General features: G+C 42.2%; 2 long non-coding RNA genes across 2 annotated transcripts; both read right to left on the bottom strand.

The window, feature by feature from the left end:
* Positions 1 to 1808: 1808 nt before the first annotated feature.
* LOC140599753 (uncharacterized) lies at positions 1809 to 8082 on the bottom strand. Its single transcript, XR_012002768.1, has 2 exons — positions 7661 to 8082; positions 1809 to 3815 (listed from the first exon to the last, which is right to left on the bottom strand). It is a non-coding gene; the product is annotated as an uncharacterized lncRNA (long non-coding RNA).
* Positions 8083 to 18835: 10753 nt separating this feature from the next.
* On the bottom strand, positions 18836 to 63151 carry LOC140599754 (uncharacterized). Its single transcript, XR_012002769.1, has 3 exons — positions 62952 to 63151; positions 32497 to 32575; positions 18836 to 21669 (listed from the first exon to the last, which is right to left on the bottom strand). It is a non-coding gene; the product is annotated as an uncharacterized lncRNA (long non-coding RNA).
* Between the last annotated feature and the right edge of the window lie 58997 nt (positions 63152 to 122148).

Consider the following 122148-nt stretch of genomic DNA (forward strand, 5'->3'; position numbering starts at 1 on the left):
GACATTACTCACCAGTGTGTGGATGCTTAACCCACTGACTCAGACCTCCTTGATCTGATTTTAATTGACGAAACTGTTATAAAAAGTTTCGAACAGACTCTCTTAGAACTAGGAACACAGCTAAAGCATTTCTGCTCACAAAAAGCCACTGTTAAAGGAAAATAAAGTGATTCTCCTAGGTTAACTTTATTTTTTTCAACTATTTTATTATTTTTTTAAAGATTTATTTATTTACCCGAGAGAAAAAGAAAGAGCATGAGTGGGAGGGGCAGAGGGAGAGGAAGAGAGAATATCAAGCAGGCTCCCTGGTGAGTGTGGAGCCCTATGTTGGGCTCGATCTCAAGACCCTGAGATCATGACCTGAGCAGAAACCAAGAGTCGGACACTTGACTGACTGCGCCACTCAGGGGCCCCTCACAGATCAAAGTTAAAAAACAATGCAAAGTCTTGATTTTCCTTTAAGTTCCCCATCTGGAGGTTGGGGAGTTAAGTTAACAAAAATCTAGTTATTATTTGGCACCTCTTCCTCCCTCCCTCTGCACGTTCTGATGGTAGCTCTAGCAAGCTGCTGCTTCTCCCCCTTCCCTCCCCAACCTGTTAACGCATCAACACTCACGGGTTACCCAAACTAAAGTCTTTTTTTTATGTCTCCCCCTTCTCTCTACCCACCAATCTTTCATCACCCTCCGCAGCAAGCTGCATCCAATAAATATTCATGGCAGCTGCAGGCTCCTCAGCACTGGGCATTCTTTCAGGTCCTCATTTCCTGATCTTCTATTCTTGGCCTTCTGAGGCCTCCACTGCATGTTCTAGATCCCAGTAAATGAGATTCAGATTCCCCCCTTGGTGATGAACTTAGAAATCCCCTAGGATGTTACCATCCAGAATTAGTCTCCCCACCTCCCAGCCCGCAAGTCCATAAGCAGGTGCACGCGGTGCATCCAATCTCTGTCCGATGTACCTCTTCCATCCAAGGAGGGAGATCAGGGACACGTCCCAGCCAGTCACTCCCCATTCCAATCCACACCCCACCTAGCACCAGAGGTGCCACGTCATTCTCCACTCAAAGCAGTCACTGAATCTCTGCTGCCTGGCACACGGCATCTGAAACCTCATTTAGAGACACATTTAAGGCCCACTGCAACCCGGCTCAGACTACCATGTGCCCTACATTCATGTCACATTAGATTACTCGAAGCACTCATGATTTTATTTAATATTCTATGAATAACTGCTATGTGCCAGGCATTGGGCTAGAGATTCCACGACGAGTAATTGTGACGCTCTTAGGGCAGTAATATCTAGAGAGGGTATGGAAAAGCAAATAATTAAAACAGCGATGAGAGCTGAGTGATGGTTAAGAGATAACCTAGGAGTATACCAAACCCAGCTTGGAAGCCTCTGGTAGCAATGGATTTCCAGAAGACAACAGGGAAAAGCAAGATCTGAAGGATGAACATATACTATGCCAAGGGTTTACCAACTAGCCTCCTTTGAAACAGCTTTTCTCTTTCCCAAGAGAATTCGTACGTGGCCTTCAAGGTCACATCCTGAGGCTTTCCCTGACCTTCCCAGTCTGTTCTCCCATCTATGGCCCCATAACACATCTCCCACATCCGTATTATTGCTCTTACCCTACTGCCTCACAGCGACTGATGAAGCTGATTGGCCTCACTCTCACCCAGGAGCTCCTGCAAGGCAGAGAAGATGTCTATGTACACCTTTGTGCCCAGTGACGTCTGACACATAGTGTGTGTTCAAGACAGTTTGATGAATAATAGAAATCAACAAAAGATGGACGAGTCAACTTTGACATTTTAAAGATTTATTTCTTTACTCAAGAGAGAGGAGAGAGTGCACGTGGGGGTGCAGGGAGAGATGGAGGGAGAGGGAGAGAATGCTAAAGCAGACTCCCTGATGATTGCCGGGCCTGCTGTGGGGCTCAGATGTCACAACCCTGAGATCATGACCTGAGCCAAAATCAAGAATGTGACGCTTAACCAACTGAGCCACCCAGGTGCCCCGACTTTAACATCTTAAAGTCCACTTTAAAGCAGCTCAGCCATCTATAGGGACATACACTCAGGAGTGTCCTTTACTATACATAAATATTTTTATATTTTAGAATACAATACATGAGGAACTCAGGAAAAAAATCATTTCCTATGGAAATGAACGAAGGAACAAATACTTCCATATATTTGGACACCTTTTCTAGAACAGGGCTAATTCAAGCAACGTTTATAACAGCTCCAATTGTGGGTTGTTGGACACCGCCTTTCACAGGCTTTAACTGTGAGTGGAGTGAGCATGGACAGCTCAAGGCAGGACCCTGAAGTCACTCTCCATGCCAGCCCACAGGCTTCTGGACCACTGCAATGGCACTGATCTTCGCCCAGGCCACCGGGGCCACTGTGTGTGGCCTTTGCACATGGCAAGAAAGACAACAGGATTTGATAAGCATGTGCATACACACACGCGCGCACACACACAACACGCTTTCTGGATAATTAAACTAACAACAATTATACCAAAAGCTGAGTATCTATTTTGCTATCTGTAAAGGTCACTCCCAATTACGTTGCTGGTGGACTTTACAATTTCTGGCTTCACACCCTCTAGTGGCAAAATACATGGGCTATTTTGGTCACTAGCAAGCTCGGGGTAGCAGGAGCTATATCACCCATAGCCCTCACCACCACATGTTGCTTTAAAATTCCTTCTGAAATATTTAGAAGATATTTCTCATGGAGACTGGCAGGCTATTGTTTGTTTTCCTCTTCCATCTGGTGTTCAATTAATATCCTAATAAACACTCTAATGTCTCTTGCTATCGTATCGATCTTATTTTTCTCGTGGCGTGTTTATTTTTACTTAGGGATTGAGGAGTATTGCAGATTGAAGACAACATTTCATTTACAGCCTCTGCTTGTAACAACCCAAGTGTTGTTAATGCTGTGTCACGGGGGCATGGCCAACTCTACCCCCAATCTCCCCACGTGCTTAGCATTCTCTTGGGTGTTAGTGCCCATTAACATTATAGTATAATTCTATTTGTAAATATTATGTTAGTAAATACCACCAATATTGTAAAGCACAGATGGAATATTAAAAGTCTGAGAGGGATGGCTTATAAAACTTTGGCCCATAAATGCACGTCTTGTGCAGTCTCTTTTCTCCCATTTGCGCTTTTCATGTTTCCTGGTAGTTCTGTCATCGTTATGGAAGTCAAAGAATTTTGCTCTGAGGTCTCAGGGGGGTTTTACAGGTGTGGTGCTAGGAATTTAAAGACAACTGAGTGACAGGATAGAAACGTTCAAAGAAAAGGTATTGCAACATGGGGGAGTTGGTACACAGGCTAGGGATACACTTGACAAAAAACCTAGTCATGGGGACAAAGTGTAACTTCCTGATAGAGGGGATAATACAGGCAAAACACTTATTTTGCCAAAGACAATGGCCATGAGTTGTACTTCTTTTCTGTTTCTCTTAGGGTCTTGTACGGTGCTGGGCAATCAGGAGGTGCTCAGTCAGTCTCTGCAGATTGAAAGACAGTAGCTTGATGCATGGTTCAGGTGAGGCCGATTCAGTGAGTTCACTCACGTTTTAAGCCAGTATCACAAACTTCTTGCATTGCCAGCCCACCCCAGATCTGACCCACTGTCACAGAAAACTCTGGGGTCCATCGCCACTCCTGGATGCATCCCTAGAAAGTAGGCTCTGCAGATGGTAGGTCAGCAATGGCTCCTTTGGTCCCGTTTCCTTTGCCACCCCATCAACATCTCCAAGTAACTGCTAGGGCTTTCTCATTCTGTCTGAATAGAGAAATACCTTTAAGTCAAGGTCTTAAGTTTTCTCTTCATTATCCCTAAATGCTGGGGATGAAATGCTGAAAAAGACCCAGACCCCCCCTTCCAGGATTTTTACACACTGCTGTAGGAGGTTGGGGCCCTGACCAAAGCACAGATGCTCAGTGAATGTCTGCAGGATTGAAGGAGCTAATGGAGGCATCTACTTCCTGCCTCCTGAATATCACAGTTATTTCTGCCTTAAAAATACTTAGACTAGAAGAGTGAACTTGAGTCATTCCTCAGAACACCTCAGCTGAGTTTTCCAGTTGGCTTCATGTTTTGTTTTGTTTCTTTACATTTTGTTTAACGTAAGAAAATAGTTGCCACGCAGAGTAATTTTGTTTTTCATAGTCAAAAGTCATTGAGGTGCAAGTTTCACAAATAAAGTGGTTGATAGGCTTGGGGAATAGTATTGTAAGATCAAAATGAAATATAACTATGATATAATGAGGTCACAGATAAGCTGATCTGGAATGATGTAATAGTAATTGAAGCTAGCATTTTGAATACTTACTTAGCATCCAGCACTCTGCATGCATTATTTCCCTTAGTCCTCATTACCACCAAATAATGTGCATACTATTTTTATTTCCATCTATTTATTTCTATTGGCTTCCATTTAAAAATGAATAGAGAAACTAAGAAATTTAGGAATGACTATCAAATCCAGATACACTGGCTGTGGTGTGTTGGCTAAAAATTAGTCCAAAACATATAGTGAAGAATTAGTATGTACATGGCTGCATGAGGTCACGGTGAATATCTGTGACTATAAATTTCAAGTATGCACTTAGTAAATTAGCATGGAAGTTTTAATGCTAATCTCAAAGACAGTGAGGAGGGCAGCTTAATGTTATTTCTCACTTTATCAAAGAAATCTATATTAATGCAAGAAAAGAAAGGAAAAAGGAGCACAACAGAGAATATATTCAGTATGAAGATTAGAGAATTAAGTAATCATCATATCTTTCAGGTTTCTCTTATTTTTCAAAAAACTTGATAAGGTCAAGCGTGAATACAAAAGTCAACATTCAGAAGTTTTGACTTTTAACTTCTGTTTTCGTTTGCTTTATGATTACCCAGACGATCGCCAGAGTTCACAAGTCCCTGTACTGTCAATGGTCTGTTGTAGACCACGTGTATCACGCCCATCTTTAAAAGAATCAGATTTGAGGACCAATGTAAGGCTAGTAAGAAAAACAAACAAATGGTAACAAACAAATAAACAAGCTCAATAAATTCTGGGATATATATGGGATCTATGGGATCGGGGACATAGTAAGTTGCTTTTCGCTTTCACTAAATGAAGGAAACTTGTGAATGTAAGCTTGGAAAATATTCCAGGGATGACTTTGAAATGCAGTATGTGTGTGTGTGTGTGTGTGTGTGTGTGTGAGAGAGAGAGAGAGAGAGAGAGAGAGAGAGAGAGAATCAGTATTCACGGGACCTGTATTACACATGCTACTGTCCTGTCAGTTACAGAAATGCCTCCTTGAGTATAGACCTATCATCTGCAATTATATAATTAAAGTGTGGTCACCAAATTCATAATGCATTCAGGTACTTTTAAGACATGTTTTTAAATGAACAGATTTTTGGCAGACAGAAAAATTAGCGCTGGGATAATCATATATTGTTGAAATCTTTGAAGATGAAATGCTAAAAAGGGAAGAAAGGGCATTTTGTTATTAAATGTGTAACTCCAGGCACATCAAACAAAAAATCTGGGGGAATCAAAATACTCCTGGGTTTTTCTGACCCTGTCAGGCTCGGAAACTTGAATTTCAACAGCCTCAGGATGTTATCTTGCATGTTTTAGCAACTTGTTAAAGAAGATAAAAATCTTTTCTTCTGAACTGAACCCTTTATTTTAAAATCAAAACCTTTGGACTTTATTGAAAGATGGAAAAAAAAAAAGAAAGGACCCAAAATAGCCTCATATTTATTGAAACAGTACAGAACTTTATATTCTAAGCCCTGGCTCAGATCACACATCACTAGCATGTCAATAGATTGTTGGATTTAATGTAGTATTAGTAGATAGTGAACAAATCCGCCTGTTCTTTGGCCCACATTACTCCAAGTAGACCGGCCACTCCCACTTCTTTCCTCCCAAATCGACCACTTTTGATAGAAGTGTACAATTGTGTCACTGTATAGCTTTAGGCTTCATTGTTTGCTTCCAGATTAACCTGTCACTAGGAGTTGCTTTTGATGAAAATTTAAAAGAAAAACTGTAAGTTATACAACCTACTTATGAAATTTTAAGTATCTCCGATATGCTCACAAGATTGTTTTAAAAGTGATATGTATATGCTCGCAGAGAAAACACAGAAATATTAAACTGTATGTTAGGTTGTAGTTATCTTTAGTAGGTGGGATGGTAGGAAGTGTTTATTTTTTTCTTTGTGGTTTTAAAATCATTTCCTAAGTTTCCTACAAGTGCTACTTTTGCAAACGAGAAAAAAAAAAAAAAAGCCAAGCACTAAATACTATTTCAAAAACTTGGCATCAAATATAAAAGCTCAAATTAAATATGTTCAAATGACTATTGAAGTCTCTTGTATGGACTCTTCCTTCTATCATAGACCTAAAAGATCTGCTTAAATAATTTACACACTTATGAGGAAGATATGGTCTTCAAAATAAGGTATGTGGTTTTGTGTTTCTGAACGTAGGCCGTTAATAGTAGGAGGACAAGGCTTTTCGAAGATGGCATTTGCCCATCAAAGTTTAAACACGAGGGTACCAAATCAGTGCAGTTGAGGTAATAGGATACGACTTGAAAGACAAGGGTAATGACAGCCTAGGCTGAGCACATTCTATTTACCCCCCACCAAGGGCCAAGTGCCCTTCCCTGAAGCTGAACTGTGTCTCTTGACCAAGTGACTTCTCAATTCTTCTTTGAGGGGTCTGGCTTCAAAAAGGCGAAAAATTAAAAAATATATATTTTGCGAAGTTCAAGGGGGGATTGGGACCTATGAAGCCAAATCTAAGTTTAGCTTAGGGAAGAATGCTATGAGAGGTATGGTCAAAATCTCTCTCCGCTGGGGGGTAGGGAGTAAGGTACTGGTGAGGATCTGGTTCAGCCTGGGGCAGCCTGAAATCAAGACCATGAAGAGCAGAAAGTCAAGCAGGAACCAAGTCTGGTAAGAAAGAGAGTGGAGTTGCCCCAGTGGAACGGTGAGAAGCAGGAATCAAGGTGGAGAATTAAGTCAGGGATAGACAACGATGGTGATGACTTAGGATCAAGATCAGCTACATAATGTGTGAAGCCTGGCACAAAATGAAAAGTGCAAAATGAAAATGCGGAGTCACTTGTTAAAATTTTTTAAGAATTTCAAGATGGCACCAAGAGAGTATTAAGTCAAGTTGGGGGCTCTTCAAGCACAAGGCCCCATGAAGCTGGCCCTGCACAAGAGGAATGTTTCATCACCAGAAAAGGGGGGGGTGTTCCTGGGCTTATCCTATTTGGATGGTTTTTCCTTGCTACCTCACCGAGAAATAGTATGGAGACATGGGATGCATTAAAATGACAAGGACAAGGAAGAGATGGCTATTCACAGTGGATTTGGAAAGTATGGTAACAGGAAATATTCAAATAGAGGCTGCAGATTACAGAGAAAATTCAAGCATCGAGTGGGTACTCAGACTTGAACTTCAAGATCCCTTTCAACTCAGCATCAAGAGTTCTATGCTGGGTCTGAGGGGCTTAAACTCATTTTAAAGTATCCTTCCAACTATGGGTTCTATAAATCCTGAGTTTTCAATGAATTCATTGTTTCCATTCTCATAAGTTTTAGACTCACCTGTCAGCCAGTTCTATCTCAGAAGCACAGATGCTCTAGCTCAGTACACCTTGCTGCCCCGCGTAGCCCAGCCGATAGATTTGTGATGGTCCTGGAGACCTTTCGCACCCGTTCCTCATCTCTCTGTATAGGGAGTAGGAACAGCACACGAGAGTCTGTTTCTCTGCTCAACCGAGGTCAAGTCTTCTTCCTGTTTCTTCTTCCATTTGAACACTTGACAAAATTTGGGGAACTCAATCCTTAACTGCTTATGTCCTCGTGGTAGAGTGTATACATCCTTCATTCCCCCTTCCTCCCTTCTTCTCTGTGTTCATGCTCTTTGCCATGTGAGGTTGCATTCCTTACCACTAAAAGTGGAGTCTATTTCTCCCGTCTCACCGATGGTGAGCTGTTCTCTGTGGCTTAGTTTGCCCACGGAACATGAGTGGGAATTGTGTGCCCGACCCAAGGCGGAACCGGAACTGTGTGTTTCCATTTGCCTCTTTTTCACTTCTGCTAATACCATGAGAACAAGCTCCAGGTCACCCAATGGTCACGGGGGATTGGGTGAAAGACTCCTGGGGCAGATCTAGGCCCGTGCTGCAGCTTGGGACTAAGCCCACGAAGCCAAGCTCCAATCGGTTAAGTTTATTTTATTTTTATTTATTTTTCTTTTTTTTAATAAATTTACTTTTTATTGGTGTTCAATTTGCCAACGTACAGAATAGCACCCAGTGCTCATCCCGTCAAGTGCCCCCCTCAGTGCCCGCCACCCAGTCACCCCCACCCCCCGCCCTTCTACCCTTCCACCACCCCTAGTTCATTTCCCAGGGTTCAGAGTCTTCCATGTTCTGTCTCCCTTTTTGATATTTCCCACTTATATTTTCTCCTTTCCCCTTTATTCCCTTTCACTATTATTTATATTCCCCAAATGAATGAGACCATATAATGTTTGTCCTTCTCCGATTGACTCATTTCACTCAGCATAATACCCTCCAGTTCCATCCACGTAGAAGCAAATGGTGGGTATTTGTCGTTTCTAATTGCCGAGTAATATTCCATTGTATCCACAGACCACAGCTTCTTTATCCATCATCTTTCGATGGACACCGAGGCTCCTTCCACAGTTTGGCTATTGTGGCCATTGCTGATAGAAACATCGGGGTGCAGGTGTCCCGGCATTTCATTGCATCTGAATCTTTGGGGTAAATCCCCAACAGTGCAACTGCTGGGTCGTAGGGCAGGTCTATTTTTACCTCTTTGAGGAACCTCCACACAGTTTCCCAGAGTGGCTGCACCAGTTCACATTCCCACCAACAGTGCAGGAGGGTTCCCCTTTCTCCACATCCTCTCCAACATGTGTGGTTTCCTGCCTTGTTAATGTTCCCCATTCTCACTGGTGTGAGGTGGGATCTCATTGTGGTTTTGATTTGTATTTCCCTAACGGCAAGTGATGCAGAGCATTTTCTCATGTGCATGTTGGCCATGTCCATGTCTTCCTCTGTGAGATTTCTTTTTTTTTTAATAATAAATTTATTTTTTATTGGTGTTCAATTTACCAACATACAGAATAACACCCAGTGCTCGTCCCGTCAAGTGCCCCCCTCAGTGCCTGTCACCCAGTCACCCCCACCCCCGCCCTCCTCCCCTTCCACCACCCCTAGTTTGGTTAAGTTTAAAGCAACTCATAAGCGTATGAGCAAGAATAAATAAGTACTGCTGTTTTTTTAAGCCACGGGTTTGGTTTGTAGCATTATTGTAACAAAAACTGACTGGTAGACTCCTTAACTCCCTGACTTTTCCGTACATTTAATCAGTTAAGGGACGGTGAACCCTGAACTCTTTCATCACCTGTGAAGAGTTTCGGAGTAAGTTCTGGAGGAGGTGGGCCTGGATTGACCTAGCGGTCCACTTTCCCTCTTTAACTCAGAGCCCTCCTCTACCAGATGGGGATAATAAAACGCACGACTTCTCGTGGTTCTTGTGGACATTAAATGAGATAATACCCCTCAAGTTCTGAGCCCAGGTCTGATGTATAGTAAGAGCAGAGTAACTGTCAACTGTCACCAGGTTAGCCTTGAGTAAACACAGAATGGCCAAGCAAGTCTGGAGGAGTATGGGTCTCTGAAATAGGGAATCACTGCAAGAAGTTCAAACAATAATTGCTGTCCCATCAGCCCCGGTCGAAAGGAATCAACAACAGAGAAAAAAAAGTAGTTTCAGGTGAGAAGGATTAAGGGAGAATATACATCATATTTTCTGAGATTCGTACCGTGGTGTAGCTGCTACAGCAGCAGCGGGGTTCTATCAATCTACGGGATTCGCCAGAAGTGAGGGACGGAAGGCAAGCTTGTTCTAGGACCCGTTATTACTTATCATGGCACAGTGAGTAAAGTGAACCGAGGGCCAAGTATCTCTGCAACTGCAATAAATAAGGTGTTCTGCTTGGGGGAGGGGGAGCTGAGATCGGCCGTCCTACTTATAGGCCAATGAAAACCTTGTCATGGTAGAGGTTAGACACAACCAACATCCACAATCCGTTCCTGATTGGCATCAATATTGTAATTTTTCTCTTGCAGTAATTTCTGTTACTGATTCATCAAGGGCATCGGTGCCTTAAACAACGGTTGGACTCTTTCCTGTCAATCATTTTATCTTAATTGTTTTTTTTTTTTTTTTTTTTGGACAGTTCAATGAGATAACGCATGCAAAAAAGAGTTTTGCAAAGTGTAAAGGGATGTACTTACGGGCTGATTTTATTGGAGTTGAATCGTGGCGGGGAACTAAACATGCTTATCTGTTCCATTATGGCAAATTGTGAGCTGTCAAACCCGGACTTAGAACTTGGTGACAAAACCAGGGAAAATGAGCAGCTGGCCAGGGGGGATTGGAAGAAGGGGAAGAATAGCCTTTCCTTCCAGAACCTCTCCCTGAGGGGATAAAGACAGGAACAGGAGAACAGATAGAGGAAAGGGAAGCTTCAGAAGTGCTCTTGTTTTTCTCTCCCAAGCATGCTCCTGCCTGAAAGAGTGACCGATTGCCCCTTTATTTTAGGATGAAAACAAAATAGAACTTGCTCCTCCGACACCAAAGGGTTCCTACTGTGTTTTCTGTAGTTGTCATCCGTCGGGCAGGGCCCTCGGCCTTAACACTGCCTTAGAGATTCAGCCACCAGCAAACGACCTACGCTCAGGACACGTCCCTCCTCATCTTCCCTGGCCCCTCACAGATGGTTTGCAGTCCCCAGAGAAGGGGCCTGAGGAGGCACATCACCGTGGAAGATCTGTCCCCTCTCGTGGTGGCCCAAGGACATGAGGAAGCGTCCAAGGTGGGGCTACTGGGTCTACTTCATAGCAGCTGGTAATGATGGTAAACCATTCGGGTTCCTGACCTGCTGCAAATGAAGCAACAATAGTGCCCACGTTATGGGGGTGTTATGAGCGTGAGGTTCGTAAGACAGCTCCTAAGAAGCCTGCAGCCCGGTGCTCACTTAGCCTTGGCGTGTTAGTGGCTCTGTGGTGAGGAAGGGAGCTGGGCGTCTGGCGGGGGGGGGGGGGGGGGTGTTGGGGGAGGTGGGAAAGGTGGCCGAGATCACTGTGAGCCCATGCAAACGGGTGACCAAAAAACTCCTTAATTCAAACTCATTCGAATTTTGTGAAAACCAAACATCTGATAGGCCGAAGTTCTTTTGTATCATAAGGGAAGCAAATGCTGAATGAACTAGTAGTATGCCAGAGCTGCGGGGAGAGGGGCCCCGGGGGGCTCAGCCTCTGGCTCAGGTCATGCTGGGGTCCTGGGATGTAGCCCCAGGTGTCTGGGCTCCCTGCTCAGCGGGGAGTCTGCTTCTCCTTCCTCTGCCCCCCACAACCCCAGCCCCGCTCAAGCACGCTTTCTCTCTCTCTCTCAAATAAATAATTAAAATCTTAAAAAAGAAAAAAGGTCACAAGGAGAATGATTAAGAGGGGGAAGAGGGTGGGGAGGGGATACTATATTTAAGGACAGGAGAAGGATGGACTAGCCTAATCTATCTGATAATGCCTTATGCTATGCTTATCTCTTTAATAATGTAACCTAAACAGCCACGTTAACGTCCCTGCATAGATTTAAAACAGACAAAATGTGTGTTTAATTATTTTTAATATGTCAGCCCAGGGTACCTTTTCTATCAATTCACAGATTTTCCTGATGTCTTCCTGTTAATGTGCCATCTTGTCCAACTGAACTATGGAACAAAGGGCATTTCTAAGCCCTTTTCTAAATAAAAACTTGGCCCGGGCCCAGATAAATCATTCTCAGGTAATAGTGCCAGGGACTTCACCGCATGAACCTTTATGAGGTAATTTTGACAACTTATGTCCTAGCTTTTCAAATGTATTTAGACCTGCAGATATGAGCTGGGCCCACAAAGCAAATCAACTCCACGCCCCCTCTCCGCAAGAAAATGAGCCCCCCCCCCCTTTTTGGTGTCAGATTACTCATGTCGCAGGCCAGAAATCACACAGCCCCATCTGGCTTGGCCTCCCATTGTATCTTCTGCCCGTGTGGGCAAAGCCTTTAGGAATCATGGAGAGGTGCCATACTGAGATGTGGTCATTAGCTCGCCCGCCTGGCGTGAGTTCTCTGAAGTGGTTCCGCGTCTTGCTGCTGCATAGGTCTCTAAGACAATGGTGACACACAGTGAAATCAGCTCCAGGCCAACCGATTCCAGGTGCCCAAGAGGGGCATGAGGATTATTCGGGCTCTGGTCACAGCCCTGCTCACTCTCTGCTTCCTCGCTGAGCCAGAGACAACAGGCCTGCAATGTCATCATCTCTTAGCCATGGCTCCAGAGTCTTCGGGAAATAATTGTATATATATATAAATATAGTACTCTGGGAAATCTCTTCACTCCTGCTGTGAAAATATGCCTCTTCGTTTGTGCCAAAAATATGCGTTCAAGCCTTTCTAAAGTAGAGTTGAGGATTACAAAGTTTTCTCGTAAGCACCTTTTATCCTTTAGACCACTCTTTTGAACTAGAGGATAAATTTGAAACAGGATCAAGAAGGAGGCAGATAAAATAGAAACAGGAAAGATATCAGGAATTTGGCAGCCAAATAACCAGTGCTCAAATATAATCTTAAACATCTTGATCTTAGATGTTAGGTGCAAAATATATTATCTGGGTTTTTTTTTTTTCCTTCTCTTTAAAAATGTAGCTCTCCCTTCTAGGACATAATCTTTGCCTGGGTTATATCATGGGGGAAAAATAAGTCTCCATAGAGCCAGCTCAGAAATAGAATGTGCAGGCAAGAAGGGAGAAAACTAGAAATAAGGCCCTAAGGACGAATCTTTGGGTTTTCCGGCCTGCCTGGCTCATGGCTTATATATTGTGTTATAGGGAGTTACTGTGTCATTTATATTGGAAATGCACTTCCTTTAATGATTTTTATGCATTTACATGTGATAGAAGATACTTAGAATTAAACATAACAAGACAACTAGCTATGGCTCAATCATAGCAAAAGACTTAGGGAAACATTTCTAGAACGATCCTGGGCATTTCAGCAAGTTTGATCTGCATAACGCCTACTAAGTTGACCGTATACGTGATGACCAAAGCAGGGGTCACTCTTGTAGTCAGAGCCCTGCACATTTGATGAGATATATCAATTCACTTCTGAACCTGGAAATTACAACAAATACGCTTATACTTGAGTGAACAAGAAGCCTTGGTCACAGCCAGGAGGTTGAATTCAGCCTGCAAACGTATTTTGGTCAGCCTGTACGGTGTTAGACAATATTTTTTTAGAGAAGCATTTTAAAATTGGGAAAGTATATGCAAAAACCCGTATTATGGTTTCTCTTGAATGTTGGCCAACCTTGGGACTACTGTTCCATGTGGGGAAAAATCTGCATGAGTCCTTGGGAAGAATATATTCTTCTGGTACGTCACAGTGCTCACTGTTTTCCAGTCCATTACAGCTAGTCCAAAGCATTCGTCATTGTCCCCTATGAGGTCCCAGCAGCATGACTTCTAATACAAATGGTCCATAAATGGACTAAAAATTAACTTCTCAGCAAGCTATTGTACAGACAGTGTGAGTTATTTTCTGCATTTCTTAGTGGTCTCACAGCCACACGAGGTGTGAGTGCCCAGGTGTGTACACACACACACACACACACACACACACACACATAAAAAAGAGAACTAAAGGACGCGTTCTTCTTTCAGTCCTGGCTCTGTCAGTAAACCAGCTGCATGACATGGATAGTTTTCTATAGTATTTCTAGGCCTGAAAGGATCATTTGTAAAATGAACCAAAAGAGCATCCTAGTTCCCCTTGTCATCCAACATTCTCTGCCTTTTTTTTAAACCCTTTTTGCATTATTTAGGAAAATTTATTTTGGGATTTCAGTGATCCCATTTGATTTCCTTTATAATTAAAATTCATGAGATTAGAGAACTAAACCGAAAACAAAATTAGGGTCTGGCCCTTTTATTTTATTTATGTTTTTTTTTTAAAGATTTTATTTATTTACTCATGATAGACACACACACACACAGAGAGAGAGAGAAAGAGAGAGAGAGAGAGAGAGAGAGGGGCAGAGACACAGGCAGAGGGAGAAGCAAGCTCCATGCAGGGAGCCCCATGTGGGATTCAATCCCAGGACCCTGGGATCAGACCCTGGGCCAAAGGCAGGCGCTAAACTGCTGAACCACCCAGGGATCCCTGGACCTTTCATTTTAAAAATAGGAAAAATGGATGCTTGGAGAGATCGCTTAAATAAATACCAAAAAAAAAAAATTGGGGTAAATGCAAACAGAGATGTTGAAAATGCAGTGTCAATACAGACAAGCAGGCAGCCATTATCTATTTTGTTAAAGCATCTCCTTTCTTGGGCCTGCTGTTTTACCTCTAGGAGGACATTCTGTGAGCCACAGGGCTGGGAGAGATTTAAAAGTGACCCAATCCCGACCCATGACCCAGTAATCCAACCTGGAATCTAGAGTGACAGGTTTAAAATTACTATTTCCTCGACTCTTACTGTACTGAATTGTGTTATTTGGGTCTGTGTCTTTCTTCACTACTAGACAGTAGTAAGTCTTTAAGAGTAAAGCACCTCTCATCTTTATCTTTTTTCCATCCCCATTCCACATTCCTAGCACGGAGCATTGCACGAACTAAGTATTCAGTAAATGCTTGCTGAATCTAAAGAGAAACTTCCAGATCTATAAACCTTAGAGATATTTTTTGATTGGCGCAAGTAATGATACGATACCATAAATGGGCTTAACAACCAGCAGCCGTGGATGAGCTCTGCCCTGAGTGATACATCTTATTCCACTGCGTGGCAGCTCAGCTCAGCGAATCTGTACTGTGCATCTACTATATGCAAAATACGCCCTAAATGCTTTAGGGCAAAACTCCTAAACCTGGTGACCATCGGCATTACCTGAAGAGATTTTTAAAATACAGATTTGGAAACTGTGACCCCAGAGAATTTGATCTAGGGTGCCTAGGCTTGCAGTCCCTACCTATGTTTTAAGTTCTCTGATTCTAAACATCAGTCAGGTTTGGGAAATAGGTAAGCAAAACAAGCAAAGGACGTGACTGCGGATTATGTACTTCATTTGAAGTCTGTGATCTAAATTTCAGGACCTGAGTTACTTCCTAATCTCCTAAAACCAACCATAAACGTATTAGTGTCTATGAATTTAGAACAAATGAGTAAAAAACATAAGAAAATAAAATTACGTGAGATGTAAAATGTCATCTATCTCTGTAGCTAGCAATAAACTCCCATTTTGTTCCTTATCAAGATAATTCAGGAATATTAGTAGTAGCAATGGAAGAGGACTACTTCCTTATCTCTTGACAAAAAATACTCAGTCACCATGGTAACCACTGAGATGGGACAAGATTTCATTTTAGAGGCAGAGAATAGAACCAAAGCATCAGTTGGGGGAGAGGAGTCCTAACTACCCACAGTGATACTTTTAGCTATATTTGCATAAACTCAGGTCATTTTAGCCAAGACTTCTAAATTAAGTAATTTTGAAGACTTGTCATAGTAGCTTCCCACATTGACTACCCATATGTGGGTTTTGTGTATTCATATTAGCGGATTTGAATATTTCTATTAAATCACCTAGTCAAGAAAATCAAACCAATTTTAGCATGTAAAACAAAACAAAAAAGGGAATGAAAGCTGATGAAATACTCTTTCTTTACAGTAATGATGATCATAATGACAACTTCCATTTAATGAGGACTCACCATACCAAATACTCTTTATATATTACATCATTCTTTCCTTATTGCAGCATCACAAAGTAGGTATTATTTTCATATCTCATAGAAGAGGAAATTCATTTATTTTTTAAAATATTTTGTTTTTTTCAGAGGGAGAGAGGGTGTGTTCATAAGCGGAGAGAGGGATAGAGGGACAGGGAGAAGCAGACTTCTCACTGAGCAGGGAGCCCAATGCAGGGCTCCATCCCAGGACCTTGGGACCATGACCAGATCTTTAACTGACTGAGCCTCCTAGGAGAGGAAATTTAATTTTAGAAGTTTAAGTATATTTACCCACCATCATATAACTAGAAAATAGTAGAATTAAGAGGAAATCATTCTGACTCAAGAATCCTGTCCTCCAAAATAAAACCATAACTTATACTGCCTAGATAGGAACTGTGGCTATCCTAGCCCACTACGGTCTCTCAAAGGACACCAAAATCTCTCTGTGGGAAAGGATGTACAGTACTGCATTGCCCTCAAAGCTTAGCAATAAATAATCTGTCAGTCCTTGAACTTATTCTTGAGTTTCTTTAATTTATTGATATTTTTCATCTATGCAGTCAAGCAACACACATTATTATATACTTCCCAAGAGCCAGGCCTATATTTGTTACTGTAGATATAAAGGCATATGGCAGCCTCTGCACTAAAGAAGTTCATAATCTAGTAATAGAGAAGTATATAAATAATCCCATAAAAAAGTGTTTGCAAAGGCAGGGGTGGTCAGGGAAGCCATCATATCAATGTTTTGAACTTAATCTAGTAGCGAATAGGATGGGCAAGGAGATGGGAGAGGGACACCTTAAGCTGCAGGAACCACGCGTATGCAAAGATGCAGTCATGAAATGGCTTGATACTGAGAGTCTGTTGGGTAGGAGTTTAGTTGGCAACGGGACGAGAGGGAAGAATGAGATTGTAGAACTAGGTAGCAGCTAGGGGCTTATACGCTACTCTCGTTATGCTTACTTTTTACTTACTCAACACTACGTGCCCTGCACTGTCTCAAGTCCTTTACAGACGCTATTTCACGAGCAAGTTTGCAGTTAAAGAAATTACTACTCAGATAGGTGAATGATTTGCCTAGATCATGGAGCTTGGATAGGGGTAGAATTTGACCTCAGATTTGATTTATCTCCAAACATGCATTTCTCTTCCATCTACCACACATAGATTTTGGGAGTTATTTTCCCATAAGCAATGAGTTGCTGCTTGAGAATTTCTAGCTACCATGTGATATGCAATGCAATGAAAAAATTTGAATCTTGGAAGGATCTCCCTGGTAGCAATATAGAGAATGAACTGAGAGTGACATAGGACTAGAAGACCAATTAAGAAGTTATTACAAGGGTCCAAGCAAGAAAAAAAAATGAGATCCTAGGCCAATGGTTCTCATAATTGACCGTCTAATGGAAAGCTTTTAAAAATATGTAATGCCTGGGTCCCACAGTCAGAGATTCTATTTTAATTGGTCCCAGATGTGACCTGAGCAATGACATTTTTAAGACTCTCCAGATGATTCTATTATGCAGTCAGAGTTGAGAACCATAGGCTTTGGCCAAGTCAATGACACTGGGATTTTCTTAATGCTCTTGGGTTATGCTAATATGAAGTCTGGGTTAAGAATCATTGCTTTAGCACCTTTATGAACCTCTCAACAAATAGCCTGCATTCAAATTAGCAAGTAGATTTTTCTGGGTTATTTAGAATGGCCAGAAAATGCCTTCCTCTTATTAGAGGATGAGCAAAAACTATTGCACATGTTAACATTTTTGTGAGCAATGTGCTCTTGGGGGGGTGTGTGTGTGTCAAAATTTCATATATAAACTTCTAGATATAGTGCCAGGTGCTATATTTTTTGACTTTTCAGACAGAAGTGAACTCTCTGAATAGTATATTGTTCATGGTAACAGAGTATACTCAGAGAAACAGATCTACGCTTGGCAATATAGCAAAAGGAATTTAATGTGGACACTAGTTTAAAAGTGTTGGAGGACACTTGGGTAGGTCCTTTGGTTAAGCATCTGATTCATGATTTAGGCTCAAGTCATGGTCTCAGGGTCCAGATGGAACTGCGTGGGGCTCTGTGCTCAGCAGGGAGTCTGCTTCTCTCCTTCACCCTCTCCCTCTGCCTCTCCCCTGCTCACATGCTGTCTTTCTAAGAATAAACAAAATCTTTAAACGCAAACAAACAAACAAGTAAAAATATAAATGAATGTGTTGGAAGAGCTGAAAGGGAAACTGGGCTGGGCAGGCAACCCAGGGAGAGGACAAAAAGAAGCTATGCCACGTATGGAAATGGAGGGACAAAAGTAGGAAAGATTTTTACTACCTGGGTTTTGAGAGCTGGGGCCTTGAAGGAAGTAGCTGGAACCACAGAGATGTAGCCACTGTTGGAGATGCTTTTTAAAGCTGAGAGGAGGGGAAGAAACCCTGGCTCTTCCCTTCCACTTGCTCTCCAATCTCACACCTGTGCTTCCCATTGGCCGAAACTAGTAGGAAGCCGGTTGGAAAGGGATCTTGGGATGCATACTTTGGGGGGATGCATACTTTGGGGGGATGCTGAAGGTTGGGGATGGATCTGAAAGCAAACAGGCAAATGACCAAGGGCTAGGATGCTGAGCCAGATTTGTCCTAGATTCTGGCTGTAGATACATCCCATACCTGCTGTTAAGTATATGTGCTATACAACACAAAAGAACTGGGAAATGCTGAGAGTTTTCCTTTTATTCCAGTTACGCAGGAATGACTTTTCAAGAGTCATATGTTAGTAATTGTTCTGATATTATCAGCTTCTCAGCTAAGTTCACATTTAAGAATTTATTCCAATATAAACATGTGAAAAGTATATTTGACGTGAATAAATGAAAGATACAGGTTTCAAAAAAAAAAAAAAAGAGGCAACTTCGGATAGGTGTAGTCTCCATGTGCAGAATTTTACTGACACTGAATGGTTAGCAGTAGGGTAACAGCTGCATCGAGAGTGCTATTTTCAGATAAGTAGTAAGTCTCATTTCCACAAGCCAATTTGCAAGAGTAACATTTAGAAGAATATTCTTTCCCCCACTCAAAAACTACCTTGGCTACATGTACTGAAAAATAATTAAGAGTGGAATTGTTTTTATGCAAACCTGTCACTGATGGGGCCATATGGGCTTCAATTTCTACCTTTTGGTGGCCATCTATACCATTTAGAAGGGTCTTGCTTATTTCAAAACAGCATCTTGATTAAGACACAGGAGTCTGATCCCAGACAGGCCATCAGGCTGGGACACTGGTAAGAGGCACACCTTGATGAATGTGGACTAAACCATAGGTGCAGATCCAACAACTCAACTGCATCATTTTCCTAAGGAAGCATTAATCTGAGTCAGGTGGAAAAACAATATTTTCCTATGCCCCTTTGAACTTTAAGAAGATTAGAAAGAACAAGATAAATCTGGGCGGGGTGTAATTTAGTCTTAGTTGTCAATTCATGTGTCTATTTTGATGGAGATGACTGTTACAGTTGGTTGAACCCAGTGATCTTGCAATGGTTTCTTTTCTCCAAAATGGAATTTCTCCAGGACTTGGTAGTTTGCCTTCTTAAAGTACAAGTAAGTACAATCAAAGCATTAAAAATCCTCCCATCAAGATGAACATGGCCCACTCCCCGTCCATGACGCGTACGACATTTATCTGGCCTGTACCTCTGTGTAGTTCCTCAAGGATGGGTCTTATGATCAGTTTCCAACAAAACCAGAGCTTTAAATGAATCGGGTTAGTCTGAAGATATGTCAGGCCTTTACCAGCATCTTTTGGGGCATACAGTATCTCTTTCGGATCCTGGCTTCCAAAAAGAGAGAAGAGTGCTCGTCTTCACAAGTTGATTTTCTTTGCCTAGGCTCAACCAGTAGTGATAATAAGTAGAGGCACTAGGCCTACTGTGTTTCATTAGCACGATTATTATGTTCACTGAAGACTTGAAGGGTTGCGTGCTAGTGTAAGAACTTTCTTGCATGGACGTGCCGAGGTTTTGCATACCAGATGCTAATGGTGTGTGAATTGCCTGGACTACCTGATATGGCCCAATCAGACAAATATCAATGAGGGTTTTTTGTTCATTTTTCTGTTTGCTGTGACCCTCATTTTCATGAGGCAAAAGGCAAGGTTTTAAAAATACTTAAATTTTATGTTGTTAAAGATTTTAATCGATTGACTTGTGTAAACTCCCCTTCATCTTTCACCTGCTCCTGCACTTTGGGGAGTAACAAGGACAAGACCAGAGCTCCAAGAATTTACTGATTTATAGCGTGACCTATGGCATGGGTCCCTCTGTCACAGACAATGGAAACACTGAGGAATGAAATCATTCAGAAGTTCCTCTGTAATTAAATACAATCCGCTTTCCTGCAAGGATAGTCTTCTCTTCATCTAGAAATTTACATATTTGTAGAAAACCTGTAGCCATTTTTATCTTTGTTCTCCCTTTCAACTCCATCCAGGTTTCCAGTGAGATCGTCCCTAATTCACTGTGGAAATTAGGCTTTTTATATGCACTTCTTTCTATACATGTGACATTGTAATAAGGAAGTGGTTTGTTGTTCTCAATAATCTCATTTGTCTCCAGCATATTTTTTTGAGATAATTCCCTTGCTAGCTGACTGTATTTTAAATGTGTGCAAACCACGTTTTACTTCTCTGATCTAAACTATGCAAACAAGAAGACCCTTACTTTCCACTCTATTTTATCAACACTAATTTCTATTAAACTGACATAAATATATCATCCTTAAACTCTCAATTCTGTTTTCAGTTTAAATTTCTTTCTCCTCAGATTTTATAGTCTGCTTCTTTCCAAAACATGATTTGAAATTGAACTTATTGATGTACTGTATGGCAAATTTCCCCCCACATTATTTTATTCTTTACCCTCTAATATCCTCTCATTATTCCCTATACTTTTTTTTTTAACTTCATTTTAACATAATTCAGGGGATCCGGCCATAGAGTTACATCTTAAGGACTGGGAAGTTTCCAATCACTAAATCTTTTCTAACCAGCTTAATGACCAAGAAACTATTCAGACCAATCTATATTTCAGTCATTCACAGTAGAATGGCAAACCAAAGAGCTATGGGAAGTCACTGATATTAGTTACACAACAAAATACTGGGAATCCATTAGACATTAATAGACATGCTTAAATTAATTAGTTGGAAACGACCATCCTTTCAGAACCATGGACAGCTATATCAACCTCGTGACGATCTCAAAAATTGGAATTGTATAATGAGATATCTAAAGGCTCTTGATTACGTAGCCTTGCTTAATGCTTTAAACATCTTAGTTGTCCTTAGTTAGGAGGATTACACAGGGCATTGGGGTCTGAGCTAGTCCTTCAGAAAGCTTGCCTAGGAACACAAAGTAGGAGCCTCCTAACATGAGTAAAGGGGCCAAGGACACCACCATCCTAGAGCCTTCATGGCTGAGGAGACTCGCCTGAGGGACCTTTATACATTTGTGTCTGTCTCAAAGAGACTAGTGTCCTGGGAAAGTTCAGTGACCCTTGACTTAACCTAGTGATAGTAAATCTTGAGGCTCGGTAACTTAGCTTGATGGAATATTATAATTCTATGCAATTATGTGTGAGTACATTAGAAAAGCTAAAGAGAGGAGAAGACAGGTGTGGGAAAGGTGAAAAATGTGTGAGTAATCTCAAAGAGGTAGTTAGACATTTGTGGTCAAGTTGATCTAGAATATCCTTGGAGCCACTGAAAGCAAAAAAGAAAGAAGAAAAATTAGAGTCCTGGCATTATGCAAAGAAAGGTTATTTTACCTCTGTCACTAGACATACGAATACTTCATTGTTAGAGGGCAAATCATCCTATACAGTGTTTTTTAGGTTCTTCCATAGTTTTCTGATAAACTTTTACCATTCAAGAGAGAATGTGAGCACAAAGGACCTGGATTAGGTTCTTGGCGTATTTCACCCAACTTTTTATGCTGTATTTCTATTATCCATCCTGTCTCTCCTCTCTCTTCTGTCCAACCTTCTCACTGTCATTATTTCCTTGTGATTTTTTTTTTATTGAGAATGTTCCCTTTCATGTGAAAATGTAGCTGGTGTCTCTTTGGAAAGGAAATAAGACTAATTGGCTACTTTGGCAATCGCTTAGTCCTGAGTCTAGCAGGAAGGGCTGGGTTTTGGCAGGAAAGAGAATTAAATGTTCAAATTCCCAAGCTGTCAGCTAGCAGATGTACATTCAAATAGGAGAACAAAGAACCTTCTGGAATAAAGTTGAGAGCCCTGGGTGTGTTGTCAGTTGGAAGGGGAATCTGTTTCAGCTCAGAAACAAATGCTCCACTCCATGTGTTCTGACTTTCTGCACCAGTCCCCTCACCTCACCTCTGCAACCTTGTGTCTCCAACCTGCTGAGAAAATATCACTCTAAAGGGGACACATATGGCTACAAATTCAAATTTGCACCTTTGTCACATGTCTGTGCATCTTTATTATTGAGCTGATTACGTTAGACTGCATCAGGTCTTTCCACCTGTCCTTTCTTTGTGACTGTGTCACAGCCCTACCCCCCTTGCCTCCAGCAGGGCCAGGTTCAGGAAGGCCACTGTCTTCTGGCCCCAGTCAATGGCAGGAGGCCAGCATTCCCTACACAAAGGGCCAACAACCTGTTTCCTGGCATTTGGTTTCTGCTAGAAGAACCCCTCTTTCCATTCTCTTTGTCTTTATGGTATTGGGAAGGGGCATAAGAGACTAGTACATATTGAAATATCTTTAGATATTACTGATGCCATGCTATTTTTAGCAAGCCCGCACACGGTTCATAAACTTTTTCTATTTAGTAAAGCCTATTATAGCTTCAAACCTTATCTACACTCAGACTACTTCTTGCCCCTCCACTCATCCCTCCCCTAGTCTAAATCACCATCGGACCTCACCTGTAATATCTTGACCTCCCAAAGCATTGGAGTTTACCAGCCTTTGGGATTTCCCTTTCCTCCACTTCAGGCTCATCCCAAACCAGCAGCCAGGGATTTTGTAGTATCACATCATCTCCATTAGAGCCCAGCACTGGCTTCCCAGCATATTCAGATGAAAAGTGAAGGCCTTACAGTCATTCATAACACCCCTCAGAGCCTGGCCCACCAATTTCCTGGCCTCAACTCCTATATGTTTTTCCTTATGGCCGCTCAACTCCGGCCATGCTGCCCCCATTGATGTTTACTACACACGCTCCCTCTGCAGGGTCTTTGAATCGTTCTTCCCTAAGAGAGTCCCGAAGCTCGCTTCTTCCCTTTTTACCCTGCAAATTTTTTCTTCCCTGCTTTTTATTTTTTTCTCCTGAGCATTTACCACTAGACATTTTACTTATTTATGTGGTTTATCATCTTGCTTGTTATCGTGTAAGCTTCATTTCCCTCTAATTTCCCTTATGTTTGCCTTGTGAATCTTCCTCTTATTGGCATTTGGCATTCTTCGAGGTATTTAACTTGATATCTTTGCATCAAGTCTGCTTCTCTATTTTTGTCCTTCCCAGCTCTGTTGATATATAATTGACATATAACATGTATAAGCTCAAGGTTTAAAACAATGCGTTGATTTGATACACTCATATATTGCAAAATGATCACCACTACAGCGCCAGCTAACACATCCACGGTATCATGTAGTTACTCTTTCTGTTGTGGCCAGAACACTTAAGATCTACTGTCTTGGGAATTTTCAAGTATACAATACAGTGTTATTAACTACAGTCACCATGTGGTTATTAGATTCCAGAACTTACTCATCTTATAGCTGAACGCGTCTTTCTACCTTTTGACCAATACCTTCCCACTTAAGGCTACCACTTTGAATCTGCCCCCCACCCGCCCCCCACCAAACAGGTCCAACTTCAATCCATTTAATTTCAATCCATACCAAACAAATATCAAAATAACAAAAATTCTGTAGACAATGAGGGAAAGGGGAAATACTCTAAAGGGGAATGGGTTTTCACCAGGCAGGTCTGTGTAGTAGGTAAAAAAGTACAGGATAACGGACAGCCGAAATACGATTTAATGCAGGAGAAGGATGGGAAAGGCATCTACCCAGAACAGATTATCTCCAGACACCTACTGTGAAAGCCAGGAAAACAGACCAGCTTCTTTCGATCCTGATCAAGCTCTCAACAATGATAGAACTCTTGGGAAAATCTCAGGCTTTCTGGTCTTTGGATATTTCTTTTCCGATTGAGTCTATTTTTTTCTGCATATTTCTACACTCTTAATTATCTGAGTCATTTTAAATCAACATAGGAAGAAGTGTCTTTACTGATATCTCCACACCTTTAGAGAGTAAATGGACCCTTATGAGACTTGTTATATAATCAATTGTCCTTTTACCTGTGACTTTGGGGGCCACATGCTTTTTCTGACTTTTCTTTCAGGGAAGCAAATAAATGGGAATGGCTCTTGTTAGACTTTTTTCCAATCTGGGGAATAACTTCATGTCCAGTAATTCATAGGAGTATGCTGTCCCAACTCCTGCTCACAAATAAAATTAATCTGTCAAATTCTCTTGCGTTAGTCAAAAGCTCAAACTAGTTAAAATGGAGAGTTTGCCCCCAAACACCACAATCCTAGGTTATTTTTGTTCATGTACCCTTCTTAATAATTTTGAAAAAATCATTTATTGCCTCAAATATTTTTATTTTCAAGGGAAAAGATCATCATAATATTAAATAGTTACAAAGTCTTTAATTTCTGGCACATTGTAAGAACTGACATTTAAAAATGAAACTATTACAACATTCTTTCAAATGTTTCATGAGAAATCAATTGCTACAATTTGATAACTACCATAATCCATTTAAAATATATTAAACCGTTCCCTAACACCTAGAAATTTTCTATCTTTCCTTTTTCTTTGTTTAACTGATATTTCTATCTTACTACACCCCCTAGACATTTATCCTTATATATTTTGTGCTTGGAAAATATTTTGTTGATCATATCATGCTAATCTGTAACAAAATATGCATATAGGCTTAATTTTTCTCTCTAACCATGGGATTTTAAATGTTATGATTTTTTTCTAGATTGAGTTATAATTTTAGTAATATATTCTTGATCAAAACAACATAAGTATATTACAAATGTCAGTGAATTAAACATAAAAAGTAAACTTCTAACTGAAAAATCTTTAAATGAGATGAATATAAATGAATAATGATCAAACTTTTCTTAGGTTTTAAGTGAAAGAGAACTGTATTTTACTGCTAAAAACCAGTTACACATTTTAATCTGAAATATTTTATGATATGAAATTTTATGGGAATTGACTATATTTGGGATGCTTTGTATAATATCATAAATACAAATTTTCAAGCCCTACCCCCAAGAGATTCTACTGTAGTAGTTCGTTTCCCCCCTTAACACTTTGAGAAGAAGTAGCTTTGTAGAACCTACTAAAGATGTGGGTCCTAATTCTAAGTGCAAAGGATAGCCCCCTTGAAGGATCTAAGTTAAGGGCTGACATGATCAGGACTGTGGAAAGAGCAGGAAAGACTACATTGTTGGGGACCAGAAGAGGGTACAGAGATACCAGATGGAGATTATCTCAGTAGTCGGGTAGAAGATGATGGTGGCTTAGCACAAGGTCTTAGTACGCATGATGGAAATAAATAGACACGAAATAGGTTCTAAAGGTAGAGTTGAACACAGTAGGGTGTCTAACTGAACGTGGGAAGTGAGGTAGAAACAAGAGGCAAGGGTGACTCTCAGATTTCTGGCTTAAGAAACTGAAGATGTTGTTGCTGCTGACTCAGGGATCACACTTCCTGAACCACAGAGATTGAGCTTTATATTTGGGAGTCACCCAGTACAGCGATGCTGTCTGAAGCCAGAGGAATGGATGAGAATACGAAGAGGCCAGAAATGGAACCACAGAAATCTTCAAAATTTAAGATACCAGCGGAGGGGTTAGAGTACCCTAAAGACAGTGAGAAGATGAGACTGAGAGTATAAAGAAAGGAGGTGACCTTTCACGCATCTGACTTCTTGTAGGTCTTTGCAGCCCTGTAGAACTGGCCATATCTAGTACTAAGAAAATACAATAAGATAATGAGTAAGTGTATGATGAAGGCAGATATCACCATCTGAAACTGAAAAAAAAACCATCTGGGACTGAAAAAAAAACAACAACAACAAAAAAAACCACCAACATTTGCTTTCTGATTCCCTCAGCTGAAAATTATGCAGGCAATTTATGACATAAGAGCTGGGGAATTTAGGTTTGTTAGAAGAATGGATACATCTCTTAGAAGGAACACAACGTGCATCCAAATCACTAAGGATCATCAATACGCAGACTTCTATGTTTAGTAGAAGAATCCCTTGAAATCTCTTCTGGCCCCGTGGGCTCTATTTCTACTACGCGTGTGTCTGGTGACCACCGACCTCTGCATCTTCGGGCTGTCAAGGATGACGCTTAGTCCTAGAAGGGAAAGAAACCCCGCGTGCTTTCTCCCTGCCCCCTTTTTGAAGGGCCCAACACTCTCCCTGACTTCTGTTACTTTTTTCCACTGTTTCCAGGTCAACCAACCTTTTCTCATAAACTCGAAAACATGACCCACACGGCTTATTCGCTGTTTAACTGAAGGCTATCTATGCGTGAATCTTGACGGAAACGGACTTCCAACCCTATCAGTCTTTGGTGACATCAAGGAAGGCCACTTGGCCTCTGGGCCATGTACACAACTCAGCATCCAGCGACACCTGTTGTATGACCGAAGTCCCTGGTAGAGACCGCAGAGTTATTTCTGTTATCATCAACTCCCAGAGACAAAGGGGACATTCCATTAGGGATTCTCTTCTTCACATTCACAAGGCTAGTGTGGGGGTAATTTTAGCATCTCTGATCACGAGTAGAATCCACTTGAGCTCCTGACCTTTTCTGGCTCTTTGTAACCCTGAGGGCCAGGACTACCCACACATAACAGGTGATTCACCCACACGCAGAAAGCACAAAACAGTTTCTGCCCTAAATGAAGTCCTCCAGCCATATTTCCTGATGTTTCTCCGGTCGCCAATCTGCCTTGTCACTCTCTGGACCCTACTTACAAATTCTCCCCTAATCACGGGTGGAACAGTCGGCCAGCTTACCTACCCACCTCTCCACTCGAGTCCAACCACCTACCCACCTGCCTGCCCACCTGTTTTCCAAACTATGGATCTGGCTTGGTCTATTCCTCTGACACCTGATTTTTGTTGTTGTTCTGTGTTGTTTCTATTTTTGCAGAGGAAAAATAAAAAACTGCAGAGTTTGGTTTTGTTTTTGCAATTTGAGCATTGCGAATTTGACCCACAATATCTCCCCCACCTTTTGTTTTAATTTCAGTTATAAGTAGTAAGTGTGAAATCAATGTTCTCTGGCAACTCATGTTATACAATAAATATGAGACTATTTTTAGTAAATTGGACGTTTTTTTTAAAATTCAGCTGTAGTTGAATATTTAAGGGATTTCTGGAACAAATATTTATTTATTTGTTTATTTATTTATTTTTAAAAATTTTTTATTTATTTATGATAGTCACAGAGAGAGAGAGAGAGGCAGAGACACAGGCAGAGGGAGAAGCAGGCTCCATGCACCGGGAGCCCGATGTGGGATTCAATCCCGGGTCTCCAGGATTGCGCCCTGGGCCAAAGGCAGGCGCCAAACCGCTGCGTCCCCTGGAACAAATATTTAAATATCGAAAAGGATTCATTTATGCTATGAATCCTCTCCCCCTAAAGCACGCTTTTCATACCTTTAGACTGGATCTTCTTAACATGGAATACTGCAGCAACCGGAGCATAACTTTCATCATTCATAATCCTTCTTGTCTATGGAAGGAGGATAATTTCAATCTTACCGGGCATCACTGTAGCACTTGCCATGACACAACCTAATGTACTGGAGAGAGTCCTCTCCACAAGCCTCCCGGCTGTGCCAGCCTAGTGTCCAGTCCTGCACTGGTGTCTCCTCGATGACACAAATGTCAAGAGTAATAAACTTCTATGTGATGATGTTTTCTGCCTGAAGGCCCTGACTATCTAGAGTGATACCAGGACTCTATACATAAAACAACCAGAATGTGGCACAATGAAACCAATCATTTCTGTCAAGTTAATGAATATGCCAACTGATAAATGAAAAGTCCATCTGCAGCAATTGGTGCTGTCTGGAACGAGTGCATCAGCTGTGCCCCAGTTTAATGCAGAGGCTGAGTATAGGAATGGCCTATATACGGCGAACATTTTTTTTTTCGACACAAAGAAGACTATGATTATGTTTACGTGATAGCCAAAGGAGGACATTCTTTCCTTCTTGGAGTCATCAAAGTACTCCACATTTTCCTGCATTTGCCAATGACCCTACATGAACAAAGCCTTTGAACCCACCATTTTAAAGATATGTTACTAAAAATAAGACCGGCCAGTTATTTCTCTTTCCTATCTAAGTTTTGGGAGGCAAAATTGCTGGAACCTGGAGTTTACTAATGATGTAATCACATCAGAGCAAACGTGGGGTTAGCCCACCGTGGCTGTTTCAGATGAGAACTAATAGAGTAATACGTGTCAATTTTGATCATCTACTAAATACTTAAGTCTCAGTACGTATATATTCTAAATTTACTTTTAAAAGATACTGAATTATAAGCATCCTGAGGTCAGAGAATACACCAAATGTACCTTTGTAAGTCCCATAGTATGACCTACAGAGAACTGCATGTGACAGGTGCACCATTAATCCCTAAGATAATCAGAGGATACCAGAGTTAAAACCCAGGAAACCCATAAAAATGTTCCAGTCCAGCATTTTTCTGAAGTATGAATTCTTTTAAATATCTGACACAAAACATCTGCTCAGTTTTTGGATGAATACTTCTATTTTTTTTTAATTTTTAAAAATATTTTACTTACGTATTTGAGAGAGAAAGAAAGCATGAGCAGGGGGGAGGGGCAGAGGGAGAAAAGACTCCCCGCTGAGCAGAGAGCCTGATGCTGGGCTCGATCCCAGGAACTTGGGATCATGACCTGAGCCAAAGGCAGACACTTAACTGACTGAGCCACCGAGGTGCCCCTGCAGGGACACCCCTAAAATTAGAGAAGTCACTGCCTTCTGGGCAAGTCCATTCAAAGTTGGGGAGTTTTAACTTCCTGAATGAAAAAAGGAATAAAACAAACTCTGGAACAATATGCACAAATATAGCATTGTGCGATGGACATCAGCCTAGTGATCCAAATCAACATCTTAAACTCCGCAGTCAATGATTATGATCAGCCCCTCGCATGTACCTACGCACCTGCTCCTCTTTAGCTTGATCCCATCCCTTGGCTAAACCGTAGCCCCGCTTACGTCCATCCCTCCTCCTGGCCCGTGCCTGCACGCTGGGCTGCCCGTGCGTGGGTCAAATACAGATCTGTGCTGACTGGTCACCCGTTCATTTCACCTCAGAGGGCCCCTAAGGATGCACGACCTTCTATCCCCTGACCAGTTCCTTCTCCTGCTCTTCTGGGCGGCTTTCAGGCCTCTCCTCTTTCCTCAAAACTTCAAGTATTGCCCCCGTCACTATCTACAGTGGATCACCTTGCTTCCTATTTGACAGAAAGAAAAAAAAAGATATAATCAAAAAAGAAATTCCCCATTTCCCCACATCTGTGCTCGTAAGCTGTCTTTGCACCACAGCCAGCCCCTCCAGGTGTCCATTATTTCCACCGGCTTTTGCCGACTTAAGGTTTTATCATCAGTTTTCCCCTCCCTGCTGGATCATTACCAGGAGCTTACACATGGCAATATTTCTGGCAGTTCAAAAATAACCCTTTCTTTATCCTCTGCCTGCCTCTGCTATCTCATTTCCCTCATTCCTTTTACAACAAAACTCCTTGAAAAAAAACTTGTCCTGACCGTCGAGCTCCCATCTTCCTCCTTCCGTACCTCTGCGAAGCCCTTCGGTCACCCTTCTACCTAGACCACGGCAGGGAATTTTTTCTTAACCAAGTTACATTGCTAAGTACATCTCATCCTCGTTTTTAACGACCTCTTAAGGGCCTTTGGCATAGTTGATTACTCTCTCTTTTCTCCAGTATTTTCTTCACGTGGCGAGGTGGCCAACGTTCAAAGATGGCTGTGATTAATTCTCCACCTTCCGGTAAGTGTGTGCCACTCCTCCACTGAGAAGTGGCATCGACTTCTCCACCTCCTTGAATCTAGGCTGGCCTCTCCTTGCTTTGGTTGATGGAAATAACACCGTAAATTCCAGACCTGGCCTTCAAGAGGTCTGGTAGATCCTGCTTCTTGCCCCCCTGAGCCCTGACGTCCATGTGAGAAGCCCAGGAGTCCACGTGGAAGACTACTGAGGGGCCAGATGCATGGCTGACAAAGCAACCTTGGCCTTTCAGCGCAGTCAAGCCTCCAGCAACCACCCATCCAACCAAGGTCCGCCTGCCGCCGGAGGAGAGACGTCAAGCAAGAACCACCTAGCTGAGCCCACTCAATTCATACAGCCTTGACCCAGAAGAATATGCTGTTTGGTTGAGGCACAGATCGCAGGCCGGTTTCTTACACAGCAATAAAAAACTGCATCACCACCTTAGGAAACATGGCCTCAGACTACAGGGCCCCCAACAGCCGCCTCTAGAACCCACTGTCATATGTGAATAGCATACAAATGGCTGCATGTGGCACGAGTACCAAGGCAGGCCCATTCCTGGGAAAGCAGCACTCTGCAGAGGGTTGACTTTGGCTTGAGGACTTCCCAATGGACTCCTCGAAGGCCTCACTGACCTCCTCTCACCCCCTCCCACCCAAAGCTTATTCACTCGTGATCAGACTCTCACTGCAGTCTGTCAGCTGTTCCAGGCTTGTGTGGCTCCTTCGCTTTCCCTCACAGGCATAAAATACCTGCATGTTTAGTTCCATCCTGGCTTTTGCACAGAGGATCTGGGGGTAAGCTACCACATTGCCTGGCTCCTCCCTTACCTCTTTAGTCACTGCTTTCCCGTCTCTTTCACTGGTGTCTCTTCATCTCCCTGCAGATGGTTGATGTGCCCCTTGGACTTCTCTTTCTCACCCACACTTTTCCCCTTGGAGATCTTGTCCAATCTTGGGGCTTTATATACCATCCATATGTTAAAGGCTCCCAGATATCTCTCTCTCTCTCCAACCTGGACCCCTCCTCTGAACTCCAGGTATCATGATATCCCGACATCTCACTCAAGTGTCTTACGGGAACTTCTCAAATTTAATGTATCCAAAATTGCACTACTAACATTCTGCCCCCCCGCTGTCCCCCCAGGTGTCTCTTTTGCATTCCCCACCATCTCAGTAATTGGCAATCCTATCCTTCTAGTTGCTGTGGCCATCCTTGGCTCCCTCCTACCTCACTTCTGGTCACTAATAGGTACTGTCATCTTTAACTCCAAAATCTGACCACATCTCATCACCTCCCCTGATGCTATCTCGGTCCAACACATCCTAGTTCTCACTTGGGTTGTTGCAACAATCTGTAATCCAGTTCTCTGCTTGTCTTCTTATCCTACCTTCACCTTCTTCTCAGAGAAGGTGCCAGAGCAATCTTGTTAAGACTTGTCAGATCATGACAAACCTTCCATTACTCAAAAATCTTACTCCGAGCAAAATTCAAAGTCCTCATGATGATGTGTAGAACTATCCATGATTGGGCCCCCATGCCTCTCTGACTCATCCTCTCACCTCTCCGCTCACTCTGCTCTAGTCATGTTGGTTTCCTTGATGTGCCTCAAATCTGCCCGGCTTGCCCCACCTTCAGAGGGCCTTTGCATTGGCTTTCTGCCTGGAACATTCTTCCCTTTAATATCACCTCCTCCCAGTCTTTATGCAAATTCAACTCCTCTGCTAGACCTTTTCTTACCACCCTCTCTAAAATTAAAATTCCCAGGGCATTTCATATTCCCCTTACCTATTTTATTTTATTTTATTTTTCTCCCTAGCATCTGTCACTATCTAAAATACTGTGTATTTGCTTACTTTTGTTGTTGTTTGTCTACACCATTCTAATGCACACTCTATGAAGGAACAGATTTTTGTCTGTTTTATTCTCTGTTGTTTCTCAGCACCTAGAACATTGTCTGTTATGTAGAAGATGCTCAGTAAATATTCACTGAATGAAGAAATAACATTATTTTTTTTCTGAAATAAAATAACACACGAGCCAAATTTCAAGGTCTGGCACATATAAGATGCTCAATAAATATTCATTGAACAATGAATTCTTTTTCTAAGATTTAAAACACAAAATACACGAGCAAAAATCACACTGGGGTGAGTTAGAGATACAAATTGTTTCACTGAAACTGTACAGAATGTATCGTTTTGTAAGTAGAGCAAAACTGGGGCTTGTGAATCTGCTCCTCATGTAGATATTTTCAAAATATCTTGATCTTCCTTGCAATTTCTTACAGGGAAAATATTCACATGGAATTTCTGTTTCTTGTCACTTATCTCTTGGATATCCCATCTTTGACTACGAATCATGGTAGAATTTAATTAAAGCACATCAGAGGGAAAATCCCCTACCTTATTTCTTGGAAGAAGAATGCAATCCAAACTGAATTCATCTTGTGATGAAATTCATTTTTTCGGGAAGAACTGCAGACTTAAATGAGAGAAAGAAAAAGAGAAAAAAAATGGATAAGCTTAAACATTTAAACCCCTTATTGTCTCAATCCCTATAGAGGGAGGAGGCACGTCTTTAGTCCCTTGAGCCCCGTAGTTTTTTGTGCCAAAAATTCCACTCCTCCTTCCTCCTACTCTTCTTGACATATATTTAAAACAGCCAAATGCAAAAGGAACTCACCAGATCTTCACGAGGGGAGGAAGCTGTGCATTCCCTTTACTGTATCCTGAGATATTTTTAGCACATTTAAAGAGCAGTTTTTGACAATAGCAAAATAGGGCTCTTTGAGAACTAGTTATTTAAACCCCTGCTGAATGTATCCTGACAAAAATTAGAGAGTTTTATTAATTAGATAGCCTGAGGAGAGAATTAAATCTTGAATCACCACCCTGTGTGCCAAAATAAGTTGAAATCTTCCAACTTAGCCTTGTAATTAGAAGGTCCCAGGGAGAGGGCCCGAGTGTTCACTCTTCGTATTGGAGAAGCCGGCTGGCAGCGGGCGTGAGTGAGAGGAGATGCAGCGGCCAGTTCAGGAGGACAAAGGAAACACGGGTGTCATGGCAAATATGTGGTTCTGACTTGCAGCTCCAAGAAACCGGGACAGGGAGCTGGAATTCACTGCCTTGAAGCACAGGAGCCTGTGGCACCGTCTCCCCGGCTCACACGGGAGCCTTCGTGCCATTGCACAAAGGGCACGAGAGGCAGAGTTCAACTGCCCCACTGCTTTCTTAAGGATAAAAAGGTAAGGATGGAAGCCACTGGAATTCCTTCCCAAGCCCCAACAGGCAACGTTTTGATCTAATAACTTGTACAGGAGCTCTAGCGATTTTCATGCAACTTCAAACTATTCTCCGGAACAAAGTACCGTGTCGTCGCAGCTCCCCGAAATGAGAATGCTTACTTTTCAAAAGCATGACATTTTTCAAACCATTTGCATTTTAAAGGTCTAAGGAATTTTAATCACCGATCGGTTTTAACCCACGTTTCCTGCCTGCGAACATGAGCACACACCCTCGACTTTGCCTTCCTCATGAAAATTCTCTCTTAAGCTCTTGCTCTCATGTGTTTCTAGAATGGCTCAACTCCCCTGCAGCTCTCATGGGCCTGCTTTCCCAAGGGGTCTCCCCGCTTGGAGGATGAGAGGCCCTCTTCTCCCCAGCCGGGGCCCCACTTCCCTTACACACCAGCGGAAAAGAACCCAAAGGGGGAAGAGGAAGTGAGTAGACAGGCTGGTCTGGAGCGGACCTGCTGCATTTCCTCACAGGGGCTCTTCATCTCCCCTGGGAAAAGCCACGTGACCCTCAAATTTCTTTCAGTAAAATAAATTCTACGGCTCTGTGTCTACGCAGGCATTAGAGGATATAAGAAACCTCCATATTTCCTTGCATAATAGTTTTAGATTCTGGAGCCGGGCTGCCTAGGTTCAAATCCCAGCTCTTTCCTTCAAAGGCTGTGCAGTCTTGAGTGAGTTGCTTAACCTTTCTGTGTCCTGCTTCCTCATCTATAAAATGAGAAACATTGCTTCTATAAAATGGGAAGTAATATGACCTATGTCAAAGGGTTGCTGTAAATATTAAGTAAGCAAATATGTGTACGGTATTCTATAAGCACGAGCTGTGATTATTTTATGCATCCCTCTTACTAACATAGCAAAGACACTCGGTTGGGGCTGTTAATGATATTTAATGCCTCCAGGATGAAAATCACATAAGAGTTCCCCAATATCTACTAGCTCGTTAGCATTGACCCTTGCAATGGTCTGAATATTTTTTTTTTGTCCCTTCACTCCAACTCACATGTTGAAATCCTAACCCCTAAAGTTGATGGTATGAGGATGGTGGGCGTCTTTGGGAGGTGATTAGGTTAAAGGGATTAGAGCCCTTATAAGTGCAATTCATGTGTTATAAAAGTGACCCCAGAGAGATCCCTAGCCCCTTCTGCCATGTGCAGACACAGCAAAAGGTCAGCAGTCTGCAACCCAACAGGGCTTTCATCTGACCATACTGGCATTCTGGTCTTGGCCTTCCAGCCTCCAGAAGTATGAGAAGTAAATTTCTGTTGTTTACAAGCCATCCAGTCTGTGGTATCCTGTAATAGAGGCCTGAAAGGATTAAAGCAACCATTTTGACAGTTACTAAACACTCGTCATGTTCACAGCAAATGTTCAATCAACTCCATTTCTGGACACCCATTAGCTGGTGTTCAAGGCCACGAGGCCAGTTTCCTCATGAATGAAAATACGACATTCTTGCCAAATACAAGTCAGATAATACATCTCTCAAGTAATATGCAGTCAATAATATTTAAGTGATTCTCATGGAATTATGTGCCATTACCACTAATAAGCTTTTATTGGGTGATGACTGTGTGCTGGGCATCGAGCCAGATGCTGCCGACACGGAGAGCCACGACATAGTCCTTTACAATATAGGCTTACGATCTAGTTTGAAAAGACAGGATGTATTCATCAAGAGATAAATAAAAACAAATGGCAGCATAAAAGTACAAAAATAAGTGGAGCAAATAGTCATGCTCCAGCAATTCTAAAGGCGTAAGAGGTTATTCTGGGTGTGAGCAATTAAAAAATATCTTCCTACATAAAAAACTGGAATTCAAACAAAGTCTTGAAGATGAAGCAGAACTTTAAACACGTACAAAAAAAGAGGGGAGAAGGCATTTCAGGGATCCAACAGTGAGAAATGTTTATGGCGCAACTGGGGAATGAGCTGGCTAGGTCAACTGGATCAGGTGTCATAACCCTTCACCAACGGTGATCCCTCAATTTCATGGACTATGTATTTTTAAATTTGATTTGAGTTTAGAGCCACTGAAAACTTCCGTATTTCCTCGGGTAGGGTGCTATCTCTCACGTCTACGGAGTTAGCCGAGGTAACAACAATTCCCCTGCGTGCTGTATTTAGCCTCCTTTGCAACTCTTTTTTCATCTGTCAGTACATTCAATCAGACGAATGTTGGGGCAAGTTGGGAGACTTATTCAGCCACAGGACTACAGTAAAACTTCCCTTGAAAGGGGCCAAGAATGTAAAAAAGGTGAGAGGAAAATTGACAGAATGCACTTCTCTTTTGCCAAAGCTACTCTCCAGGTATCGACCCGCTACCTCATCAGAAAAGCAGAACATTCAGAGCTAAGAGGAGGTCAGCAGCTACTCGTGTATTCTTCACAATGAAGAGGTGGTGATATATTCATGAGAGAGCAAGAGCTCAGAGTTGGCATCGGCAGAATCAGGACTAGAACTCCAGACTGGAAGTCAGTACCCGGTCTCCCGACTCTCTCTATACCAGGTTGGTGGGGAGAACCTGGAGGGTGAAGATTGGTCAAAGAAACTAGGAGGAAGTCAATGGGCAGGTCACTGTTGGATAACAGGGTATGGGAGCCTGGAAGAGTGAACAAGCTCTGATGTTGGGGCCAGAAACAAAGAGCACCAAGATCCCAAATGTAGAGTCTGAGGTCCCTTGATGTGACTCAAGGATTTGTGACTAGCGTGGGAGGTTCAGCGGTACCTCCTATGAATTCCGACTCAACCTGTGAAATTAATTATATTTTTGGTTTTCAGGAATGGCCCTCAAAGAGTATTCCCTTGAAAACCAAAGACTCTAATATATTTTTTGATACTTCATTTAAGGTTCTTGTTTGTCTTGTCAACCGATTCTATCATTATTGCTATTAGGAGCTCTGACCAATAGACTATAGGAAGATTCCAGCGTGCGAAAGGCAACGGCAGAGTATATAAAGATGTGATAGATAGGACGCTCGTCTATATTCACCTTAACAATCAGTAAAGCAATGCTTGTTGTAAACCGTTACAATTTTTAATCGGTAGGTGACTTCTGTAAACTTGATTCTACTTTCTGGTTTAACTGTAACATTTAAATTTTTTTTTTCCTTAATGTCTATTACTCCAAGGAATATTTTGTCCCTGCACAGAAAATCTCAATGCCCACTCAGCATAACTGACACACGAATAATATTGGTGTCGAGATCTGTCTTACTGAATATTTTATAAATGGTAATGATGAGGAAGTGGGAGCACAGTGCCATTTGTAAGCCCGAAGATAAAAGTCATGTTGTAGATAATTGAATTCTGCGCAGATGGAGCTAAATTCCAATGAGATATATAAGCCTACGTCAGTGGGTAAAGTAACCAGACAGTTTTAATATGGGCAGATGAAAGAATATTCATTAAGGAACACATAAACATTACAGCTCTAAGATTTAGAAATTATGATTTATAAGAGGGTCAGTCTGACCTATACATGTCTTATCAGAAAAATATTTACAATGAATTGAAGGCTACTATTCATTGTAACTGTACAACTTGACAACCAAGAAGGGCCGAGAAGTGGGTAAAATAAGGATAAACATGGGACATAAAATGTGATCAATCCCTTGCCCACAAAATCCTGTAGCCTCACCTGAACTGCTTCACCGTCTTCTTGTTATTGTACCTCCAGAAAAACAGTCAATTTGGAAAAGCCTTGCAATCTTACTAATCATCATTTCCCCAAAGTTCTTAGCATGTAACAGGTTTTCAAAAAAGTGCTTTGTAAAACGAACCATCAGGAGACCCGATATGAAAAAAAAAAAAAAAAAAAGGAGACCTGATATGATACATTAGAGCAAAGGGATGGTGATAAGCAAAGGTATGGGTGCAGACTTGAAAAGATCAGTCTGAAACCTAGAGGCTGAGATTAGCATCAAACCCACAAAATGAATGGACTGCCCTCACCCAACAAAGAATTCAGGATCTAATAAATACGAGGCATCCTTTGGCATTTAAGAGATAAATATAAGTCAAATAAAAAGGCTTTGCAAAGCACACAGTAAATTTACATATCTCATTACTTCACAAGCTACGTATGTTGAAAATGCACACGAGCTTTTTGAAAAGGGCTTAATAGAACATAAAGACTATATTCAAGGAAGCAGGAATGTTTACATGTCCTAGATTTCTGAGATTGATATAGTGGAAAGGAATGATGCTCCAACGCTCTCAAAGCATAAATCGCGTACAGTGTGAAAAACACTAAGTTTGGCATCAGAATAGCTGTGCTCAATTTCATTCTGCTACCTACTGGCTCTATGACTTCGCACCAGTCACAATCCCTCCAACTCTTGTTTCCTCACCTGTGAGGTAGGAAGAGTAAGACCTCCCTGTGGAATTGTTGAGTAAGAAATACAATAACGTAGCTGAACGTGCATTCAACACGAATGGATCTATCACAGAAGGTATGAAATAATTCCTTTGAACCGCTAAGATACAGACTATTGGGATGACCCAAGGTGACAGGGATGGCTTGAGAATTCAGTATCCAAACTGTCCATGTATCAAGTTCCCAGCTGACGTTCTGTTGGGAATATACTCAACGTTATGGCCGCAGGTGTCTCTGCTGTGGGTACTTAGTACAAACCCCTTCCTTTCGTCGTTAGAGTACAGGGCTGGATGGGAAGGTGGGTGGGGAAAGGTGCGGATTCCAGTGGCCTTTTAAAAAATACCCGAAGAGATTATAAATTCGACCACGTGGCAGCCCTTGCCATTTCCCTGGCGTGAGCAGATAGCAGGGTTGGCATAAAGAGGACTGACTGCGTAAGACCCGTATTTTCAGAGCGAAGCCAGGTGCGCCCGGATCCCAGTGCCTGAGCGGCAGGGCCTCGGACAGAGCCGACACAGCAGGAGGCCTGTGGTGCTGGCCGTGGTTTTCTTCAAGATCACACTAAAACCATAATGCTAAATGGTTAAAAAAGGAGTCGCCCAGATTTAATGGAGTCAAGGTCACTGACCCCCGTTCAAACAGCCATAACAGTCTTCTGGAATCGCCTCTATAAAACACAAGCAAACAAACAGAAACAGCCCTGCCCTAGACTACTCCCTGGTTCCTGGAGCCAACAGGGCAGCTGATTTCTGGTAACAGCCCTCGTCTCCTCAAACTCCTTCAGGGCGCTGGTTCTCGGCCTTGGCTGACAAAAGAATCACCTGGGAAGCCTTCACACTCCTGAAGCTTTGGTTATATCCCAAAACAACTAAATTAGATTTTTTTGGGGAGGGGGGAGGGACTACAAGGATTGGTATTTTTAAGGCTCCCCAGATGATTCCAATGGGGGCCAAGGTTGCAAACCCCAACCATAGTAGCTTTCCGTTCCCAGCTGAATCAGATCCATGCCCCTTAGCTTGGTGCTTCACTCCGGCCGCACCTGGAGCCCCATCCATGTCGTCAGGCTTATTTCCTGTACCCCAGTGCACTAGCCTTCGCCGTCTGCTACGTTCTCACCCGGTTTACCTGCGGATACAGATCCCTGTGTCTACTTCCACTTACCTTTGTTATTTCAAATTGCATTCATCTATCAATACCCGGCTCCAATGGCTGTACGTCCGTGAGGCATTCCCTGATCCTCCAGTGTGGTGTTTCTGGAACATGTCCACATATTCTTTGACTCTTCTCCCACAAAAGAGAGAGTCTAACTCCTTTCCCTTTATTTATTTATTTTTAGATTTTATTTATTTATTCATGAGAATACACAGAGAGGAGAGAGAGGGGGGCAGAGACATAGGCAGAGAGAGAAGCAGGCTCCATGCAGGGAGCCCGATGTGGGACTCAATCCCAGGACTCCAGGATCACGCCCTGAGCCAAAGGCAGGCACTTAACCGCTGAGCCACCCAGGGGTCCCAACTCCTTTCCCTTTATATATGGGCTAGCCCTGGTGACTTGATTCCAACACACAATGTGGTAGTAGTGACTCTTAAGTAAGGCTGGATCAGAAAAAAAAAAAAACATCTGGAGGCACCTGGGTGGCTCAGTGGTTGAGCATCTGCCTTTGGCTCAGGGAGTGATCCCAGGGTCCCAGGATCGAGTCCCACGTCGGGCTCCTTGCATGGAGCCTGCTTCTCCCTCTGTCTGTGTCTCTGCCTCTCTCTGTGTATCTCTCATGAATAAATAAATAAAATCTTAAAACAAAACAAAACAAAACAACATACAGCTTCCACCCACTGCTCTCTTTCAACACCCAGGTCAAGATGGACCAGGTGGAGGGACCAGAACAAGAGTGAGGAGCGTGAGAAGCCAGCTGTTCCAGCACACCAGCCTTCTGAGTCTAGGCAGCATCAACCGCCAGACACACAAACAAATGAATCTTGAGATGATTCATGCCAAGCTTCAGGCCATCCAACTGGAACCCCAGACATCATGAAGTAGAGACAAACTGTCCCTGCCATGCCCTGTCTTATGTCCTGAACAGAATAATAAATGGGTATTTAACAACGCTAAGCCTCAGGATAACTTGTTACGCAGCCATAGTAATGGAAATGCTCACTTTTCTAGCTCATTTTATCTCTGCTTCCCATATGGTACTTAGCATGTTCTCTTACTATTTTTATTACCAACCACGTTGGGTCTCCCATCCTAGATTGCTAGGAGCTTGATGTCAGAATTTATAGCTTATTGATTTTTGTATCTTCCACAATGCCTCGCTTTAAAATGTGTTCGCCATTTTGAGTGAATCTGTAACTTCCGGCACAGGCAAGCACTGGCCTTACTAAGGCATCCTTCTGTTTTCACTTGGTTTCGAACCCCTGGCTCTAATTGTCGGTTATGTTCACCTCATTTAACTAAATTAAGGGCCTTGTGTTACATCAACAATACAAGGACGATAAAAGGAAATGTTGAGAATGATGGAAGGTGCAGAATGGATGATGGCAACCTGTGGACGTGTAGCCAGGAACCTACAATAATATGTATGGATATAGATACAGACAGTGTGCATTATGGGTCTGCTGTGAACTTTTCTCACCTTCACTCTAGGGAACTGATGAATTCTTAGCTCGGTGGCCAAGGGGGAGGTTTCTGGCTTTGCCTGGTCTGTATCCCCTTCTTTTCCCGGGCTGGTTGCATATCCCTGTGCATGGTGTTTGTGTCCCACTTCATCTGTGCTGGAATGTTGGCTCCTTTTAAGGATTTGTGTCAAATGTAAAGGATTGTCTGTTTTAAAAGGCAGCGCAGCATAGTCGGAAAAGCCTGGGCAGACCGGGTTGAAATTCTGGGCTGCAGCTCCAGTCGGCTCATCTGCCTTCAGCAAACCCCTTGACGTTGATGGTACCCAATCTCCTTCACTGAAAGAGGAGGAGGGGAAATCCTTACCTTACAGAACTGTTAAAAACTAGTGAGATGAAACACTTCCAGTGACTGGGCAGTGATTGGCACATCGTTGGCATTTAAAATTGTTAGGTATCTTATCAATTCCCTTACATTTTCAAGGAAAAATTACTTAGGTTTAGAATATCTGTTGAGGGGCCTGGGAGACTCAGTTGGTTAAGTGTGTCTGCCTTCAGCCCAGGGCATGATCCTAGGGTCCTGGGATCGAGTCCCGGGTTGGGCTCCCTGCTCAGTAGGAGAGTCTGCTTCTCCCTCTCCCTCTGCCCCGACTCCTGCTTGTGTTCACTCATTCGCTCTCTCTCTCTCCTTTCTCTTTCTCTCTCTCAAATAAATACATAAAATCTTTTAAAAAAAAGAATTTCTGTGATCTTAATGTATAAGGAAGTTCACTTTTCTCCAACAGGCTCTAGCAAATGGTGGCTGGAGCTGTGACTTGAAAAAGTCTTTGGTTTCTCTTTCTGTTTCTCTGTTCCTCTCTCTTTTCGGGTAGCCTCCTTCCCTTTCCCCCTGTCTGGTCTGCTACACTCACGCTAACCTAAACGAAGACGGTGTTATTTCAGTCTCTGATATGTTGCATAAAGAGAGAAGATTTGAGGTAGGATATAATCTAAAAGTGCTACCCTACTGAGCAGATGTCTTTGATTCCATAATATTTCCTATGTTATAATTCTAAGCGTTCCCCTGGCTGTAGTTTTGAGAGCAGAGATTAGCTATAGAACAATTTTATTACTTCTATGAATAGATTTCAAATCAATTTTAAAGTACAGGCCCAAGAGATCAGTACCGGCTCTGTCTCCAACTCTTTCTATTTTCTTTTTTCACTTAAGAGATACCACATCGGCTCAGCTATCCTCCCCTCCCATCCATTAGCTCAGCAGGTCTGGTTGATTGTTCCAGTGAAATACCTCCCAAATCTTCCCGTGCTTCTTAGCCCCACTGCCACTAACGTAATTAAGTCTAGATCAGTGTACTTCAAACTTTAAGATGAATTGGAATCACTGAGTGAACTTATTAAGATGCAGAATCTGACTCAATCTTGGTGTGCCCGATTCTGCATTTGTATAGCGAGCTACTGGTGATGGAGATGATGCTGTTGGTCCAGGATCACATTTCAGATTATTGAGATCTAGACTACAGCAATAGCCTCATCCCTGGGCTCCCTGCCTTCACTCTTGCCTGTCTCAATCTTGATGATAAGAAATTTGAAATACAAGTCTGATCACATCTATTTCGTACCTCTATTCTCGGCCCTGGCCATCCTGACACTCTTACCGTCGGTCTCCCATAACTGTCAGGATGAAGTCCAAACTCCTTGGCATGACTTAAAAGTCTCCTTATGATTTCGCTCCTCCTTGCTTCTACAGCATTCTTTCTCTCTACTCCTTCGTTCAACACATGTTTGGTTAGTGCTACTATGACACTCAGTTCCCGGCCACAGCCAAGGGCCTGCAATGACCTTTGGCAGATCTATCTTGCTTCTGAAACTTTTCAGAGGTGCTGTTCTCTCTGCCTTGAACATAATAATCCCTCCTTGTTCCTCTGCTTCCAACTTCCCTGGTTAGAGCCTCTTCATCATTCCAAACAGGATCACCTCTTCTGGAAGACGTCCTTCCCCTTCCCCCGTTAGATGTTCCCTCTATATGGCAATTTATTTATACTATCTGCATTGCACGGTGCTGGGACAGGGTAGGAACCCAGAAACTAATTGAATGAATAGATAGCATTTAAGACACTGTAGTGTAATGGACTGTTTATGTAACTGTGTCCCCATGGTAAGTTTTTTTGAGGGCAGGAACCATTATTCGTCTTTTATCTCTAGTGGTTCCAAGGCAACTCACTAAATATTTGTTGAACACATGAATGAATGCATGCATAAAAGAGCAAAATAAAAGATGATCCCAAATCCCAAAATCACAGATATAAGCAAAAATATGAATGGATTAAAATGTTATAGCAGAAGAAAATAATAAATGCCAGGACTCAACTATGGGCTGGAGACAGGCAGGAATTCCAGAACAATGTTTAGGTTTCTAGGGTTCTGTGAGGAAAAAGTAAGAGTGCTATGGGTAAAAATTCCTTGATATTCACGTTTAGTAGAAGTTGGATGCAAGTGTAATTGTACAGACAAAAAACAAAACAAAACAAAACAAAACCCAAAAAAACCCTCCAGAACAAAACAAAGAGAAGTTCAGCCAACACCAGTTTTCACACTTCCAAGATGTTCTGCCAACTCTTAAAAATTCTCCAGTTTTTTATTAACTACCTAGTAGAGTGGCTAAGAAACATGCTACCAATTAGGGAGTATTTCAAAGGGAGGACCAAAGGGACCTCATTAGAGAACATCTTTTATTGGGACACAGTTTTACCCACATGTTCACAAGAAGAACTGTCATATACGACCGTGAACGTATTTCGTACTTTCCTCTCACTCTTGACATCTTGTGTCTTGAGAATTTCCACGTGCAGGATTCTACATGTAGAAAGGATTATTTTCTGGTGAATGCATGTCCTTAAAACAAAATAGACCTGTCCCTGCCCTCCCGGTGGCTTCAACTAACAATGGACAGATGCAGTGAAACACCGGAACACCTGCACCCCGATGTTTCTAGCAGCAATGTCCACAGTAGCCAAACTGTGGAAGGAGCCTCGGTGCCCATCAAAAGATGAATGGAGGGATCCCTGGGTGGCGCAGCGGTTTGGCGCCTGCCTTTGGCCCAGGGCGCGATCCTGGAGACCCGGGATCGAATCCCACGTCGGGCTCCCGGGTGCATGGAGCCTGCTTCTCCCTCTGCCTGTGTCTCTGCCTCTCTCTCTCTCTCTCTCTCTCTCTGTGACTATCATAAATAAATAAAAATTAAAAAGAAAACAAAAAACAAAAGATGATGGATAGAGAAGCTGTGGTCTGTGTATACAGTGGGATATTCCTCAGCCATTAGAAACGACAAATACCCACCATTTGCTTCGACGTGGATGGACCTGGAGGGTATTATGCTGAGTGTAGTAAGTCAATCGGAGAAGGACAAACATTATATGGTCTCATTCATTTGGGGAATATAAAAAATAGTGAAAGGGATTAAAGGGGAAAGGAGGGAAAATGAGTGGGAAATATCAGAAAGGGAGACAGAACATGAGAGACTCCTAACTCTGGGAAACGAACAAGGGGTAGCAGAAGGGGAGGCGGGCGGGGGGTGGGGGTGACTGGGTGATGGGCACTGAGGGGGGCACTTGACTGGATGAGCACTGGGTGTTATTCTGTATGTTGGCAAATCAAACTCCAAAAAAAAAAATACAAAAAAAAAAAAGAGAGAGAGAGAGACAGACCTACCTTCAAATTACATTACACAGAACGTTGTCATTATCTTGAAAAGTTAAGGTGAATCAAGTTGTGTCTAATTCGAAATAATAATAATAATAAACATATTTTAATGAGAAAAAACAAAACAACAATGGATAGGGCCAAACCAAACAAACAACAAACAAAGCCAGAGTGCTGGGATGAGGGGAGGTGCAAGCAAGCGGTGGTGGAGCAGAGGTGGGGACTCTTCATCACATGGGCCGCTGGGGCACACGCTTCCTGAAGTCCTGGCAACAACACCAAACAACTCTTAAAATTACTGATTAAATAAAACAAACCAACAAACACAAAAATTCAAACTAACCAATCAATCGGACAAAACACCCCAAAGGTTGTTTAAAAAAAATAAAAACCCTCAAAGTTCTCAAAGCAGAGGCAGGCTGATTTGAAGTCGGTAGAAGCAGCGTCTTTCCCCCTCGGCCCTTAGTCCTCTCCTCGCTCCCTCCGTAGCCTCTGCACGTGGCTCTCCTTCTGGTCCGCTGGCCTTCTGTCCTCCCTTTGCCTTCTTTGTCCCTCCAGTGCCCACACGTGGCAGCGGCCTGCAGCAGCTGGCACCCCACGGAGGCTGGGCTGGGCAGGAGGCAGCTCCAAGAGCAGCAGCTGAAGGCCCGGCCCCACATGTCTGGTCGCCCGGTGGGGACAGGAGCTCCAACCCGGGCTGGGCACCTGCCAGCTGCACCTTGCCCTTCTTGGTTGGGGTCCAGCACCCCGGGGGCTTGGCCGGTTTGGACAGAGATCGCAGGGGAGTGGAGGGGGGCAGATCTCAGAAGATGCCAGCCCATAAGTCACCCAGCCCCGGGCCCGAGCGCCCGGTGCCGCCTTCCGTCTAGGCCCTCCTGGGTTGCCCACGGAGCTTCTGCTTTTATACATTTATATTTTTACATATTTTATAAAAGTCATATAAATCCTGGCATGTGAAATGTGTTAAATCTTTACTCTCGGTGATGAAAAAAATTAGATGAACTTTAAAAATAACATTTTCACCTTAAATAAGGACCGAAATGGCAACGCCACGTCGTCGTGCTAGTCTGTCTGGGAGAGTGACTTTTGGTTCCCGGACGTTGGCAGCTCGTTCATCATGAGGGAGAGGCTCATGGGTCCTCGTTCTCTCTGAACTCAGTTCCCAGCGGAGCCAAGCAAAGGGTGAGTAAGACTAACTCTGGGAAAATACAAATATAAAGAAGAACCACTGCAGAATGTCCTTCTCAGAGATGGCCATAAAGAGGGCTGTTTCCGGTGTCTTTTATAACCAGGGATTGTTAGTGGAAGGACCACTCTTTGGAAAACATTTTTTTTCTCTTCATATAGATTATATAGATTTTTTTTTTTTTTTGGTCCCATATAGAATTCTCAGACTATGGCTAGTAGTTCAACCCACGAAACAAGGCCCACCGCCCGAGACAGAGGGCTTAGAGAGGAGCAAGAGTTGCCACGGCTGTCGCCCTGGGTTTGGACGAGGAAAAAGGAAGCACAGCGGGTAGGAGTCGTCAGGGAGATGGGAAAGGACCAGGAACTGATGGTGTAGATCACGGAGAAGAGCGGATTAGGAAAGGGGGCATCGCGGCCTCCCATTCCGCCTTCTCAGCCTATGAGTCCTTGAAACGACCTCTCAAAATTCACCTCTTGGAACTCGAGGCCTTGACCCGAGAGGGGCTCTCTGAACATGAGAACTTGAGCATGTGTCAAGTCCAGGCTTTGGTTGTGAAGGCGTCACAGCTGAACGGAGATGAAGGACAACAGGGCCAAGAGTCCTGTCGACGCAGGTCCCCCCTTGTTGCCACCGCTGGGCCGGGGCACCTCGCCTCCAGCTTCTCCTGAGCGCGCCCCAGGGACTGGGCCCAGGTCCCCCCCCCGCACACCACCCTCCCTGGGCCTCGCTGCTGGGGCCTGCACCACCTGACGTGAACGGGGGCGGCTCCTAAAGCGTGGCCTCCACTCAGTTTTTGTTTTCACGTGTGTCCATTCTCGGTGGGCCCCCGGTTCCATCACGGCCCTGCTCCCTGGCTCGGTGGGTCCCGAGCAAGGGCCGCGGGAGCCAGGGGGGCGACGGGCCAGACAGGGAAAGGAAGAGGAGAGAAGAGGCGCCCTGAGCCCAGGCTGCTCGGCGTCGTCCTGGTGGCCACGCGGAGAGCGGGCGAGCTGGCTCCGGGGACAACCGGGTCGCGGAAGGCCTCGCTGGGAATGGGGGGAATCCAGCAAGCCACAGGGACCTCCAGGAGCCACAGGGACCAGAAAGAGTCCCCGGGCCTCTAGGAACCTGTGGTGGGAGCGGGGCAAGCGCGGACGTGGGTAACCCAAGTCACCAGACAGCAGCCCCGGCGCTGTGCTGAGGGCCCTTGATGTCGGGCTGCAAAAGGGGTTTGAGACTGGGGAACACCTACGAGGAAATTCCTTCTGCAGAACTGAGCTCCAGCAGCTCCGAAAGTCATAGAATAAACTCTTAGTGAGCCCTGCTTACTTGGCAGGCGATGGCTCGTGTCCCCCGTCCCCGCCTGCCCCCATGGCCACTCCGTCCCAGTGGGGGAAGGTGTATAACGTCTATCTATGGTTTATACATTGTTGCATGGCCTTGTCTGGAATATAAAAAAAAATAAAAAATAAAAAAAGCTCCAGCCACGTGCCCCGAGTTGCTCTGGTGTGAGGCCTGCCCCTCAAGCCCTTGGCGGAGATGGTGGAGCTGCTGCTGCTGAGGCCTCACCACACCGTCCTCTCGGGGGGCACAGGTGCCCGGGGGGGAAGGGAGTCCCCCAGGGCTTCCTCGGGTCTGCGGCGACAGCCCCTGGGTGGGCGCCTGGCCTGGGCCCGATCCGCAGGCCCCGGCGTGACCCTCCCGGCTCCGTGCTGCGCACACGCAGCTTCCAGCAGCCCTTCCAGGGCCTTCGGGGGCTCTTGCCGCAGCCTGTGCTGCCTGGCGTTGAAGCCACGTGCCACGTGGGATTAGACCTGCTCAGATTTTGGACGGGTGGACCAGCAGCCTCTCAATTTTCCCCATTTCGGATTCCCTCACGCCATACACTGTTACTCACGGTGAGCAAACGCTGTTTGGTCTCGTGGAAGCTTCGAGCACCGCGCATCCGTTTACACAGGACAGGCTCCTGCAATTATTAAACCCACATGCTGGGCCGGATCCTCCCTCAAGGAAGGCCTCATGGATGGCGGAATTTTCCAGTTCGATGAAGCTTTACTGTTTGAAGCGAAGAGCTCCATTCTAGGGGATCTTGGTTGGAAGCTTCTGGAAATAGTATTCATATTCCCTGTTGACCTAAACAAAAGGCCACAGGATCATTTGGAAACAACCTTACAAACACCAGGAAAACCCAGGGGCCGCTGCCGCTGGCCTAACCGGCTCTAGCGCGATGTGCTTTCAGGTCAGCAACCGCGGTTGGCGCGGCTCCTGCATCCCACCTGCCCTCGCAGCCCCTCTCGTCTCCTTCCGTTTCGCTACCTCACGTCCATGGTGGGCTGGGGAGCTAGATTACACGGCTTGACACACTCGTGTGTATTAAGTATAAATGGATATCGTATAAAAAGCCCAATTTTTATTATTTCACACACATGGCGTGTCTTCCCTTTAAGTTAGTCCTCGTCATATTCTTTTCTCTGCAGCTTCTACTTGCATTGCAGTTAGTTAACACGCAGCGTAACATTTGTTGACAATAGGAAGAAAAGGCTGGGAAACGCCACTGCAGGACGTGGAACCCCTGGATGGAGGTCGGAGGAGGGGTGCTGGCAGGTGGGGGCACGAGCAGCAGGGCCGCTAGGTACCCCCACTCAGGCATCCCTCCTCCCACTCACCCACACCACACCCTCTACCCCCGGGAACCGTGCATTCCTCCAGGGTGGCATCCTCGTCCTTGATGCTGAGCCTTTGCGCCTGCGGGGCCCTTGGCCCGGGATTCCCTTCTCCCTCTTTCTCAGCTGCTCTCTCATCCATCAGTATCCAACTCGAGCATCATCCCGTCCAGGACGGTTTCCAGATACGTGCAGACCAACAACAAAACTAAGCAACCAACGAAAGAAGGCAGGACACACTGACGACAGAAATGTTGTGCTGGTGCCTGACGTGGGGCAGAGGCCTGGATGCGGGAAGACACACCCCCATATGACAACTCGGAGAAGTGTTCTGGGTGGAAACGAATACCCTGGAGTCAGACTCACGAAAGGTCTCCTCTGTGTAGCTGAAACCAACGGCGGCGAAGGGAAGTCACAGGAAATTAGGTGGGAAAGGTAACGGGGGGTCATATTATATGGGGCACTATGGTGTTAGGGCTTCGAGTTTTCTACCAAATACGATGGAAAAAGCTCATGGTACCATGAGCTGACTTCTAGATTTAGGCCTCCCTGTTGGTGGCTGTATGGAGAACTGACAGTTGAGATGCAAAAATCAAAGCAAGGAGGTCAGGGAGAAGGTTAGGAGGAGAGTGGGGTGAACGCAGCAGTCCCTGGACGAGCAGCCAAGTAGGTGAGACGTGGCCTGGTGTCCTGGGCCCCTGTCTTGGAGCTGGGCCATGGCCTTCTCCTGCCTTGTGCCGCGGCTTCAGACTGGAAGTTACCCCAGTGGATCACTTGGGTCTCCGGCTGGCCGATGACTAACAGGCCTTGTACCGCTCAGCTTCCTTCTCAGATTTTTTTTTTATAGTAAATCTCTCTATATCTAGAGTAAACCTCTTTATATCTATACCAGTTTCTTACAGAAAATCTCTCTAAATCTAAATCTAGTCTATATCTAGGTACTCTAATGAGTCACCACTTCAGAGCTTTACTCCTTAACAGATTTCCTTGGCATAGTCTTGCTGTGGGCATCCAGTTCCTTAAAAAAAAGAAAAAAAAATTGTGCTCAGCCAGAAAGGCCACGTCCATGTGACTGGGGTAGAGTCACAGTTCTGTGGTTTCATGTAGTTACCGAATCATTAAACTGTGTGATTGATGCCCTTAATGCATGTGACCAAAACGGAAGACATTTACCCCAGACTGCAAAATGTGTATTGGTTTCTAAGGAATAACACTTGATGGGAAATTCTAAAAAATAATAAATCTGTGTCTCCATATCCTATTTGTTCTGTTTCTCTGGGGAACCCAGACTAATACAAGCTCCCGGAGGGCAGACGACTGAAGCATCTCGTGCTAGAGACTAACGGTTTGCATCCCCCCAGCACACTCTCCTACGTTAAATCCTAATCCCTAACGTGATAGCAGTCAGAAGTGGGGCCTCTGGGAGATGGTTAAGGCATGAGCATGGAGCCCTCATAAATGGGATTAGTGCCCTTGTAAGAGAGACCTCAGGGAGCTCCCTCACTGCTTTTTTTTTTTTTTTTAATATTTTTTTTTAAAAAGAGAGCGAGAGCGCACAAGCAGAGGCAGAGGGAGAAGCAGGCTCTCCAGTGAGCAGGGAGCCCGACGTGGGGCTCGATCCCAGGACCCAGGGATCAGACGTGTCACCAACTGAGCCTCCCAGGCGTCCCTCCCTTACTCCTTCTGCCCTATGAGGACACACAGCCTAGGACTCAGGAGGCACCTTCTCACCAGACACCAAATCTCCCAGCCCTGTGATCTCAGAGGTCCCAGCCCCCAGAACCGTGAGAAATACATTTCTCTGGTTTATCACTCCCCCCACCCAGTTGTTTGCCTTCGTTTCAGCAGCCCGAATGGACTAAGACGTCTTGGCCTCTGCGATGCCTAAGGCAGTACCGGGCACGTAGCAGTAACAGCCAACATCGACGAGCTTGCACATGGAACTTGGGCATCTCCTTAAGTGTTATTTCATCTGGTACAACAAGGCGATGAGGTCGGTATTGTTATTACCCCGTTTTCAAATGTGGAAGCTACAGCACTGGGATCCAAACCCCTAGCACCGGCTATAGAACTAGTTAGGAAGTGCTGCAGTAGTCCTCAAACCCGGCTCTCTAAGCACAGAGACTCCACTTTTAGCCATTTTGCAGCTCTACCATAATAAATGCTTTATTCTCGAACCTTGGAGAAAACCCAAATTGGTTTGAGATTAAAGTTAGATTGAACGAGATTGTCGGTAATGACGTAAACACCTCGTTGAGGCTCTAGTGACCCATCTCTGCGCCTCTCTGCTGTAGTCTTTCTGGTACAAGAGGCCCTGGTTTAGGCCAGAGTTCTCCGAGGCTGAGGATCCCAAGAGCGCTCCTCCGGGGTGGGCCAGGAGCACGGCGGTCGAGTCTGTGGGCCTCCGCGGCCTTCGTGATCCTGCGGAGCCTGTACGCTGTTGACCATTTCTAAGGAAAACTGTCCTACCTTCATCTGTTTGCTGAGATGGCGGCAGACCCACTGTTACCCTGGCTTGTTCTCCTAGTCCCAGGAATGCACCTGTACTCCTCGTCCCACAGGCATCCCTGGGAAGGATCACCTGTGCTTTTGAGAACTGCCTGGTGCGACCAACGCGCGAGCACCAGGAGCTACCGGACACCACCTCCAAGCATTTTTAGAACAAAGCCCAGTGCGAATGAGCCCACACACCAGTCCACAACTCTGGCTTAGCTCTCACAACGCCCTGATGAGGCTTAGCAACCACCGACGTGAACACACGTTCCCAAGAGAGACCCACGGGAAGACCCCCCTCTGCCGAGCACGTTCGGCCAACAGGGGCCTGATGATGGGCTACACAGGCGGCTCCTCTTTCTTCAGGCTGACTGAATATCGTCAAAATTATTTAGCAGAATGTTTGCCTTCACTCTTTTCTCCCGCAAAGGACGTGGAATGTTTTCTGTTTTCATCCCTTTGTCCTTGTCCTTTGCTGACGCTGGGCGTCGGGCTGTATAGAAAACGAGGCAGAAGAGGTGCGCTGCTCTTCTCTTTTGGCTCATACGGTGTTGCCTGGGCAGCCTTGTTCTCATCGCCTCCTTCCTCCACCCCCTCCTCACCTGTGATTTCAGAAAATCTATTGTCTTTTGTAAATCGAATCAAGCCTTAGCGTGAGTTATATTCCCAAACAGCACGACAAACATTGAGAATACGGAATATTAGCAGGGAGGCTCTGACCTTTCGGTTGTGATTTTTCTTTTCAGTGGGCTCATTTTTCCAGTCTTTGCCATCCTTTCAACACACACCAGAGAAGTCCCTGGCCTTCAAGAGAATGCTGTGCTCGCAGATCAGAGGTAGAGGTTCACAGGGGTCTTCTGAAAATAAAGGAAAGCTCCTTTGTCAAGGCTAACGTATCATGGATTTTTATAGTGCTCCTTGACAAATGGGATCTCATGGGATCTCATACTTGTAACTTTTTTCTAATTGTCAGGGAATCTTGTGGTCAGAGACACAGGAAAAAAAGGGGAGGTGTGGGGGGACAGAAGTAGGTACAGAATCTGAGCTGGAAACGTACCTACTCATGGAGGGCTGGCCCTGGCGCATGTTGGGAAGATGGAAGAAGGATCCTCAGCTCTGCCAGCCTCTCCTTTTAAAAAGTGGCCCCCTATGTCCTTCCCATCCCAAAGGTGTCTCCTTTCCATCCCTCAGGTTTTATCCAGCTTCCCTACCAAAGCCTCTTTATGGAATCAATGGAAAATGGGCCCGTGTAGAATACTGGATACAGGACTCAACTATAATTGACTGAGTCCTGGCCCCAACTTCACCATTTACTACTGGTTTGACTCAGGGCAGATGGTTCAACTCTGACCCTCTGTTTCATCACCTATGAAACGGGGATCTCCTCCTAGTTCACTCCCCAAACCTATTTTTGGAATCAAGAAAAGCCTTAAGTGTGTTCTACACTAACTACTGTGCAAATACCAGGCACGATCAATTTCTACTTGATTATCTTGCACGTGGTGCTCAGTGGATACCCTGAGTGATTGCTAAATGACTGCACTGTCTTATTTGACAAATGTTATCATTCTGAGAGATATCTGCAATTCCAGAGGGTAAATCTGGCATAATTGGAAAGGGAAACTTAACCACTAAAGTCATTCTGTTTCAATCAAATTGAATAATCCCGTTGAATAATCAAATTGCATTGCTAAAATCAACTATTAGGTACCGTGGGGCTGGTACACCTTTTAGCAACCTCAAACTGTAGACTGATCCACTCACCCTCACGGGGATAAGGCTGTAGCCACTACTGGTTCCACTACCAAACAGTTCCAACCCTGTATGAGTTCCATTACACACCAGAGAAGCTGGAAAGTAAAACAAGCCAACAAATCACATTTCTAACATTGCCCAGAAAGCAGGCAGGCGTGTAACTTGTCTACCAATCCGTGGGACGCACAGTGAGGTCTGGACACAAGAGCTGAGTTGCATAAAGTAATGCAGTGGTGAAGGCATCTGGGTTTTCAGGGTCAACCGTGGCAAAATCCCAGCATCCAATACCTGAATTTGCTTGGTCGAGAAATCACTGTGTCTGATGGTCTACTCAGAAATGACTAAATTGTGTCTTCTTCCATTAGGGATAATGGGAAATAAGAGTCAGATATTACCCCAATTAAATTGGACAAGTAAAATTATATAGTTCCCCATCGAACAATGCCGGGGGTAGGGACACGTAACTTTTGACTCCCCCAAAACTTTACAAAGTAGCCTGTTGTCCACCAGAAACCTTACAGATAACATAAATAGTCAATTAACATGGGTTTTGTCTGTTATATGTATTAGATATTGTATTTTTATAATAAAATAAGCTAGAGAAAAGAAAATGCAATTAAGAAAGGCATAAGAAAGAAAGTGCATTTACTGCATTTATTTTAAAAACGTGCATTTAAGTGGACCAATGCAAGTCAAACCTGTGCCATTCAAGAGTCAACTATATTTTTGTAAAACAAAGCTTGTGACAATGAAAAATCCTACTTGCTACATCATCTATCTTGAAAATGGCTCCGTATCAATACATGTAGATTGATCACATTTTTTTTTTTACCTTGCTCTTAAGGTATACTGTGTTCCTCTTCTATTCAGGCACCTCCATATATCATTGAAAACTTGGAAAGAAGTTTTTTGAGTAGCTGCACAAGATTTCGTTGTATGTGTACACCACGATTTATGGATCTACGGCTTCATTTTTACACATTTCTGTAACACGTTTCTGCTATGCTGAAAACTCTGTGCTAAAAATTCTTTTGACATTTTGAATTATTTCCTACAAAATATCCATAATCAAGTTTTATGGTAATACTTTTGGTCATTTCCATATTCTATAAACTTAAATTTTAAAAAAGAAAAGCTTTCCAAAGAACATTCCTTGCACTAACAATCCTTATTTATAAGAGAGATGAAATGAAGTATTCCCCTTTTATAGCATCCTACAATGTGGAATTCTACAATCGTTTTTATTAATATTTATATTTGCCCAGAAAATATTTTATTTTCCCTTTGTTGGAATCTGCTATAGAGTTCCAAGAGAAGAGAAACCTTCTCCATGTTGGCTGCCAGGACCAGGTCGGGAGTCTTGTTCCCATGGGCCTCCTGGGGTACTGGAGTCTGAGCTTTAGCTCCTTCTTGTGGGGTTGCCTCTCACCTGCCCTACCTTCCCTCCACCACCACCCGCCCCCCAACCCCCCACCCCGCCTTGGGAGACAGGCCTCTCAAGAACAAATCACTCCTGAAAGGCCAATGACATAGGCTAGGGTGCCAAGCCACGGTGTGAGTTTCTGAAGAAACACCACACTGACTAAGCCATTGAAATGGATAATCTGGGGGTGCCTAGGTACCTCAGCTGGTGGAGTGCTCAACTCTTGCTTCTGCTTGGGTCATGATCCCGGGGCTCTAGGACCGAGCCCTGCATGGGGCTCCACGCTCAGTAAGGATCTGCTCAAGATCGTCTCTCTCCCTCTCTGCCCCTCCATCCACTAGCTCTCTCTCTCTTTCTCTCTCTCTCTCAAATGAATAAATAAATCTTGAAAAAAAAAAAGGAAGAAATGAACAATCTGACTATCGAGCTGGTTATCAAGATCCTTCTGGAAGTGTTTCAGTCAGGTGGCAAAAACACCGAACTTGCTGTCATGAGGCAAGATCAGCCCCTCAAGACCTGAAATCCTTAAGACACTGAGAAATCCTCTGTTGAAACTGAAAGCGAGAATGAAGAAAATGAGAAGAGAAAACAAAAGAAAGCATCATGGTGAATAAAATCTTGCTTGTGGCAATTTTAAAATTCACATCATAGATGATGCTCAAAATGGCCTGCAGGCATTTCCACTCCATTTAGCCATAGTATCCAAGTGTCCTATGATACACTTCTATAGTTTTAAGTTAAGCTAAATTTTTTTTAAATCAAGATTTTTATTTATTTATGAAAGACACACAGAGAGAGGCAGAGACCCAGGCAGAGGGAGAAGCAGGCTCCCTGCAGGGAGCCCGACGTGGGACTCGATCCCAGGACCCCAGGATCACAACCTGAGCCAAAGGTAGACGCTCAACCACTGGGCCACCCAGGTGCCCCACATATTTTTTAATTTAAAAAAAATTAGAGACTGGAGGGTGGGAGCAGTCTGTGGGTGCAGGGGAAGGGGGAGGAGAGGAGTGAGGACACAAGTGGTGAAAATGAGGGGACGGGAGAGAAAATAATGACAGGAGCGTAAAGAGGAAGGAGGAAGGACAAAAGAGGAGGAGCTAAGCAGCCTTTGGCATCCAGGTATCTTCCACAGACTTCTTTGAACAACCCTGTCTTTTGTTTGATAATTTTGGGGAGTTTTTGGAAAAAAAAAACCAAAAAAAAAAAAAAAAAAAGCCAAACAAAACAACCACCTTTGGGGTTTCTTGATTGATGTCATTTTTGGTTGCTGTTTGGATTTGCTCTTGAATTTCGAGCTCTGTTCTCTGTCGTTTCCTTTTGCTGTAAGGCCCACGAGCTTTCTGTCAAGAACAGGCTGTAGATTTTCTTTCAGAGAAAGCATTTCTACCTCTCTTCACCTTCTCCGGCTTCCCCGTGGCAGTGGGGCGGTCACCGCGCCGGCCGTCAAGGCTGCCGTGTTCCCGCCGCACTCCTGAGGCAAGTGTCTGACTGGGCAGAGAGGCGGGAGGCGGGAGGCCAGGCCACACCAGGTGAGAGGCTGGGGGGCTCCCGGGAAGGTTTCCAACGGAGGGGGGCGTTATTGGAGGCTCTTCTTTCTTCTACCTTCCCGCTTGGAGACTTCCTCGGACTCTACCTTCTCTCAGTTTCCATATTGATGCAAATAAATCCGCACCTCCTGCCTTGACCTCTGGCCCCAGCCTCAGCCACTCTCCCCTGCTTCTGGACGTTTTGTATCTTTAAAGTCATGCTCCTCTTGTCTATGTTTTTGCATGTCTGAGACCAACAGGCACAAGATCAAGCAAGTTATATCTGCTTGTTCATAACTTAAATAAAACCTCAAATTTAGCTCTTCCTCAACTCCATCTTTGAGGGAGCAGCTGTGGTGGCCCCAGTTCAGTCGCCGACGTGCAGACGCCCAGGAGGTACACACCCTCGAGGTGACTGACCAGGTCACCTAGATCAAGGATCATGTGGCCTTGTTGGAAGACAAAGCTCCAGAAGATCAAGTGGTGCTCCTGGCAGGCCCACCCCTAGAGGATGAGGCGACCCCAGGTCCGAGGGGAGAGGAGGCTCACCACCCTGGGAGTAGCGAGCTGCATGCTTGGGGTAAGGTCCATGGTTTTCTGGCCTGTGCTGGCAAAGTAAGAGGGCACACTCCCAAGGTAGGAGACCGAAGAAAAAGAACACAGACTGAGCCAAGGGGCGGATGCAGTACAAAAGGTGCTTCATCAATGTTGTGTCCACCTTTGGTCAGAAGAAGGGCCCCGATGCCAACTCTTAAGCCTGTTCTAATCCTGGCTTTCCCCAGTAAAGATACTTAGTTCAGTCAAAACAAAAACAAAAACCACCTCAAATTTAGCATATCAAGTTTAACCGTGTTCCCTCAAACCTGACTTCTTGCCAAATTTTCCCATTTTTCATAAATGCCAGCAGTACCCAGAAACCACCTGGGAATCCAAGTTGTCATTGTTCCTTTCTTTCTATTTTCTGTGGAAGAAAGTTTGGAAGCAAGTATTTTTGATTCTTTTCTGCCTCTTTTGCATCTACATCCTCCCTGTTAGCTCCCTACCACCATCCTGGTTTGGACTTTCTACCACTTTTCATCAATATTATTACAACAGTCTCCTGGTTTACTTCCCCAACATGGGTCTTCTTAATCCATCTTGTATATTGCTGCCAGGTGCCTCTTCTGGAGAAACTCTGGAGAGTGAGAGCCTATCCGAATCCACATTTGTCCAAGTCTGCCTGATAGCTGCATGAGGAACTCAAGATTTTAAAAGGGTACGGTCACCAGGAAAGTAGAGAATTTCTCCACAACTCTGGTAGGCAGCTGCTAAAATGGCCCCTGGTATTCATGCTCTTGTATAATTCTATCCCCTTGCACGTGGCTAGACCAGCTGACTTGTTTCTAACTAATAGAATACGGCCAAATGATGAGACACTGCTTCAGAGATTCACTGACACAAAACTAGGACTCATCTGGCTGGTTCTCACTCACTCTGTCCCTCACATGCTCTGAGAGAAGCCAGCTGCCAAGTTGTGAGCTGCCCTATGACCAGCAAACGTGTTAAGGAGTTGGTGTCTCAGCAAGGGACCAGAGCCCTGCCAATAGCTATGTGAGTGAGCTTGGAAGTGGAACCTTCCCCAGATGAGCCTTGAGATGAGACCACAGCCCTTGCTGGCACCTGTATTGCAGGTGAGGAACCTGATGAGGAACCCTGGGCTAAAGGACCCAGCTATGTCATGTCTCGGTTCCTGATTAACAGAAACCATGAAATAATAAATGCTTATTCTGAGCTGTAAAGTTTGGGGATAATTTCTTATGCAGCAGCAGAGAACTAATACAGCAGATTAGTGTGTGTGTGTGTATATATATATATATATATATATATATATATATATATATATATAGGCTCCATGGCCAGCATGGAGCCCAACACAGGGCTTGAACTCATGACCCTGAGATCAAGACCTGAGCTAGATCAAGAGTCAGATGCTTAACCAACTAAGCCATCCAGGAGCCCCATATCCAGGTGCCTTTTTAGCTTTCTCCTCTCCCTCTACAACTTATGGTTGGAGTCAAGGGGGCAATAGGCTGTGATAATAGTTTCTGGTAGGGCCCTGAGAAGAGATAGCTTGCTGATTCACGGACCAAGTAACAGAGCGTAATATATGGTGGGAGTAGTCCCACGTTAGCAAAGGAAATGGGAGGAACTAAGCGTAAGGGACATCAGAGGCACATCAGAATCAGGAGACATGACTATGACCCGGGTGCCAAGCCACATCATCTTCATCAGAAATGACAGGTGATATCGTGGCAGCGATGCAGGATACATGCAGCCATTGTTAGGGTTCATCACAGGGAACTGCAGAGAATGCAGGATAGGCAGAAAAGAAAACCAATTAGAATTACTCATGACATACCCTGGAGTCTTCTTGAATGATTTGAAGAGAGCTGGTACCAAAGCCAGAAAGCATCTGGTTTCTTTTGTATCATTAGGCCCCGATTCATCTTCCATGTGGGTGGAAACACAGAAAATATACACCTGGCCTGCTTCCGTCATGTCGCTCCACTACTTCTGTTGCCAGCTTGTCAGCATGCCAACATTTGGCTTCTACTTCTCTTCCATTTTACTTTAGTCAAGGGGATGTGCTCACCCTCTCCTAATGCAGTGTATTCACTCTCGCTAGTCTTCCCACCGAATAGAACCTCCGTTTCCCTTATCTAATGACCATCCATTTGCAAAGTTCAAGAGAAATCCTAAAATCTATGTATCGTGCAAAACGATTTAAACAATGCCTCTGTATTCACCATGAAGTTACGGAATATCAATCTAATCGAGTACACATACCAATCTACTTAGAACGGGGCTAACATTGGTTAGACATTCTCAGAGGCACACAGCAGACGTATCGCATGGCCACTCCCCTTAAAGACTCTCAATCTTATTATAAAGATGCAATCTTCCCCTTTGAAGCAATCAGAGAACACTGACAATAGAAGTACATTCTTTTTTTTGACTTTTTTTTCAAGATTTTATTTATTTATTCATGAGAGACAGAGAGAGAGGCAGAGACCCAGGCAGAGGGAGAAGCACGCTCCATGCAGGGAGCCCAACATGGGACTCGATCGGGGGTCTCCAGGATCAGGCCCTGGGCTGAAGGTGGCGCTAAACTGCTGAGCCACCTGGGCTGCCCTAGAAGTACATTCTTAATCCTTCGAAAACAAGTCAAGCTACTGCTTAGAAGTGCTTAGCTTCTTAAAGGGGAGATTAAGGTTGTTTTTTGCTCTTCCAAAGTAAATTTCTCTTTTCACCTTCACCTTGACATGGATCACAAAGGGGAAGGTTCTCGTGATGGCATAGATGGTTGCCTGGAAATTAGTCCTTCCTTGAAGCTCATTAATCAGAGTTCTTCCTGGTGAGTAACTCAATCCTACTGCTCTTAGCTGTCTGTCACTAAATCTAGATGTTTGCATCCCAGGGAGAGATCTTGAGGGAGTAGGGGTAACATCAGTCAACTAACTTGGCCAACGTATAAATTTAACATCATGACTTGTTATGTGATGCCCGCCCACACATCAACCCAAACTATCTCCTAGGCCCCTCCTCTAGGCCCAGATGAATTAAAATGCAGAAAGTCTACAGCCTTTAAGCTTGTTTGGTAGCATGATTTCACTCTGTCACTGAATACTACTTCATTTCCTAGAACTTGTCTATCATGCTCATCCATGAAAGAGAATATAATTATACTTGGGAATAACTGCAAGTTGTTCATGATTTCATAATAGGATAATACTGTGAAATATCACCTCAAAGAATCTTTACTTATGATAATCGTTATTCTCCAACTCTTTACCCAACAAGGATAAAGCAACCATGACTTTAGAGCATCAGCCGAACCAGCCAAGAGCAAGGAATAAAATGTTCATCTTTAGGTCTCAGAATAAACTTCTAAAAGTTAGGTACAGAAAGTCATGAGAGCACAGGGCTTCCTGTAACAACAGCCTTGCAACTGAGAAAGAAAAGGATTTTCTAAATTCCTAAAGCTTTCCTTTAAAGGTCTAGAATCATACAGCATAGAGATTTGCTACAAGGTATGGGGGAGAAAGGATGTACACTATGATCTTTTTTGAGGCAATTTCTTGCTGCATTGGAGGTGGTAGCTTGGAGAACGAGGAGAGGAGACACAAAGGAAGTGGGTGTGATGCCTTTGATACTGTTCTGTCCTCTCCCCTCTTCCAAGGTGCAAACTCTGACTAGGAGCTGGGAGGGGATGGCAGGAAGGAGAGGTGGAGAGATCTGAGTACAAGCAGGATTTACCCTTCTCTTCCCAACTGGCACCGAAGTGCTCTACGTTGACTGACATAGGATGAAACAGCAGTTATCAGCGTTTAGGTCAGGAGAGGTCTCAAGTAAGCATTTTCTCCTGGTTCCCTAGGCTTTATGCAAACCAAGGAAAGATCCAAAAGCCCCCCCCCCCCCCCCCCCAGGAAGAACTAGTAAAACTGTAAAGAGTATACAGACTTGTGGGTTCTTCAGGTGGGGATGAGGCACGTAGATGTCACTACCAGAGGCCATGACAGGGACCACAGACAGACACCAGTAGCCATAGCTGCTGACTCGTCCCAACAACGGATAAGAACCCATTGCTTTAGAATATCATAAAGACCAAAGAGAATGAAACACCCAGAGCTCAGGTCAGCATGTGGACCAGATAACTATCCCTCTGAGTCACAAGGTTTCAAAAGTATTCTGTTGGGGCACCTGGGTGGCTCAATGGGTTAAGCGTCTACCTTCAGCTCAGGTCATGATCTCAGGGTCCTGGGATCGAGCCCCACATTGGGCTCCCTGCTCAGTGAGGAGTCTGCTTCTCCCTCTCCTTCTCCCACTATGCTCTCCCAGTCTCTCTCTCTCAAATAAATAAATCTTAAAAAAAAAATTCTGTTGCCCACATGCCTTATGGTTAAAAGCGAAGGAAGAAGGGGAGGGAAGTGATGAAACACTGACCATTATCCCTCAAAAGATGAGTGAATCTGGAAGAGACAAATTTTTTAGAAGAAAATTATCTTTACTTAGAAAAATGAAGGTTCTCAAACCCGCTCCTAATCCTGCCAGTCCTCTTCATCCCTTCCCTCATCTATGGAAGCAAGGTCATCACAGAAAATTGAGTTCAGTTTCACAGGACTACCATTACCATTCTTTCTTCTGAATCATAATGTCTGTAGACCTAACACTGCCTATGATAGTTTCTTCCTTTCCGAGGATACTTGAAGGAACATGGGGACAATGTAGGGTCCTAAGATTTACTGATAGGTTTTGAAACAGTTTCACAACACGGTAAAAATCCATCATCCACCCTAAGAGAGGTCCAAAAACTCCAGATGCATAAATTGTGGGGATAGCAATTTGCTAGGTTAATGAATTGAGAGATCTGGTTAGGGTTGGCCAATCACCAATCACACTGTGACCATATTTATCTCACAAATTTATCTAAATTCACAATGTCGCAGGGTGCCTCATCTGGGGGTGGTTAGAGTACTTGAAAAACATATCGTCATCAATATTTAAAATGGCTAAGATGAAGACTGCACCCTTTTTAATGAAGCAGCTCTATTTCTTTCTTTTCTTAATCAGAGGGGTGAGAAGACTGTGGCAGCTCCCCAGGTGGTGGTCTTCTATTTATTTTTGTAAAGTTTTTGTAAAACAGTTGTACCCATCTGAACAGATTAAGATCCTATAATACTCAGTACAAAACACACAGGATGTCCTTAAAATTTTGTGAAAAGCTGAGCCATTCTTTCCATCTGTGCTAGCGAGGCTATATTTTATGGTGATGAATGTGAATGGCTCAGGAAAACACCTGGCATGAGTCCTTTTCCACTGGGCCAACACATGTAAAATCTGCTACAAAAATCTTAGGTTTAAACCTTTGTCCTCAGACGTCCCAAAATAAAACCTATTTTGAAGTAATTAGATTTTTCAAAGTCTTGATCAAAATCCAACCTGTCCCATTTTATAGATGCTCGGGATAGAAAATGGAGTAGTTCTTTCTCTTCTGTGAGCAACTGAACCTACAATCCACTGCAGTGGTCTTCTCAGTCTCCTTTGCTTTGAGTGGCAGCAAGTCTGCTATGCCTACGACTGGGTAAGAATTTCAACAAAATCACCTTATTTGAGTTGTCACAACTATACCCACTTCCCTCAAGCAAATGAGACCAGGTAATGGAGTTGACAGCCTTCACTGTTCTATCATTCCTAATAGGGGATGAATGAACGCACTGGCTGACAGAAACTGACTCTTGTTTTTTCTCTCCAATTTCTGTCCCAAATCTCCTAAATCAGTATTCAAGACATGTCTCAATATTTAATCCCTATGAAGACAGAACACTTCAGGGGAGTCCTCCAAGACATCGCCTATGGTGCTCTCCAAACCCATTAACTTCTACTACCTCTGGTGTCACATAATCAGATGCTCCTTGATTATGGATGAAGAAAATCGTGGTACTCTCCGGCAGAAACTCTTAGTAGGATCATGACAATACCCGCTGCAGCCAGACAGCAGAAACATAGCAGAAACACCTAAGTGGGACTATGCTGCTGTTAAAAGAAAAGTTGCAGGGGTACATGGGTGGCTCAGTCGGCTAAGCATCTGACTCTTGATTTGGGCTCAGGTCATGATCTGATCGGTAGTGAGATCAAGCCCCACCCTGAGCTCCACACTGGGCCTGAAGTCTTTGTTTGTTTGTTTCTTATTTATTTATTTATTTATTTATTTATTTATTTATTTATTTATTTCTGAAACCTGTTTAAGATTCTCTCTCTCCCTCTCCCTCTGCCCCTCTCCACACTCTCTCACTCTTTAAAATTTTTTTTAAAAAAGGAAAGAAAAGAAAAGAGTCACATAGGCCTAAGAGGCATTGCAATTTTCTTCATTATGAATGTCAATTGACACTTGCTCCATAGTTTACAGTGTTCAGTTTGGCTGGTTATATTTCTATGACATAAAGTTCCTAGAGCTTGGGGCACCTGGGTGGCTCAGTGGTTGGGCGTCTGCCTCTGGCTCAGGGCATGATCCTGGGGTCCTGGGATCAAGTCCCACATCAGGCTCCCTGCAGGGAGCCTGCTTCTCCCTCTGCCTGTGTCTCTGCACCTCTCTGTCTCTTATGAATAAATAAATAAAATCTTTTTTAAAAGAAGTTCCTAGAGCTATTGGTAAGTTAAGTACAATCCTGCTGCTCCCTGTGTTATAATTATCACTGTTTTATATAGATCCTTGTAAAAGGGATATTGGAATACTTAAATAAAAGGGAACGAGCAAGTAGAGACGCAGAAATAAGTCCTCTCATAAATGAGTATTGATCAGAAAAAAAAAAAAATTGAAGTCCTAGTACTGACTTGTCTCTGACACCTGCCAACCATAAAGTCAGAGCCAAGGAGGAAAGGTTATTGGGTGACAAGCAAGGAAGTTCCCACAAGAAAACTGGGGGACAAGCAAGCATCGTCAAAGGAGTCATATAACTTCGGAGGCAGCTCTTTTATGATGTTTTCGGTTATTACGTTCCCATGTGAGATAGGACACTTTCAAGACATTCGTATCATTTTAGTAAATAGGATAGTCCCCCCTTTATCCATGGAGGATACTTCTAAGACCTCCAGGGGATGCCTGCAAGCGCAGACAGTACTGAACCCTATATATACTATGCTTCCTCCCATACATCCATAATTATGATAAAGTTTAACTTATAAATTAGGCTCAGCAAGAGATTGACAATAACTAACAATAAAACAGAACGATCAAACAATATACTGTAATGAAATTATGTATATGTGATCCCTCTCGCTCAGAATATCTTACCGTATTGTACTCACCCTTCTCGTCATGATGTGAGATGAGAAAATGCCAACGTGATGAGGGGGGTGAGCCGAATGATGTGGGCACTGGGACATAGTCATAAGCTACTATGGACTATTGGCCTCCTGCTGATGAGTCGGGAGAATCAACTGCTTATGTACTTTTACTTCTTTGCTGGAGATAAACATATAAAAATAGTCCTTCCCCTAGAACATTTGCTAGGAAGGGCCCATCTGAGAAGCAGAATGAGGCCAGCATCTGTGTGGGTAGAGGTGGCACTTGGAGACCTGCCACTCTTTTGTTCTCTTCTGTACTTCCGACGTCTTCTAAAAATGATATTTTAAGGAAAACAGAATGCAACTGTTTCTAACTCATTTGTACGTAAGTGTCAATAATATTCTGCAAGAATTAGTTGATATCCAAGATATTTTTTTTTTTTATTAGCGTTTTAGAAGAAGGGACCTGAATCTGGCCCATTATAAATTATTTTGAGTATGTTCACCCACTCTTCTTGACGGCGACATACAGGGCTCGGGCCACTTTAAAAACATCTCCATAACCCTGATTTTACTTGCAATATATTGATCCGGTGTCAAAGTTTTAAAAATTACTAGGGGGAAGATGGTGGAGTAGGAAGATCCCCAACTTACTTCGTACCCCCCACACACCCCTAGGTTAACACCAACAGCAGCGTAATATACCCAGAAAATGACCTCGCAGCTAGAACACACTTTCCACAACAAAACAGAGAGACAGGCCACATCAAAAACCACAGGAAGAATGGAGAAGTGGCCTGAAACCAAGCTGACCTGCACGGCTGACCAGGAGAGCAAGGGCCATCACCAGCATACAGGTGCCCATACAGGGTACCCCGGGCACAGGAGACCCTCACTGGGAAGATGAGCCCCCATAACATCTGGCTTTGACAACCAGAGGGGCTTAACAATCAGTGGGCCTTGACCCCTAGAACTTTCAAAAGCAGCTTGCTGCTTGCAATGACACGTAGAAGGTGTGCTGCTAAGTCTCATGGGGCAGCGTCTAGGCTAGAGGTGGGGTGGGGGAGCCCAAGGCTTTCGGAGGGCAGGCCATTGTCTTCTGAGATGACAGGCACTGCTGTCCACAGTCTGTCCCAGCTGACTTTGTGTTTTTATTTGGCAGTTGTTGTTTTTTTTAAAGTCGTCCTCAAATCAGGAACATGAAAGACTTTGTCCTAATGTAGGGCATGATCCTGACACCCAAGGCCAGCTGCCAGCTGGCACCCCACTTCTATCCCAGATTGCCTTTCTCCCCAGCTCTCTGTCCAACTGTTGACTGATTATGTGATTCTTCTGATTCGTCCATTCTCAAATGCCAGTGTGTCTGCATCTGCCCCCTGCCAGCCCTCCCCACTTCTGTATTTAAAGCTTTCAAGGCCCAATAAAATAGTACCTGCTGTCTGAAAAAAAAAAAAAGTTTAATTAATATATTGTATACCTGAAACTGACATAACCCTGTATGTTAGTTATACTGGAATTTAAAAAACCTAAATAGGGCAGCCCTGGTGGCCCAGCGGTTTAGCGCGGCCTTCAGCCCAGGGCCTGATCCTGGAGACCCAGGATCGAGTCCCACGTCGGGCTCCCTGCATGGAGCCTGCTTCTCCCTCTGCCTGTGTCTCTGCCTCTCTCTCTCTCTTTCCCTCTGTGTCTCTCATGAATAAATAAAATCTTAAAAAAAAATAAAAAATAAAAAACCTAAATAACCATATTTCAGTTTGTTCAGCTCTTCTTTAATTTTTTCACATGCCGAACCAAGACAGACTGAATTTAGACTTTTTTTTCTTCAGGGGGCAGTGGTGCAGAGGGAGAGAGAGAATCCCAAACAGGTTCCTCATCCAGTGCAGGACTTGACCTCCTGACCCCGAGATCATGACCTGAGCTGAACTCAAGAGTCGGATGCTCAACTGACTGAGCCTCCCGGGGCCGACTATCATTTTAGGAGCAAAAGAGCAACCATAATGTGGAAAAACAATATTGAATAAAAAAGAATGCATTTTCTGATTTCAAGTTTTGAATTGACATCTAAACTTCACATTAGTACAACAGCTAGTTACTTAGTAATCCTTGCTTGCAATTGCTATGCACCATGATGGCCTAAAATAACTATTAATGGTTTTCATTTATTATCGTCTCACTGGAGGCCGTCCTTATTTCATGAAAGATTGGTCATGTTGCCACTTAGAGAACTCGATGACTCCACACTCATCCATCAGTTAAAGACCTTCTGTCGACTCTGATTCTTAGCTACTAGAGTTCCTGTTTTTTTTTTTTCCTGTAACTAACAGAAAATGCCATCAGTAGTTTCCATATCATCACTCACAACAATGTCGCACGTTAGGACATGTCTTTATGTATGCATTGATGACTTCGGTGTCCTCAATTCTATCGACGTTGTCCCAGGAATCCTACGTGGAAATTCAAATGACTAAATGTCAAATTCTTCCAGTGTTTTACGTTGCTATTCTCTGAAGAAACCACATGCTGAATACAAAATATTTATATTCACATAAAGATGATTGTGCCAGTTATAACTAGCATGGCAGCCCCATGCAAATTCTGGAAAAAAAACCCAAATATATACAAAAGTGAAATTAAAAAGAAAATAATTTGTCCAGACACTAGACAGGGATAAAATAGATTCTTTTCCAGCAATGGTGCCGAACTGGTACTTTATATCCGAATGTCCAATTTCCAAACATACCAGTGTTGAGAGGGTTCAATCTGAACCTCTGGAGGTAGATCCCAAGCCTCATTATTTTTTTCAAAGCATTTCAGATGACTTTTATGTGAAGGCAGATTTGAAAATCACTGGTTTACAGGAGTGGAAATTAGACACAAAACATAGGCTGGAGTAAGTTTATAGAAAATATGAGCAATAAAATGGTTCAGTGCGAGGCTCTGAGCATAGGCTCAGGAGCCTGGGGGAAAGCAGATCAAAATTAGCTTTAATACCCACAGCACTAAATGCTCCGACCTTTCTTCTTTGAAGCGAGTAACTTAAATAATAGCTTCTCCATTTATTTTTTATTTTATTTATTTATTTATTATTTATTTATTTATAAAATTTTTTTATTGGAGTTCAATTTGCCAACATATAGCATAACACCCAGTGCTCATCCCGCCAAGTGCCCCCCTCAGTGCCCATCACCCAGTCACCCCAACCCCCCACCCAGCTCCCCTTCTACTACCCGTTGTTCAGCTTCTCCATTTATTTATAGGCCTGATTATATCTTAGGCTTGACACAGCCGGTATTTATTTCACAAATATTGATTGAGTCCCATGCAGTCGGCTTCAGCCTGAACAGGACGACCTGGAGCAGAGAAGGCCTAGCCAGAGGCCCATGAACCAGTCGTACCAACCACTGTACTTTACAGGACACATCAACAATTGCGACCACGTGGAATTTTTTCTTGGCTAATTAACTTTTACTGTGGTAACCTGGCTACCACTCACTATTCTCACGATGCCAGTTTCTGTGACACACACACACACACACACACAAATTAGCAGGGATGTAAATCTTTAAAAGTTAGCCAGGAGTCCACTCCCAGGTGGAGAAGCCTCGATTTGAAAGCTATAAATGTAATAGGGACATCCTAAGAAACGTCACATAAGCAGTCACACGAGTACACATCCTAGCATGGTGGGGCTGAAGCGAAGTACGGCGGGACCAAAGAGGGAGAATAAATTACCCCAACCCTTTTGCGCCTGAGCATGGAGTGTTCAGTTCTGGCTTCTGGAATCCATTAGTTTGGTTCAGGCACGGCCTGGGTTGCCAGAAAAGCATTCTCTGGTTGTTAGAATTGTAAATGTTTTTGGTTTTCAGAGTTTATAGTAAAAAGAGCAAAACCTGACTGCTGGGAGGGGGGAGTGGAGGATGAGGGTAGGGAAGTGGAAGGGTAGGCACAGAGGCGCTCCTTAGCTGAACTGAGTTTTCATAGAAGAGCAGCGATCACTTGAACCAAGAGAGTGTGAGGGTGGGTGGGGAGGAACAGATTTAAAGCAAAGGGAGCCGCATGGGGGAAGGCTCCGAGGCATCCACCAGCAGGGTTGTTTGGGGACTCCCAAGTAGGTCAATATGAGGGGCCCCCCCCTCCCCGGCAGTGAAAGCCGGCCAGGCAGGCTCTCCGTGCACCCAAAAGGCCTCCGCAGCATGTCCACGGACTCCGTATAGGCCTTGGAGTATCTTCGGTAATAGGGAAACACCTGCAAGCTTCTGTTTTAGGTGTGAAGAACTGCTTGGGGAGCTTTAGGGGGCAAAACTGTAGGGAGGGGAGATGTGGAAAGGTGGGCAGAGTGGAGACTAGCTGGAGGCCACCAGAAGCAAGAAGGGAGGACCTACCCTTGGGGGTAGTGCTGGGAGGAGACGAGGGGAGAAAGAAAAAAATCTCTTTATGAGATGTCCTCTCTGTGGGGGAAACTGGGTGAGAAGTAGGAGGGCAATGCCTAAGTTTCTGGATTGAAAAACTGGTAAACGATGGCCCCTTTGTGCAGGAATAGGGTATAGAGAATTCGGTCTCGTGGAGAGGATATGAGTGCAAATTAGATGCAGGGTTTGCTTGTTTTGTTTTCTTAAAGATTTTTTAAATTTATTTGAGAGAGACAGTGAGAGAGAAGGAGTGGGGGGTGGGGGGAGGCAGAGGGAGAGGGAGCCTGACCCAGGGCCCAATCCCAGCACCCTGGGATCATCCCTGGGGCAGATGCTTAGCTGACTGAGCCACCCAGGCGCTCCTAGATGCAGTTTTAAGTTAGTCTGAGGCACGGGAAAGACGTTTTCTCTAAAAATCTTTAAGATTTTGAGAACTTAAGTTCAAGAATATTGTATAAAAATAGCTAACCTGTGCTCATCTAACATGTCCAGGTCACGAGAGGCAAGGAAAGACTGGAAAACACTTCCAGGCCGAAGCAGATGGAGGACACTAGAGCACTAAACGCTCTCAGGTGCCAGACCTGAGTCCTTCACTATGAAGAAGGACATTACTGAGACAGCTGGAAAGATCTGAATACAGTCTGTTGATTAGCAACTAGTGCTGTATCAACAAAATGCTAATTATTATATTAATTTTCTGATATTGATCATTGTACTGCTGTTCTATAAGAAATGACCTTGGGCGCCTGGGTGGCTCAGTCAGTTAAGCGTCTGCCATGGGCTCAGGCTGTGACCCCAGGGTCCTGGGATGGAGCCCAGCGTCATGTCCCAGTGTCCTGTCCTGCTGAGCAAAGAGCCTTCTCCCTCTCCGTCTCCCCACCCCCTTGCTTGTATTCCACCTCTCTGTCAAAATATATAAATAAATACATAAAAAATTTAAAAGTTGTGACCTTGGAGTATTGAAGGGTAAAAGGATATTATATGTGCAACTTACTCTCCAACGATTTTGGGTAAAAAAAATAACATGTATATGTAGAAAGACTGGATTATTAAGTGTGATAAAGTGCTAATTTTTGAGAATCTGAACAAAGAGTATATAGGAAGTCTTTGTAGTATTCTTGCAATTTTTTTTTTTTGTAAATTGGAAATTAGGTAAAAACTTAAAAAGTATTTCCGTAAAAATTATTTTAAAGTATTTCAAATTTTGGGGACGCCTGGGTGGCTCCCCGGTTGAGTGTCTGCCTTTGGCTCAGGGCGTGATCTCAAGATCCAGAATCGGGTTCCATATCGGGGTCCCCACAGGGAGCCTGCTTCTCCCTCTGCCTGTGTCTCTCTTTGTGTGTCTCTCATGGATAAATAAAGTATCTAAAAAATTTTCAAATTTTTAATAAAGCATAAAGAATAACATAACAAGGTTCCCTGCAACTAGAATAAACAACCGCTAATACTGTCCTATTTATTTTCAGCCACTTTCTAAGCAAAATATCATCTTGTAACATTTTATGTAGGAAAAAAAATAGTGTGTGTGTACAGGTGTTACAAAAAATGAGGAGAATGGCAAAGGTTGTAGACTAAAGTGTTTTTGATAATCCCTTAATCATTCCTGCATCTCCTCAGAGACTATGAAACCTACAGGAAAGCTCAGAATATAATACAATTATTCTGCAAAATGTCTAAGAGGTTAAATTCTTATTTTAGTTTCTATGGAAAAGCAAAAACATCCATTTTTTCCCCCATAAATCAAAAAGCGAAAAGAAAGTACTTTGTTGTCTTCATTGGGTTGGGATGCACATTGAAAACTCACTTCATAGGCCGCCTGGGTGGCTCAGTCGGTCAAGCATCCAATTCTTGATTTCAGCTCAGCTTCTGATCTCAGGGTTGTGAGATCGAGCCCTGCCCGGGGCCTGTGCTCAGCAGGGCGTCTGCTGGGGATTCTCTCTCTCTCTCTCCCCCTCTCCCTCCGCTCCTCCCTGCCCCTCTCCATACTCTCCTTCTCTCTCTCAAATACTAAGGAAATAAATCTTTAAAAGAAAAGAAAGGAAAAACCACTTCAAAGGTGCCACTTCATTGAAACTATAATATAAACAAAGACTGGCTCTTCAAAGGAAACCCTTTCCGCAATCTCTTTTAACCAACAGTGAGTATTACAGATGCGTAAATATCGACCGAACATGCGGTGCCAAATGCTAAAACCAGTGATGGAAGTCATATCCTAGGTTTGCAACCAAGCTTTGGTTTTTGCACCAGCCTTGCCCTCTGTGTCCTGGCCATCATGTTCCCTGGGAGGGGTAAGAGTCACTGCTCATCTGGCTGGAGGTGGGTGTCGGGAGACTCTTCCTGAAAGGAAATGAGATGGACACACGACAGTCCCCCGGCATGCAGGACGTCTCATCTCCTCCAGGTATCCTTATCCACTACCCAATGGTAAGAACGGTCATCTTGCTTTCCTTGGTGAGCAGAACAAAGGCCAAGAGAAAGACGAGAATCCAAGACCAGTCAGCAAGCAAACCAGCGTGAGCACAAGCACAAATGGGTCTTGGGTCCCAAGGGAAGGAGCGATTGTCTGCAAGTGTAGAACCTGGATCCAGGGGCTCGGCCACTCTGCGCAGAGGAAGGAACAAGGAGTCGCAGGCCTGACCCACATCCACATCCACCAAGTGCTTCAGTCTTCTCCTTCTGACTCTGCTTATGTCTCCCTGGGCTCTCCCTCACTTTTCATCATTTTTCTTTCCCTTTTGAAACTCTCCCACCAAGGTAGCTTAGCTCCCCTTGCAACGCTGGAGCAAAGGGGGCGCTGGCTTGCACGCTCGAAGCTCTCTCTAGGAAGTTATGAGAGGTCTCCCCTGCGTCAGACGCCTTCTTTGGGTTCCTCCTTTCGTCAGAGAATAAATCCTAGGTGACACGGTCATGACCTTTTCTCCTACAGCCTCCTCAGTATGAAAAAAAGAAAAAAGAGGTTGCCTTTTCATTCCGAGTCTCCTCACTGCATGTCTTCAGGCCGTAACTAAGACTTCTCAATCTAATGGAAAAAAATATTTTCTTAGTAATTTGTACATCCCTGGGTGGGAAAAAAATACCATCATCGAGAGCTGTGCCTTTCCCTCATTTTATGGAGGAAAATCACAGCTAGTAGGAAAAGAAAGGGATCATAGAGATTTATACGAAAAGAGCGGCAGAAAATCACTTACAGATGCAAAAGAACTGCTGCTGGGCTGGTCTCTTTCTAACTGAAAAGTGCTACTAATGTGACCCAACATAGGTTAGACTTTCAGGCCCAGGTGATCTGTTCATCTATGTCGCAGTGAAGGCCGGAACACAAAAGACGTTCAGAAGCCACAGTCTCCAACCCCTGGAAAGGAAACACCGAAAGGTCTCACAGCATCATCAAAAATTAAAGAATCATTTAGTAAAACTGTGACAAGTGTGTGTGAGTATCGGTGATTTCCTAGAGCTGTATCTTTTTTTTTTTTTTTTTTTTTTTAGTTTTATATATTTAAGAAATCTCTACACCCAACGTGGGGCTCAAACTCATGACTCTGAGATCAAGAGTCACGTGCTCTTCTTTTTCTTCTTTTAAGATTCATTTATTTTAGAGAGAGCGAGTGGACGCTAGCAGGGGAGGGGCAGAGAGAGAGGGAGAGAGAACCTCCAGCCGACTCCCCACTGAGCGCAGAGCCCCACATGGGGCTGCATCCCAGGGCCCGAGACCACGACCGGAGCCTGAGCCGACACAAGAGCTAGACGCCTAACTGACCCACTGAGGCACCTCGAGTCCCGTGCTCTTCGGACGGAGCCCCCCAGGTGCTCCTATGGAGCTACATCTGAGATGTTTTCCTAAACAGAAACAGTATTTACCTCTGGGTGGTGGTATTTTATAATTAAATAATCTTTTAAAACTCTCTTCCTTATGGGATTACTTACTTTAATATTTAGAATGTGCATTACTTTTATAATCAAGAAAAATAATTTTCAGATCGAAAAGCAGTTCATGAAATAGTTCAAACACCATTACTTCTCAGAGTTGAAAATTATAAAAGGTACATTTTTTTTTTTGGTTCTACTTCTTTTTATTAAGTTTTTAATTCCAGGATAGCTGACGTATAGCGTCACAGTAGTTTCAGGTGTACAATACGGCGATTCAGCAATTCCATACAACAACCCCTGCTCGTCACAAGTGCCCTCCTTAGTCCCCATCCCCTATTTTACCCATCTCCCCACATATGTGGAACTTAAGAGACAAAACAAATGAGCAAAAGCAAAAGAAAAGACAAAACAAGCAGTAGACTCTTAACTATAGAAAAGATACATGTTTCTAATGAAAATCCATTTTTAAATGATGTGACATTTATTTTTTATTACTCTCTAATATGTAGCTTTAGAAAATAGTGAGTATTTATGACATTCCTGAATTAACTACAGCTTCCAGTGTGTGCAAGCTGAGCTGCTAGGATGTCATCACTTTGCACTGGCATCTGAAAACTTCTATATTATAGGATTCATAACTTCCTATTTTCTTATCCCAATTGAACTTTTAAAAAGTGCTTCTGATTATCTGCTATGAGACATAAAGGATTCTTGCATCACTTTCTCAGCAGATAGACCACCAATCCAAAACAGGGAGAATAAACCCTCAGTGCACGTACCAGCAGAATCCAGACTGATCTTCGTTCCTATCCTCTCCCACCTACCATCTGGACCTCCCTGCAGTGATGGGAGACGCAGCAGAAAGGAGCCCCCCCTTCCCTCCATTAATCACTCCAACTCCTAGAAGCAGGATTCAGAAAAAGAGGCCCCAAAGTCAGGATTTTCCTCCATTTTCAGTATCATACAGACCTAACAGGAACTTCGGGAGATCTTCTAATTCCCTTTCAGATTAAAAAAAAAAAAAAATCTGTGAATCTATGAATAATTAATAAGAAAAATTAAGCTTTCGAATGGAGCATTTTACCCATTTTTACCAGGATAAGGGACTCAATTAGATCAACTTCTTGATGGCAGATGTATGAATAAATTACCAGCTCAATCCCTACTACCCCTCTTGCATTTAAAATATTTTTTAAGCTTTAAGTTCTTCTCATAAAACCATCTTTCAACCAACTTAGTGGTATTCCACTGCCTGGAGACTTCTTCAGAATTGTGTTCATCCGTATTCTCTCTCTGTCTCTGCTTCTGTCCCTTCCTCTCTTCAATTCTCTGTTTCCTGCCGTTGGTAAGTCCCGCTCTGCCCTTACTAGGGAAAGCTGAGCACTGTCTCACTGTAGCTGCGATCCCAGATCCCAGATCCCAGATCCCAGATCCCAGATCCCAGATCCCAGATGCCATCTTTCTCCTCCCTCCATGACTACCGACTTCTGATCCTCTTTACCACAGGCTGGTCCCTTGTGCTGTCACTCTGATGAAGCTACAGTCACTATGGTCAGCAATGGCCTTCCAAGGAAAACCAACATTCACCTTGCTGCCACCATTTTATTTTGTTCATTTAGTCTTTCCTTCTTAAAATTTACTTCCATCAGGATCATGGACACTACATTCTCCATGCTTATTCCCATTCCACTAGAGTGGTTGCTGGTTTCTTGTCTTTTGCCTGCCCCTAAACATTGGTGTTTTCTTGAGTCTTATCCTATGGTTTCTTCCTCTTCCTACGCACCCCACTCAAATGATAATTCTAGGCCACCCCCATATACCTCCATCTCACTTTTGAGTTCCACATTGATATTTTACATTTTCCAGTGGATATTTATTCTTTCCTCAAACATTCACTGGGCCTGTATATTATGCCAAATAAGAAACAAAAATAAGTAACCTGACTACTGATCTCTTGCCGTCCATTTTCTCCTCTTTTCAGTCTATATTTTGTTCAAAGCATCAATTTTTTTTGAAGATTTTATTTATTTATTCATGAGAGACCCAGAGAGAGAGGCAGAAAGGCAGAGGGAGAATCAGGCTCCATGCAGGGAGCCCGATGTGGGACTCTATCCTGGGACTCCAGGATCACGCCTTGAGTCAAAGGCAGACGTTCAACCCCTAAGCCACCCAGGCATCCCCAAAGCATCGATTTGATCATATTACTCCTCAGTGTTAAAAAAACTCAGGGTCTCCATAGGGCTCAAATGAGAAATCCAAAATGTCAATCCTGGCTTCCTAAGTCCTCTTCTATAGACTATCCCTTCAACTTTATTGTCTTTCTCTCTCTCCCCTTATGCCCCTACACCCACCAAGCAGCCATACATATGGTGTGCTCCTAACCACATTATCTTTGTGAGTAACACTGGATTTCACCACTAGCCTGGAATACTCTTCCTCCCTCTTTCTTCTTTACCAGGTCAAATGTTTCTTCCTAATTTAGACTTTTCTGTGTTTTTCTACCCCCATCCCCAGGTTTGTTGATCTTAACATTTTTACTTCATTGCAAATCTTACAAGCAACTGGGTCTCCCCACTGCCTGTGTTTATCACAATTCCTGATACACAGAGACTCTTCAAATGTATGAATTAACTATATATTCACCAACTAGCAAAATTTGAGTGGACAAAAAAAAATGAGAAAGTTTGGAGCTCAAGTGAATTAACAGGACTTTCCTAGACTTATTGTGGTGACCATGACCACTTGCAGCATATATTATTGAATAACTATGTCGTATACCTGAAACTAATAAAATGTTGTATTAGAAGCAGACTCCTCACTGAGCACGGAGCCCTAGGCGGTGCTCTATCTTAGGACCTTGGGATCATGACCTAAGCTGATGGCAGATGCTTAAATAAAGCGACTTGGTGCCCTAAGACTAACATTTTTTTAAAAAGACCTTATTTATTTATTTGACAGAGAGAGAGAGAGAGAGAGAGCACAAGCAGGGGGAGCGGCAGAAGGAGAGGGAGAAGCAGGTCCCCACTGGGCAAGGAGCCCCTATATGGGACTCGATCCTAGGACCCCGGGATCAGGCCCTGAGCTGAAGTTAGATGCTTAACTGACTACCCACCCAGATGCCCCAAGACTAACATTTTTTGAAGCTATGCCTAAGGGGTGCTAATACAGGAAATGCTAAATACTCAATACCACCATTAGCCCTTGCTTATGGAGAAACCAAGTTTAAAGTGCAGGTCGAGGAGAATAAAAGACATGCCCAGCGAGCATTCTAAGGGGCCTTTGGAAGGATGACAGAGAAACATCCCCTCCCTCAGTGATGGTGGATGACTACCAAAGATTGCTTAGAAGGGTATGAAATTTGAGTCTTTTTGACTCTAGCTAGTGGAATCACCTCTCTCTCTCTCTCTCCTATTACCTACTGAATTACTACTCACTCATCAGCAGAAAGAACAGAAAAATGACCTTGTTTCATAGAATGAGGGATACCTCTCTACTCAAATAGCTAGATCTTGCTGGTGGAATGGCACTTAGCTATTACCCATTAGCTTCGTATCTCTGTTGAGAACAATGTGCTTACTTAACCTGTACATGACATAAAAAGCCCAACATTTGTTTCTACTCTTACCTATTTTTTTCCATACCATTAAGAGAAGATAAATGGGACAAATAATGCACAATTGTGGCAGTTCAAAATACCAACTTTTTCTAAATGCAACAAGATTTTCCTTTTAAATGACAGTTGCTCTAAATATGGGATAGTGACTATGAACTTGTTTTTATTATCCCTACTGAAAAGTCTCTGAGAAATAAATAATTCACATAGTTGAATTTATAAGGGCAGCTTGGTTACTGTTGCTTTGGAAACTAGTTCTTCTGTGTATGTCTATTCACCCAAATGATATCGAGCCATCATTTTTCAAATATCAAAAATAATTCTGAGTTTTCCAGAGAGCTTTCTTTCTCTTTATTGATTGGATTAATGCTATGTGAATTGTGTAGAAAAGGATCTGATCAATAGTTACACCTAACTTGCATTTTCTAACTCTAAGGGTTGGAGAAAGGATATAGAACTAAGTTTTTGTGTTTAATCAAGGAAAGCTGGGTTAAATCCTGGGTTCCTTTCTGGCATTATGAATCTGACTCTCATCATCTCAATTAATGTACTAGAGGTTGCTTTGTGATTCTCTGAGGAATTCATTTAGGAAAATTAAATTAAATATTTACATGAATAGATGCTATTAATAGATATTCACGCTCTGTTTAAAATATTTAATAAGCCGAGACTGCAATTACTTCTCCTCTGTTCCACCATAATTATACAATTAAAAATGACTACTATTATTTAAGAAAAAAATGAGAAATAAATAAATATCAATTCTATGCATTCAGGACATCCTCCTCTAGTTAAAATTGTACAAAACTATACAAAACAAAACAAAATTGATAGAATTGTACAATATAAACATGATAGAATCTTGGTGTTGGAACAAACTTTGGATGCCTTCTAAATAAAGGTACAGGGATCACACTTTGATGAGCATAAAATGAGTGGAAATGCTATATAGTTCTAGAGTTGTAGACTGTTCAGTCAGATAAAAGATATGGAAGATGCTGCCAAAGGCAAGTCACAAAGCTGTCCCAGAAACAAAAGATACACATAATAAAAAATCTAAACCATCCAGATTTCTTCTAAATTTATATTCTGCTAAAAAATGAGTGCATCAGTAAATATTTTCCTTATCTTCGAGATATGATTTGCTAAATTGGGAATTAACTAGGCATGTCATAACATCATTTAATTCATATTTCACCATCTTATCCACATGGATACCTGGAAAGTCAAATTGACTGTTAAAATTCACATAGTCTTATGAAATGTAAAGATGTTCAAGAAATGGTGAATACATAAGTGAATTAAAGAACTGGAGGAAACTTGGAGAAATAAATAGAAATGATCATTAGATGGTGATATGGGGATAATATTTGTCCCTTTTATTGCTATTACAATATTTTTCTATGTTAGTAAAGAACACTATTAAATAACTAAATTTAGTTATTTGATTTCATTAAGCTAGGGACCTTGCTACCCAGCCAGTTTTAACTTTTGTTTCCTCATCTATAAAATGATTGTCTCATCCAAAAACAACTAACTTGGTACATAATGTTTCCCTGAATTTCCATTATGATAATCCTATAAAAAGAAGCAGCAAATCTAATTTGTTGTAACTTGTCTTTTATGGCTTCTGACAGACACCACATTCTATTCCAAGTACTCACAAGTTATCAGTTCAATTATTTGTTCCAAATGCTGCCCAAATTTGATATTAATCAACTTGTTTCAAACTTACAGTACCCACTTTTTTCTTTTTTAAAAACTGTTGAGAAAATATTTGTCTATATATTTAAACTATTGTGTTAAAGGAATGGCATGACTAATAAAGATGCACTATCTATGAGAACAAAATACGTGGGATTTGTAATGTGTTTTTGTTGCTATTGTTTTTCTTGCAAAAGACATTAGACTGATTCTGAATTAGCTTGTGAATTATTCATTTGGTATCAAGTAGTAATGCCATTCACTTCCAATTGTCTGGTACTAGATTTAAACCTGAAGTAAAAAATTAGAGCCCAATTACTGTTCTTTACCTCTTATGAGGTGTTTCCAAGGAGCCCTAACTTGTAGACAAGGTCAAAACATCATCTTCATCATTCATTCAATAAATACTTATTGTATATATTTTATCCACAAAGTGCTGTGGGGTGAATTAAAACTTTAAAAAGTTTATTTAATAAATGTATGATGTGATAAGAGAGTAAGAGATGCATAAATTCCTTAACTTAAATGGTAGTAGTAAGTTTAAGAAAAATATCGGTGTTAGGTCAGGACTTCATGGAGGAGGCAGCATTTCCTAGGTCTTTGAACAATGATGAATTATGTAGAAGAAGAAGAGATGTGGGGGGGTGGGGCAGAAGGGGTACAGGGTTGATATGGGGAGGTACTTAGCCCAAAACCTCAGGAGCAAAGTTAGGAGTAAAAGTATCAGGCACTTATGGAATTTTTCCACTTAGGATGAATATTACAAAGGCTATAATGAAAGACAAATATAAAGATTAAGGTTTGAATAATATTGTAGGAAGTGGCAAATTCCAGGCTAAAAACTTTGGGCTTATTCTGTAGGAAATGGGAACTCACTAAGGTGTTTACACGAGAAGTGACGCTATCATAGCTGCACTCCAGCTGTGTCAGCAGTGATACTTTGAATAGATTTTAGAGGAAGAGTTTGAGATGGTTGATTAGTAAGAGTCCAAATGAGTAACGAGGAGGGATTGATTTACATGGTGGCATAATATATTTTATTAATCAATATATCTGAGTATTTATTACCATGTTTTGTATGATAAACAAATCAAAGAAAATGTTCATTCAGTATCTTCTTAATTAAAACCCAAGCAAGATGTCACATTAAAGATTAATTAGGGTGAAGATAAAATTAAAAAATAATTTGACCATTACTGATATTAATGGGTACTTAGTTCATGGGTATAAATAAGAGACCTAAAAATCTCACAGTATTTCAGAAGCAAGTAGATATGAATAAAAAGATAATCTAAGGAAAACAGACCTCTGCCAGTAAAAAGCAAAGCTGTGGTGGGCACTGCCAGTTGTCACCACAACATCCTTCTTCCTTTTCTTCCTTAGTACTAGAACCTACAAATTTATCAAAGCATGTGACCACCCAGAATCGAGGTTATACTTCCCAGCCTCCCTTGAAGCTAACTAGGGCCAGGTCATTAAATCCTGGCCAATGGAATTTAGCAAAAATATCCTGTATGATTTCTAGAAATTGTTCTTAAAGGGGAAAAAAGGTGTTTTGTCTTGAATCTTCCTTATCATTATCATTAGCGGGATTGTGGCCCTCATGATTGGAACTTGGGCATTGTCTTAAAAAGTCAAGTATTGAGGATAGCAAAGAAATTATCCAATCCTGTCTTGTTTTTCTTTTCTTTTTTTTTTTTTTTAAGATTTATTTATTTATTTGTTTGAGAGAGAGAGAGAGCATGAGCAGGAGGGGCAGGGGGAGAGGGAAGAAAGAATCTCAGACTCCACCCTGAGCAGAGCCCAATTCAAGGCTCAGTCTCACCACCCTGAGATCATGACCCGAGCAGAAACCAAGAGTCACACAATTTTTTTTCCCAACACTTGCAACTATACCTAATCTTCAGAATTAAGAATTTTCTAGATCTTGAAAGATATCACCACAACAAAAAAATGTTTTGTGGCTATGTATGGTGAAGAATCCTAACCAGACTTACCAGAACCATCATTTTGCAATATACACAAATATGGAATTTACTGTGTTGTATGCTTAAAACAAATATAACCTTATATGTCAAATTGTACTTCAATAAAAGAGAATAGAACTGATAAGGAGAAGGGCTGGCATATAAGGAAAGGATGCTGGGCTGGGAGTTGGGAGACCAGCAGCTTACCCAACTTTACCAACTATTTACGTTTGGTCAAATCTCTTAACTTTTTGGTGTCACTCATATTTTGTAGAATGGCACTACTAATCCTTGTGCCTGCTTTAAATTTCAGTATAAATTGTAAGGATTAAATGATATCATAGCTATTAAAAAAGGATAAACTTATTTTTTAAAGAAAGAATTAATATTGTTCTAGTACTTTTTATTAAAATGATATCAAAACCGGGGATGTGGGATATGATTCTAGGGGACACTTCACCCCGCAGCTGCCACAAGGGTGGTACTAAATGGGCATCTGAGGGGAGCAGAAAGAGGGAACAAAGAAAGAGAGTTTGCTTTATATAAATGTGTAAATCCAAACCTACATCCTTGACAACATCCCCAGTGCTACAGACGTATGCTTTTCCTGTTGATCAAGTTGGTGTAGGTCATAAATCATGAATACGGGTCCCCAGAAATCAAAGTACACAGTAGAACCTAGATATCTGGATAAACCTGTTCTACAAGGTGGGATTGGTCCCTGATGTACTCCTGGATTTGGAAGAGGCTTACCATCCTGGTAGCCTGGTAAATTAGCTTGGGATTACAAAAAAAGGCCTCTCCCTGCTAGAATTGCCATTCAGGAGGTTTGGGTGAGAAAAGAATATGTAAGTGTAAGAGCAATTAATAAAGAAGTGGATTTTTAAAAGTACATTAAACTTTTTTTGTCATCAACTTAAGAATTGTACAAATGGGTCTTCCTCACATAATGTACTCAAGGAAATGCTTCCTTGTTGCCCCAAAACACCCAGACTAGAGGATTAACTAAAGAAATATTTTTAAATTGAGGAACATGCTCTCCATGGCCTTAACCAAAGTCTAGAAGACTGAAGGGACCTAGGCCTGATCTATGAGGGGTTCCTGGCCTAGGAGACGAGGTAGGTCCATTGGCATGGGACAGCAATTGGGGCTTTTTTTACTCAGTCACATATTGGAGCTCGACATAGGCAAAAAGGAGTCTGCTTCAGCAATGATATTCAAGAGCCAGAGGCAGGGAAAAGTCTGGGCAGGAATTCTGCTTCCGGGAGGTCTGTGAGTGAGCGAGTAGGAGATCCCAGTAGGCAAGCTCTGCGCAGCCTGAGGGAGTCTGGAAACAGGGAGGGCTGGCTGGCAGGTGGACTGGCAATGAGTGGTGGGACTCCAGCTGGGACTGCAGCGTAGGCCAGAGGGAGACTAGCAGCTGGAAGATGTCAGGTGCAAATCGAAAACTGAACTCAGAGTTGGAAAGCAAGATGGAGGCTTTGCAACAAATGCTGACCATCAGGACAAGGTTCGAGGTAGAAGGTTAGAGGAGCCAACAATGAGGTGAATGGATCCTGAACTACTGATATGCATTGGTGCTTTTTTGACTCGGGCCTGGAATGAAGTTAACAGGGGGAGCCAACTGGCTTCATATCTGGAGCCCAGAGGACTTTGGGGAGAGGTAGGCGACTCATCACAAACACTGAACAAGAACGACTCAGGCATGCAACCAGGAAGCAGCTGTCCATGCAAACCTATTCAGTAGGCTTGGTTCTTTCCTGGCTTCAAAAGGTGCGCCTTGGGGCAGGCACTGTTGACTTTTCTGGTCACCCTCAGAGTAACCTCTGGTCATGTTTATTCCCTAAACCAAGTTCTGATATTAAAATGACCAGTCCCACGTAACTGTAAAAACTTCCAACTCTATTTATACCAAATCTCCTCCTGCCTAGATCAGATGTGTTTGGAGGAATATCAGCTTTATTCCTGTTTCTATCTTATCCTTCTGTCACTCTTCCTCCAGCTTGCTAACCCATGGTTTCTGACTTCTCCCAAGATGGAGCTGGTGGGGTTTGGGGGGATGAAGTAGCAGGAAAGATTTTATTCATCATACAGTGTCATAGAGAACTGGGGATGACATTCTCCAGGCTGGCAGGTGTTTACAGCTCTAGTTCTTTTTTTGGGATGCTTTTTAAGGTTCTTTGGAGAGAAGCCCATTTCTGGGGAACACTTCTCCAAAGTGCCTGGGGTGGAGGGCGAAGCATCGCCTCTGGTTGATTGCCTACCCCAGGCCCTAGACATCCACGGTATGGCCTCAGCTTCTCTCTTCTGAGAGAATCTTGTTGGGGAAAACGTAAAGCTACCCCACCTGCTCTGCTCTATCTCTCCATTCCCTCATGTGAGAACGGAGAGAAAACTATCACATGTTCTTTCCTCTGCAAAATTCTGGAAGAACAGACTGCACCAATGTATTGGTTTCTCTCAACTCCGCCATCAGGGCAGCCAGCCAGCCACAGTCAGCTTCCTACCCTGTAATTTGTCTGGCTTGAGACTGTGTCCACTATGTCTTCCAAGTAGCAAGGGACACGTGCCAAGCTTTCCGAGTGGTTGCTTTGATGCCTACTTTCCTGAGCATAATCAAGAGGCAGAGGGTAGGGGACTCGCAGGTTCCTGATAGCTCTCCCCATAAACCCGCTTCTAATCTCCATGCCTGCCCTTTTCTACCTTCAACAAGGGTGAGGGCCGACACAAGTCTCCCATTGGACCATCTCCTTTGCAAGTCCCATGGGGTGCTCTCACAGCTCATTTCAAATAGGGGAGTGGTCTGCGCACACTTGTAAGGCTTCATCCAGCCCACGCTAAGGCTTTCATTAAATGCTTTCACTTTAGTATGTGATTATAATCACGGACACCTAGGTTCTTGTTAAAGTTTACATTTCTATCAAGTTTAGGTAATTCTGATGAGTTTCTTTGACATATTTTTTCTGACATTGTTTCTGACAATCATTGGCTTACCTAACAGATTCATTATCAGAAATGATGCTGCCCACTGAACATGGTAGGACAGCACACTGGGGTGTTTGCCCAAAGGTACATCCCCACCCTGATATACTCACGCAGTCTCTTTTAAAAACAGTCACGGGTGACATTAAGTACCAGGAAGCCATCCTTTGCTGTGGAAGACTTAAATATCCCCATAGGAAGTTTCTCCCCACTATTTGGTCATAAGGAGACTCTTTTTAAAAAAATTCAAATTCTTCTTGATTCACGTATTTCAGGACATCTAATATGGTACATTTTACTTTAGAACAGGAATGGTAGGGTCTTAGACAACTAGACAGTGTTCCAAATTTCCATTGGCTAACTTTCAGGAAATTTGCTTAAACTATTCTGGGTGTGTATGCTATTATCCCACCTTTTTTTTTTTTTTTTTTTTTTTTTCATCACGGGTAGCCATTGTTTTTTTGTTTTGTTTTGTTTTGTTTTTTCCTATTTAAGTTGGTACATCTGCAAAGATTGTTACACAACATTCCAAACTGACAATAATGTCATTAAAGATACCCTGCATGGCTGGAGAAACTTAAGGAATATAACAAGTAGGAAACATTTACTCTGTTGGTTTTTTTTTTTTCCTTTCTATTTTTGATTTAATGGAAGTATAGCAATGGTTCAGCTCTATTGTAAAACCAGCAAACCAGCTTTCAGAAAACCATAGAATAAGATATGAAAACTTTCCAAATAAATTATTCTTTTGCATTCAGGTTAAATAATTGGGGGGATTTTAGAAGCTAATACCTAATTAACAGGCCCCCGATTGAGAGCTTGGCTTCTCCTAATTTTGATCTTTGGACATCGCTTCATTGCAGACATGAAATTAAAAAACAGACACGCGGATACACTGTAGGAATGAGAAAGAGAGAGAGAGAGGTCTGCGGGAATGAGAGCAAGCGACCTGCAGTATTACCACCAAATACAAGTTGACGGTTGACATTCACAACTAATCACTTCATTCACCCAAAAATAATAAAGTCTCTACTCAGTTAATAAGATGATTCCAGTATTTTCCATGTGTTGGGAGATATTACGTGTGTGGCAGTAGGAAAGAATAAAGAAGAGGAAGGTGTTTGGTGTTGTAAGGTCTTTGTTTTCAAGGTATTATACATGTGAAAGCAGCATTTTAAAAAACGCACAAGGAATGGCCAGCCTGGGTGGCTCGGCGGTTTAGCGCCGCCTTCAGCCCAGGGTGTGATCTTGGAGATCCAGGTTCGAGTCCCACGTCAGGCTCCCTGCATGGAGCCTGCTTCTCCCTCTGCCTGGGTCTCTGCCTCTCTCTCTCTCTCTCTCTCTCTCTCTCTCTCTCTGTGTGTGTGTGCTTCTCATGAATAAATAAAATCTAAATAAATAAATAAATAAATAAATAAATAAATGCAATATTAAAAAAATAAAAATGCACTAGGAAACAGAATAAAGTACTACTAGCACCTGCCATTGATAAACTGAAATATGTTCACAGGAGAACTATAAAACTGATAAAATCAAACTATGCTACGTGAGGAGAAAAGAAACCGGGCATATTAGTTTGCAGCAGAAGAAAATCTCAAGGAACTATGTCAGCTATTTCATGTGTTGGAAGGATTGTCATTTGTAGAGAGAATATTCTGATTCCTGGTTTCTTAAATAACAAAACCCACGTATCTCAGTTTGGCATACAAAATTCTGCCCAATCTGATTCCCAACTACCTTTCCTACTTCATGTCGAATCGAGCCACTCCAGTTTCGGACAGCTTCTTTCTTACTTCTACATTTTCTATGAATACTGTTCCTACCTAGAACGTCTTATGCCTCTCTTCTGCCTAAAAGAACATTTACTCGTCCTTTAAAGATCCTTATGGGTTTCTAGATAAACATCTAATTTCCTATTCTACACTCGTATCCTTATTGAAATGACAAAAACACAAACAGAAATACCTTATATAAGCTAGAATATCTAGGGGTCTCTGCTAGATATAGTGCAGGTAGGTTCAGATGGAGAAAAGAGACCACCTCCTCCACTTTCCTCCTTGAAAGTAGCTGCTATCCCGGGAAGTGAGTATAGGAGATTCTGGATGCTTCCCATGGGAACATACCCCCAAGGATCTCCTTGGTTGAGGTCTTGACAGTACTCAGAAACAGCTCTGACTGTATACCTCAGAGTTCTTAAGCCACTATTCCAACTAGAAAGGCAGTATTGAGCAAAAACATGAGAAATGAAGGGCTAGGCTAAATTGGGTATGGAGAATAATCAAAATAATTAAAGCAGTATGTTTTGATGTAACAATAATCAGAAAGCACTGTCTCAGAAACCAACTCAACTATAAATGAGTTTCGTTGACTTCTCTTATTCTCACGTTCCTCAGCTATAAAGCAGAGATGACAATAACAACAGGGTTGTTGTGATTTTTTTTTAAGTAAGATAACACATATTAATTGCTTAACGCAATAATTCTTAACTTCAGAACTATTATTGTTGCTGTAATTTTCCACTATCATTTTTATATAATGAAATTTGGAATTTTAAAACACTTTGGAAATAATCGTACGACAGCACTGATTAAGAGTTTCGGAGAAAACAGTTTGACCATTGCTTCCTGAATTGCTTCTTATAACTACTGATGAAAAGTTAGCTACACAACCGTGGCATGCAGAAAGCCTTACACAGCAAGCATAAAGAGACACAGTGCATGAGAAAAATATTGCTTGATTTGCTACACAGAAATGAGAACAATTGCAATAAAAAAAATTAAATGGCAAACAGCGTGAGTCCCGATATAAGTGAAGTTAAATATATTTAAATACACAGAGCACTTACGAGTCAATAAGAAAAATAAAAATACACTGATCAAAACATGGGAAAAATTAAATAATGCCTGAATGTCTTCAATAAATATTTACTAGGTAACAACTATATATCCACTGCTGACAACTATATATCCACTACCACATTGGGAACTAGAATATATATATATTCCATATATCCATATATATAGAATATATATATATTCCATATATCCATATATAAATATATATCCACTGCTGACAAATATATATCCACTACCACATTGGGAACTAGTAAAATAAGAGATATAGTATTTACCTTCATGAAGTTTTATCTTTAGGAAAATTCACAAAAGCAAAATAGAAATAGCCAATAGATATATAAAAAAAGTATCCTTGTTAAAGCCCAGAGATATGAAAATTAAATTAAAATACACATTTTCACCCATCAAGTGGCCAAGTTTTAAAATGCACAACGTTGATGATAAGGTAGAGAAATAGGTTCTCTGAGGGCAAGAAAGTAAATTAAAGATACTTTTCTGGAGGGCATGGGAAATTTTTCTTTGTGATGAAAATCACATCATTAGTTTAAGAATAAGAAATTTTAAAATATATTTATGGTTCTGTAAATAACAGTTTAAGTAAGTTGTAATCCATTTGCAAAACGGACTATTATATAGCTCAAAAATATCCTAGAATATCTTACGAAGTGAAAAAATATTTGGTGTCCTATTAAACAGAAAAAATTGTTTACAGAACATTACGGCAACTTCATTTTTGTATGAAAGTTTTTACACAAGCAAATATACTAAAAATGTCCATAAAATACTAACTCTTTTATCCTTGAAAGTTTAAGATTTTTGTTTGTTTTATGCTTTTCATATTTTCCAATCATCTACACTGAATATGGATGTTTTATAATCAAGCATAAAATTAATGGGAAAAAAACAAGTAGTGAACTCCTCCATGGATCCTAGTTCCACCTGCCTACTCAGGGCGGGACACTTCTCAGCATTTTTGTTCTCAACCACTTTAGACATGTACTGATTCCTTTTTTTTTTTCCTTATTTATTTATTTATTTATTTAATAAAATAAAAATAAGATTTAAGCAATCTCTACACCCAATGTGGAGCTCAAGCTCAGGACCTCAAGATCAAGAGTTGCACGCCCCTCCGACTGAGTCAGCCCGGTGCCCCTGAACATGTATTAATTCTTTATGGACCTTTTTCTGACTAGACTGAGATCCTTCAGTGTGCAATTATTTCATCTTTTTCTTTTATTTTTTTCTTCCCTCTTAATGTTCTTCGGTTACTAATCCAAACTCTGGAACGGAGTAGATGTTCAGTGTTTTGAGTTGAATTAGGTCCCCTAAAAGATATGTAGACGTCCTAACCCCTGGTATCTCTGAACATATTACCTAGAAAGAGGGTCTTTGTAGACGTTATTGTTAAGGTGCTATCATTAGGATGAGCCCTAATCCAGTATGAATGGTGTCCTTAGTAGAAGAGGAGACACAGGCACAGAGTCACAGAGAAACACTGTATAATGATGGAGGCAAAAAAGGAAGTGATATATCTATAAGTTAGGAAATGCCAAAAAAAAAAAAAAAATTGCTGGCAACACCAGAAGCTAAGAGAAGGGCATGCAACAGATTTTCTCCCAGAATCTTCAGAGTGGCTCAGCCAACAGGGCCAGAAATGGAAGAGAACAAATATCTACGGTTATAAGCAATCTAGTTTGTGGTACTTTGTTACAGCAAACCTACCTAGAAAACTAATATGCTAGGAAATAATTGCTGAATTGCTTCTGCATGGCCCCAGGGAATTAATTCAGAACCAGTGGATGGATTTCAGAAGATTCCTGTTCTCCATTAGAAACAATTTCTTAGAGCCATAGTAGTTCATAGGATGACCACCTCAGGAGGTACTGAGTTACCCCTGGGGCAAGGAACATAAACCTCTGCTGAGAAAATACCTAATGAGAGTGTACAAAGAAAACTCAAGCCATCGATAGTTATTGGAATCCATGATTCTCAAATATGAAATTAATAGCTAGTAACTATTTGGAAGTCTAGTCTTTGCAATCCAAGTTCCACTGACATGAGTAAGATACAGCAAGTTCTCCTGGTTTTAATAGGGGTTGGTAATACTAGCATTGGCTACTGGCGTATGAACAATGCTATGACTCTATGATAATATTTATGCAAGTTACCTGGGATAGCAGGTAAAAGAGGATGTTCTTTCCTTTACCCTTTCCAGAAGGTAAACAACAACAGAAAACAAAAACAAAAACAAAAACCCCAAAACTATGAATATTTTGAAGTTTCCAAATTCAATATATTTAAGATAAATGCCTATATATGATAAAAGTAATTCATGCGTACACAAAGTTAATTCTAAACGCTTAGACTTGGTGGATCTGATTCGAGTAGAAAGGATTGCAACTGGTGCAAAACTGGGGCAAAATACAAGATCATAACTAAACAAATATAGACTGAGTCTTTACAATGAGTTAAAAATACTGCAGGGTGGGAAAGAGACATGACCTTTTAAAATAACAAGTATAACTAATGTGTTGAAGTATATTGAGGTATAACTAATATAGAGCATTGTATTAGTTTCAGGTGTACAAGATAATGACTCAACATTATTCAACGCTCACCAAGATAAGTGTATCTTTTTTCTTTTTTTTAAGATTTTCTTTATTTATTTGAGAGACAGAGCATAAGAAAGAGAGAGAAAACACAAGCAGGGGGTCGGGGTAGAGGGAGAAGCAGACTCCCCCCCTGAGCAGGGAGCTTTGATGTAGGACTCAATCCTAAAACCCTGGGATCATGACCTGAGCCGAAGGCAGACGCTTAACTGACTGAGCCACCCAAGTGCCCCCAAGATAAACATACTCTTGATCTCCTTTATCTATTTTGCCCATAACCCCCCACCGACCTCCCCTCTGGTAACCACTAGTTTGCTCTCTATTTTTTTTTATAAGGAAAATCATATTGTTTTGTTCTCTATTTCTAAGATTCTGGTTTTTTTGGTTGGTATTTTTTTTTCCTTTCTTTGTTCTGTTTCTTAAATTCCAAATATGAGTGAAATCATATGGTATTTGTCTTTCTCTGGCTTATTTCACTTAGCAGTATACCCTGTAGGTCTATCCATGTTGCAAATGGCAAGATTTCATTCTTTTTTATGGCTTCATAAATTAGCAGTATATATATATATATATATATATATATATATATATATATATTTGTTTAAAGATTTATTTATTTATGATAGACATAGAGAGAGAGAGAGAGAGAGAGGCAGAGATACAGGAGGAGGGAGAAGCAGGCTCCATGCCAGGAGCCCGACGTGGGACTCGATCCCGGGACTCCAGGATCGCGCCCTGGGCCAAAGGCAGGTGCTAAACCGCTGAGCCACCCAGGGATCCCCCAGTAGTATATATATAGTATATATATATATACTATATATATACTATATATAACTAATATATATATAACGAAGAAGTATATATATATACTTATATATATAACGAAGAAGTGATATATATATATATATATATATATATCACTTCTTCGTTATCCATTCATTTGTCAGTGGACACTTTGGTTGCTTCCACATGTTGGCTATTGTAAACCATGCTGCAATAAACACAGGGGTGCATATATCTTTTCAAGGTTGTGTTTTCATTTTCTTTGGACAAATATTCAGTAGTGGAATTACTGGATCATATGGTAATTCTATTTCTAATTTCTTGAGGAACCCCCATACTGTTTTCCACAGTGGCTGTACCAATTTGCATTGCCACCAACAGTACACAAGGGTTTCTTTCTCACCACATCCCACTGACACTTGTTATCTCTTTTTTTTTATATATATATTAGTCAATAGTTTTTGATATTTACCTACACACGTAAGGTAATACTTCATTGTGGTTTTGATTTTCATTTCCCTGATGATTAGTGATGCTGAGCATCTTTTTATGTCTTATTTGGAAAAATGTCTATTCAAATACTCTGCCCGTTTTTAATCAGATTATTTGGGGGCTTTTTTTGGTGTTGAGTTGTATAAGTTCTTATATTTTTGGCATATTAACTCCTTATCAGGTATATTATTTGCAAATATCTTCTCCCATTCAGTAGGTTGTCTTTTTGTTTTTGCCGAAAGTTTCCTTAGTTGTGCAAAAGCTTTCTGTAGTATCAAGAGTTCAATTTTGCTTTTGTTTCCCTTGCTTGAGGAGACATATCTAGAAATGTTTCTATGCCCAATGTCATATAATATAGAAATCACAAACAAATATAATGAGTCAAAAATACTGCAATATGGGAATACAAATATGAATCATTTTTAACAACACATTTCAACTATTGGAATAAAAAATATGCTCTCTTTATTGTGCTTGTATAGAAGAAAACATTGAATCAAAATATATTTAACTATAACTGTCTAGTGGCCATAGGGATTAAAACATCCTTTGACTAGCTAAAATGGATGTAGCTCACTCTCAGTGCTTTTTGTCCACTATTATTTTCTGAAGGTAAAGTAAATAAAAACTCGATTTTACATGTATATCTGAATAAATGCATATAATTACATATCTGTGTATGTACTATGTATCCATAAATTTATAAAGGCTTCAAATTGTCACAGTTGAGGGTATAGATTAAATACTTATCTGTGCATATATTTTTCCCCAGCCATGATTCATCTCTGTTAGAACTGATCTGTAAGAAAATGTTCCGATCTACCAAAATGTTACAATTTTCCTCCTTCACTGCTCCTTCCAGAAAGCATTTGGAAGCAAACACCACGTTACGTAACATTAGTCTTTGTAACCCGAAGTTTGTGGAAGTCAATGGACAATGAAATTACATGTAATCCCCAGCCCAAATAACTCCTGGGAAAGATTATGTATGTGTCCTGTGCAAAGGTAAGTTCATTGTTTCAACATTTTAAGAAACTACAGTCGGTTAGAAAGCAGTAGTGTACAATAAATGTGTATTTAAAATACGCCTCCAAACGGGCTGGAACTCTGAAATGTTAGGTCTCCTTTTAAAATGTATACCTGAATTCATGGATCTTTCAGACTGTGTCTGTGAAGAGTTGCTGACTCAAGTAATTTGTTCAAACAGGCTTCTGTGGTACCTTTCCATGTTGCTCCAATGAAAATATTCTCAAGAGCAAGGGCCCTTTTTCTTGAGAGAACATTTCCACACACTGAAAAGTTTATTTCGATTCATTCTGCCCTTGAGAACTAAATAAGCTGGGAAGCTGAGAAGGCAAAATAGATGCTTAAACACGTGTCTAGTTTTTAGGTACATGTTATTAATTATTTTTTGAAAGATTCCTTTAGCGGAGTCTCCACACAACCCGCTCTCCCCTTTAAAAGAATCTGCCAACGGCACAGTAATGAAAATACAGGTGAGAGGAAAAAAATAAAATAAAAGATGGTTAAAGCAATTCCAGATCTGCTGGAGATGTTGGGGATACCGCGCAAGTTTTAGGATCACACTGGCAGATTCAAATCCTAGTGCTGATGTTCATCTAGCCACATGCCCTTGGGCAGTTCACTTCATTTCCAGCATAATTGCCTAATCCCAGGCAAATTAGGTTGCTAACGTGCTAACACGGTTGCAAAGTTAAATTAGATCCTGCACACCAGGTGTCTGTCACATGAGGACACCCAACAAATATTGACATTCTTTCCTTTTCTGCTGAATAATTGGGGTGGGGGAGGAAGGAGGAATCAAAACAACCTTAGAAATACTCATCATAGGATTTTGGTTTTTTTCCTTTTCCAACATAATATTGGACAATTTATAGAGATGGTTCCAGGGAAGGGAGGGTGCCATCCGTGCCTTTCAATTACTTTATTTTTGGTAGAAATCATGGGACTATAAAGTAGCATTTTCAGAGACAGGGATCTGACATCAAGTGAAGGATGAGTGAACGTGGTTGCACTAAAATATTTCTTATCTCAAGAATTTCAAGAGCACGTTCACACACAATCCCACTCACATCATTATGTGTCTGCAGTAACACATGGTTGTTTGAGGCGGAGCCAGGTGTATTGCTGGGCTTGGCACAAGTGCACATGGCAAACACAGCTTGGGTGATTTAAACTTCCATGTTTCCCAGTCATCTGATAGGCTTCCTGACAGACTGCTGTGGGTGGATGGCAACAATGCCAAAGAGCTAAGAAAAATAAAGACGAACTTCAGGGTATTATCATCGTTGGTTTCCCACCAGGGCACCGTGGCCTCCGCAAGTTTGATATTTGTTCACTTATTCTTTCAACAAATATTCATCAAGTACCAACTTTATGCCCAACTTTGTATGGTTACTATCCGGAATATGGCAGTAAACAAAATTCATACTGCTCTTGCCACCAAGAACATGCAGGCCATTCGGTCTAGTATTGGAAAGAAGATGCATCCATAAGTACTTGTGAAGATGATTAGAATGTTAATAAAGAGGAAGACTGGGCAGCCCCATGAATACACCGACAGACTTACAGGCATCACTGGAGGACACCTAATTTCTCTGCCGGCAATGATGTTTTTGCATTAAGATGATACATAAATGTGTAGTCACACAACTGTCACTTAGGATAAAGTGGCAAAATACACTGAAAGAGAACCGTCGAAAGATTTCCTGAATATAAAACATTTTACATAATGAGTCTCATTTGGGTAATTCATAAAAGTCTGTTGATTACCATTTCTTTAGATGGAAATCTAATTTCGAGAATCTCGTCAGAAGGATTCTGAGTATCTTTGTGAGCTGGCCTTTTAGAGATAAAATATCTAGATAATTTACCAAGGTATGATATGTCTGATGTCTCTGTTTTCTGGTTTTAGGCATAAAGTTGTCAAGCCTGTTGACTGACTTCAAAAGACAGCACCTCAGACTCAAAATAATGAAACCAAGCCTATAAAATTAAACAAGATAACACCAAGAATACTTAGGTATGGTAATAAGTAGTATGGTGTCTTTCTGGGTAGAATAGGGATCAATGCATATCGATGGAGTCTTTCTTTGGCTATAAGTGACAGGCTTGCTCTGCGGCTTGCTGCTTATCACTGAAAGGGTTTTAATTGGCTTTTGACAGATTCTGGTCATTTCTTCAAGTTCTACAACTTTCTTTTCCTTCCACATTGCCTAAGAAGAAGAAGAAAAAACATTATACCTGCATAAATGCATTCCCGTGTTATCAGCATGAAGTCCTTACAGGTCTTTTTCCAATCAGAAACAAGCAATTTTCTATTTTATTTCCCAAATCAATGGCTCTTATCTTCCTAGCGGAAGATTTTAAATTACAAAGTATTTGGGGGTTGGGAAGGGGAGGAGGATGAAATAGTCACCTAGAAATGTAATTTCATTTCTTATTTCTCTCTTCCCCTTCCACTTCTAGTCCCTCACACACCCATTTTGGCTCATATATTCCTTCATATGGAACTTTTGAGAAAAACTATAACCTAGTTTCTGTGTTCCAAGTCCAGTTTTCAGACTCAGCATCTAAAACCCCTTACTTTGATCCTTGCCTTCACCGAGCTTTCCAGATAATGACTGTTTTACTTAAAAAGTACAGATCACTGGACCTTAGTATATTCAACTTCAGTTTTTCAAAGTTTCTTTTTTGTCAACTCAGGGCTTTTTTTTTGGTTTCCTTAACAATTTTTAGTGAACTTTCTAATTTTGACATCTATGTAGAAAATGTATCTATTTTCACTTTCTGTCTGTCTCACGTTGTATTATTAGGAAAGAACTTTTCAGTATGAATTTCATGAGATCAAGTGGGTGACTAATTCCCATCACACGGTTGTAGTAGGCAAGTTTCTTAAACTCCTCCTCTCCTGATTTCTGAAGATATCCCCTACTCTGTGGGGACATCATTTGCTCAACATCATTTGCTATGCAGAAAAGGTTTAACAGAGTTAAATACAGAGTCAATTCTAAAAAAAATAATTACTTCAGGGAGGGGGTTTCCTGAGTGCAGGTGCTGTTATGTTTCCTGATCTTGGTTCTTGTTACGTGGATGTGCTCTGTTCACTTCATGAAAATGCATCCAGCTATCCACTTATGATTGCTGCACTGATCTTCGATAAAAGGTTTGCTAAGAATATACTGCCTTTAAAAATCACTTTTTGTTTAAGTTCAATTATATTGTGGCCCATTTTTCCACTGAGATGTTCATCATTATTCAATTGGTCTATAAGGGTTCTTCCAGTAACTCAGGCCAAAATCCTCTGAGTCATTCTTGACTCCTCTCTTTTCCACACCTCCAATCGGTTACATATAACCAAAAAATTAACACTGGCCTAGATTTATTTAGGATAAATAACATGGAATAGCCATCATTTGACCATTCTATAAAAGGATTTTGAGACCGTTCAAGTGAACAGTTTGGATATATTCAGTTATTTAGTATGAATTCAGTTTCCAAAATTTTGTTCAGGGATTTGGAAGTCTGAATACTGAAGTTCAAATGATCTTCGTAAGATCATGACTCCATAAGGATGTTCTATGACTTAGTGAAATTAGCACTTAATAAATTTCTGTTATTATTCATCTCTTTAATAAACACTTATTGATCACCTATGGTGTGCTCAGACACTTTCTTTGGTGTTCAGGATAGCGAGATGAATGACAAAGCTCTGGAACTTACGGAATCTGCAATCTAATGGCTTGTATCCATTTGAATTTGAATAGAGGCATTCAAAGTCTATGCTGCCAACTAATTATGATGTATATATTTAAATTTAAATTCAATTAGCCAACACATAGTACATACTTAGTTTCCGATGTACTGTTCAACAATTCATCAATTGCATATAACACCCAGTGCTCATCACATCAAGTGCTAATTATTTTATGTAAAAAAAAAATCTCTTCCATTTTTCTAATTAAGAGTAATTATTATTATTATTTTATTTTTGCTTGGAAAAAATAATACCTGCTCATGACTAAGGAAATATTATAGACATGTATAAGTTAGAAAATAAACTTCCTGTATGGTCATCTACCATTTGGAATTATATTTCAATGTGACTATATTCTAGACAGTGCTAAGGCATCATTAAATGGCTGTTTTGTAACAAGACCTTGGGATGTTTTGTCCTGAGAAAAATGCAAATGAGAGAGGAGACAAAGACAACTGAGAGGCCCTGTGCTGTCAGAATACAAATCTGGCCAAGGAGCCCTGTGATCCTTATGCGTATCTCGCACATTTCTATATAAAATATACAGTGAATACACATACAAAGGAAGTCCAGAGATTCCCTTCAGACAAACTCAAAAGGAAGGAAGATTTATTGAATAATCGTGAAGAACAAAGAAATCCCAAAGGAAAAAACAAAAACAAAAACCTTGCAGAGGATTTCTAATAAAAGAGACCTAAAAAATGAACTTAACGGCCTAGGTCAGCCTGCCAAAGTTCAGAGCTGACTCTTCCCACCCTGCCACCCAGTCGTGAGGGATAAAAAGCCAAGAGCCCTCTGCAAAATTCGGCCAGCAGGGCCTTTGACGGGTTGCCTCTCCTCTCTCAGAGCTACCTGGGGCAGGAGCCACCTACTCTGGCCTTCTGGGGACAAACAGAGCAGCAGGCATCAGCAATGGTGAGGTATCAAGAGAACACTTCAAAGAGCTCATCCCCCAAAAAACCCAAAACAAACAACCCCCCCCCCCAAAAAAAAAACAAAGAGCTCATCCCCGAGCACGAACTGCGTAAACTGGGCATCGCTTGGCAGCGACAACTACACGACCTCCAGGAGTAGCATGAAGGAACGGAGAGGAGAGGGTGGTAATGGCCAGAGGTCAAGCTGCTGCAGTGGTAGTTTTTAAACCACTGGTCTCAGGACATCTTCATATTCTTAAAAAAAAAAAAAAAAAATTACTGAGGACCCCAAAGAGTAAGTTTTAGAGGGATTATGACTATTGATATTTCCCATTACAAATTAGAATGAAGAAAAGTTTATGTGCTATTTATTTAAAAATGGCAGTGCATGGGTATGCCAACATAAATCTATCTTAATGGAAAACAACTGTCGAATGGCAGCCTCCGCGACCGTCTCATGCTTCAAGGCCACTTGCTGTGTCTGCGAGGAGGCCAGCGCTCTCACCGCTCTTCGGTCAGGTTTTCCCAGGGCTGTAGGGGCAGCAGAGCAGCCTTGCGGGTGAAGGGGGCCCCCCTCCAGGCCACGACGCAGGCCTCCTCCCGCCAGCTCTGGACGGCCGCCCGCTCGGAGCTCAGTCTGCCTCTCCTGTCAGGCACCAGGGTGTGGCCAGGCCTCCGTCCAGGCCTCCGTCCAGGCCTCCACCCAGGCCTCCGTCCAGGCCTCCACCCAGGCCTCCGTCCAGGCCTCCACCCAGGCCTCCGTCCAGGCCTCCGTCCAGGCCCCTGTGTGCTGCCCCTGCGGGACCGAATCACTGGGGGAAACTCAGTTACCTGAGTTCTACCCTGATGCTCTGGCTAGAGTTTTGCTGTGAAGATAAAGTCTTTCCATTCTGACACCAGAGTCTCATGTCTTCCATCAGCCTCCATTAAACAGTGGTAAGCTAATCCGCTACCTTGCAGGTAGGGTAAAGCCTACCTTTATGGTTCTTGACAATCACAACCCCCAAAATGCAATGAAAACAGCAGTGTTAAGGGCTGTTTGCAAATCCCTAATATCTGGCTTAGTAGGAGAAAGGTTCCCAACTGATTCAATCCTTGGAATAGGTGGTCTTGGTTGGCATTTATCAAGAAAAGGTGGCCTCACACGGACTTGCAGTTGGAAAAGAGACAACTCTGTTCACCTCCTTTACAAGGATCTCAGGATCCCAGTGGTCCTTGGACCACACTGAGAGAACCAATGATCTATGTCTATGCAGCTTTACCGACTACATTAAGATAATTTTACTACAGAACATGGTATTTACATGGCTCACTTATTCCACGTACTTCTTGCTCTGGAAGATGAAATTACGAATAACTTTGAATTGATTCTTTCCCTACTGTTATTGTTGCTTTTGTTATTTGCTGTTTATTATTTATTATTACAAGAACTTTCTGAAAAATCTATTTCTCCAAATAATCAACCTCTAAACTTGCCCTCATCAGAGTCAATAGATCATTCATCAGGCTTATCAAAGGTTGTTTATTCTTCAAGGCTAACTTCAAAACCCTTCATTGCTGGGCCCACCCAATCCTAAACTATTATTTCATTAACTTTGCCCAATCCTAATCAGCCCTCCTACCACATTGAAAGACCTCCATTAAGCTAGACTCCACAACTCTTGCAAATGCCCTGCCTTTCACCTCCCTTTTCTGAGACGCTTTCAAAACACTGCCGATAGAGTGGCCTCCCTTTAGGCAATAAGCAATTCGTTGGTCTTCCTTTATATATAGGTTAGTTTGGTAGTTTGTATAAGGTGTTGTTTGTTAACAATGTACTTATGTAGATCACTGCTTCTCCAATAAATGGGTCTCTGTTTTGAGAACCTAAGCCTCAAGTGTGCTTAACACAATCTTTCCTGCACACATTAGGAAGAGGAAGTTCTGGGGTCCTTTATTACATGGAGAAATCTTGGTATTCAATCTATCATTAAATCATATAAAATTAGGGTTGTCATATCTAGTGAATAAAATACAAGACACCCAATTAAATTCCAATTTCAATAAAACAATGAATAATTTTTTAGTAGAAGTATGTCCCAAATATTACACTGAGGCATCTTGTGTTTTATCTGGCAACTCTACATAACACCTGTGCTGTAGGACTTGTGTCCCTACTTTAACCACACACATTCTCCATTTGCATTTATTTATGATCTGGTAAGATCCTAATGACTTTATAAAGCCAAATTCAATAATTACCTTAGGGTCCTTCCTTTAAGTTGGTAGGCAAATTACAGATGACGTATGAAAAGAACAAAATTCTAAGGTAGTCAAAATTCTCGCTCTGTCAAAGAATCCTGAACCTTCTGTTTAGATCTTTGAGCACTCGATTTTAAGGCTTCAGCTATAACTGGAGGCTAGAAAGCTCTCTGTGATGGTAATGTGAAGCTGGATTCAAATTACATAGCAAGAAAGTTGTGGGACTGAAGACACTACACACAGTACAGAAGAAAGTAAGCTGAGAAGCTGGTAAGCGGAAATGATGCCAAAGATGAAATTATTATAATAACAAATGTCAAAGTTTTTCATTTTTAATAGGCTCTATATATTTGAAATGGTACAATCCTTAGTCTTAGGATTTGGGGGCATAAATGTGTTACACTTAATGTTCAATCGCGTGCTGATATCCAACATTTGTTAAGACCATCCAACGTTCAAGGTGGATGAAGAACAAGAACAATCTTCAAACTATTCTGTTATGGTCCCTATGATTTTGCATAATGAAAGCTTTTTAAGAATTAATTTTTTATGTATGAAGAGCGTCAATGACATAAAGAAAAATATACCAGACCAAGAGGCAGAAAATTTGGACACTTTAGTCTCAGTCCTACAGCTAATTGGTCCCTTAACCTTGGGCAGTTTGGTTCCTGTGTTATTTTGCCATAGTTACAATAACAAAGTGCTGTTGCTTAAACAGCAGCAATTTATTTTCTCACAACTGTGGAGATAAAAGTCCTACATCAAGGTCGTTGGCAGAGTTAGTCACCTCTGAGTCCTTTCTCCCTCCCTTAGAGATGGCCATCTTCTCCCTGGGTCTTCACATCATCTTCCCTCTGTACATGCCTGTTATGGACTGAATATTTGTGTCCCCCCACCAAAATGCATATGTTGAATTCCTAATCCTCAATGTGATGATTTAGGAGGAGGGTACTTAGGGAGGGGATTAGGTGATGAGGGTGTCGCCCTCATGATTGGGATTTATGCCCTTATAGGAGACCACAGAGAGCCTTTGCCCCTTTCACCATTGAAAATAGCAGTCTATGAACCAGGAAGCTGGTCCTCACCAGACACCAAATCTGTTGGGACCCTGACCTTGGACTTCCCAGCCTCCAGAACCATGAGAAATAAATTTCTGTTGTTTATAAGCCACCTGGTCATGATAATTTGTCATAGCAGCCCAAACAGACTAAGACCATGTTTATGTTCAAACGTCCTCTTATCAGGACACATTTCATGTGGAATTACCCTCATGAACTCAATTTAATTTAATTACTTATTTAAAGATCATGTCTCCAAACACAGTCACATTCTGAGGTACTGGGAGTTAGGACTTCAACATACAAACTTACAGGGACACAATTCTGCATACAATCATTCCCCTTTCTGATAAGATATTGGAATTGATCATCCTAAAGTCTGTTCTCACTCTATGACTTATATAATAAATATGTATATTCATGTATATTTATTTATGTATATTTATATAATATATGTATATTATGTATATTTATTACATAAAACCTTAATCAGATTACCTGTTATACTTTATAGACTACAAAATTAAAACTAGTGGGTATAAAGCTCAAGAAAACTAATATTCATCAACAGAAATGTCTGAAATCACACCATTACAATGTTAATGAAGACCACAGATGGTAAACGCTCATTTGAATTTCAAATAGTTGTAGCTTTTCGAGGATAGTGAAATGATTCAGCAAAATAGGCACGGTAGGAAAAAAATGCAAATAATTGTCTTTCTCTTATTCCAGTAGGACCTAGGAGGACATTCTGCAAATGTCTGTTGAAACTTCCAAGGACTGATACCATCAAAAGGCTTTTTACCCAGGCTACAAAAACTATTTAAGTCTATAATACCAGGGTCTATGGTTTGAGTATATAGCAAGAGATTTGTGATTGCACCTCTTGTTACTTTCTTTTTATTTTCCTGTAAAAATTTTACAGCTAAGTTGATAGCAAAATATGTTTTTTTTTTTTTCCCTCAAGAATCTTTATTCTCATATTCACCCTGAGAAACTCAAGGGGAAAGCCATCTGTAACTTACTTCTCCACTGTTGCCTCAAAGGCTCCATAAGCTCTTTAGATGCATTTTGGTCACAGCCACAGAACCATGAATGCCCTCAACGAGACATGATCGAGACCAGTGCATAATGAAATTGGTCACACGGAATGATCTGAAGAGTACCGTAAGACTATTTAGGCCTCACTTTAATACATTTAGATTCGGTAGGTCTAGGATAGAACCCATGAGTAAAAATTTCTGACAAAGACCTAAACCTCTGACACACACACTCCCCACCAAGATTTTTGTGTGGCTGGCCCAGTGTTTGGCAATTGTTGACAAACCCTCGATCTCTTAGATCTTGGAATCTACTGCAAGACCCCATCTTTCCCTGAAGCAGTGAAATGGTTTGGTTTTTACTCTCTATTGCCAGAGATACTCTCCATCCCACAAGTCAAGAACCATGTATAAGGGGATGGCGTTGTGAGGGCGGGGAGATCCATCTGTGATATTCCAACATGTTTAAAAGATTCTCTCATAATCAAGGAACATTAAGTCCCCAATTTAGTGTCCTAACTGCTTATATGAATTTGAAGAGAAAAGAGCTAAGACTATCCTCTTGCCCTGGCCTTTCCTTGGGGTGCCTTTTCTCCACCTGCACCACCCACTTATAAGAAAAAAATCTGCAAGATTTTGAAACTTAGTGAGCCCACTGTCTCTAGTTCATCAGTACAGGTTATCTTTGCCTTTGCTGTCAACTAGGTTTTATTACAACACGGTAGATGTAGGAGTTAATTGTAGAAAACTGTTAGCAATGAGACCAATTTCTGGACCTAGAAATGCAAACTGTGTCCAGTAGAATGCCATTGATTATTGCCCTGTGAATATTGACCAATTTGGCTAGCTTGCACCCGTTTGTAAATATCATCTCGGTGTTCTTTATCTGACAATAAATATTTGGTACTCTGAATTTTCATTTGACTGGTTTATAGTATCTTAGTTGTGTTCTCATTAATGAGTGAGTTAAGTAAAAATTTGACAGATAATAAGTTGTATGAGAGTCATGCCCATAACCGCATTTACAATTTATCCTTTAACCCCTTCCTTTATTAAACATTTATTGGCTACATATTAAGTACCGAATTTGTCAGAATAGTGAATGAAAGAGACACAGCCCTAGTTTGTGTTTTTTTTTTTTTTTAATAGAATATAGAGTTTAAAGAGAGGAACATAGAAGTACACAGGTTCTAAGGGAGGAGACAATGATAGTACAGTGTCTTTGTGGTGGGCCCCCTTGGATATAGTCCCCCAAGGATCCCTGTACAATGCTCATCTGCTCTTATGCTGTCCTCCCCCCTTGAGTATGGGTTGGATTTATTGACTTGTCTATAAGGCATAGAACCAAACAGAACAGAATAGATGGGATGGCGTGTAATTTCCAAGACTGAGTTACAAAAACCTATAAATTCTATGCTGAGCACCCTTTCTTGTTCTCTTGCTTGCCTGTTCTATGGGAATCCACTGTCGTGCTGTGAGCTGCCCTATGAAGAGTCTCACGTGGCAGAGAACTGACGTCTCCAACCAACAGCCACGTGGCTGAGTGTGGAAGCAGATCCTCCCTCAGTCAAGCCTGAGATGACTGCAGCTCCAGCCAATCCCTTAACTGCAAACCTGTGTAAGACTCTGAACCAGAGGCACCTGCACTAGTTATGGTACCATAATGGATGTTGTTGTTTTAAGCTACTACATTATAGGGTAACTAGTTGGGCAACAACAAATAACAATTATAGTCTTTTTCTTGGAAAACCATTAGAATATTCTATCACAGATGCCCCAGGATGAAGCACAAAGCTTAGGGTCAGGGTAATATTGTTACCTTGCAGCCTAATTGTCCAGGAATTAGTTATACAGTATCCAGGTCTAGGTAAACCAACACTGGAAATTGCAGACACAACAGCACAAGCATCCAGAAAAGAAAAACAAAACAAGATCCTCCTTCCAGAGGGGATCTACTGTGACAACAGAATCCTCATAAATACCTGAGAAAAACAACTCTAGCAAACAGGAAGTATTAGTTTGTGATGCTGTATAAATCATGGAATAGTTCTTTTTAAAAATTTTCTTTAATTTTTAATTTTTTGGAATAGTTCTTTTTAACTCTTCAGAGAGTCCCTGCCTTCTTTGAATGCCATGGTTTCTCCTTCGATGTTTTCCTACCCTGGTCCCTTTATTTTTTTCTCCTTTCTTTTGATCTTGGCCGTTCCATATGCCACCCCCTTCTAAGAAGTAGGACGGACCAGTATGAGAATTTGGTAAAAGAGAAGCTGGAACCGGAAATGTCTGAGTTTAGTTCTGTTACCGATTGTAGAGCTTCGGGTAAGTTACTGGATCTATAAGCAGGCGGCAAACGTTTACTTTTCAGAGTTGGCGTGAATCTACCAGCTTCAAGATTTGAAGCAATTCACTGAGGGACCAAGCACACAGTAGGGACTAGATAAGTCACAGTCATTATTATTATTATTATTCCCACTCTCTTTGTTTTTAAGACTGCTCCTACAGTATCCTCCAATATATTTCATTAAAAATCTGTTTGTTGTGCTATTTTTAACAGCAAAAGACGTTCCAGATCCCACCCACCACCCATGTGTTTATCCCAAGATCTAGAAAATTCTATTTCAGAAGAAATATTGTTACTTCGGTGCTAATGCAGAGGAAAGGCTGTTTGTTGGCATTTGCCAAGTAAAGTAGAGGCGGAATGTCCAGGAAATTTGTCATAAGGTGACCCACAAGAAGGCAGCCCCTCTGTGAAAATAAAGTTAAATATGAAATAATTGATCAATGACTCAAAACGTCTAAAAATCTTTGAACTTGGGGGCACCTGGCTGGCTTAGCTGGAAGAGCATGTGACTCTTGATTTCGGGTTCATGAGTTTACTAAAGGTAGAGAGTACTAAATCCATAAATAAATAAAGTTAAAATATACATTTTTACAAAAATCTTTGAACAAAATTCAACAATGTATATTTGGTTGCCTCCTGAGTAGAAAAAACCAGAGAACCAGAGAATAGGAAGGAAAGGGAAAATTGCTCTTAACAGTATATTTGTTGGTAGCTTTAAATTCTTTGTACTATATATAAATATTACTGAATCAAAGTGTTATTAACTAAAATGTATGCACTCTGAATGATATGAACATTGCACAATTAATCTTTCCTCTTCAGTTTTATTATTCCCAATATTTTTTTCCCATTTTAGTAGAAGAGAACATTAATTCCAAACATTTTCTTTCAAAAGTAGTACAAGGGGATCCCTGGGTGGCTCAGCGGTTGGGCGCCTGCCTTTGGCCCAGGGCGCGATCCTGGAGTCCTGGGATCGAGTCTCACGTCGGGCTCCCTGCATGGAGCCTACTTCTTCCTCTGCCTGTTACTCTGCCTCTCTCTCTCTCTCTCTCTCTCTCTCTCTATGTCTATCATAAATAAATAAATAAATCTTAAAAAAAAAGTAGTACAAGTATCAGTTTTATACCCCATAGAGACAGCTTCCCCCCCTTGCAGTTTTACTTCCATTTTGACTGCACATTTCACCCAGTTACGATCACCTGTGCTGAGGAAGGAATCCACCTCTCTTTGGTCTTTTCCTAGAGGAGAGTAAACCCTGAGACTTCCCACCATCTCCTGAGCCAACTATTTCTCATTAGCTATTGCGTTAGGCCGTTCGCCCTAGGTTTGCACCCAGGACACATCTAGAAGCATTCTTGTTCTCTCTTCACCTCCAAGATAGGCAGCTTGCTGGGACGTGAGCTGCCCTCTGATACTCTGTCCTCATCCTTGGACCATCCCAATAGTTCCTCTTCACTGAAGAGTCAGAATAAGGAATGAGGAGGGGGAGACACACTTGACAAAACTTAAAATAGAAAGAGCCATTATAATCGTCCTGAAACCCAAATAATCAGCGTAGTTTTCAATGAGCTTTGGGTTCTTATCTCTGCTGGGTGGAGAGTGGAAATTGTGCATCTTCAGACGTGCTGAAGCCATCACATCCGACACTCAGACAAGACAAAACAAACATTTTCGATTGAGACAAAGCAAATTAACTCCCAATCAGCCAGGGCAAATCAAAGGTTTTCCACCTTTGCTAAAAAAAAGAACCAAATGAGGTCCTCGTGCAGTAACAGGTATGGCCCTTGTACTGGAGGGAGGTCTGTTGGTCTGAGATCTGCTTCCAGCTGGGTGGAGAGCTGAGAGATCCTGAGACGGGGTGACGGGGAGCCATGGGGGGTGCCAGGCCTCCAGCCTCCACTTCTTCACAGCCCTCTGCCTTGTCCCAGGAATGCGCAACCATCTCCGCACTCAGTTAGGGGCCCTGTTCCTCTTTGCCTCTTTGCTGTTTCCCACCCCACCAGTATATTTTTCCTCTTCTAGTCCTTGACCTTCCATTTTATTTTAAGATTTTATTTATTTATTTATTTATTTATTTGTTTATTTATTTATTTGTTTATTTATTTATTTATTTAAAAGAGAGAGAGAATGAGTGGTGGAGGAGCAGAGAGAGAGGGACAAGCAGACTCCATGCCGAGTGAGTGTAGAGCCCGCCTCGGGGCTCAAGTCAAGAGTCAGACACTTAACCAACTGAGCCACCCAGGAGCCCCTTGACCTTTCATTTTAAATTCGTCAACCTCACGGGCTTTTTTTATTTATTTTTATTATTTTTTAAAGATTTTATTTATTGATTCATGAGAGACATGGAGAGAGACAGAGACACAGGCAGAGGGAGAAGCAGGTTCCCTGCAGGGAGCCCGAAATGGGTCTCGATCCCAGGACTCCGGGGCCAGGACCTGAGCCGAAGGCAGATGCTCAACCACTGAGCCACCCAGGCGTCCCTCTACTTTTATTTTTAATCTGGTCTCTCTTAATAGGTATGTTTTTTATTGCCCTCCTGGATTTCTGCTCATTTTACCTAACAAGCTGTGTGACTTTGGGCAAATTACCTACTCCTCTGTGCCTGCCTCTCCTTGCTATAAAATGGAAATAGCAATGGTCCTCACTTATTGTGTTATTGAGAGAATTAAATGAGTTAGAAGAGTCACCTTTCTTAGGACAGTGCCTGATATGAAGAATATATGTGGCAGATGTTATTTTTATCATAAGTTTTGCTTATTTCCCTTCTTTCATTTTTAACTTTTAGCTTATTACACTTTAATGTTGGCATTATCTTAGATCTTTTTCTTAATTTCTTAAGTCATTGTATTTAATTTTGTCTACTGTTAGCATTCTCTAGTAGTTTACTTCAAGTACTTAGGACTATCCTTCATTTGGGTTTTGTTGACCCTCTTTGTCCTCCCGTTTCTTCTTTTTGATTGAAGTCAATAGTGGTGATTTTTAATGACCTGTCTTCATTATGGGCAACAAGAAGCGAGTCTACAGAAGTGGTTACCAAACTTTAGTGTGTCTTAGAATCACCTAGAGGGCCTGTAAAACACAGATTGATGGCACCAGCCCCAAAGTTTCTAGTTCAGCGGGCCTGTATGGTGTGGGACCCAGATGATGCTAACGCTATGAGTTGGTGTTCACATTTTGAGAACCACTGGTCTGGAAAAGTATGAATAGGGGATAGAGTCCTTATTATAATCAGGAAAAACCCTTCCCCTGCATCCTAGCCCATTTTTGCCATGCACTCACATGCTTCACTGGATTTTCTCCAATGCATTTCTACTCCCTGCTCAATATGAACTTTTTCCAGGGCCAATACCCTCCCCCCTCTGGGTATGGGTCATTGATTGGCCGAAAAGTTTGCTTATTAAAATATCATATCCAAAAAAATACATCACACCATTCTCCTTTAGAGAAAATCTGTAACTCGGTATCCATGGTAACCAAAATATATAATAATTGTTTTTAGGGAAATCTTGGCAATTGCATTGTAGGGGAGAAGACAAGGGAACCTCATACCCGAGAACATGCAGTTCTGGCCTGACCCTTGTGGGAAGCCAACAGTAATGGGGCTCTCAGGGGTCCCACAAGAATCCAGGAATCTGGAAATCAGAGTCCTGTCCCTGCTTTCAATGTATTCACCTCCAGTATACTTTGGGGAGAATAATGACAGACAACTAAAAGCCTGGCAGTGGCCCATCTTTGTCCCCTCATTTTCTCCCCAGGGTAACTGTTTCCCTGTAGTGGATGCAGACAATCCCATGCAAGTTTGTATAATTTTATTACGTGTGCCTACTAACAATATATAGTTTTGTGTGTTATAGGATATTTATATGCTTTGTATCTTTTTTCACACTCTCTGATGATGATCTTTGTCTCCCCTCTACATGTCTCATCCTGTCCCCAAACCCCTCATTCTTCCAAATTCTGAGAGTACAGGGATATGGCTGGGCTGGGCTTTTCTAGGCTTTTTTCTTTGTCCCTATAGAGTATAGGATGCTATCCTGCAAAAAACTGGAATCCCTCAAAGAATACTTTATCAAATATGCATCTAAGCCACACTGGTAACTCTGACAATTCCCCTTTTTTGCCCCAAACTGCCTTGACAGCTTTGTCAAGCTGAGAGAATGATATTCCCCTGAAAGGATTCTTGCTCAGTATTAAATACTGTTCCTGTCTTCTCCCTACCTCTCACACGCTGCCACCTTGACCATGCTGCAAAGATTCAGAAAGTGGGAGGGAACGTAGCTTTCTCCAGATAGAGGGATCTCACCCTCTGCCTGATTCCAGCCATTTCACTAGCGACCCCATAACTCAGTGGGGACTAACGGTCAGTCAGAAATCCTACAGACTCATCCCCAATCTTGACTCAACTGGCCGGATATGGAGGGGACCTCTCTGCAGGAAATGGCACCCTAGCACCCGGGGGCCAGAGCTACGCAGCCCCACCAGTGAGTGGTGGTGGTCCTGGCGTACGGCCTGCATTTTCCAGAAATCCTCGTCTGCATTTTGGCTGGCTGGGACCCCGGCAGTAACGTCTACAGAATATTGGGGGCTTTTAATGTCCGTTGCCAGCTAGGATTCTGGATTTTTCATTAATAATTTCTCTATGTTTAGTCTTTTGGGGCTTTTAATTCTCTAGCCACTTCTTAGGGAGATGCAGATAGACCCATCACCCTGACCGCTACCAGTTTTGTGGCTTCTGTTGAAAATTGTCTAATGCATTAGGGAAGAAATCTTCTGTGATTGTAGCGCTTGTTCCCCGGCAAGCTGAATAGCTGATGTGTCTTCGTGTTGGAGTAAGCATATGATTTATCACCTAAACTGGAACGTGTTTTTGAGAGTGACAAATGCTAAACCGCTCGAGACGCCAGCACAACAGAAGGACACTGGACAGTCTAGACAAACCAGATGCACACTCACGGTCACCCGCTGAGCGTGCACATTCCCTCCCCCAAAGGAAGCTTCCAGAGGACGCCTTCGGCAAACGGGCTGCGGTGTCACCCCTGCCAGGACCATCTGCTTGTGTTTGCAGGCCAAGGGAGCCTTGAGACTCGCTAAGTCACACCAAGTATATTTGGGCACATGTGGGATCTGTGGTCCAACTGCCTGCGTTCCTGCAGTGGAGAAATCTGTATGAATCCACGTTATAAATAGAAACTTCATTATCCGCACCGTGTGTCTCTGTCTTGGCTCAAAATGCAGGAACTTCCATCAACATTTCCTTTCTCTAAGCAAAGTGTTGGAGACTTTGACAAACATTTCTGCCTTCTCAGAAATGCCAAGGGAAAAGAAGATCTCCCATTCTCAGCGGATCTCGATCACTAGCAACTGCTCGTGCAAGGAGGAGCGCCTGACCTGGTGGGGCAGGCTGGGGGGGGGGGGCAGGTGGCCGCGTTTCCCCGTGGGTCAGGGCAGTAAGAACAACGACTGGCACGCCCTGAGCGAGGGCGCTCTGCTGGGGCAGCCGCCGTGCTTGGCTGCGTGAGCTCCGGGCCAGCAGCTGAGCGCAGCCCAGGAGGCCACGGAGCGCGTGAAAAATGCACGATCGACCACAGAGCGCCCAGGAGAGCGACGGTGCTAGACACGGGCTCGCTCCGTGGGTGTCTCAGCTGAAGCCCTGAGCCCTGGTGGGGCCGCGGCGGACACCCCCCACCCGCCCTGGCCCGGCCGGGCTAAGCAACTCGCCTTCAGATCTGACCTTAAAGCCAAAGAGGAAACTCAACTTCATAGGACAGTTCTGTCACATGTATTTCTGTAATGTCATCTAGCTCATATACAATCAGGAAAAATGGGGGGACGCCTGGGGGGCTCAGCAGTTGAGCGTTTGCTTTCAGCCCAGGCCATGACCCCAGGGTCCCGGGATCAAGTCCCACGTCGGGCTCCCTGCATGGAGCCTGCTTCTCCCTCTGCCTGTGTCTCTGCCTCTCTCTCTCTCTCTCTGTGTGTCTCATGAATAAATAAAACGATCTTTAAAAAAAAATAGTGAAAAAGGGGAGTAGTAGCATGTTAACAAAGTCCAATCAGCTCACACCCAATTTTTCCTTAGCCAGAGGAGAGGAGAACTCTAATTGTCAGCAGGAAGAGAAAGCCCAGCTTCTCCACTGGTGGCGGGAGCACGTTTGGCTCTAATTTTTAGAGTGTGAAGCAGGCATCTGCACCCTCAGAGAGGCACCAGCCCCGCGCAGTTCTTGGCTCCTGGCAGGCGGGTGCTGCCCCGAGCGCCCACCACGCCGACACCCCCGGGGGCCCAGAGTTCTGCTTCCCCCCACGCTGTCTCTGTGCCATCCGGCACTACTGTCTCCTGTTTTCAACTGGTTCAGAATCTTGACGGAAGGAGGAGAAGTGAGGGATTTGATCCTGCTCAACTTTTTTTTTTTTTTTTTTTTTTTAGGATTTATTTATTTTAGAGGGAGTGTGTGAGCAGGGGGGAGGGCAGAGGGAGATGGAAAGAACCTCCAGCGGACTCCTCATGGAGCACGGGGTCCCATGCGGGGCACGATCCGCAAACCCTGAGATCATGACCTGACCTGAAACCACGAGTGGGACACACAGCTGACTAAGCCACCCAGGTGCCCCTAGATCTTCCTCACCTTTAACTCTGTGGACTCTGGTACAAGCAAAGTTCAACCCAAATCTTTTTTCTTTTTTTTTTTTTTCGACCCAAATCTTCACTTACGGATGGCCAAACAGAATTCCATCACAGCAGTCATCACGGTGACACAACACGCATTCAGAGAGTGTTCGCTGTTTGTCAGGAATGTCCTAAGAGTATTACACGGTCTTACACACTGAAGGGGATCAGCATCTGCCATCCCAAAATATGCCTCTTTGACAGGATTATTTTGAGCTAAAGGCATTTGACTTCTTGAAATCCCTTATCTGCCTAAATGCAGGGCCTCCCAAAAGAACTCAACTGTCACAAATCCCCTCCCGGGAGTCACTTTAATAGCTTCTGGGAGACAAGAAGTCGGCACCACACCCAGACACACATTGTCCCAAACTATCTATCTCCCATATATGCCTCCAAGGACCCATTTATCTTTCCAAAAAGCCATTTGTTCTTCCATACACGCCCTTTCCCATCCTTTCCCCTGCTCAGTTGAGTACAGAGACCTCAAATACTAACCACTCCTTTGAGTTCCTCATCTCAGGGTGCTCCACGTGTATGCGATGGACATGCTGAGAGACTGTTTTCAAGTTAATCTTCTTGTCTGCCAATGCACAGGCCCCAGCCAGAGGGCCTAGGAGAACAGAAGAAAAAATAATTTTCCCCCCTCCCCTACAGCTTGTGTACATTAACTCATTTAATCACCACAACCCCATGAGGTAGGTGCTTTCAGCGGAGGCATGAGACCTGGAAAGGTTAAGTGATTTAGCTGAAGACACTGTTATTGCAACGACATACCCTGGAGAAAGGCCAACGTTTCAGAGTTGGAATGACAGCGCTGGGGGATCGGGGGTAGGGCTGAGCAGATAAGAGGAAGAAACAACAACCTGGAAGATGTGTGAGGAAACAGCCCTTCAAGGTCAGGTATTCTATAGGTGCGAAAAGGAGGGTTTTTAAGAACTGTTTTTGTGGTTTTTCACCTGAAGCGAGTATCTGATTCTAACTGCTTGACATTGTTTTGAAGCTCAATCAATCGTTGCCATGCTACACAGAGCAGAACTTTTGGATTCCATTTTATGTTCATCTGTATGCTAGAATCGATCCAAAATTATATTTTGGGGAGAACTTCGACCTTCTGCAGGTATTTTTCTATATTCACCTCAAGTGGAGCAAAGATGACAAAGGCCAGCATAGGAGCACATATATTTGGATGTATATTTGTTCTGTGGCCCCACCCGGTTACTCTTTCTTCTTTTATTTAAATTCCAGTACATTCTACACGGTCACGTTTACGTATCATTGTAAGTAGCTATCAATCCTATCATTGTAAGTAGCTATCAATCCTTTTTTTGAAGATGATACACAAATAAATGGTAAAAGAAATATAATTTAAGTACATTGCTTCAAATACATATCTTCAAATATAAATCCAATTAGTAGTGTAAATACTCACATAGACCCACTGAAACTTCCAAAGTTTGCGTAAAAATTTCTTTCCATTGAACAACTGAATTACTACCGATGAAGGTGCCAGCTCTTAACTTAAAAACCACATTTAAAGCCTTTGCACTGAATATTTTCTTCTCCGAAAACAGGAAAATTTTGCAACAGTCACCTTTCCTGAGGAGACAGTATCACCTTGCCAGTAAGGTTTAATCTATCTTGAAAAAAGAAAGTTGCATGAGCATTTTATTTTTTTTTTAATTTTTTAATTTTTTTTTTGATGCATGAGCATTTTAAATGCACTATTTCTAAATCCAGGGATATCCAACTTCTTTGCAGGGATGGCCAAGACAGAATGAGTCATCCTCTCCAGTTGGTTTCCATTTAACAAAGGATTAAACTTCCCTCATCACTTCAATCAGCTTTATACACGAAAACACATTTTCCGCTCTTAGATTATAAACTCTTCTCACCGAAATGGTAAGATTGGAACTTATGGGCACAGGTTCAACCATTTTCACAAGTCCCAACTTTGTTCTTTAAATGAAACATGAAAGGATTTTTCTCATTATTAGATAAAACACCTAAGTTTGTTTCCCCAAGAAAGAAGAGTCAGAAAGAAGATCTTGAATGCAGGCAGCTTATTTGGGTGGAGATCCTAGGACATAGGAACAAGGGACCAAGGCATATGAGTTCAAAAAGCAGAAAAATCCAGTGTTCATAACCAAAGTTCTCACCATGGCAAGAGGAGCTCAATTCATCAGGACATATTGAGTCCTGGGAAGCGTCATGCATAGATCATGCTTCTCAGAATTATTTTCCCAAGGGACAGGGGGCTGGAGCTTCCACCTCCCACCAATGTAAGGTTGTCCTAGAAGTGAACTCACCTGTATTTTTGGGTTCCCTGGTATGAGAGAAGGATTTCAGGCAGAAAGATGAAAAATCTGGCTCTCACTTGAAATGAGAAGTACAAATTCAGCCTCAGTTTGCACAGAAGTATACACTTTGGCTTCAGCTGAAACCAGAGGAATGTGTTCTGGAGTGTGCTGGAGGTATCTAATAAAACTACCCAAATGAACCACACTTCTTGTGCAGTGCCCCTTCCACAGTCTTTGGGCTGAGCTTATGACTCCTCTGATAGAATAAAACAGAACTGATACTATGCTTGCTCTGGGACTAGCCCTCAAACGACCCAGCAGCTTCTGCTTCCTACTTTCTGGAACGCAGTCACAATAACTTAGAGCTCAATGTAAGGACCATGTGGCAGGAACTGATATCTGGCTGAGAGGTCTGGCTGAGCTCCTGGTCAAGCCTGCAGATTACTGAGGCTGTCCCAGTGACCCTGGACAACACCATGTTGGGAAGAACTACCCAGGGAAGCCACGGAATTAGAAGCCACACACAAAAAATTAGTTTTTGTTCTAACATTTTGGGTTACTTACTTTGTTCACAGCAATCAATAATTAAGATACCAGTCAAGAAACCTTAAAACAAATAGGGTTGTCAAAGTCCCTAAGAAGGATAGCTTTGTTTTCCATGACATATCCATAAGAGAACTGAATTTTCCTAGCTTTGCCTACTCCTCACCAAGCCACATGGCAACCCTATCATATCCCTGGCCATTGGTCATGGCTCTGAAGGATTTCAAGTAATTCTAATGCTGCTGACGGGAAATGTTTTTGATATCTTTTGCCAAATGATATTGCTGAGTAATATAGTGTGAGAAATCTTCATGTCTACTCTAAGCTTCCTTCCCAGTGTGATTGGTTATGGGGTTACCAGATTTATGCGATGCTCACTCAACAAAATAGTCATTTAAAATTCACTGAACTGGGATTCCTGGGTGGCTCAATGGTTGAGCGTCTGCCTTTGGTTCAGGTCATGACCCTGGGGTCCCGGGTTTGAGTCCCACATGGGGCTCCCTGGATGGAGCCTGCTTCTCCCTCTGCCTGTGTCTCTGCCTCTCTCTGTGTGTCTCTCATGAATAAATACAATCTTTAAAAAATAATAAAAAATAAATAAAATTCACGGAACAAATATTTATTGAATACTTACTGTGTGGCAAGCCCTGTTGGAGGCACTGCTATTATAATAATGGACAAAACAGAAAAAGATCCCTATCCTCTTGGAGAGGGGAGATTGACAATGAGAATTAATACATGGAATATAAATATATAATATCTAGATAGAGTTAAGTGTTGAAAAAAACTGAAGGAAGAAAGGAGAATAGAGAAAATGTTTAAAAATAGGTGTTAAAATTTTAGATTGAGTGACCAAAAGGCGGCCTCCCTGAGATGGTGGCACTTGAGCAAAAGCCCTTAGGAAGAGGGAACCACAACGGAATCCAGGGGAAAAGCAGACAGAACAGCAAGTACAAACCTGAGGCAAGACTGTTCCTGAAGTATGCAAGAAACAGTCATGAGGTCATTGTGGCTGGAGCTGGATGAGCAAGAGAATAGTAGTGAAGAAGGTCTAGGAGCTAATGCAGGCCTGGAACACATAGAATCTTTCAGAAGTCAGTGGAGAAATTGAGCAGAGGATGGATATGATCTAAGTTGCAGAGGATTATTCCGGCTTCTGTATTAAAAGTAGAATGGAAAAAAATAAAAAAAAAACATAAATAAATAAATAAAAGTAGAATGGGAAAGAGGACCCAAGAAGCCTCAAGAAAACCAACCGACCCATCACGCCAATACCAGCTGAGAGGAGGCAGACTTATTCCAGACTGGTAATAGCATGAGGGGTGAGAAATGGATCGATTAGACAGATTTGGGCTATTATTGAAAAGCGAGTCAGACAACAGAATTTGCCGACACTTCAAATGTGAGATGTTTTTAATACAAGAGAGGGGTATGAAGCATTACTCCAAAGTTTTGGGCTTGGCAAATGAAGACTTACATTTCCATTGACTGAGACAAGGAAGTGTGAGAGTTTGCATATAGAGTTTAGTGTTAGACACATTAATTTTGAGAGGGAACTAAAGAGGTTGAGGAATTTTAGGCAACAAGCCTGGAATTCAGGATAGAGGTTTAAGCCAGAGATATAAATATGGGAGTCATCAGCATAGGGTGACATTGGATAAAAAAATTATGAAGAAACTGCATATAGATAGAAAAGGAAGTGTTCTTAAGACTAACTACAGGGCAAACCAAAATATAGAGGTTGGGAGAGGGAGCATGTAGAGGGAAAGAGATTGAGAAGGAACAAGCAAAGCAAGAAACAAACCCACAAGGTGCAGGGGAGCTAGGAAACCAAGAAAATGTTTCAAGGAGGAAAATGTAACTGACCCTATCAAATACTGCTAAGAGTTCAGGGAAGATGAGGCAGGAGAGACGGTTATTGAATTTCGCAATATGAATTGCACTGGTAAAAATCATAGTTTTCGTGGAGCAGTGACGGTAGAGACCTAATGGATGGAGTTCAAGAGAAAATGGAAGCAGAGAAAGTCAACCTAGAGAACTATAAAAAGTCTTGTTTTATAAAAGAAGCAAAATGAGGCCGTCGCAGTTAAAAAAAAATAATAATAATAATGGGCGAAATAGTAGTAGTTGGTATGGTGATGGGAATGGTCCAAAAGCGAGGGAATAGTTATGATCCAAGAGAATGGGTGAGGACTGCTGGTATCATGCTTTTAGTGGTGAAGGGGATGAAAGGGAGCGTGTCAGTGAGAGGCTGGCCCCAGCTGAGAGTCCGGACGTGCAAGTGCATCCTTGGAGAAAGCCAGTAGAGCGAATGGAGACATGTGCATGAGGTGGGAGAGTCCATCAAAGTCCTCTGAAGGCTTCTATTTTGCTAATGACATAGGAACCAAGGTCATCAGCTAAGAGTGATTATGGTAGAGAAGACCTTCCTTGGAGGCTTGAGGCTCAGAAAGTATGAAGTAGTCACCAAGGAAAGTATGGTCGGGGGATATACAGTATTTTTTTTTTTTAAAGATTTTATTTATTCATGAGAATACACAGAGAGAGAGAGAGGCAGAGACACAGGCAGAGGGAGAAGCAGGCTCCATGCAGGGAGCCAGACGTGGGACTCAATCCCGGGTCTCCAGGATCACACCCTGGGCTGAAGGTGGTGCTAAACCCCTGAGCCACCTGGGATATACAGTATTATCGCAGCGGGACAATGTCACCTACTTGAGGAGCAGTGGCAGTGACGGCAAGTGGGAACAGTCGGCGCTGGCCGTGGGCTTCCCTTCCCTTCAGCTGCGGAGGTGCAGGAACAGCAGAGTTGGGTTTAGCCAGGGTGTGTTCGGCTAATCGCAGCGTCATCGCCCCCCACCCTACCCCCACCCCACCCCCCTTGCCTCCTCATGGCAATATTAGCTATTTTCTCCCTAACAGATACTGTTCAGAGGGCTTGGTGATTCTGACTCAGCTTTCAATACTTCTCCCAATGATGTCTTGCAAAAGTTTTGTGTTTTTGTCACTTACTTTTCTTCTTCCCATCCCACAATTCATATGTTTTTCTGTTTTCGATGTTATGAAATACAGTTGTATTGTGACTAATTTCCCAAAAGGGGCGAAGACAACCGTGGAGGGAGAGATATAACTGGAGGCTTTGCAATATCTCAGTAATGTTAGATACCATCTATGCAGCACCTTTTGACGCCCCAGGTACCTAACATACATCTCTAATCCTTTCCACAAGTTTCCTCATTTTAAAGAAATGGAAACTTAGAAGGTAAAATGAGTCCCCCAGCTAACAAACGCCAAAGCTGAGATCCAAACCCTGGTCTGCAGGTTCCCCAGGGCTGACTCCGGCCGCTCCGCCCTCTAGCCCTTCCCAGCCAAGCCAACATCAAGCTTGCCTTGTCCTGGCTCCAACTGCACATATTTGAATGCCGCGGAGTGGGCTTGCCCAAAGAGCTTTAATCTAAGGTGCTGTTTCTGGCCTTTCTTCCCCCCCCAGACACCAGACCTCATCTGCTCCCAATCTTGAGACAAAGGTTATAGTTGTCATGTTCCAAATGCTGAATTTTACCTGTGTTCTCCCGTCCAATTTTAAACCTCTAGATTCATTCCTCCATCTTTACAATACCTTGGTGCTGTTGACATTTGGGGCCAGGTAATTTTTTTCTTGTGGAGGCTGGTCCTGTGCATAGCAGCCTGTTTAGGAGCATCCCTGACCTTTATGTACTTATGATGCCATTAGCACCCTCTCCCCAACTGTGACAACCAAAAATATCTCCACATCGGGGCACCTGGTGGGCTCAGGTGGTAGAGTGTGTGACTCTTGGTATTGAGGTTGTGAGTTCAAGCCGTTCACTGGGTGTAGAGAGAAGTTAAAAATAAAGTGATGTGTGTGTTTGCTTTTTTAAAAAAAAAAAAACCTGTCTCCAAATATTGCCAAATGTGCTGTGGGAGGCAAAACCGTCCCTGGTTGTGAACCACTGTATTAAAAGTAAAGATTACATAGGAATTAGTTTTGTTTCTTTAAATTTTATTTAAAGTTTTGCACTGCCACTTTATCCATAACAAAAGATAATTTATTTTTGTATTTTTTTAGATTGTTTTTTGTTTTGCTTTTCAGAAGACAAGTTACATTCTCTGTGACTTTCCAAGAACTCCTTGTTTCAACATCATCACCCCAGGCAGAATTAATTTCTTTAGTCCCTAGTCCCATTATATTTTGAAATAAAAAACCTGTAGTAGTGTTTACCACAGTCTATTAGGGCCTTCAAAGACAAAATCGAAAACAAAAAACCCCACACATCTATCTCCAACTATCATCTCTTTGGTGACGTAGGTTATATAACATCCATTTTGTGTCTCCAGCGTTTACAAAAAACCCTATCATATATGTATTTGCTTAACTTGTGCATTTAAACTGTATTGCAAGGAATTCCATGAACTGACATTTTAAATGATCTATGCCTACAGAATGTCCCTTTATGGGGTCTTCTGACCTACATGCACATCACAGTCCTGCCACCTAGTGGCCAATTACCCAAACTGTAGTTGCAATACCTAGCGTGGAATAAACCAATATGCGGGGTTTCTCAAACATTTAAATCCCATTAGAAATCATAAGATAAAGAAACTTCTAAACTACTTTTACACATATACACTTTTAAACTAATAAAATTTTCCAATTTTTAACGTTTTGCTCTAAGTTAGTGAAATTAATTCACATGTATAAGGTTTTAGCTCCAATTGGAGCAAAACGTTAAAAATTATATATATATATATTATATATTATTACATATAATATATATTGGAGCTAAATTATATATATATGTAATTTTATATTATTTTATATATTATATTTTTAATATTTTTATATTTATATTACATATATAGTTATATATATAATTATATATATTACATATATATAATTTTTATTTGCAAATAAGGAATCTGTAATGTCCACATTACCCTGCTTTGATTTTATGCAATATTCTTTCCCAACAAAGCTCAAATTCCTGCTTTTTCTCTTAGACATCTCTCTCTTTGAAGAAGAGTCTAAGCCATTCAACAAAACACCTACCAGGACACCAAAGTTGGCTAAAATCAAGACATCAGGACAAATTCCTTATCAGCTGATAAGATCCATCATCTGATGGGACCCAAAGCTGTTCCGCAATTTGGACTGAAATAAAGTTTTTAACCAGTAGGTTATTAGTTTGGTTACAGGGTTGACTGAATCAATCCATCAATTCAACTAAGTAAGTTGGTAGAAAATTAGTCTAAATATTAAAATATTTAACATTTTATTGTGAAGAAGCATTTTCATTCTTGATTGAATGAACCTCCTAACTCATTGCCTTCACCAATTATGATTGGATACTTTCAAGTGTCTCCTTTATGCATTATTCTACTGTTATAGTAACGATAATACAGTTAACTAATAACACAAACTGAATGGGGAGGAGAATAAGAATGGAAAGAGGATGAGGGATAAGGGTTGGTAATTCAGTTTCAACTTTATTACTTAATATTTAAGATATCATAAACCTATTACTATTTCATATTTGCGAGTTAACAAAGTATATTTGCTTTAGCAGGAAGGCATTATCAAGTATCTCTAAACTCTGCTGGATTGTTTTGTCACGTATCTCTATTTTGTTGAAATCACTAACATACTTTGAAGCCAATGAGGCATATGTATAAACTCTCAGATAATCTCTTTATTCCTAATATTAACCCTTGATACATCATTGATTTGCAAGATAAAATATTTATTTCCAGTATTGCAAACTCATGTGTGGCATGACCCTATCTCTTTCCTCTCAGATAAATTTTAAATGTCTGAAGTTCACGAGATTACTTAGACCATTCTTCACTGTATAAATGGAAAAACTGAGGTTTGGGGAGGCTCTGAGCCTCCCCCAAACTAACTGAGCTAATTGTAGCAGATTGATCTAGAACTCCCAGTTTCTGAAAGAATAACCACTAGCCCCAAGGCCAACACACCATGAAGAGAATTGCAAGGTAAACCTCTCAGGACCGATGCCATGATGCATCACTAATTTGCAGGAGTCCCAGCCTAAGTCATTCTTTCTGTCACAAACTCTTAATCCACAAACTGTATATCCTCTCCACTCCCCTCTCTTGCCAAACCCTTCCAGTGTGTCTCCTGTGACCCTAATCTGAATAAGCAATTCCTGTTTCTTCAAATATTTATTCCCTTCACCTCCTTGGCTTACTTGAAACCTACCTGAGCCCTGAACAAACATTAGGGCCAAGAGTCAATTATATTGAGTTGATGGAGGTAAGTGTACTCCTTGCTCCTCCTTGATACTTCCAAATTATCTCACTCCTTCCCTCCTGAAAAAAAAAAAAAAAATCAGTTCTTTTAACGCTAATGTCATTTGGATAGATGACTGTTTCCTACACCTACTTACACTCTTTTCCCAACCTCCTGGTCATACTTACGCTTTCACTAGTCTTCTGTTCCCAGCAGTCTTCCATTCTGATTTCCTTTCTTTATCCCTGGTGGTTTCAATACCTAAGTGGATGCCCCATCAAAAAACCCCAGCTTCTGGAGACCCCGGATCGAATCCCACATCGGGCTCCCGGTGCATGGAGCCTGCCTCTCTCTCTCTCTCTCTGTGACTATCATAAATAAATAAAAATTAAAAAAAAAACCCCAGCTTCCTCAATTTCTTGATCTCTGCATTCCATTGCCATTTTGGTCTACTTCAGTCACTTATTTTACAGTCACACCCTCAACTTTTACATCTCTTAAAAATTACAAATCTTTTTGAAATTTTCCTACTGAAGCATTTAACTCAACTATGGCAGCTTCCTATGTATTCAGTGGGCACAATTACTTCCCTACGACCACACAGTTCTTCAGTGATGTGGGGACATCTGATCCTCTCCTCCTCCCACTTTATTATTATCCACCAGTCCCCTCCTGTCATCACTTCCCATCTTGTTTGGCAGATTCCGTTACCATCAACCTGCTGCCTCTTTGCAAATACTTCCAACTCTCAGTTCTGTCTCTCCCTCAGTTGAGCTCACGCTACAAAACCCCAATCCATGTATGAAATCTTCTTGTTGCAGACTTTCTCCTGGTTTACACAGTAGTGTTAGTGACCACAGATCACATCATCACGTAACTAGTTTCGCTCTCATAATCTCAGGCCACGATTTGAATCTTGCTATGAACCAGAAATCTTGCTATATTTCTCTAATAATTTTGCTTTTCTGCTCCCCAGGATGATCATATTGATCTGGATCCTCTTCCACTGACCTTCTTCTCCACCTCTTCCACCTTTATCTCTCAGCAGGTATCCTTGCTAATAACCTACTGAGAATACTGAACTATCAGATGGACGTGTTCTCATCCTCCCATAACTAAATCCCCAAGTCCACCTGCCACTGAACCATCATCTTTCCCATCGCCATTAAACTAGGAGAGATCAAGGAACATATCAAACTATGGGTGGAAATTTCAGAGTTTGAGGCAATTGGCCGTAAGAGGTTAAGTTAGTAATGCCAGTTAGGAGGATGGTAGGGATCCCTGGGTGGCGCAGCGGTTTGGCGCCGGCCTTTGGCCCAGGGCACGATCCTGGAGACCCCGGATCGAATCCCACATCAGGTTCCGGGTGCATGGAGCCTGCCTTCTCCCTCTGCCTGTGTCTCTGCCTCTCTCTCTCTCTGTGACTATCATAAATAAATAAAAATTAAAAAAAAAAAAAAGGAGGATGGTGAACTCATGATCTGTACAAAATGGAAAGGCTTCGGTGGGGTGATACATGATCCAAGTTATGTTGTAGGTTAGGGGTCAGCAAACTATAGCCGTGGGCCAAATCTAGGCCACTATTTCTATAAGTAGAGTTCAGTTTGAACACAGTCCTATCTCGTCATTTGTGTTCTTGTCTGTAACCATATGACAATGGCACAGCTGAATAGTTGCCAGTTGCCACAGAGACCGTATAACCCACAAAGCCTAAAATATTTACTATGCTTCTCTAGAAATTTACCAGGTCCTTTCTAGAAGGATAACTCTGGCAGTGGGATGAAGAATAAATAGTAATGGGGGGGGGGGTGATTAGGAGCATGGCAAATATTTGGAAGGAAATTGTATCAGTTCAGTAAGAATGAAAAAGACTTGGTGTAGGCCAATGGACGTGGACACAGAAAAGAAAAAAGAGACAGACATTTTGCGTGTAGAATCAGGATTAGATAAACAGGGGATAAATTAAGACAGAAAGAGGTTAAAAAAAAGTGAACCCACATTTTCTATTTTCAGTGATGGGGACAGTGGTAGTGTTTTCAACTGTGGTGAAAAGAGGCAAGAGAAATGAAAATTTCCAGGAGAAATAACAATGGTCAATTTAGACAAGTTCAATACCTACAAAAAATCTATACATAGAGCTTGCCGAAATTATCCCCAATCTGATCTCGAAGGCTAATGGAGTTATGGAGGTCACTGGTCTATAACTGGTAGCTGGTGCAATGGCAATTGATGAAATCACTTTGGAAAAAAAAAATAACAACAAAAGTCTCTTAAAAGCTTGTATTCAGGAACTGAAAACTTAGGTCCACACAAAAAATTTGCACACAGATGTTTATAGCAGGTTTATTTACAACCGCCAACACTTGCAAGCAGTATGCCCTTCAGTAAGTGAAAATGATAAACTGTGGTACACCACGAAAATGGTGAATATTATTCAGCACTAAGTCAGAATGAGATGTTAAACCAACAGAGACACGGAGGAACCTTAAATACATATTACTGAGTGAAAGAAGCCAGTCTGGAAAGGCTACGCCACCATATGATTCCAACTATAACATCCCAGCAAAGACAAATCTATGGAGGCAATAAAAAGGTCCATGGTTGGTAGGGGTTGGTGGGAGAGGAAGGAATAAACAGAACACAGAGGGCTTTTAGGGCTGTGGAAATATTCTATATGATACCGTGTGGTAGATACAAGTCAGTATACGTCTGTCCGAACTCACAGCACAAACAGCATCAGAAATGAACTTGTAATGTAAGCTGTGGATTTGGGGTGATTATGATGTGTCAATACAGGTTCATCAATTGTAACAAATGTACGCTCTGGTGGGGACGTTGAGAATGAGGGAGGTTATACAAGTGTGGGAGTGGAGAGTATATGGGAGATCTCTGTACGCCCCCCTCAACTTTGCTGTGAACCTAAAACGGCGCTAAACAATCAAGATTTAATTCTAAGAGTCTGGGGATCCCTGGGTGGCGCAGCGGTTTGGCGCCTGCCTTTGGCCCAGGGCGTGATCCTGGAGACCCGGGATCGAATCCCACATCGGGCTCCCGGTGCATGGAGCCTGCTTCTCCCTCTGCCTGTGTCTCTGCCTCTCTCTCTCTCTCTCTCTCTCTCTCTCTGTGACTATCATGAATAAATAAAAATTAAAAAAATAAAAATAAAAAATAAATAAATAAATAAATAATTCTAAGAGTCTGTATTTAAAAGGTAGTTAAAACTGTCATTATGCACAAAAGATTAGCGAGAAGTTAACATCGATTAGCTGAATCTAGATATATCAAAACAGGTAAATCTCAAATAATGTACAATAAAAGGCAAGCTACAAAGAATGCTATGATTCCATAATTGTGAAGTTTTAAAACATAGAATAACACACTGTATATGGATATAAAATGCGGAAAAGTAGATCAATGATAATACAAGTTCAGAAGAGGAGAATCAATTGGAGGGAAAGAATAGGAGATTAGCTTTATTTGCTATGTTATATTTCTTTTTCGAAGAAAGCTTGCAGTAAAATACACCAAAACAGAGAAAGGGGTGTGTGCATTGCCAGGAGAAAAAATAAGAGGAGACAGTAGGTCCTGGACATCAGAAAAGGAAGGAAATATGTTTTCAAAAGAACGACGTAAGACAGGCCATCCAACTCTGGAGACAAGTCAAGCGAAATGAGGATTAAGAAACTCTATTATCAGTCAGAAGCCCAAAGGAGTTTCAGCAGAATAATGGAGGTGGGAGCCAGATGGTGGGGGGTGGAGAGGGGAGACTTGGCACCAAAGAAGTGGAGGCAGTGAGAGCAAATGGCTCATTCAAAAAAAGTTGGCAAGGAAGAAAAGAGAAAGATATAATACAGCAGTTTGAATGAGAAATATTTAACGTGTCTGATGCTTCAATTTCAGGCAGGTGGGTACTCAAATAACTCAACATTTTTTTGCAAAACATTGAGTCCTTACATTTTCAAAAATAAAAGACAGAAATAAGTATCTTTTTTTTTTTTTTTCCTTAAGAGAATACCTGCAAACGATCTCACATGTTAATGTGGCAATAAAATGACATTAAGAACTTGGTTCAAACCACAAATAACGTGAACAGGGGAGTTGGAAAAGAAAAGGGGAGCCTTGAGACGTCGGGGTTTTCCAGGTGTGCAGCTCACCCAGATTCCCACAAAGCAAGCACCTATGTTCATGCAATCACCCAGTCCAGGAGGCGGCCTTCAGGCTTTCAGATGTAGAGACTTGATCCCATCATACAATTAGCTTCTCCAGAAGCAGATCCACGCTGCCAAAGCTCATCACAGACTGCTGTTTGAGCCACTTTACTTATTTATAAGGAGTGTAAGTGCCAAGCAGTCTAGATAGAGCAGTCTGACCACCGAGCCCAAGTATCACGAGGGAGTTGGGGAAACGAGGAAGCAGAAGGAGGACTGAGGTTTACTGGAATGTGTAATGAAATCTGGCTTCCATGTGACGATAGCAATATCCCTGTCAAGTGGCTTCTTAATCCAGCCTCACGGAACACCCTTGCTTGCTCTAGGTGAAGGCTGCTCTTCTTGCAAATTTCCTTTTTCTGCACCTTTATTTCTAAACACCCTTCTCCTAAGGTACATACAACCATTCCTTACAGTGTTAATACCTTTCTGCCCGGGAGAAATCAGCTTGCACAGATGTAGGGATAGAAAACAACCTCCGTAAGCTTATTCTGCTTTTCTTTGCGCTGCATGCACTGCACTTGCCACTGGTTAGCTTTCAGAGTTCTTGGAGGGGCCTAGGATCACCTCCCCATGGAAGGTAACACTTCATTTGCAGATACGAGTCCATTAGCACATGCTGAAGGGCAAAGTCCGCGCTCCCTGAATCCCTCCCAGTCATGCCTACACCATCTTCATGACTGTGACTTAACCTGAGGACATCTCAATATATAATACAGGACATAGAATTTCGTTAGGTCATTTTTATTCAAATAAACTCACCTTGTGACCTAAATTTATTTGTAAAAGATATTTTTATATTACCTACCATTACTTAGCAACCCAGGCTATCCTTGGCAGAAGGAAAAATAATAAGAGAATAACAGAAATAACAGGCTTCAATAGTTTGTTTCACGACTACTGTCCATCTGTATATGCCACCACTGGTTATCGCAGCTGCTAAAACAGGACATTCTGGTCGGCCCACACAGAACACCAGCACTGCTCAGATTCATCAGACCCTGATGTGAATGCTGGTTCCACGTTCTTAAAAAACTTTCAAAAAGTTGTAGAAAATACAAATTGCTTATGTTGTTAAAAGGAACAATAAGCCCCAGAGTCACTTGCTAAGCCCCACCAACTTACTATCTAACCTTCGGCCTCCTCCAGGAGTGGGATTTTAGAGCAGTTTGGAATTTCCTGGTCAGCACTAGTGAGGTAATCAGCCTGATAAGACCCCCTGGCCTTCCCCAAAGGGAAGGTAATTTTTCCTGAAATAAAACACTCTTTTGACTCTCTTGTCTCACCTTCCCACCTATAAAAACTTTCCATTTTGTGCAATTCCTAGATGGGATGGTGCCTGATTCATGAATCATGGAATAAAGCCAATACAGCTTACTCAGTTGAACTTCTTTTGTTTTTTGTTTTTTTAACAATATGGAATGTTCCTTAGGATAACCTCTCTAAAATGAGACTAATTTCCATGGAAATAATCTGGCAAGTCTTTCGTGGAATTCTAGAAGAGTTCTAATGGTGCAATAAAGGGCTGTATCGTTAAATGATTTACTGCTGTGTAGGTGGCAAGTTTTGAAGTATTTTCTTAGACATAAAGG

Source organism: Vulpes vulpes, chromosome 7, assembly GCF_048418805.1.
Source record: "Vulpes vulpes isolate BD-2025 chromosome 7, VulVul3, whole genome shotgun sequence".
In the NCBI taxonomy this organism is placed as follows: Eukaryota; Metazoa; Chordata; class Mammalia; order Carnivora; family Canidae; genus Vulpes; species Vulpes vulpes.